The sequence below is a fragment of the Ovis aries genome, chromosome 11, assembly GCF_016772045.2.
Source record: "Ovis aries strain OAR_USU_Benz2616 breed Rambouillet chromosome 11, ARS-UI_Ramb_v3.0, whole genome shotgun sequence".
Lineage (NCBI taxonomy): Eukaryota > Metazoa > Chordata > Mammalia > Artiodactyla > Bovidae > Ovis > Ovis aries.
Window position 1 is genome coordinate 34,505,587 of NC_056064.1, and position 138,824 is coordinate 34,644,410.

At 54.5% G+C, this 138,824-nt stretch overlaps 5 protein-coding genes and 1 long non-coding RNA gene across 28 annotated transcripts in view; 4 read left to right on the plus strand and 2 right to left on the minus strand.

The window, feature by feature from the left end:
- The first annotated feature begins 20,559 nt into the window (after positions 1 to 20,559).
- On the plus strand, positions 20,560 to 59,639 carry PEMT (phosphatidylethanolamine N-methyltransferase). 17 transcript variants are annotated; one of them, XM_060395497.1, is made up of 11 exons: positions 28,180 to 28,404; positions 28,822 to 28,985; positions 29,528 to 29,614; positions 33,557 to 33,664; positions 49,028 to 49,129; positions 49,961 to 50,128; positions 51,620 to 51,735; positions 54,901 to 55,046; positions 56,391 to 56,502; positions 59,018 to 59,092; positions 59,381 to 59,639. In XM_060395497.1, the coding sequence occupies exons 6-11, from the start codon at positions 49,973 to 49,975 to the stop codon at positions 59,436 to 59,438; spliced, it is 663 nt and encodes a 220-aa protein (XP_060251480.1). In that variant the 5' UTR covers positions 28,180 to 28,404; positions 28,822 to 28,985; positions 29,528 to 29,614; positions 33,557 to 33,664; positions 49,028 to 49,129; positions 49,961 to 49,972; the 3' UTR covers positions 59,439 to 59,639. The 17 variants fall into 17 exon arrangements, with proteins under 17 accessions (XP_060251477.1, XP_027830574.1, XP_014954168.2 ...); XM_060395491.1 differs by lacking the exons at positions 49,028 to 49,129; positions 49,961 to 50,128 and having other exon boundaries at positions 29,528 to 33,452; XM_027974770.3 differs by lacking the exons at positions 49,028 to 49,129; positions 49,961 to 50,128.
- Positions 59,640 to 63,010: 3,371 nt separating this feature from the next.
- On the plus strand, positions 63,011 to 64,066 carry RASD1 (ras related dexamethasone induced 1). Its single transcript, NM_001161872.1, is given in 2 exon segments — positions 63,011 to 63,296; positions 63,522 to 64,066. Coding segments are annotated over 2 exon segments (831 nt in total).
- A 1,582-nt stretch (positions 64,067 to 65,648) lies between these two features.
- Positions 65,649 to 71,286, minus strand: MED9 (mediator complex subunit 9). Its single transcript, XM_042255753.1, has 2 exons — positions 70,997 to 71,286; positions 65,649 to 67,261 (listed from the first exon to the last, which is right to left on the minus strand). The coding sequence occupies exons 1-2, from the start codon at positions 71,215 to 71,217 to the stop codon at positions 67,045 to 67,047; spliced, it is 438 nt and encodes a 145-aa protein (XP_042111687.1). The 5' UTR covers positions 71,218 to 71,286; the 3' UTR covers positions 65,649 to 67,044.
- An 18,077-nt stretch (positions 71,287 to 89,363) lies between these two features.
- On the plus strand, positions 89,364 to 102,238 carry LOC121820595 (uncharacterized). Of its 2 annotated transcripts, XR_009595561.1 has the most exons (9): positions 90,179 to 91,447; positions 92,530 to 92,636; positions 92,728 to 92,820; positions 93,063 to 96,693; positions 97,054 to 97,165; positions 97,665 to 97,904; positions 99,951 to 100,415; positions 100,649 to 100,754; positions 101,123 to 102,238. It is a non-coding gene; the product is annotated as an uncharacterized LOC121820595 (long non-coding RNA). The 2 variants fall into 2 exon arrangements; XR_006061182.2 differs by lacking the exon at positions 90,179 to 91,447 and adding an exon at positions 89,364 to 89,896 and having other exon boundaries at positions 92,728 to 96,693.
- Positions 102,239 to 111,806: 9,568 nt separating this feature from the next.
- NT5M (5',3'-nucleotidase, mitochondrial) lies at positions 111,807 to 124,633 on the minus strand. Its single transcript, XM_027974766.2, has 5 exons — positions 124,234 to 124,633; positions 121,536 to 121,636; positions 116,629 to 116,689; positions 115,336 to 115,450; positions 111,807 to 112,416 (listed from the first exon to the last, which is right to left on the minus strand). Exons 1-5 carry the CDS (start codon positions 124,489 to 124,491, stop codon positions 112,274 to 112,276), a joined length of 678 nt encoding a protein of 225 aa, XP_027830567.1. The 5' UTR covers positions 124,492 to 124,633; the 3' UTR covers positions 111,807 to 112,273.
- Positions 124,634 to 128,568: 3,935 nt separating this feature from the next.
- The window catches only part of COPS3 (COP9 signalosome subunit 3), a 17,870-nt gene continuing 7,614 nt past the window's right edge, over positions 128,569 to 138,824 (plus strand). For 2 of the 6 annotated variants that reach the window (XM_060395502.1, XM_015098684.3), the window contains exons 1-7: positions 128,569 to 128,705; positions 130,328 to 130,457; positions 132,530 to 132,642; positions 132,726 to 132,775; positions 135,145 to 135,237; positions 136,415 to 136,594; positions 138,649 to 138,789. In XM_060395502.1, coding sequence (XP_060251485.1) covers positions 128,651 to 128,705; positions 130,328 to 130,457; positions 132,530 to 132,642; positions 132,726 to 132,775; positions 135,145 to 135,237; positions 136,415 to 136,594; positions 138,649 to 138,789 — 762 coding nt within the window. In that variant the 5' untranslated portion in view covers positions 128,569 to 128,650. The remainder of the gene's footprint in view (positions 128,706 to 130,327; positions 130,458 to 132,529; positions 132,643 to 132,725; positions 132,776 to 135,144; positions 135,238 to 136,414; positions 136,595 to 138,648; positions 138,790 to 138,824) is intronic. The other 4 variants (XM_060395503.1, XM_060395505.1, XM_060395504.1 and 1 more) reach the window with 2 other exon arrangements.

The following is a 138,824-nucleotide window of genomic DNA, read 5'->3' on the forward strand; positions in this document are numbered from 1 at the left end:
CAGGGGAGGGCTCAGACTGCTGGGGGCACCATTAGAGGTCAGTCAGCAGAGCCAGCCCCCAGGGAGATTTCTGCTGAGAAGCTACTCATCATCCTTCATGGGATGCAGGTAGGAGGTAAGACAGGTGTGGACCCAACACAGACACACAGTAAAGACAGTGTTAGTACTAAGGTGTTGAACTTGCAGCTCCAAGGTGGGATCCAGGCTGCCAACTTGTTTTAATTGGAAGGTAGAGCAGTGTCTAAAGATTTGGAATTAAAATAACTTTAAGGAGTCTAACCACACCCACATTTAAATCACGAACTGCCCCCCAAGGCACTGGATTTGAGAAACCATCCCCTCTCCCCAGGGGTCTTAAGACTCAGTTCTTCAGTTCTGCCTTGGCCTCCAGTTTCCCCTGGGTTTTCTCTTTGGTCAGAAGCATACAGTGACTCGTCTCGGGGGAGAGAGGTCCCCAAGGGCTGGGAGACAGGGAAGGGGGATCCACCTCCAGACAGAAGCCCAGACCCCAAGGGACTGGCCTGTCAGTGGCCTACCTCCACTTCCACCTCGGCCAGTCGGGTCATCCGTGGTTCAGGAGACCAAGCACAGGGAGGGGCAGCACCTGGCACGGGGCATGCAGAGCGGAGTGGCTGCAGGTGTGTCCGAGGGCCCCGCCTGAGCTCAGTGCCCAGCCAGCCACCTCCCCGGGGAGGACACGCTCCAGGGCTGCGGCGTGCCTACACCGGTATCGTCTCCACCTGTGCGGGGCATGCCGTGGGCCGCCCTCGGTGAGGACGGAGCCGGCGTCTACGTGCCAGGCCCTGCGCACTGGGGTCTGCGAAGTCGAGGCTCACCTCCGTTTTGTAGAGGAGAAAACAGAGGCCTGGAGAGAGCAGGAAACCCTCAGTCACAGAGGAGCAAGGTGGAAGGCAGCCGGGACTGGCCCAGCGTTGCCCCGCACCCACAGCACAGCCTTGCTGCACCCCTAAAGGGGCGTGGCCTTGGGAGACTTCGCTCTGGGGCTCCTCCCCACCCGGTGAGTCAGGCCCGTGAGGCTACACCACCCCCACGAGGAAGGCGGGAGAGGGGGAGGCACCCCTCTGCCTGGGGGCTTTGATGGTGAGCAGGGCAGGAGAGACCCTTGGGCCTCCCACCTCCAGCAGAGAGGTGAAGAGGAGGTGATAGCCCTGCTCGGCTATGCAGGGCTGGGAGGCTCTGCCAGTGCCCAGGACTCCCTGGGCCCCATCACACGCCCATTCACTCCCCCACTTAATGCACAGGCATGGAGCCACGCCCATTCCAGACTTCTCTCCAGGAATGACCCAGTGTGGGCCCCACCCTCAAGATACCCAGAGTCTGGACCTGTGCTGAGGGCCTCATGAGCCCAAGAAAAAAAACACTTTGACCGCAAATCCCCTGCCACTGGGAATGAGCATTTCTTAGTAACAGAAGAAAACTGTTCAGTTGGGATTTTATTTTGAAAAAAATGAAGCTATGAAAATACCTACATTTTATCTTCCAGCAAACAAAATTTAGGTTAATTTGCTAATTCTTAGATTAATGTACTAATTCTCAGAATGCAGAAAAGTTCATTGGAGGAGGAATGGTTTTCCCACAGAAATGCCCAGTGGTCTTTCCTTGGCCCTTCGAGCACTAACTACTCAAAGCACCCTGTGCACCCCATGCCTCTGAGTTCTGTGACATTCAACTCACTCTGGAGTACAGTGTTGTCCTTCAAGCTGGGTGTTCTCATTCTTCAGACATTGCTGGTGGAGCCAGAAAGAGCCTCAGCTTGTCAGAGACTGTCTGCGGGATCCCTGAGTTCTCCAGCATCATCTCCCAGCAAGTTCAGAACATTCTACAGCTTCAGCAAGATGTGAAGACTTCCTTTGTCATCAACTTGTATATGTGACTTGGACAGAAAAGATCCTGAGGGCAGAGGCGAGGAGACCTGCTGAGCAGGACGGATGTTTGAGTGGGAACTGAGTTTATAAGTGGCCAGGACAGCAGCAGCAAATGTGGTCGTGTTTTCACAGCTTTTACATCCAATGTGGATAATACTCAGCTGCTGGGGCCCACTGTCAGAAAGAGTCGCATCAGCCCAGGACTGATCGCATCTAAGGAACGTCAGGGAAGATAAGTTCCACCTTGGCTCAGCTGCTGCGGATTTCTGGGACAGAACCTTGGTCTTAACTTACACACCTTGTCTCTTGGTGGTAATAACACCTTGATTTCTCGGGGGGAGCGTTCCTTCCCACTTTCTGCCCACGTGGTTCAGCCGGGGCTGACACTGCCTCTGGGATGCACTGATGCTCCCATGATGCGGGTTTAACCAATCAGAGTGCTCTGCTTCCCAGGCCACAGTGGCAGGTTCAGGGATGGCCACATGACCCAAGCCTGCTGGCAGTTTTGCAGGGAGCATCGAGCCTCGCTAGAACCTCCAGGGAATGTGAAGCTGGATGGCTGTGGGCCTGAGGATAAAGCCAACATGTAGGAGAGCAGCGTTGAAACACACAGAAGCACCAGCTGGGCACCTGCATCCAGCTATGCCTGAAGCTTGTGATACACCTGAAGCCAATATAGTTTACCTGTCTGCATAAACAGCCTAAGGTTTTGCCTGGAGAAAGAAAAATTGGGGTGAGGAAGGCAGGGGTCTGACATCCTCAAAGACCTGAGGGTTTCCCTGGCCATCTGTACTCACATGCACACTGATTTCCAGCGGGTGGAAGAACTCTTCACGAAGGAGGACCTTCCCATAGTGAGAAGTGTTCAAAGAGGGCTGTGCACTGGCTCAGTAGGGAGGGAGATCCCCTCCTCAGGGCTGTGCAGACAAGGAGCATGTGGTGAAAGGGAATTAGGTTGGCTGCAAGGACCATGGTCCTGTCATTGGATGAGTACGGCCTGGGACCTCAGACCCGCTTTAGTGGACAGCTGGGGAGCATTAGTGACTCCCGTGCTAAACTGTAAAAATGTTTAGGATCGTCAAGAAGGTCCAAGAAGTGTTCGGTGATCACCACAGCATCCACCACTGTCAGCTCAAGAAATAAAACCTCACCTATGCAGCTGAGCTCCTGGTCACGGAGCCGCCTCCAGCTGGAAACTCTCACTGCATGTGCACTGGCCTAAGGGTGATGGAACCCACAGGTCTTTCCTAAACAGAGAGCGAGAACTGTCCTACCTTCAGGCTCTGCAGATTTTTTGTTTATTAACAGTGGTGAAAATAAAAGTGCTTGTTGTTATTGTTCATCGCTAAATCTTATCCAATTCTTTGCGATCCCATGACTGCAGCACACCAGGCTTCCCTGTCCTCCATCATCTCCCAGTTTGCTCAGATTCGTGTCCATTGAACTGGTGATGCCATCCGACCGTCTCGTCCTCTGCTGCCCTGGTCTCCATTTCCCATCAGTCTTTCCCAGCATCAGGGTTTTCGTGCTTAGCTGCTAATAGAACATGTAGTTTTCCTTTCTTCCTTCCTTCTTCCCTCTTCCCTCCCTCCCTCCCTCCCTTTCTTCTTTTTTTAACGATGGTTTTATTTATTTATTTAATTTTGGCTGCACTGGGTCTTCATTGAGGCATGCAAGCTTCTCTAGTTGTGGTGTGTAGGCGTCTCTCATTGCAGAGCCTGGGCTCTAGAATGCACAGGCTCAGTAGCTACAGTGCTCAAGCTTAGTTGCCCTGTGGCATGTGGGATCTTCGTTCCCCAACCAGGGATCGAACCCATTTCTCTGCACTGGAAGGCAGACTCTTAACCACTGGACCACCAGGGAGTCCTTCTTTCTTTCTTCCTCCCTCCCTTCCTCCTTTCTTTCTGGTAATAAGAAACTATTACAAAAGCAGTCCTCAAACCCTTTTTTTTATCTAGTTAACATAAAAACTATTCCACCCCCCAGGCCCTGGCCCCCTTGCACCCCTGCTCCGTGTCGGGGCTCTGTCTCCCCTCCCCACCCCACTGCCCGGTGTGGACAATCACAGTGTCAGGGCTGAGACTGAGATGAGCCTCCCCACTCCTTGGCGCGTCCCCAGGTGTGTGAGTGGTGTGGGCTCTGCTCTGGCATTAGAGGTAATGATGGTCATCCGGGCAAGTTGCCCCAAGTTCCCCCAACCCCTCCCTGCTCATCCGCCTCATCCAGGTGGTCATGAAATCCTGTCAGTTCCACCCTCTGCTCACCCCGGGCTCACAGCCTCTGTAACTTATGTCCTGTTTCAACACCCTGTCTACCCTCCTTACCATGGCCTTATTCCTTCCACTGTGTCCGTCCCTGGCTTGCAAGGGCCCCCATACCCCAGGGCTGACCCGTTCACATCCTTCCCTGCTCGTCCCTCCTGGATGCCTTACAGGTCCCTCCATGGCATTGTCTCCCTATTTTCCGAGCATACCCCCTGCTGTTACCTCTGCCAGAGACACCCTTCCCTCTTTGTCCTGTCTGGCTGCTCCCTCCACACCCTTCCAGGCTCAGATCAAGAGTGGACTCCTCCAGGAAGCCTCCCAGACCCCTGCCAGTCCCCTCGGTTGTCCTGTGACCTTCCCGGTGATCATTACCCTTTGCGAGTCTCTCTGGCTCCAGGTGGTGAGTTACTTGAGAGCAGGACTGCTCTCCTCCTTAGGGCTGGGCAGACCATTTTTTGCACAATCCTTTTAAAAACAATACCTCTTGCTTTTTTAAGCTCTTTGCACCTACCAGCTCCTGTAAGCCTCCCAGGAGTACAGGGAGGGTGGAAGAGTGTGTCGGTTCACGTAAATTCAGGGGCACCGGGTGGGTTTGTGCCTCTCCCATGCCTGGCGTGACCCGTGACCACTGACCTGCCGCCCTAGGACTGCATTGATTGGCTCCTGCGGTCCTGGAAGTTAGCAGTCCAGCTCAGCACCACCGGGCTGCCGTCAGGATGCCAGCTCCTGCAGCTCCAGGGCACAGCCGTGTCTCCCATCAGGTTCTGGGACCGCCTGCCTCCCTCGGCTCGTGCCCGCACCCCACCTCCCTGCCTCCGTCATCGTCCCTCCTCCTGCCTGTGTCAGTCCTCCCCAGCTTCTTTCTGAAAGGACACTTGTGATGACATTCAAGGCCCACCCAGCTAAGGCAGGACCCTCCCGCATCTGAAGACCTTCCCTTGGTCACACCTGCAGGGCCCCTTCTGCCCTCTGCCGTCACACGCACAGGTTCGGGGCTGGAGCGTGGAGCCAGCAGCCACAGGAGCACCCCTGCGCACAGAGCCGAGACACCCCCTCACCCCCCAGTCTGGCTCCAGTCTCTGGTCTGTGTGTATCACCTCCCGTCCTGAAGGTTTGCGGCCTGGCTGACCACACAGGGCTGGGCAGTCCAGGAGGAAGGAGGAAGAAAGCCCCCGGCCTGCAGGTAGGAAGAAACCCCATGCAGCCCTGTGGGTGGAGCGGGGGCACCAGTTACATGGACCTGGTGGGGCATCCCTCTCCAGGGCGAGCCACACAGAGGTGGTGACCAGGTAGCCTTCGCGGAGGGCGGGGCACACCTGTCCCTCCCACCTCCTCCCGCCCCACACCTGGTGGTCAGCAGGTGCTGGACGATGATTCTTCCAGAGGATGTACTGTTTAGAACATGTCGGGCAGAGGGCCGGACGGTTTCCCCCGTCTCCCACTTAGATCTCACAAGTATGATCTCTCGTGTACCCATTCTGTGGGCATACAGATTGAGGCCTGTCTGCTGTGGTTGGTGTTTCTTGACCAAGCCTGCGCTCCCTGCCTTACATGTCCAGGCTCCAGGGTGCCCACATTACACTGTCCCCCGTCTGGTCGTGCAGAGAGGAAACTGAGCTTAGTGATCAGAGAAGTGTCAGAGACTCGGAGGCTAGTGCCTGGCACTGGGATGGGGCCAAGCTGGCCTCAAGAGCTGCACTTTGGTGTGGAAGCAGAGGGCCCCAAGGTCCAGGGTGGCTGGACCTGGGGGCAGGAGTGCCACTCCCTCTCAGGCCCACAGAATGGCAATGCTGCAGCCACCAGGCTGTGTGCAGCCACCAGGCAGCAGGGCCAGCTCCGTGGGAAGGGGAAAGCGGACTGGGGGCACCAGGGGAGGAAGTGGAAGAGGGGGCAGGGAGGGGGGAAGGGAGTGGGAAGTGAGGGGATGGGGCGGCCAGGAGGGTCGCCATAGTAATGGGAGCCGGCTCTGCTCTCAGGCCGGCCTGCCCCTGGGGAAGGAGATAAAACGTTTTCTATCGATTTCTGTCTGGAAAGTCATTGGTGATAAGCTCTTCCAGTGGAGACTGGAGGCCCGGCTGCTGGGAGCGTGCAGGGCAGAGGAACAGCCTGGACGCTTGGGTGGGGAGGTGACCAAGGCAGCAGGGCAGGCTGGGCGGGGAGCCACCTGCTGGGCCCTGGTCTCCCCTCCCGCCCGACGAAGCCCCCACACCCGGGTGGCCTGACTCCCTTCTCCAGCTGTGGTGGGAGGGGAGAGGCCAGGGCCTTGGCGAGTGATGGACCGTGGAGCTGTGCACCTGTGCCGTCTCCGGGACTGTCCGCCTGTGTCTGCAGCTTCTTGTGCTCCACCGAGGTCATCCTGGAGGAGGCGGCTGGCTACCCCCTGGGCTCAGACCAGAGGCCACAGGACCTCAACACCCCGACATTTGCTGGGGGCTCTGGAGGAGGGGTAGCCCCCAGTGCGGAGCCGAGCCCATTCACGGGTGTGCATGTGCGTGCACATGCTGGGGTGTGGGGCACAGGTGTGCAGCACTCCCATGCGGAGCAGGTGTGTACACCTGGCACAGACCTGGAGGGAAACCCAGGTGTGCCAGAAACAGCCTGCTTCCTTCCTGTCCTTAGACCGACTTCAGTCTTGTGCTGAGACCGCCTCTAGCTGCCTGGCAGGAAACTGGATCTCAGCAGGTGTCCCCTCCAGGTAAGAGAAGGTGTCAAGGCCACTCAGAGTGCGGCCACCTTGCCTGGCAGGGCCGCAGGCCAGCACAGGTGACCACCTTTTCCTGGCTGGCAGAGACACCAGCAAAATGGCCCAGGGAAGGAAATGCCCAGCAGCCTGCCTGGGGGAGTGGGGGAGGGGTGGATAAAGTGCAGACAGAACTAGGAGGAGAACCTGACTGAAGTCTGGAGCCCTGGAAGCTGCTGCTCAGAGCGATGTCAGCAGCCACTAATTAAAGGAAATAAAAAATGTTTTCTGTGGTTCCCAGTCACAACAGCCACAGCTCAGGTTTGCTACTGCTGTCCAGCACAACACAAGAACCGCACTCATGAATGAAGTGACCTGCCCATTCTACAGATGGGAAAGTTGAGACCAGACACAGCTCCAAGCCACTGGGACCTTCAGCCCCCCAAGGCTCCATCTGAAGTATCCCCAGGGCAGCCTGGCAGAATGGCCCTGGTCACCCCTGGAAGGATGTAGGCTTTGGGACAGTGATCCTGCCCCTGTGGGAGGAGGACACCCGACTCTGGCTGGCCCGACTCTGGCTGGCCCGACTCTGGCTGGCTGAGTGGCCCTGAGGCTCCAGCCTTGCCTCAGGCTCGGCACCTCACTTCTCATTGGCTCAGTTTCCCTTCCAGGTGATGGAGCTGGATCTAACTATTCCTGAAGTTGGTTTCTTTCCAGTTATGCTCACCAAATAATTTTTTTTGTCATCTCGCAACTCAAAGACTAATGCGAGGCCATCTCATCCAACCCCTTTCCTCCAGTGCCTAATCCTTTTCCATAGCAACTCTGACAACTTCTGTTTGAACGCCACTCATAATGGGGAGCTCACTACCTTGCAAAGGATGGCCAGGTTGCTTGCTGCTGGAGAATCCATGCTGGCTGAGATGAGGCCCAGGGCAGTGGTCCAGTTTTCAGCCCTGCTGACTAACTGCTGTGTGACCCTGAGCAAGAGACTTTCCATCTCTGGGCCTCAGCTCATCACCTGTGGCATGGGCTCCCTGGCAGTGCTCATCTGAAGGACAGTGAGGAGTCAGGGAGAGCACACGTGTGAAGTGCTGGGTCCACGCTGCGCCTGGCACAGATCTTGGGGAGTGGGCGTCTTGCCCCGGAAGTGGATGAACAAGTGCAGTTTCCACATGTCTGAGAGGCCACCTTGTCCCCAGGAAAGGCTGGCGCCAGGCTGTGGAGAGCCTGGGACCATTGCCACAGCCCTGACATGCACTGCTCAAGTCCTTCCTGGCTGCTGTTCACACCTGTTCACACCCAAGCCAGCGCTATCCGTTGTCATGGTGACGGAAGCCCATGCAGTCCTGGGCTGTCAGTCACCCGGGCCTGTGCTTGGGAGGCAGGCATGCGTGGTTTGTGTGCACATGTGTATAAGTGTGTGAACAGATGTCTGCGTGAGGCTGTGAGCGTGTACCTGTCATGACATGTGGGCAGCAGGCGTGCGTTGTGTGTTTCTGGGTCCCTGGCCGGAGGCGGTGTGGACAAGCGGCAGCCCAGGTGTCTGATCACGGCTGTTGTGGTCACCCCTCCCCTTCTGAGCTGCAGTTTCCTCTGCGGACATAGCACGTTGTGAAAGGCAGTCTCACCCGCTGCTTCACATATTCATTCAGCATGTGTGTATTGAGGGCTGACTCTGCATCAGGCCCTGAGGACTCAGCGATCTCAGGTCCTCTCCTGGGCATCTTCAGTCCAAGGAGAGGTGGACAGACCAAGTCAGCTAATGAGTGCCCAGTGTGATGGGGGTGGTGGGGGCAGGGCTGCCAGCAGTGGCCTGAGGAAGGAGGGACAGGCAAGCAAAGGGAACAGCAAGTGCAAAGGCCCTGAGGTGGGGCTGCTGTACTGGAGCATCATGGGCTCCAGCCTGAGGGGCTGCCAGGCCACAGGTGGTGATGGGAGTGGGGAGAGAGACCAGGGCTGTCCACAGGACTGGGCAGGCCAGGGCTTGGATGCCAGGCAGGGAGAAGGGATTTAGTCCAGGCTAAAGAAGCCTGGACAGCTCTTCACGTTGGAATGGCCCAGTGAGCCTGGGGACTGGTGTGGAAGATGAATGGCAAGGCGGAGTGGGCAAGAGGTGAGTGACAAAAGGTGTTGGTGGCAGACAGTTCTCCTCCCCTCCTGCCCAGAGTGACTCTGCTCAGACCCCTCTGCAAGCTCTGCTCTCCTAGGTGAAGTCAGAACCCTCCCAACTCGGTGAGAAGATGAATAACCCAGCTGAGACGAGCAAAGGTCCAGGTAGATGGCTTCCCAAAGAAGAGGTTCAGTGGGAACCATGCCTACAACAGCTGCCAACACGGCCACGAGGGAAAACGGGTAACACCAAGTTCCGGTGAGGATCCAGGGCTCGGATGGCGGGGGCGCTCACACGTGGCTGCGGGAACGTGAAATGTGCAGTCACTCTGGAGAACAGTCTGGCAGCTCCTTATACAGTTAAATATACACTCCCCATACGATCCAGCCTTTCCACTCCTAGGTGTTTACCCGAGAGAAATGAAAACATATGTCCGCACATATGCTCGTGGCAGTTTTACTCATAATTGCCCCAAACTGAAAACAACCCAAATGTTCGTCAACTGGTGAATGGACGTGCCAAACGTGACACATCCATACAATGAAATATTATTCAGCAATAAAAAGGGATGAACTGCGGTGCAGACAGAGCTGTCCCTGAGCCGGGAGCGCGCTATGCTGGGTGGAAGGAGCCAGGTCTCGAGGCTGGAGACTGTGATTCTATTCACTTGATGTTCTGGGTGAATGGAGATGGCAGGGACAGAGAACGAGACAGGGCCTGGGTGTGGGGGAAGGCCAATCTGTAACGCAGGAGACCCAGGTTCCATCCCTGGGTTGGGAAGATCCCCCAGAGGAGGGCATGGCAACTCACTCCAGTATTCTTGGCTGGAGAATCCCCAAGGTCAGAGGAGCTTGGCAGGCTATAGTCCATGGGGCTGCAGAGTCAGACACAGCTGAGCAACTAGGCGCAGCACACAACATAGACGCATACACTAACACCCGGTGAATTTAACTGTATGTCATTACACTGTACGGATCTGGTCACAAAGGTTGATGCTGACCACTTCCTACCATTTGCTAGAGCCAGGAGGAGGTCCAGAGGCACAAGCTTGGCTGCCGGGGCCTCAATCTGGCTCCGCAATCAGAGCCATTTCTCAGTAAATGTTCGATCAACTGCTTAGGAAATAATTCCCTCCTCAAACTGAGGGTCCTTGCTCTCAACACCTGAGGATCAGCTGATCAACCGATCAAACAGGTTGGGTGTGCTGAGGAGTTGTGTGTGTGTGAGTGCACGAGTGTGCATGAGGCAGTGTTCCGTGTGGACCAGCAGACTGCGGCATGTGGCCGTCACAGGGGCCCTGGCTCACTCCCTGCACCAGCCAAGGTGGCGTGGATGCCCCACTTGCTTTGATGTCAGGGTGGCAGGAGATTGGCTCTGTTCAACGAAACGTGAACAGCAGTGGGGACACCACCTTCAGGAAGCAGCTTCAAGACCAGGATTGCAGTTCCCTTCTCCCTCTGCCCAGAGCTGCCCGCCCTCACCAGGACAGAGCCCCATCAGCCTGGGCCCTGGGGTGACTCTGATGAGGGGTGTCTCCCAGCTCCTCGGGTCAGACGTGCAGCCTGAGAAGTCATCTCCTTTTCCTCCTTTCTGCCTGTCTCATCCTCTTGACAGTGCCTTTCACAGAGCAGAGGTTTTAAATTTCAGCGAGGCCCAACTCATCAATTCTTTCTCTGATTGACCATGACTTGGAGATGTATTTAAAAAGTCATTGCTCAGGACTTCCCAAGCAGTCCAGTGGTTAAGATTCCATGCTTTCACTGCAAGAGGTGAGGATTCCATCTCTGGTCGGGAAACGAAGATCCTACATGCTTCCCAGTGCAGCAAAAAAAAAAAAAGTCATTGCTCAATCTTTGTTCTTTTAAGGCTTAAAAGTCACTGAGATCTCGGGGCTGCCTGCTATCGCAGTACAGCCTCACCTGTCCTAACTAACACAGCAATTAGAACTGAATTGTCAAATTGTCACCTGACTCACAGAGTCAGGCTACAGAATGGACTGTCCAGCTCTGCTATGACCCGGACAGTGGGGAACCAGGGACCCTCTTGCCACTACAGCAGCCCCCCAACACTCACAAGTCTGGACCCTGGAGGCTGGGTGGCAGCAGCGGCAGCAGCAAACGCCTAAGGCGGGAAGGAGCCCCTTGCTCACTCTCCTTTCTGGTCTTGGCGGTCAGCACACTGTATGGTCGGGCCAATTTCTAATCTGGAACCTAGCTGCATGGGATCAGGAGCAGGGTCTCAGCTTCCACCTCTGTCCAGGGAGGCAGAGAAGGAGGCAGGAATGGTGCCGAGGGTCCCTTGACTCTGGCCCACTGTGGGGGTGGGGAGGAGGGTACCGCTGCCAACAGAAGAGGCAGAGAATGAGGCTGGGGGTGACTGGTGGGAGGGAAGAAAAGCCTGAGTGGGCAGGGGGCAAAAGTAAGAGGGAGCCAAGAGGAAGGGCAGGCTGAGGGTTGGCTCTGGAGAGGGAGGCAAACTGGGGAGACGTGGGGGGTTGGGAGATGATCCTGGCTGTGGAAGTTCAGCAGTGCCCACTCCCCCAAATTCATGTTCCCCTGGTCCCCCAGATGTGACCTCCTGTGGAAATGGGGTCTTTGCAGCTGTAATCAAGTAAGGATCTCAAGGTGAAATCACCGTGGATTTAGGCATGAATCCAATGACTGGGGTCCTCAGAAGGGGAAGAGGGGACACAGAGACACGTGGAAGGTGATGGTCACCATCATTCCCGGTCAGTCAGCGACCCCAGGGAGCAGGGGCCACCTGCCTGCATGACAGGATGAGAGGACACTGAAGACTTCCTCCAGCATCTTGGCTTCCTGGGCCTGGGGATTCCTGAAAGGGAACAGAACCAAGTCCAGATTGAGGGTTAAGGACCACGACACAGCCCAGCAGTCCCAGAGATGCTGTATCCACCTGCTGGCTATTCACGGGTTTGCTGACCCGCCTGTGACTGATTCTCCACACCAGGCCTCTGGAAGTGAAAGCGGGAAGGACCCCGGGCATCACTGGGCTGGCCAGGCACGTGGCTGCCTCTGTATCTCGTCAGTGACACGCCTGCTGGTCGTCAGCACTGAGGTAGGGAGAGGGCTGCACGGGGCCCACTAGTCAGAGGCACCCTGAGCTTGAAGGGCCTACCCAGACTGGAACCTTGGGTGGTGTCCGCGAGGGGCGGAACCCCAGGAAGCATCGTCAGAAAGAAAGCAAAGAGGAACCAACCAGTGTTGGTGACCAGGGCGAGGCGAGGGCACTGGGAACCGTCCCCCCACCCGCCACCGCCACCGCCACCGCCACCGCCACCGCCACCCGGCGGCCAGTGCCGGTCATGCTCCCGCTGTCCACCAGGTGGCGCTGCTCCCCTGGCGATGACTCCCTCCGTCAGTTTCCAAAGCGCTGTTGACGCCCGGGTTCCACATGCAGCCCTTATGTCTGCTCTTCCAGGCTTAGCTCACCTTCTAGTGGAGGAGGCTTGGCAACCAGCCCAGGGTGAGCCGCCAGGAGGCTGCAGAGCCGGGAACTGGGCCCGCCCGCCTGGACGCTGAGCTTTGGCGCTGCCTGGGGCTCAGGATCTGATGCTGAGCGCCTGGCCAGCATACCCCGCCAGCCTCAGCTTGCTCCCAGCACTTCTGGGGGCGGCAGCCACCTCCCACAGAAGTCACTGCTCTGGAACCCTCATCTTGGAGTCTGCCTCCAAGGACACCCAGCCTGAGCCCCATGTGGGCCAGGGCAATTGCAATGTGGCCCGGTGAGGGGTAGGGAATGGGTGGGGGTGGGGGGGCTGCAGCAGCTGCAGGACAAGCACCTGGTGTTGATCTGGGGACAGAGGTGGACACGGCCCAATGGCTCACCTGCCCGGGCAGTCTCTAGTCACAGCCAAGGGGGCCGATGGTGGTAGTGCAAGGACCCTAGGGCGTGATCCTCTCGGCACCTCATGGCATAGCCCAGTCCTCCTGCCTGTGATATAACCAGGGCTGCCCCTCTGCCTCCTGCAAACCTGGCCCCCAGATCTTCACCTGGGCCACCCCCAGGTGTGAGTGAGCAGATATGCTTACTTTCTAGTCGATACACATCCCACAGAAAGGACCTGAGAGTGGACAGCCCACCTCCCGGTGAGCACTGTGCGTGTCCGCCTCCTCCCAGACATAGAGGTGTGTTTAAACATTTCTTTTGTTTCTGTGAGGTCAGCCCAGAGCTGGAGCTTGTCATCAGGGTGGTTTGGAGGGGTCAGCTGTGGAGTGGGTGATAACAGCACAGCGATGGGTGGGAAGGAACTGGTCAGGCTCATAAACCAGCCACTGGGTGTTGTGCTCACATGTCACCTGGACCACTATCTCAACAATCACACGAGGAGGGAAATCCTACCACCACTGAATCGATGCGGAAACCGAGGCTTAGGGGGATTTGTTCCGGTCACACAGCTCAAGGGCTCACTTCCTGCCAGCCCTGTTCTGAGCACTTCACCTGTGTTGATACTAATACATAGTTTTCCCAGTGAGCCTAGGAGGTAGGTAGTGCTATCATCCCATTTTATAGATGAGGATACTGAGGCACAGGGCTCATGTACAGCCAGGGAACAACAAGCTGGGGGACCACAGAGCTCACATCTTCACCCCGACAGCCGTGGTGTCCGGTCTGTGGATCAGGGAGACGACAGAGCTTCCTGAGCTGGCTGAAGGGCCCAGTGAGGCCCTGATACCTGGATGAACCTAGGTCAGCACCCGGCACACAGTAGGTGCCCTGCCCCCAGCCACTGTCGTTACCCTGGACTCGTCCCCAACTCCTCTCTCTGCTCCTCATATTTGTCTAAATGTTGTCTGCCTGGGAGCATGTCCTCCTGCCTCTGGCTATTTTTAGGTCGGTTTCTTTAGAATTCCAGATTCTACATGTAAGCCCCACAGTTATTTGTGGCGAGATGTGACAGCTGCTCAGATGGAGTAACTGGGAATGCTGTGTTTATTCTGCAGAATCCACTGACCCAGCCTTTGCTGGGCAGTGACTCACGGACCATCCTTCCTTCTCCTGGGGACGCAGTGCAGCGTCACCAAGTGACTGGATGATCTCTGCTGGGAGAGGCCTCCTGGACAGGTGTCGAGGATACACTGAAGGCTTCCTGGGAAGATGCACAGGACGGAGCTACAGGACAGGGGAGGGTAGGCACAGGAGCCATGGGCTCTCCCCTGACTTACCCCCATAGAGCCTCGGGCCTGGGAGGAGCAAGCGTGAGGGAGAAGCGGACTTTTCAGTAGCAGCCCCAACTATAGGACTGGAAATTGAGGTGGACACCATTGGTCTCATTCCTAACACCTATTCCTTTTGACTAGTTTTTGATACAGTGCTCTAAGCCAATCATGATCATTTTGTCATCAAATTTCCCAGTTTTTAATGCTGGTTGTGTGACCCAGTTCTGGCCCATCAGTCCTAAAGTGACAGTATGCTGGAGACATTTCTGGGAAAGCATTTGCTTACCTGATGAAAAGAGGTGCAGCTACTGCAGCCCTTGACCTTTCCTTTACCTTTGGCTTGCCTGGAACCCAGGTGTGATGACTAGAGTTATGGCAGCCATCTTGTGACTGTGAAGTCAAAGCATAAGGCTGAGAGGTCAATTGTATTAGGGATAGTGGAGTCAAGATGCCTATGCTAGCAACTGCCTGTTTCTGGTTGTGTTAATGGGGATAAAAGAACTTCCTATCCATTTGTTTGCTTCTGTTGGTTGTAATTTGGTGCTTTGCAGTTAAATGTGTTCCTCCTAACTGATACAGACATGAAGGCCAGGTGGGCAGCTGTGAGGCCCAACCATGCTCAGAGGTCCACAAACAGCTCCTGGGATGGCCCTGGGCTAAGGCCTCTGCTGGACTTTGGTGAGGTGGGGGTGATTCAGACCCACCTAGACTTACCCCTCAGGGTGTCATGGGCCACCAAAAGAGGCAACAAGTTGTGTAACTGATCTGAACTGCTCCCAGTTCTCAGGGGGCAGGAAATCCCTTTTCTTTAGGAAATCAGATTTAACTCTACCTTCGTGCTCATGTGCCAGGGTTGGAAGACCTGCACAAGAGTGTGATGGGGGTGGGGTTCTCAGGGTCAAAGCAGGGCCCTAAAGCTTCAGCTGTAAAAGCCCAGGGACCTGGCCCTGCACACATGAGGCCTGTGCAGATCCAGGAATGTCTGGGTCCAGGTCTGGGCCTGGTTTACACCAGCATCTCAGGGACTCCCTGCATGGACGGGAGCAGAGGGCAGGAAGCCACACAGGGTTGCCCTGGGCAGGCCTGCATAGGCCAGACAGAAGGCAAGCGGGTATCACCTCCTCCTGCTCCTGCTGGAAGGCGATCACGTGCCCCCGCCCCTGTGCCCCTGTGCCCTGGATGCACCTACATCTCCCAGTGAGCGCCCACAGGACCCAGGACTGCCCTTGCCCTACCCATACCTGGATGGACATCTGCCCGCGTTGGAAATTTCCTCGACCCCCTGGCTCTGGACCTGGACCCCGCGTTGTAGGAGGCTGAGCAGCATCCCAGCCTCACCGGTGTCCATGGCACCTCCCAGCTGTGGCAACCACGGATGTCTCCAGATGGTGCCCAGTGTCCCCTGATGGAGAAGGCTGGACTTGCAGAGGGTGGAATTTTGGAGAGAGAAGGCAGCTGCCTCCTCCTCCCTGGTAGGGGTGCAAGGCAGGGGGTCAGGTCTAGGGCACTCTCCCTGCGCCTGCGACAGGAGAAGGAACGTCAGGATGGCAGTTTATTTCCCAGAAAGTCATAGATGACACAGTAACTGAGTGAGATCGGCATTGTGATGGGGTCTCCAAAGGACTGGAGGTGTCTCAAAGGCAGGGCCAAGGGCTCAGCTCCCTGGCCCTTTGTCCACTGTGTCCTAGGCCCTCGCATACAGTAGGTGCTCAGAAAACTGAATGAACCAGTGAATGAAGGAGGCCACTCATGGCAGATCACCTGTGCCGCCCTGGGAGGCCTGGGTTTCTGTCTGAGCAGTCCAGAGCCACTGCAGGGCTCTGAACAAGGGCCACCTGCTATCTGCGGAGGATGCTTTGGAAATGGCGGAGGGAGGCTGGAGAGGCCAGCTGCCTCCATTGTGCAGGTGGGAGGTGATGAGACCTGAGTCCCAGAGGAACAGTTTCAGGAGGTGAGGACTGATTCCTTGTGGTGGTGTTGGGGGGCAGGGAGGAGCAGAGGTCGCTGGATGGGGGACCAGGGAGTAGACAGGGCTGGGGGCGAGGTGCTGGAAGATACCACTCTACCCCAGGTGAGGAGCTCGGCAGGTGGAAGGAGTCTGGAAAAGAAATCTAATGAGAAATGGAAAATCACGAGTTAGTCATGTGTAGTGACTGGCAGAAAAAGAAGCCACTGTAGCTATTTCTGTGTTCATAGGAAGCGGCAGCAGCACTGATGCTTAGAGGAAGGGCAGCTCCTGGCTGGGAAACACTTTCAGGAGCCCCGGATTGGGTGGAAGACCTTGGGTTTTCCTGGAAGCAACCTCCCAGGGGAAGGACTGACGCTGGAGCTGAAACTCCAATACTTTGGCCACCTGATGAGAAGAACTGACTCATTGGAAAAGACTCTGATGCTGGAAAAGTTTGCAGGCAGGAGGAGAAGGGAACGATAGGATGAGATGGTTGGATAGCATCACCAACTCGATGGACATGAGTTTGAGCAAGCTCCAAGAGTTGGTGACGGACAGGAAAGCCTGGTGTGCTTCAGTCCATGGGGTCACAAAGAGTGGGACACAACTGAGCAACTGAACTGAACTGAACTGAACCTCCCAGGGGAAGCTGTGCTCTATCCTCCCTGGATATAGGGGAGAAGGGCAGCCTGCACAGCAGGGGCTCGTGTCCGGCGATGGAAGCTGAGATGTCCTGCCTTCTGTTTTAAAGACTCCGATGTGTGATGACCCCTTACCTTGGAACTCAATAATAGGAAGGCAATAACTCAGTTAAAAATGGGCAAAGGAGCTGAACAGACGTGTCTGCAGAGCTCAGAGCTTTCTTTAGACATCAGGGAAAGGCAAACCAAAACCACACTGAGGCACTACCTCACCCCTGTGAGAATGGCAGTCATTACAAAACCAGGGAGCCGGCATGGAAGATGTGGAGAAACTGGAACCCTTGAGTGCTGCGGCTAGGAACAGTGGTTCAGCGGCAGTGGTTCAGCTGCTGCAGAAAATGGTCTGGAAGTCCCTCAAAGAGCTACATACAGAGTTGCTGCGTGACTCAGCAATTTCCTTGCTGGAGCACATCCAGGAGAAATAAGTGTCCGTTAGAAAATACCTGTGCCTGAATGTCCACAGCAGCCCTGCTCACAGCCACCAGAAGGTAGAAGCAGCCCCGACGTCCATCAGCAAGTGATCAGAAACGTGTGTCCAGCCGCACAGTTGGATGTCTGTCATTCAGCTGTGAAAAGGACTGAAGTATAGACACCCGCTACCATGGGCGTGAAGCTCACAAACATCACACTCAGTGGAAGAAGCCAGACATAAAAGGTCACCTGTTGCCTGGTGCTATTTGTATGAAACTTCCAGGACAGGCAAACCCCTGGAGACAGAATATAGATCAGAGGTTGCAGGGGTAGAAGCAGGATGGGGAGTGACTGCCAATGGCTTCTGGCTTCCCTGAGGATGCCAGGGATGTTCTGAAAAGAGAGGTGATGACGGTCACACAACACCATGAAGGTGGTGCTGCTGTTGCTGCTAAGTCGCTTCAGTCGTGTCCGACTCTGTGCGACCCCATAGATGGCAGCCCACTAGGCTCCACCGTCCCTGGGATTCTCCAGACAAGAACACTGGAGTGGGTTGCCATTTCCTTCTCCAATGCGTGAAAGTGAAAAGTGAAAGGGAAGTCGCTCAGTTGTGTCCGACTCTCAGCAACCCCATGGACTGCAGCCCACCAGACTCCTCCATCCATGGGATTTTCCAGGCAAGAGTGCTGGAGTGGGGTGCCATTGCCTTCTCCGATGAAGGGGCTAGAGCCACCTAACTGTAAACTTTGTTTTTTTATATGTATTTCTATTCCATTATGGTTTGTCACAGGATATCAAATATAGTTCCTATGCTATATAGTAAGACCTTGTTGTTTATCCATCCTATACATACTGTTAATAGTTTGCATCTGGAAGTAGTGTTATTTTATTCATTTTTAAAATTTTTTGGCCGTGCCATGTGGCTTGTGAGATCCTATTTCCTGACCAGGGATCAAAAGCATGTTTGGAAGTTCAGAGTTGCATTCACACTTTAACATGGTTGAAATGATTGCTTTTATATCAGTACAAAACCATTTTTTAAGTATATGGGAACTGTCTGTACCTTCTGTTCAAATCTTCTCTAAACCTAAAAGGACTCTGAAAAATAAAGTCTGTTTGAAAAAGCAGAACGGAACATGAAGTGGCCATGAGCAGGGTGCAGTCCTGTGGCTCTGTGCCCCACGGTGCCACCTGCAGGCCTCTGGGTGCCGGGACACTGCCCATCCACTCAGGGTCATCAGCACTGGAGGAGCCTCCCCAATGCCCCAGCTCACCCTGTCTTCTTCCTGAGCGTCCGACGGTCAGCAGAAGTCATCTGCTTGGAGCCAGATAAAGGGCTCCTGCCTTTGACCCTCCTGACAAGCTCATGAGGACCTGGGGGCCTGGGGAGGCCGGGCCATTCTCCTGGGATCAGTCAGCAGGTGAGTGCAGAGCTCGTGTGCCTGGTCCCCGCAGGGCAGGCGGGTGCTGCTGTCGGGTCAGCTCCCAGCCTCTGGACAGCAGTGCTCTGAACCCTCGCATCTCTCTGGAGGAGATACCTGTGCCCAGAGGTCAAGCTCGAGCAACAGGCAGGGCAGCTGGACGCAGGCTCGGAGGACACAGCACTGAGGAGGCACTCTGGCCCCAACACCACTAGACAAACCCACTCGAGGGCCGGTCTACATAGCAGGACAGTGGGTGGAATGTTGACAGGGCCTTGGTGTTAGCCGTGCTCTGGATCAACCGTAAACCTGATTCTGACACGACTGTATCGAGGTTTCCTAGCAGAATGTTTTTGTTCTTAGGAGATATTCAGGGAAGGGCCTAGGGGTGTAGAGTCTGCTACATACGCTCAAATAGTTCATATAAAAATAACTTGATGAAGGGACTTCCCAGGTGGTCCAGATGTTAAGACGCCATGCTTCCACTGCAGGGGGCACAGGTGTGATCCCTGTTCGAGATTCACATGCCGAGCAGCACGGCCCAAAAAAAAAAAATGCTGAGGAATGATAAGGGGTCAATCCAGGTGAAGGATATGGAGGTGTTTATTTCATAATTTTTGCAAATTTTTTGTGGGTTGGAAAATTTGCAAGGTAAAAACAAACTTTTAATCACTTAAAAATTACAAAGGCCCAATTCATTTAATTAAAAAGTTCATGTATTTGCTGAGATTGAAGCTCATGGGTTTTTTGGAAAGAAGGCCCAGGAGATGCGCTGGTAAATACTGCAAATTAAACACTATTCTGATCAAAAAGAAAAGCCCATGGGAAAATGGCCAGCATCACAAACAATGGGGGAAAAGACAAGTTAAATAAGGTATAATTATTCAACTATTAAATTAACGTAAGTGTGTTTGGAATACTAGGAGACCATGCTGATGAGTGAGCCAGGCACAGGCCTGTGGACGCAGCTGGACTGACTGCGTCCTCTTAACTCCTGGAGTCCCTTGCTAAGGAAACGGTCCTAAGCCAGATCCCACACTTCGAGCCAACCCTGCGCACAGGCGGCCCTGCCGAGCCTTGGCTCTGACCAGGGGTTTCTAGCCCCTGCTCTGCCTCCTTCCTGTGCATGCGCCCTCAGGGTGGGCAGCAGGGTCTTCAGCCTGAAGACCTGCTGGTGTCCCAGTTGTCCTGAGCTTTGGGCCAGGACTGTGGGTTCCCACACCTGATCAGCCCCTTGGAGTCCCGCAGCCCTCAGAGCACCCAGTGCTCTTCCCCAGCCCCTCTCCTCACTCGCTCCTAGAACCTGGAGTTAAACAGGAAAAGCTGCTTTTCCTAGAGTCTACTTGCTGCCCCCTCCCCCGCCCAAATCACTCCAGGTAAAGTTCTTGTTGGTCCCTGGACAGCCGGCCCAGGTAGAAGCACCTGGAAAGCATCACTGGGGTTTAAGTAAAATGTTTTGGTTAGTTTCCAAAGGTTGGGATGTGAAAGTCACTGAGTTGTGTCCAACTCTTTGCGACCCCATGGACTGTATATGTATACTCCATGGAATTCTCCAGGCCAGAATATTGGAGTGGGCAGCTGTTCCATTCTCTAGGGGATCTTCCCAAGCCAGGGATCAAACCCAGGTCTCCAGCACTGAAGACTGATTCTTTACCCACTGAGCTATCAGGGAAACTGATAGTTGTCTTCCTGTTTTCTGGCTTAATCCCACTGTTTGGGAGAATAAACCGTGTGATCACAGTTCTTCCAAATCTGCTGAGATTTGCTTTATGTTCCAGCGCTTGGTCGATTTGGGGAAACGCTCTGAGTGACCTTGATAAGATCACATGTTCTTCTGCTGATGGGAGGAGGCTCTGTGGAGACCAAACCCTATGGGGCTTTCCCTGACCTTTATGCTCCGTTACCAAGGTAAATATTCTAACCCCCACAAGATATTATTGTTACAAACATCTAATATCAGATTTACTTTCTTGTGCTCTTCACTCCCTGCATCCCCGGGCTCCCAGCTGGGATCCTGTTCCTTTTGTCTGAAAACACTTTTTCTTTGCCTCCATTTTTGAGGGATAACTTCCCTGGACTGAAATGCAGCTTTGACCTTCGTCATTCACTTGTGTCTTTGACGAGAGCTGACTGGTGCTGAGCGTGTGCAGGTGCAGGGCATGCCCTTGCTCTCCAAGAAGAAGGGGACGGGTATGCATGGAGCACCGGGAGCAAGAAGGGCTGCAGAGTGGCTGTGCCCGAGCCACACGGGACCTTGGAGCGAGGATCACACTCTGCCCTCATTCTTCCAGGAGCAGTGAGGCTTCTTGGAGAAGACACGGCTTTAACTGGCCCATGATGGGGGCAGCGGCATGTGTGAAAAGGAACCAAGGAGAGGGCAGAAACAAGATGGGTTTGAGCACTGAGTGTCCGAACCAGTGCTGGCTCCAGCAGGGGTTCCCTAATTGGGCTTCCTCTGTCACCTGCTCTAGGCTGGCAGGTTCCAAGCCCGCCACTCACTCAGCTGTGTGATCATGGCACTTCCCACGTGAGTCCACTTCCCCTCCCTCTCTCTTCCCCTCCCTCCCACTTTCCCTCCCTCCTATTCTGCGGCTCAAAGAAAACTGCACTGGGCTCTGGGCCTGCAGCTTTGGAAGAGCTCAGACTTCTTAGCTCTGATCTTTACAGTTAGATTTCTTCTTCTGAGAGTCAGAGAAGGTTGATCAGTCACTTGCCAGAGGCCACACAGACAGGATCCTTCACCCTCTCCATTCCACAGATGGGGTCTGTGAGGCCCAGGGAGATTGTTTCCAAGGATGCTCCAGACTTGGGAGTGGCTGAATGACTCATTCACTCACTGTTTACAGAGTGCCTGCTTCATGCGTGGAACTAGGAACGAGCCAGGTGCCAGGGAGAGTTGTGTAGGAACAGACAAAACCCTGCCCTCTGGAAGCTCATCTTCTCCTGGGTGAGGGGAGGGGGGACTGACACTATACAGAATAAATAAGTAAACTAAGTCCAAGTCTTTGCGACCGCATGGACTGCAGTGCACTAGGCTTCCCTGTCCTCCACTATCTCTTGGATTTTGCTCAAACTAAAGTCCATTGGGCTTCCCTGGTGGCTCAGACAGTAAAGAATCCACATGCCATGCGGGAGACCTGAGTTCAATCCCTGGGTTGGGACGGTCCCCTGGAGGAGGACATGGCAATCCACTCCAGTATTCTTGCCTGGAGAATCCCCGTGGACAGAGGAGACTGGCGGGCTGCAGTCCATGGGGCACGACTGAGCGGTTAAGCACAACATCCATTAAGTTGGTGATGCCATTCAACCATCTCCTCCTCTGTCATCCCCTTCTCCTCTTGCTCTCAATCAGACTGATTCCATGAACAGAAAGGAGACTCAAGAGTAGGGAACGGTTTAGGCTTTACTCAAGGCCACCCGTTAAGCAAATGTTAGCTTTAGTAATAAAAGGAGCCAGGTGCTCAGATGCAGGGCCGCTGGGGGAGGGGACAGTTGGAAGAAATAGCCATTAGCTTTGATCCTCTCCCAGCAAAAGTCAAACTCCTGGCCAGAGAGGTCATCTGGAGACGTTTGCCCTGGAGCCTGTGACGGTAGCTGCTCGTGATAAACAGCTCCGGATATGTGGAGAGCCATCTAGGGGTAAAGAGAGATAACCCCAGGGTCGGGTGTGGGGCCAGCTGGGGGAGAAAGGAGCTATTTGTTAAAGCTCCAGAAACAGGGACTTTGGGTCGGAATCTGGAACAAATACTTTGTCCACAGAGAAGCACGCTGCCTCAGAAGTGACTTCTCTGTTTGCCAGGGATGCGGGAGGAGGCATAGCCCCTGAAAGAAGTCAGCCTGGGTGGCTTCCCTGCAAGCTCAGACAGGGGCGTTTCAAAGGCCCAGGCTGTACTTCTGGCCCCAGATGCCTTCAGCAGGAGGTTCTTGACCTGAACAGTTCCAATCCACCGACCACACTGGAAGCTGAGTCCAGTTTCTGAGTTTTGGTGTGCTCCTTTCTAGGAGGGTTGGAGTGGATTCCGCTGGTTGCATCAGCTGTGCTGTGATCTCTGACATTTTCTTTGTTCCCACATAAACCAAGCACACAGAAACTAATTTTCCTGGCTTAATAAAAGAACAAGGTGGGGGCGGGGGGAAAGAATGGCCAGGTGGGGAGAAAACTGGGGCTTGGGTGAAATGGACTGTGGTGGGTAGGGAGTGCCCCCTGGGGGCCCTCCCTCTTGGTGAGTTCCCCAGAATCGGCTCTGGTTCCAGCAGGCCCTGCCTGGACAGCCTGCACGAGGTGGTAGTTGGGCAAACCAGCCCTTCAGCACCTGCTGTGCACCCAGCCCAGTGGTGGCTAGTGGTTCTCAAGCACTTTCCAGCAGTCAGGTCCTGTGCTATGGGTTTTACCAACAGGTACCTCATTTGTGCTTCTGAGGAACTGACAGCTGCCCACAACCACGGAGCTGGTGTGTACACCAATGCCAGCGTCCTTCCTGTATCATGGTGGGCTTGCCTCTGCCCCATCCCAGGGGTGTTGTAGAGGTTGCACATGATTGGGCACACGGTGGCAGCTCACAAATGCCCTGTACTGGCAGGTGCAGGGTGGAGGGGAAGCAAGGGAGAGAGGCGTGGGCTGGAATCAGATGGCTTGCCAGGGTTCCAGGTATGTGGCAACTAGCTACAAAGAGGGCTCTCTAGGGACCCAACCAGCCTGTAACCCACCTACTTTCCAAAGCCTGTTCCCTCCCACTGTCCCCCCCCCCCCTCGCCACTACTCCAGCCTTTTCAGGATTTCTGAAGGACCCCTCCTGTCTCCTAGCACCTGCACAGGTGAGCCCCTTCCTACCCCCAAAATCTGCATGTCTGGCACCTTCTCCAGCTCTCAGGCCTCCCTCGGGTCCTTCCCTGAGCATTGCAGGGAAGTGCCCCCTCACCTCCCCGTTTTGCCATCCCAGCTTGCAACCATTTATTGCTGCTCGGCTCTCATACCCCAAGGGACAGTGAGGGAAGCCCCGGTGAGTGCTCGAGGGCCACTGGAGGAGGGTCGTCGACTGGAAGCCGGAGGTGAGGGGCGTTCCCACCCCTCAACACTCCCCCTCGTGCCACAGTCGGCCCCCGGGAAGGACTAGGGGCTGAGTCGGCCAAAGTCCAGGTCCTCAGGTGCTAGGCAGCACTCTACTTAAACCTACGACCCGCCGCTGGCGGCCTCCAGCCAGACGACGGCCAAGAACAGGAACGCCAGGTCAGTTGGCTGGCCGAGTGGGTAGCCGGGGGCTGGGGGTCGGGGGCCGGCAATCGAGGTCTCCGCGGCTGCGTGGCAGCCTCGGGACCGGCCAGCGCCGCCGCGCACGGCCCTGGGACTTGTAGTTCTCGGCTCCCGGAGAGGCTAGCGCGAGCCCGGGAACTCGGCGCTGCGCGGGGACGGGGACTACATTTCCCAGAAGGCCGAGGAAGCAGGGTCACGGCGAAAGGACCCCGGCCGGCGGCGCTTCTCGGGCCCGATGGGGCCGGTTCTGGGTGTCGGGGGCTTCCTCGAGGCCCCAGCGCGATCCCTGCAAGGCAACCCGCGGCCAACGAGTCCGGGCCGGGCGGGGCCCGTGCGCAGCTCGGTGGCTGCGCCGGACTGCTGCGGAGGCCTCGGCAACATCGACTTCAGGAAGGTACCGGGCGCCGGTTGGGAGGGGTGCCGCGGGCGGGGCCTCTTCCTACGCCGGGGGGCGGGACCGCCGTTACCAGGCAACGGAGGCGGGGCGCCGGGCGGTGTCTAGGGCCCCGCTCCTGGGCGCGTACACCTGTGCACCCCGGGATCTCGAGGCTCCGGGAGGCCGGCGCCCTTAGCCGAGGCCAGAGGACTGGCCTCCTCCCCGGTGGACTAGCGGGGAGTTCGCGGCCAGCCGAGCCCTGCACAGGCCAGGCCGGGATGGACTGGGCGGACCCGGTGCTGGAGACCCTCCGGCCCCCGGCCCCCTCCCTCGGAGCCGCCTCTGAGACAAGACAAACACGTTTCCGGAGTCTGGCACTCCTGGTGGAGCCCCAAATAGGTCTCTGCTCGAGGCCACCTTTTGTGGTCCATTCGTTTGTCCCGCTGGTCTTGATCGAGAGCAGGTGTCCATCGAAGAAAAACGCAAAACCTCAGAGTTGCGAGTTATGTTCTGTTTAGCGTCTTCCTGCGGACTGGAGCCCGGGAAAGAGCCTCTCAGGAGCTCTGAGAGACTGTTCCAGAGAGGTTAGGGAGGAACCAGGATATATAGAAGTTTTTGCTGGAAACACAAAACCCCAAAACATGTCGTGGAACATCAAAAGATTACTGGTAATCACACACACGAAACAGACATCTCTTTCATGATTTTAGCGCATTTCTGGATCTGGGAAGATGCAAGAGTCTGGGCTCCTTGAAATTATTCCTTAGATCTCATCCTGTCTGGGGCCAATCTCCTGTTTTTCTCCATCCTAAACCACCTCAGGGCGCACCTGGGTTGGCAGCAGCGGCCAGTGGCCTGATGGGGCAACTTTTGTTCTTACTGGAATGGCCGGTGACATTCTTTGTCCGTTCTCACTGACTTTTCACTCTAGTGAGCCTGGAAACCTAAAATTCTCTCCCAGAGATAAAATTGGACACTGTTTTAGAGACTGGCTGGTGGGGAGGGGGACTGCAATCCCGAGATAGCTCGTCCCCTACCTAAGGAGGTGACCTCTGATCTGAGCCCTGAGAGGTAAGCCAGGGGGTAAGGTGCTCTGGTGGAGGGCTGGCAGAGCCAAGGCCGTGAGGAGGTGGATTTGTTCCGGAACAAAGAGAAGCCTCACGTCTGTCCCCAGGAAGTGCCGGACAGCCCAAGGGTATGGGAGGAAAGCAGAGGAGGGGAGGAAGACTTATTATTTCAAAGAACTTTCCGTGAAGTGCTGGGTCACTCTGCAGGACTTGGGCGGTTCAAAGAGAGCTCTCTGGTGTAATGGGCGCCCAGATCCAGGTGAATATCACCAGCTGCCCTGGGAGGACGAATGTATCTGACGGCATCCTTTGAATACTGGATTCCTGATGGCGTTAGAGGACTCGAAACCCATGAGATCCATGGTGTGCCGTGCTTTCTATCCTAGCAGATCTCAGATGAGAAGGGCAGAGATCTTGGAATGCCAGAGGGGACCTTCGGGATTGCCCAGCCTGGGGTGGCTGCTTCACGGATGCAAACTCCGGGTGGAAGGATAGGCACCGTTGACTAGAGGTGGGGAGACCTTCAGGGCTTTGGGCAGTGGAGCCCCTGCAAGGTTAAGGTCTGAGCAAGGCCTGGCAGCGGGGGAGGGGGAGACTTCCTGGGTGTGTGCAGGCAGCCCCTTCTCTCTGGGGCTGTGCAGTGGGACTGACCTGGGAGCTTTGGGGAGATGGGTCAGGGTGACCGTCACTGGCTAACATTCCGTTTTCCACCGCTGCCCCTGTTGGTACAGTTAAGCTTCCTGTTGCCAACAACATTCCACGTTGTCTATTTGTGCCTCTTGGCAGCCCTCCTCCCTCCTCTGTCAGAATCTCTGGTTTGGAGAGATATTGTCTCCAGGATGGTTTCTTTGCATCCAACACATCTGAGCTGCAGGCTGGCACCAAGCTGACCTAGCCCCCTCCGATGGCCGGGGCGGGGGTGGTGGTGGGGGTAACACGGTCATGGTGAAAATCCAAACTCCTCTAGTAGCCACAGTTTAACAACTAAGAAGAAATCGGTGAAGTTACTTTTAATAGTATATTTGACCCAAATGTAATTCTGTCATGCACTACCGCAAGACCCCAGCAGCCACACGCCTGCTGACGTGGGCACAATGCCCTTGACCTCCTGGGCTTGCTGCAGTGGGTTTAGAATCAGGACTTTGTTTTTAGCTTAGAAAGTAGCCCCCCACCCCCTGCCGCCCCCCAGGCTGGGGAGTGTCCCTGCTGCACCCTCATTGACCAAGGCCCTCTCTACCCTGAACTTGGCTCAGCTCCTCCTTGGCTCAGCAGCCGCGTGAAGCCGACTGACTGGTGGGAGATGGAGCCGGACAGAAGGGCTCCGATGGTGCCTCATGGTGCCAGCTTCTTGGGGAGCTTGGGCTGCCAGGGCACAATCGGAGACTCTGCTCATGCCCGTTTCCAGATGGTTCCCCAGCCCTTGTCCCTTGTGAGCGTGGGTGGTGTAGGTGTCCAAAGGGGCCCTTCAGTTACCTGCTCTGTAAGATGAGAGCTCTGTCAGCTGTGAAGTTCGGGTGACCACACTGAGGGTGGGTGGTTTTCAGAAGGCAAGGTTCAGGCTGCATCCAGCCCATGCTTGGGGGCCGGGCCCCTTGGGCTGCACAGTCCCTGTATGTGACTGCTCTGTGACCATTTGGGAGGCAAATCCCAGGGGGTGACGGGCATGTCGGAGCTGCCTTCCCGGGTGAGATGTTTGCCTACTATACAAGAGTTATTTTTCAAATTCTCTTGGCGTTATCACGTTGGTCAGAACAAACATCAGGCCATTTCTTTGGACAACTTATTCTGTGAAGTTCTGAGGGATGTAATTTTTGTCTTCAGTGTTTTGGGGTGAGAGTCCAGACCTTTGGCAAGTCATGTCAGTGTACAGAGCGTTGGTTTCTCCTGCCTCTGTTGAGATGGCCATATGGCTTTTCCTCTTCTGTCTGTGCAGATGTTGGTTGTCACACCAGCCCCACCTTTCTGGGGTGCCCCCCAACTTGGTCCTGATCTGTTCTCCTTGTATTCATTGCAGGCTTTGAGTTTCCATCATTTTGTTCAGGGTTTTGGAGGGCTGTGTTCATGAGGAGTATGGTTTGTAGTTTTCTTGTAGTGTCTTTGTCCAGTTATAGCATTAAAGGAATGCAGCCCTCTTAGTGGGAGCTGGGAAGTGTTCTGGGAGAGACTGTGCGGAATTGTGGTTCTTTGTTCCTTAAATGTTTGGTAGGATTCATCACTTTGCCGACAAAGGTCTGTCTAGTCAAAGCTATGGTTTTTCCAGTAGTCATGTACGGATGTGAGAGTTGGACCATTAAGAAAGCTGAGTGCTAAAGTATTGATGCCTTTGAACTGTGGTGTTGAGGAAGACTCTTGAGAGCCCCTTGGACAGCAAGGAGATCAAACCAGTCAATCGTAAAGGAAATCAGTCCTGAATATTCATTAGAAGGACTGATGCTGAAGCTGAAACTCCAATACTCTGGCCACCTGATGCGAAGAACTGACTCATTAGAAAAGACAGGTTGCACCTGTTTCCCCCGCTTATTTCCCCCCCTCCAGGGGAGGAGGTCACAGAGGTCCCCTCTGGTCCTTCTGGAGGGTGGGAGGGAGCCCCCAGCCTGGATTGTCTGCTGCCTGAAGATCTTCTGTGCCTGGTGCCACGATCGAGGTCATGGCTGCCTTAGTACAGAACTTTGTGGCCCTCCTTTGTGTGTCTGTGCTAGTGTGGGGCTCACAGCACTGGTTTCCTGGTAAATGTCTCCTGAGTTGCCCTGAGATGGAGGGTCCTGCTGGAGGCCGACACACTGTCCCCAGCCTGTCCCCCGCCCTCTATGCTGAGCGGTACGTGGGTCCCACCTGCGGTCGATGTGACTTTGACTCCTGGGCCCCTGCTGTTTGTTTGGATGTCACAATGTGACCCGGGTGCTGTTGACCCGCCACGGCTGTGTACCCCTTGCATGGCAAGCGGTATGGTCCAGCCTCTGAGCCCCTCACGGAGCGCTGCTGGGGTGCGGTAGGCGGAGCATCTCCTTTGCGTTCCAGCGCCGGGACCCTGCAGCCCGTGACCTTGGAACCGCAGGGGCTGCATCGTTAGAGTTACCAAGAGCAGAGGGCCAGGACTTCCACGGCTTTAGTAAGGTGGGGGGACCCTTCCCATAGCTGAGGTGGCCTGGGGCGGGGTGCAGGGTTCTGGGGGCAGCACTGGGGACCCACCTGCCCTGCTCCTGTCTGATGGGGTTTTGGAGGGAGGGCCTCCTTGGGTCACGGAGACGACAGCAGCCCGAAAGGGACCTGCCGGCCTCAGAGCCTGAAGCCAGGAGGGGCCCCTCTGCTGCCGCCTAGCCTGTTCGTCATTCTCTGCTCCGCACGCCCCTCTCTGGGCAACGCAAATCCCCCTTCAAGGTGACCAGATGCTTCCCGGGTGATGAGGGCCCTGGAACCTGGGTAGGGGCCATGGTCCTAACGGGGGGTTGGGGGGGACCTGGCTGGATGTTGGCTTCCGGTGGCCTCAGCCAGTGTCTTTCTTCTGCTCACTTGTCTGGCCCCCTAGGGAATGTTCAGAACTTACCTTTGCCCCAGTGCCTGAACCTGGAATCTGGGATGTGGAATCTGGAATCTGGAAGGGCTGGTTGACCTGGCCTCTGCGAGCCCCTGGCTTGCTTGTCTCCAAGCAGGCATGACAACAGGGCTGGTGCTGCTGAGTGACTGCCTGAGGTGAGGCGTGAGCACTGATGCATCAGGAGATGCATGTTGGTCTTGCTGCAGCGGCTTAGCTGGCAGAGTCCCCTCAGAGTGGTGCCTCCTGGGGGTGCTCCATGTCTGCTGAATGTAAATCCCTGAAACCTGGCAGGAGGACCGCGTCTCTCCCTGGGCCCTTTGGGGAAAGAGGGCCAGTTCCCAGTTCCCCTGCTGACTTTCTTTCCTAAGGTGTGATTCACGTAGTGATGTCTGCCCAGATGGAGAGTTCTCATGTACCCCTGACCACCCAGGCTCCATCACCCCAAAAGACCCCTCTGCACCCTCCAGGCAGCCACTGGACTGCGTGCTGGCTTCCTCCTGCTCACTAGCCAGAGCCTGGGTGACCTCGAGCCCCTGGCCACCATCTGCACCTGCTCCCCACGTGGGCAGGCCTCACGCTTGACCCTTTGCCCTCTCTCCTTCTGGCCCTGCCAGCCCAGGGTCACTTGTGGGGCACGAGGCACAGCCTGAGGACACAGGGCTTCTATGGGACTGTGGGGTTTCCTATCCTTGTATAGGTGTCTGCTGGCTGGTGGTGAAAAGTGACAGGGGCTGAGGCTGTGTGAGTGGTGGGGCCTGGAGGATCTGACCCGCCGGCAACCTCTGTGAGTTTCCCCATAAAATGTGATGGGTGTCAGGGTGGACACACTGAGTCCCAGGGTTGCTGGCATGGCTGCAGGGAAGGGTTTCTGACTCTCCTCTGCTGAGTGGGAACAGTCCGCCGCCACCTGCGGGCCCTGGCAGTTGGGGGCGTTGGTCTCCCCGTGGACATGGTCGCCAAGCTGGAGGCTCTGGATTCTTCCGGTTCAGAGGAACTCCTTAAAACGGCATCTGCTGACAATGACACCCTTGTCTGCAGAAATGCCACAGAAGCTCTCATGGGAGTTGTCGCTGTCATAAACATGTGGAGAAGCACGTTTTGTGTGCTGGCCCTAAGCCAGACATGGTGATTCAGAGGACAGGCCGGGGCTGGGGGCCATTAGCAGGAAGTATGGTTCATGGAGTTGGTGAATGTGATCAAATATGGCTCAGGTCAGAGCTCAGACTCCCAGTACGTCCCTGGGCTCTTCATTGCACATGGCTGCCCCCCCAGCTCCGCCCCCCTGGGGGCGGGAGACTGACCCACCCTGAGTAGGTTCCACCCCTGGGTTTCTAAGGAACCGAGGACTACACCCGCACCCCCGGTCAAGGTTTAAGAACATTGCTTGGTTTCTCAGCTTAAGAGTCGCCAGAAAAATACATACTTAAGAAGCACAGCTTCTGGGCAGCTGGTGCATCTCTGGCCTCAGAAGCAGAGGGGTCTGCAGGCTCAGGGCTGCTACCTGGGCTGCTTCCTGTCTCGCTCTGAAGTCAGAGGGAGGGGGTTGAAGTCCCTGGAGCACAGGCAGCTGAGATATTCCGTTACCACCGTGTGTTTTGCTGATGAAGAAACAGGGGCCACCATTCACCCAACAAACACTCTGTGCCAGGTGATGATACAGAGATGGGGAAGAAATGGCTCCTCATCTGGAGGAACCATCACCAAACAGGGACAGATGACAGGGACAGGGACAGATGGGGTACACACAGAAGACACAGGAGGGGGCCATGGGCGAGGGTACCGGACATGCTCTCACTGGGTCTTGAGGGATGAAAAGAGTTTGAGGGACAGAGGGTATTTCAGAAGGCATTTGAAAAGGTTCAGAACACGCTGTTTGTGGGTGAGGGTGGCAGGAAGAATGGCAGGTAAGACTGGTGGAGGGAAATCCATCAGAGATGTTGGGCTGGGTGGGGAGGCATGGGTGCTGGTGTGGTAGGAAGTGAGGCTTGGGAGCCAGCCCCTTCCTGGGGGCACTGGGACACTTGGCAGAGTTTTGAGCAGGAGGATGATGTGGGCACCACCAGAGAAGACTTGCTGTGAGAGGAGGGAGCTGGCAGTGAGGCAGGGTGAGCAGGAGGAGCACTGGGGCCAGTGAGGCCCCCTGGCTGCGAGGGTCTGTTTTCACAGAGGGGGCTGGTGCCGGCTAAGCAGGACCCAAGCAGGACCCAAGCAGGACTCTGGTCCTTCCCGCCCTTCCACCTCCCCCACAGCATTTCAGTGGGCAGAGCCTCACAGTCAGACATGCTTAACCACTCCTCAGCCACTCCTCAAGGCTTTGGGGCTGGTGGGGTCTCCCTCAGGCTGTAGCCTGTCCTTCCTAGGGGCTTCCACACCTTGGCAGCCACCTGGTTGCGGGGGGGGGGGGGGCTAGCTGAAAGGGTGGCAGCGTACAGGGTGCCTCGCTGTGGCCCATCCAGGCAGGGTCCTGTGTCCAGCCTTGCTCCCCATGGTTGCTGAGGGGGCTTGGCCATCCTCTGTATCCTGCACCTGTGCTTCCGTGGCCCTGGCCTGGGCCAGTGCGCCCAGATTCCCGCAACCATGCACCTCTGGTTCTTGGCTCAGCTTTTCTCCTGTCTCGGGCGGTCAACTGAGTCTGGCTTTTCCCTGGTCCCTGCCAACTGACAGGCAGAGGAGGCCACGTGGGAAGGACATGCCAGCTTCTGAGCTCCGAGACGTTCCTGAATCTTTCACAGCCATGCTCAGTGGCATGGCGGGCCGAGCCATGCTGGGAGTGGTCACCTGTGGAGTGTCTGCAGGGCTGGGTGGCCTGAGACAAACATTTTCCGAAAGAATGAAATGTGTCTCTGAGAGAAATGAAGTACAAACGCCATTGCAGGTGACATTATAGGAAAGGCCAGAACCCCCATGGTCCTGACTTTCTTCCCAGTTGAGGCTTATTTTTATTGTGGATTGCATGTGGACTAAAGAGCCTCTTGATAAGAGTGAAAGAGGAGAGGGACAAACTTGGCTTAAAACTCAGCACTCGAAAAACTAAGATCGTGGCATCCGCTCCCATCACTTCACGGCAAATAGATGGTGGAACAATGGAAACAGTAAGAAACTTTATTTTCTTGGGTTCCAAAATCGCTGCAGATGGAGACTGCAGCCATGATATTAAAAGACGCTTGCTCCCTGGAAGAAAAGCTATGACCAACCTAGAGAACATATTAAAAAGCACAGACGTTACTTTGCCAACAAAGGTCCATCTAGTCAAGGCTACGGTTTTTCCAGTGGTCATGTACAGACTGAGAGTTCGACTATAAAGACAGCTGAACACCAGAGAATTGATGCTTTTGAACTGTGGTGTTGGAGAAGACTCTTGAGAATCCCTTGGACTGCAAGGAGATCCAACCAGTCCATCCTAAAGGAAATCAGTCCTGAATATTCACTGCAAGGACTGATGCTGAAGCTGAAACTCCAATACTTGGCCGCCTGATGTGAAGAACCGACTCATTGAGAAAGACCCTGATGCTGGGAAAGATTGAAGACGGGAAGAGAAGGGGACAACAGAGGATGTGATGGTTGGATGGCATCACTGACGTGATGGACATGAGTTTGAGTAAGCTCCAGGAGTTGGTGATGGACAGGGAAGTGTGGTGTGCTGCAGTCCTTGGGGTCACAAAAGAGTCAGACGTGACTGAGGGACTGAACTGAAATGAACATGTGGAGAGGTACCATAGATCTCTAAAAAGAAAAACAGAGAGTGATGCAGTGACTTAGCACTCAGAATGTCAGTGGTGTCTCATCCTTTTTAAAGAAGGAACTCAGTGCTGGAAGCATCTGGCTGTCTCCTCCTTGTCCCCAGAGGCGGGTGGGGGGCAGATCTCAGTTCTGTCCCCAGGGATGTCTGGGCCGTGTCTGGAGCCGTTTTTGGTTGTCATAGCTGCAGAGGGCTACCAGCGTGGAGTGGGTGGGGGCCACAAAGGGTGAGTGGCGAGAGGGTGGACAGGGAGAAGGTGGGAGAGACCCAGCCCAGGCACAGGAGGGGTGCTCAGCTGTGTGGTGGTAGTTCCTGAAAATGCACTAGGGCTCTGAGGCGCTGCAGCTTCCTTGTCCATTTGATGTGTGTTTGAAATCAAGGCAAGTTGGCACAGAACTGGTCTGTTGCCTTGGGAATGGTGCATCTGGTTTCCCCAAGCTCCTGTGATGCACACATGTTGCGTGCGTGCCAATAGGAGCAGCCATGCGCACATGTGTGTGTTCCTGGGGCTGGTGCCTGGGGTTGGGGACCCCCACCAACATTCAGGAGCACAGTCCAGCAGGTGGGAAAAGCCACTGCTGCTCTTTTCATCTGGTCCTCAGATGCTGAGCATCTTCACACGGGTGTCGGCCCCTCGGGTTGGCTCTAAACACCTCCGCAGGGTCCTGGTTACCCTAGTGGGGTCGCTGCCCTACAAGGTGCTGGATACTCACCTTCAGAGTCACTGATTTTCTCCCTGGCTTCCACTGTGGCCCCACCGCCCTCCAACAGGCACAACACGGCTGGCTGGGTTTTGCTTTTTATCTTCAGATTTATGAGATTACACTGTAGTAACTTTTGCCGGACTTGGACGCACCAGAGCCTGCTGGCCTGTTCCCGGAGGGTAACTTTGCTTCTGAGCTCTGGGCTTGCCTTCTCTCTGGTGTTGGCCAGGCGGGGCCAGGTGGGGCAGGCCCGTCTCCCACTGACGTCACTCTGTCCCTTCAGGCAGACCTCTGCATTATGACCCGGCTGCTTGGCTACGTGGACCTCTCAGAACCCCACTTTGTGGCTGCTGTCCTTGCCATTGTCTTCAATCCACTCTTCTGGAATGTGGTAAGTGCACCCAGGGTGGGCTGCATGGACAGACAGGTGGACGGACGGACAGACTGGCAGCTCTTCCCTCCCCATCTGTCTCTGGTCAGCGTGGGAGCATCCTCCTGCTTCCCTGCCAAGGTCGGCACCCGGGGAGGATGCCCCTCCCCTTGGGGTCCTGCCACATCTTGGCTTTAGCAGACAGCCCAGGGCTGCCCTGCATGCCTGGGGGGGCCATGCTGTTCCGGTGGGTGAGTTGGAAGGTCTTGGCTGGGGTTGGCTCCCCTCCTGCTACGTGCGCAACAAAGCCATCGTCTTGTGAATCTCCCACCCCAGCACCAGATGCACTCTGTAGCCATGGTCACTTTTCCAAAATGCGGCTTCCCTCAGAGTGGTCTGCAGCCCCTGGGCTGCAGGCAATGGGGAACAGGAAGGAACCCACAGCAAGTGAACTGGGTGGCAGACCCCCGCCAGGTCATCTGCGGGCATGGGGCCTTGCACAGTGGGCTCTGGGCCATCCCTCTGCCAGCCCTTCTGGAAGACGCCTCTCCCCGCCAGGATAAAGGGAAGCTTTGGGGGCCTCTGGTCTGCTGTCTGCAGCAGCATCTTGGGGGTGGGGGAGAGGCCACCCCCAAGGCGCCGGCTGGCAGAGCTGTGGACGCCTTATGCTCACCTCCAGGGCGTTGGCACACGCTGTTCCAAGCTTTCTTCATCTCAGGTAGCCACTCGGTCCCCGGGGCAGAACAGGACATATTTGCATTTGGTTGACGAGTTAGGTCTTCACTTCATCTGGTGGGAGCAGGGTGGGGGTGGGGCTGCTCATCACAAAGAGGCCACAGCCAGTGTGCTGTCCCTCCCAACAGAGTGGTCTCCTTAAGGGGAGGGACACGCGTGATCAATGTGCCGTCCCTCCGTCCTGACAGACTGGTCTCCTTGAGGGGAGAGACACGCCCTGGTCAACATGCCGTCCCTCCCATCCTGACAGACTGGTTTCCTTGAGGGGAGAGACACGCCCTGGTCAACATGCCGTCCCTCTTAACAGACAGAGTGGTCTCCTTGAGGGGAGAGACACGCTCTGGTCAATGTGCCGTCCCTCCTAACAGACAGAGTGGTCTCCTTGAGGGGAGAGACACGCCCTGGTCAATGTGCCGTCCCTCTTAACAGACAGAGTGGTCTCCTTGAGGGGAGAGACACGCTCTGGTCAATGTGCCGTCCCTCCTAACAGACAGAGTGGTCTCCTTGAGGGGAGAGACACGCCCTGGTCAACCTGCCGTCCCTCCCGACAGACACACTGGTCTCCTTGAGGGGAGGGACACACGCCCTGATCAACATGCTGTCCCTCCATCCTGACAGACTGGTCTCCTTGAGGGGAAGCATTTGTGTCCTTTTCCACATGCCCTGCTGGTTTCCCTGACACGTGACCACAGGCTGGGTAGTCCAGAACAGCAGGGACGCTCTCCCCCAGATCTAGGGGCCAAAAGCCTGAAACCAGTGAGCAGTTACACAGAAGCTGGTGTCCGGAGTTGTCCTGGAGGCAGGCAGCCAGTGGGGTCAGGGCTCCTTGGTTGGACTGAGCTTCCGTAGGAGCCAGGCAGGGGTGGGTGGGGAGGTGGACAGGCCGGCCGTCCTGAGGAAGGACCCTTAGTGCTGGCCTGCACCCTGGTTGTGTTTCAGGCAGCATTGAGATGTGTGTGAGAGGTGCACACGTGGCTGTACATGCATGTGCACATGTGAGCACGGGGAGCTGGGCTGGGTGTGGACAGGCTGTCTGACACCCTTGCTCCCGTCTGGCTCAGAGTCTCACTCTGAGGGCATGGCTGTGCACGCACTGGGCTCCACGCCGAGCTGGATTTTTGCAGAGCTACGGGTTGTCTGGCCTCGGCTCCCAGTGGGGACGGTCAGCCCGGTGTCACCAGGCCCCACACTCGCTCCTCTGGCCTGGCTGTGCCATGTGTATGTGTGTGTGCTTCTTAGGACGCGCAAGCAGCCCTGCCTGCCCCATGGCCCGAGCCCTGAAGGGAGAGCTGTGTGGAGCAGCGGGCAGCAGCTGGGCTAACTTTAGAGTCTAGGGGTCTGAGCAGGGCAGCATTAAAGCATACCCTAACCCTAACCCTAACTGGTACGTATGGTACCAGGTAGCTCGCCAGGTGCCCAGACCGTGTGGCAGGCAAGGGAGCGAGGAGGGAGTCCCAGCGAGACCCCACCTGATTGGGCTTCTCCTCCCCCAGGGTCCTGACGGTCCAGGGGTGCAGCCTGAGTTTCCTCTCAGTCCTGCCAGGGCGTGGGGATGGACAAAGCGCCTCCTCTGGGGTGCTTCACCGCTGGAGGTGGTGGTGGGCAGTCGGGCGGTATTTGCATCCAAGCTTGTGTTGATTTGGTAGGACAGGTGTGGGGGGCCAGTGGGTTATCTCTGGGGTCCCTGCTGCATAGAGGGGTGGTTTGATGACACATACCCCCTGGGTGTCCTTGCGTGCCCCCTACCCCCCTGCCTTTGCAGGGTCTGCTCCCTCCAAGAAGGGCCTCCCCTCTCCCACCAGCCCTCCCTGAGCCCTGGCCCCAGCAGACGTCTGTGGGTCCTGATCCTTGTGAGTTTGTGTTTCACCCCACCCCTCCTTAGACCGAGGGCTCCTGGGAGCTGAGGGCAGGGCCTGGACCAGTAAGTTGTTGTGGGTGAGCCCTGAGTAGCCTGGGGGCCAGAGGCCAGCCAGGTCGTTTCTCCATTTGGGGTGAGTAGTAGGTCCTCCCGCTGACCTACAGTGCCAGCCTGGCTGTGTTGTTGACTTTGCACTATTCCCTGGTCCTCCTCTGACGCCATCTGAGATTCAGGAAGAATGTCCAAGGCGTGGGGTTTGTCTCTATTTACTGCCCACTTGCTCTGGCCTGGGCCTCAGCTGTATCATCTGAGGTCTGGAGAGTGTTGGGGCAAGGGGTGGCCTTTGTCCAGCTCGCCTCCAGGGTGGCTGCCAGGCAGCAGGGGAGGGGAATGGGTGTGAAGGTCTGGAAGCCCGGGCCACGCTTGGCCAGGAGGAGCAGCCGTGGGAGCCTGTTCCTGCCACGTTTCCTCTGATCCCACCTCCTGGCCCTGCCCTGGCTCCCTGAGGCTCAGGGGGCTAGGGTGGGAAGCGGTCAAGGCCCAGCCTGAAGACCCTAGGACTCGATGCCCAGGGCACCTCAGGGAAGGCCCCTGGGCACATAGTGTTTCTGGACCTGAGATCCCTGTAGTTTCTCCAAAGAGGCATTGGCCTTGGAGTGTGGGCTCCAGGGGACAGAGGTCATGAGAGGGGAGGGGCCGGACCCAGAGTCCTGGGCAGAGCGGGATGGAGAACCAGGCCACCTGATGCGTCCGGGGAATCAGGGGAGGGTGGGACTGGGGCTGCAAAGCTTCCTAGACTAAATTTGTCCAAATCCCATGCTTGTTGTCTGAGGTTCCAACCAGTCTTGGAGGACAGTCCCTGTGCCCACGACCAGCTTTGCAGGGAGGGGGGCTGCCTTGGGAGATGATGAGCTGGTGGGGGGTCACCCCGGGGCTGGGCCTGTCCTCGCTACCTCTGGGACCCACCTTCCTCGGGGCAGACCCACCCTTGTCCCCGGTGGGGACAGAGGTGAATCTGCCTGAACTCAGCTTTCCCTGTCCTCTCTCGGGGTGTCAGGCACGAGTGCTGCTCAGCATTGGGGAGCATGGGAGGAGAGGGTGCAGGCAGAGTGCTCCTGCCCGTTCCCTCTGCTCTCGGCTCTGTAGGGTCCAGCTTTGTCCTGCGGGTCCTGGGCGAGGTGGTGGGCGGGGGTCAGCCAGTTGCTCTCAATGTCCCCAGCAGCCTTGGGTGGGGGGTCAGGGGGCTGCTCTGCAGTGAGGTGGGCGGGACAGAGACTGGGGGCGCTGGGGGCAGATGTACTCACTGATGGCCATCCTGGGACCGAACATTTTTGTCACCACCTCCCCAAAGGGATTTGATGTGCAGACTCCTGGGGGGGATGGGCGGGTCCACCCCAGGTTTTTTCAGAAGTGGCAGCTAAGGACCAGAGAGGTTGCTTGACCTGCCCAGGTCACACAGCTGTGAGAGCAGAGCCGAACCTGACAGCCAGGGCTGCTGCTCCTGTGTGTTACCCCCTCCTCCCCGGCCCCCTCCTCCCCAGGCCCCCCTCCTCCCCTGGCCCCCCTTCTTCCCCAGCCCTCCTCCAGGAGGGCCTGCCCGGTGCAGACACAGACGTAGCCCTGAGTGGCAGGCTGGCTGGCCCAGCTGGGGCAGGACCAGGGGCCCTGCTGGCAGGAGAGGCTCTCCTGGTCCCTGTCGGGGGTCCAGCCTTGCAGCCCCACCCCCTGCAGCTTAGGGTGCGCCTACTGGGCTGGGGTACACCCCACTCTAACAGTGTGTGGGCTCTCTGTGGGGTGGCCTTGAGAGGCAGCCACCTGGGAGGGGTGCCAGGGGCAGGACGGCTCCAGTGACCTTGGGCCCATCCTTGGCTGCTTGGCCCCAGAAGCCAAGTGCAGCTGTGCCTCTGCCCCCTAAGTCCTCCCTGCCTGTCTCGCCAGCCCAGGGAAGAGCACGGGCCTCTGAGCACAGTGGCCTGTCCTGCTGCTGTGGTCGCCTGACCTGGACCTGGGTGGGAATTTTGGCTTCTCTGAGCCAAAGTTTGGTTTTTCTCATCTGTAAAACAGGCACAGTTGTCAGGGACTCGAGGTTGGGACTAGAAGTTTGCTTGCAGCTGGCTGGCAGCTGCCACCCCTCCTCCTCTCCAGCCACCTGGTGCTCTCTGTTGGCCTCTCCTGGTCACTCTTATGGCTGGGCTGCCCGGGCAATGGTGCTATCCTGCAGTGACAGGGCTCCACTTGCGGCTCAGCTCAGGGCAGGTTCTGGGATGGTCACTCCCTTGTCAGCCACACTTGGATGCCACATCAGTGCCTAGCAGGTGGCTTGGAGGCAGGGCAGGAAGCGTGAAAGGGTCAGCCCTGACTGTGAGGCTGCTGCCAAGGGGCTGGCCAGGTCTCACAGGTCGGCTGGTAGCGGAGGTGAAGGGTCCTGACTGCCTGAAGCTGTCTCCTTGTACCAACAGCCAAACACCTGCATGAGCTGCTTTCTGAGAAGCAGGCGTGGGGAGAGGGCAGGTGTGATCGAAAGCACCAGGTTTCTCGGCTGGCAAGACCGTGACTTCCCTGAGGCGGCCCCATGGATGCCACAGGCAGGGGCAGGGCCCTGCTGGGAGCACCTCGGGGTCCCTCCAAAACGAACCCCGATGGCAGTGGGAGAGTGTTCCATCGTGGGCTCAGCCCTCCGGCAGCTGAGCCCTGACGGCAGACTGGCGCCAGGTTTTGGGCAGAGCGCACTGGCCAGGTCTTCCCATCTGGGGCGTAGTTGGACCCCTGACCCTGGTTCTCTGGCCCAGGTCTGAGCGTGGCCTACAGGGTGTCTCAGCACTTGGTTCGAGGACGCGGCGGGGACCTCACAGCCTTTTTATCCCCCTGCCTGCCAGGTGCCCTCATGTTTGAAATTGTGCAAATGGTGATCAGGGGGCTGGGACGCCGGGGGCTGTGGCATACAGGCAGGCAGCCAGCTACCTGGCGGACGGAGCAGCGTGTCCAGAAGATGTTGTTCCTGATGCAGATTTGACACCTTTCTGGATCAGCGCTGACCCCCCCTTCCCTGGGAGCTCAGAAAGTCAGGTGTGAGATCCAATGGCCTAATTTTAGACCTTGAGTGTGCATGTCAGAACAGCAGGAGAATTAGAGAGGGAACAAGGACAGCCCGGCCTCACCCCTTGTTAGCTGTGAAGCCAGCACGTTCCCCAGGGTGGAGGAGGCACCACCGGTGGCCTCCATGGCGGGGGAGTGGACAGGAGCAGAGCTTCTCTCTCGGGGCCCCTCCTGAGCGGAGCTCGATGGAGACACAGAGAGGGACTGGCCAGTGGGTGGGCCATGGCCTCCATTGCTGGAGGGTAAGTCACTGAGTAGACAAGGCAGGTTTGGCCAGCACCTTCTGGGAGGAACCTGCTTCGGGCGATATTTGCCCAAACTGGTCAGGGAAGCACTTAGGTCTCCCGGCCCTGCTCTCCTTGGGAGCCCAAGGGCTCAAGAGGACAGGGCACAGGGCAGGGGGTGAGCAGGCTGGGAGGTGGGCCCTGGGCTCATCCAGTGGTTCTGACCCCTCACCTGCTGACATGTCTGCTGCCAGCATCTCCCTCCTGGCCTGCCACTCACCTGCTGTCTGGGGCTCCTTAGAGTTGTGTGTGAAGTGCAGCCGTGTCCACTGGAAGCCGTAGTCATCGTTCCCCAGGGGGGGTTCACCCGGGAAAAGCGCATGACCCCCGTCTCTTTGGCCTTGAAGATGTAGGATCTTTCGGCTCCAGCTCCCCTGGGGTCCCTGCTGTCTGCCTCTCCCCCGGGGAGGGGAGGATGGTCTCTTTTTCTTGGTCTCTCTGAATTCAGTATGTTGAAAGTTTAAATGTTGGCCACGCACATGCATGGCCCACGGCCCACGGTCTGCAGATGGTGGATGGTGAGAATGGCTGTCTGTCCCCTGCCCCCAGCCCTGGCCGTGCTCTGCATCAAGGCTTGGGTGCATTGAGATGCCTCCTGCTCCCGTGGCAGGCCCAGTAGGCCTCTCATTGTCTCCTTCAGAAAGTCGGGGGACACTGACCTCAGAGCAGTCGTGGGAACTGCCCTGTGTTGGGGTTTCCTAAGTGTTGGGCCCTGTTCCCATAACCTTCCACGGCAGAGGCCTCTTCGCTCTCTCAGTCCCTTGTGGGGACGTGCTATCCTCAGCTCACCGGGCTCCACCAGTGGATGAGCACCCAGTCTCAGACTCAGCCCATAAACAGCTCTAGAGCAAATATGCTCGTCCTGCTTAGCTGCTTACGTCCAGGATCCACTTCGGGGACCTGGCAGCTCCAGATCCCAGGCAGCAAGGCTCTGATGGGGAAGATGGCCGGGAGGCCCAGGCCCTGTGTCCCGAGGCTGAATGGAGGCCAACCGGCCAGGTGGCTTGCGCATGATCCTTGACCCTCAGGTGCCGCAGGAGTCCCTGAGCCCCTCAGGAGGCCATGCAGCCTCTTCCTGGAGAGAGCGTGCTGCGGGCAGGATCACACTGTTCCGTATTCTGTCTCATGTGTCCTCGGGGACACAGAGCCGTGATCACTACCCCCTGCCCAGGTCCCAGGCATGTTCCTGCCCTGCTGGAAGGGGAAGATTAGCTAGCCCAGAACACAGTATTTTGACCCAGGCTGTACCCAGCGAGGAGAGACTGTCCCTAGTCGCACAGCTCTGTGAAGGGGATTGGGTTTCTGTCAGGATGAAGCCTCTCTGTGCTTCTCTGCTGGGGGTGGCGTGGGCAGGGGAAGCCGCTGCTGTGTCTCCACAGCCTCTGGAAGGACTCAGGCCCAGGCGGTCCATGGCCATGACTAGGACGTGCTGCCTCGCAGCGCTCAGGCCCAGTGGGAAAGCACAGCTTCTGCCCAAGGAAGGGGTGGATTATCTTCCCCACTTGTAACAAGTGGGCAGGGGGTCTGGGGGGCGACAGCTTCGTGGGGAGGGGGGCAGTAGCTGGACATGGGGACCCCCATTCTGTCTCTGCCACTTTAACAGAAACTTGAGTCCAGAGTAAAAAGCTAGGCTGCGGTCACTGCAGAGCTGGACCCAGCGCCAGGTCAGGGAGACCTCTGGACACGTCATAGATTGGGCACGTGTGCGGCCAGTGCCACCTCTACGTCCACTGCCTGATGGGCCTCCTGTCCATCTTCGAGGCCTGTGTCCACACCTTTGGCCACTGACCATGGGGCCTCTGGGCCTCTAGGGGCCGCAGGCATGATGACTCCTTGTCCTTCTCAATGCCTCTTGAATCTTCCACCATGGGTCCCCCTCCCGTCGAAGCTCCAGGCCTCGTACTTGCTCCCCACTGGACACAGGCAGCTCCCAAGTCTGGTCTGTGGATGGCAGGGCCTGATTAGCTGTGGTCCCAGTGAGGTGGGGTGGTGCCGATGGGCCTGGCCGTCATGGGTTCCCCCTCTTGGCCCCTGTGTTTGCCCTTCTGACCTGCTGCGTCTGGGGTAGGAATTTCCCTCTGTCTCTGGCTCCTCTGCTCTGCTGTCTCCTCTGGTTCTGTGATGTCCCTTGTTGCTGAGACTGCCTGGCCCTCCTAGCACCTCTGGCTCTTCCTGATAAAGACACCTTATCTGCCAAATACCATGTCCGAGGTGTAGAGCGGAACCCCGGCCCACTCTGTCTACCCTGGCCGGGCTGGCCAGCTGGATGGGGCTTGCTGGTCTGGTCAGGACAGCGCCCCGGAGCATGGCAGGCTATCTGCTCCTGCTGCAGGACCCTTTTCTCTGCACTGTGTCGACCTCCTTTTCAGCCCTTAGGCCTCCAGTGAGGGTCACCTGCCAGGGAGGCCTCGCCTTGCCCCCCATGCCAAATTATTCTTCCTCCCAGCACCTGTTCTCATCCAAGGTGATCACATCCTTGGCATGCCTGCCCACACTGGAGTCCCCGAGGGCAGAGACCACACTCCCCTGGTTGCCTCAGTGCCCAGCAGCTGCTGGGAGCCTGCCCTGGCCTGGGCTACTCTGTAAACACTTCCCTCTGGTGCCCCTGGGTGCTGGATTAACTGTTCTGAGTCTCTGCCCCAAGGAGGCCAGGCCTCTCTGTCAGCAGCTGCAGCAGGAGGGGTGCTCAGCTCCAGCCCTTGAGGAACCACGGGCTCCCCAGCCTCAGGGGGTCACCAGGCTCAGCCCTGAGATCATGTAGACTTGTGCAGAGGCCCAGCCGCCGGCCACCTTGTTCTTGTCCTTTAAAAGGAGAAGAAAGAACATGTGGCCAGGGCCGGGCTAGGCATGTGGCAGAGGGCGTGACCCCAGCTCGGTGCTATAGCAGCTGTGAGAGCCCGGGCGCACCTGTCAGTACCAGGGCCTGGCAGTTTTCAGGAGCTCTGGGACTTGGTGGAGGCCCTGGGTCGTAAGCCTCAGGCTACAGCCCTCCCCTGGGATGGCAGCCCCTCTTCCCCTGTTACAGCTGAACCCCAGGGGTGACCAAGGTGGTGTTGATTCCCACCCCACCTGGGGTGAACAGTGGGGTCCCCCTCCCTGGGCTCCCCTGGTTCCCAGCATCTTTGTGCTGGTCCCCGGCCAGAGGCTGGTGGCCAGCAAGACTGTGTGTGACACAGTCTGTCATGCCCACCGTCCCCAGCCTGGCCATGTGCATACAGCTTCATCTGCTTCTGCTCAGAAAGTCCCACTGTACCTGCCAGGGCCCCAGCTCATTTGAATGAGTGCTCAGTGAGTTGGTGGGTTCTAGGCTGCTGGGCGGCACCAGCCATGTGGGCTCCTGCCAAGCCCGGGCTGAGTGACACACTCTTGCCGACACCGTCACTGCCCTCCGTCCCCCTCGTGGCTCCAACTCCTGCACACGCAGAGGCGGCCACGGATGTGAGCTCTTAGCGGGTTGGGGATTCAGCCCGTGTCCACACACAGGATGCCCAGGAGGCTCAGGGAGGCTGAAGTGGCTCCTTGTGGCTCCCAGGCTGCTTGGGGGGGTGTTGCCTCTGGAAAGACTCGGGTTCAGAAGATGTCCCCGGGGGGAGCAAGGTACAGCATGTGGGCCCAGGGACGGAGGGGACAGGGTAGAGACCCCTGAGGATGGGAAGCAGAAGGAACATTGCTTTTAATTGGCAAAATTTACATCCTCGGAACAGAAAGCAGCCCGCGTCAACCAGGTCCCAGGACACCTTGCACAGTTGCTGTCCCCACGTCCCCAAAGCTGAGGACGTCTCCTGCCTCAGCACGGCCTCATTATCAGGAGAGGGAACATCGTGAGCAAAGTTTGGAAGCAAAAGCAGGGCTTGTTCTGTGTTCTGGAACGAGTAGCTGAGTCACAGCTCACCCCGGAGACGGGGGACAGGAGAGGCTGTCCAGACCCTGCGGTGGGGAGTCTGCACACAGTGAGGCTGGGACCCAGTTTGCAGGATGAGGTGGAGAGGCTGCCTGAGGAGAGCCTCCGTCATGGCCGACAGCATGCAAAGGGCGGGGGTAGCCACTCCAGGTGGCAGAAATGGGCAGGAAGCCATGGTGTCTGGGCAGATGGATGTCAGGGACACGGGGCCTGAGGCCTCTTGCATGGGTTGAGGTGCCTGGGGTTGACCCACGTGGCTGGGCTCTGTCTTGGTTATGGCCAGCCTGCCTGAATTACCCAGGACCAGTTCAGCTCTGCAGGGTGGGGCTGTTCGGGGGCCCGGCGACCAGCAGCCCTCAGGAAGCTGGGGTGCCGTGGCCCTCATGACTGGGAAATGCCTGGTGAGGCTGAGGGCTGGGGCCAGGATGGCTCAGGAAGGAGCTCAGGGTTGTCACCTCCACCACCAGTGTCCCTGTCCTCACTCCCACCAGCATTTCAAGCTCCCATGATGGAAACACTGAAGGCTTCTGCAGAGCAGTGGGGTGCGTCCCCGCCCCTCCCCCTTCCCTGACTTCACGTGGGCAAATTCCTGGTCTGATGGGAGAGGGCTGATGGGCCACCAGCCTGCCCCCCGGGAAGTGGGGCTCAGAACCAGCAAATCAGGGGTGGGGGATGCCTGGGCAAGAGGTAGCCAGGAGGCCCAGGGGCTTAGTGGTTAGAAACAGGCTCTGGGTTCAAGGGTGGGTTTTCCCACTTCCCAGCTGTGTGGCTTTCGGTGGGCCACTCAACCTCTCTGCCGCTGCTCCCGTGTGCGTAGACTGAAGCGCTTTCCTGGCGGGCGGTGGCAGGGACTGAGATGGTCCCTGGCTGGTGCTGCTCACAGCTGGTGCTGTGTCCTGTGAGAGGTGCCAACCTCTCCCGGGAAGGCATTCCTGGGACCCCTCAAAGGGGGATCTCCATCTGTGAGCTTGTTAATACAAGTGCCTGACCAGTGCTAGGGTCCCCTGGAGAGTGCCGTGTGTGGTCAAGCTCAGGCATCAAGGAAAGCAGGAGCTTGGTTTTGCTGTCTGCCTCCAGCCGGCCCCAGGGGTATGTGATGCCATGACTGCTTCTAGGACAGCAACCTTCAGGGGTCATCCCATGGGTGGAGAGAGCTCACACACCAGCTAGGACCCGAGGAGTCAAGTGTCAGCAGGGCGGTGAGTGTGCCCCAAGGGCCCCAGGGCTGGCTATGGAGGAGCTGAGTCAGTGGTCAATGACTTCTGGGCCCCCACCTGTCCTGAAACAGCACAACGCTCCTCCACAACCCCAGGCGTCTGGTGGAAGTTCAAACTCTGACTCGGTGGCTACGCTGCTGTTCTGGGGACCACGCTGGGTTTGATGAACCCACTTAGAGGCAGCAGGAGGCCAGCCTCAGAGGGGAGGCAGTCAGGAGGAGCAGCACCCTGTCCCCAAGCCCTCCTGGCGTCAGGAACCCCAGATGGGGCTGCGTCCCCGACGGATGGCACCACCAGGCCAGCCCGGAGGCCTCAACCTATGCCCCCGATGACCTAAGGAAAGTGAGGGTTCCAGGCCCGGCTCGTCCTGCTCACACCCGGTGCCAGAAGGGGTGCCGTCCTGGCTGAAAGGTTCAGGCCATGCTCCTGCCTTTCTTCCTCAAAAGACAGTCCCACCCAGCATGAGACCCTGCCTTGGCCAGCTCACTCAGGGAGGCCAGTGGTGGCCAAGAGACAGGCGCCTCCCAGCCCGACGCCTGGCCATGTGCGTCCTGGAAGTGAGCCGGGATGAGGGCCCTGGCGGGGTGAGTGCCCTTGGTGGCCTGAGCTGGCCGCCTCCCTGCGAGCCGGGCCTCCTCAGGCTGTGTCACTTCAGTCCATGGAGACCTGCCTCTCTCCTGGATTAACTGTGAGAAACACAATTAGGCAAAGCACTTTGCTCAGTGCAGCGCTGGCCCCGGGGGATAAGAGGATTAGCTGCACCCTCGGGCTCAGCACTGATGTTCTGATAGTCCCTGGGGGGCTTCGCTAGCCCCATAGCACCTTCTCGTAGGCAGCACTGGGCACAGGCCCATCCTCTCTGGGCAGGGGGCTCACAAGCAGGCCTCTCTGTAGACCTGGGCACAGCCCCGCTCTGTCACTCCTATCTCTGAACACTGAGGTCTCCCCTGGAACATGGACACATAGCTGTTGATCTCTGGGGCCTTCTCTCCCCTTCCCTGCACCCTCCCCGGAACCCTCCTGCACCCTGCCTGTGGCCTCACTAGCCGCCTCTGCCGTGGACCCCTCACCCCTTTCCTTTCTGTGTTGCTCTCCAGTCTCGGGAGGGGATCTTCGTGCCCCACGCCTCGGCTCCTCGCTGTCTGTCGGCAGGAGTCCTGCCCCCGCCTGCTCTGAGCCTCGGGCTGTGGACTGTGGGAAGCGCCCCCCGAGGGTCTCCTGCCCACCCTCCTGGGGTTGCACAGCAAGGAGTGGGTGGTGGGCACAGGACCCCAGGCCACTGAAGCCTGGCTTTCCTCCAGCCCCGCAGCGATGTGTGCTGTAGGGCCCCGGCCGGGGCTGTGGAGCCAGCTGAGGTCCATCCATGCACAGCACCCTGGATGATCTGGTGGCTGAGGGAGGGCGGCTGCAAAAGGCGGACTTCCATGTGGACAGGCGCTGGAGAAGGCTGGACAGGGCAGAAACCAGAGCAGAGGCTGGTGGGCAGGGGCGGGGGTAGGCTGAGGGGAATTTCCCAGTGCAATGGAAGTGTCCTCTGCCTCAGTGAATTTTACTTTACCTCTAAATCTGCCCTGAAAGAGTCTCTTCTTCTAAAATAAACTACTCTTATCTCAGAAAAAAAAGAAAGAAGCCTCCTGGCCGGAGGTGCTCGTGCTGGGCTGACACTGACGTTGATGTTAGTGATGGTGTTGGTGGTGTGTCCCACCCAGCCCGCCGATGCCGAGGGAGGCCCAGCCAGCTGCTTATTGAACCCACATACCCGCACAGCCACCCAGCTGTCGCCAACACGGCCAAATTTCCTTGCCGGGGGCTGAAGTCCATGTAAATATTGATCAGAGAAGGAAGCTTAGGTTTTGGTCTGTTTGGTTAATAGTTGAAGAGCCACTTGCCCCTTGGCTGTGTTCCCAGTGGCTTCATACTGGTGGGCCTTGTTTCATTTAAAATTTTAAAGAGATCCTAAAATGCTGTGTCATTCAAACACTGTAAGTGCAGAAGGAAAACCTGCTCATTTAGGTGAATCCCCGAGGACCCCTCTCAGTAAGAAGTCTCCCTGTCTGTTTAGTGTATTGATTATGTAAAACTTAAAAACGGGCAAAGAGAATTTTAGAACCACTCTGTCAATTTGCACCAAAAGCCTGTTAGGATTTTGGGTTGCTTTAGCAAAGACCATGTCGTTGGGATGCGCGGCCCTGCCAGGCCTGGGGCTCTTGGGCCATGCAGCCACCACATGGCCTACTGAGGATGTGACTAGCTTTCTTGTGGGGGTGCTGGGGGTCTTACCTGCTGCCTCCAGGTGGGCATAGGTGGGGTGTCTCCAGCACTGGCCCCGTCGTGGGTCCAGGGAGGGTGGGTCAGACAGGGTGGGCTGCCGGTGGGGCCTCACAGCTGAGCTGTCCTCTGAGGAATTTGCCAGTTGAGAGCCTCCAGACCACCCCACCCTAGACCCTGCAGTGGGAGGTGGAGGGCAGCTCACTGCCCCCGGGGTAGCATGATAGCAGCCCCGGCCCCTCCCTCAAGTTCGTTCATCACATCTCCTCTGCAAGTCATGTGTGTCTAAGACGTCGCTACATAACTCAGGGTCTACAGATTTTCTAGTATGTTTTCCTCTAGAAGTTTTGTAGTTTCAGGTTTCATATTCAGACTTTTAACCTGCTTGTGTTCATTTGTGTACGTGGTCTGAGTTACGGGTTCTGCGTGTGACATCCAGCACCGTTACCCTCTGTCCTCTGAACTAATCGCCCTCGCATGTGGTCACACATCAGTTAACCCGACACACGTGGTCCTACTTCAGGACTCCCTGTCTGTTCCAATGGTCCATGTGTCTGCCTTTGCACCAACACCACAGTCCTGATCCCGGTCGCTTTATAACATGGCTCAAAATCTGCCGAGTTGGCCCACCTCTGTTCTTCTTTTTCATTTGTTTTGGCTATTCTGAGTGCTTTGCATTTCTGTGAGAATTTTAGAACCAGTCTGTCAATCTGCAGCAAAAAGCCTGTTAGGATTTTGATTGGGGTAAGTTGAATCTATAGACCAATCAAGGAGAATAGACTTCTTACTAATGTTAAGCTTCCAGACCCACGGACACTCTATTTTTTTCAAGATTTTTTTTTTGATGTGGACCATTTATAGAGTCTTTATTGAATTTGTTACAGAATCGCTTCTGTTTTATGTTTTGTTTTTTTGGTCTCGAGGCTTGTGTGATCTTAGCTCCCTGACCGGGGATCAAACCCACATCCCTTGCTTTGAAAGGAGAAATCTTAACCACTGGGCCGCCAGGGAAGTCCCTCTTCGTTTATTGAGGTCTTTTCTCAAGTTCTTAGTGAAGCTTCAGTTTTCGGGGTGCACACCCTGCACTGTCTGTCAGTTTCATCAGTTTGTGTAGGTGATTGCGGGTCGTACGTGTTTCAGTGGACATGAGGTCTTCCTGGTCTATGGGAGCATCTGGGGTGATGTCAGCGGCTGGGTTTTCACAGGTGCCTTGCGTTCGGACAAGGGTGTTCCCTATCACACCTCCAGTGCTGACCTTCTGTCAGGAAGGTATGTTGGATTTTTGTCAAATGTTCTTTTGCGTCTCCTAAAGCGATCATAGTGTATTCTTCGTATGTAGTTTGTTTATATGGTGAATTACACTGATTGGTTTTCAAATGTTAAACCAACTTTTCACTCCTGGTATAAGCCTCACTTGGTTGTGTGATGTATTATCCTTTTAGTATATTGTGGATTCCATTGGCTAATTCATTAATGTTTTGTCTAGAATTTTTGCGTTTTGTTCGGGAAGGGTCTTTTTCTCTAGTTTTTTTGTGATGTTTTGGTATCTGGTAATGCTGGCTTCATGGAGTGATTTGGGGAGTGTTCCTTCCTTTTCAATTTTTGGGAACAGTTTGTACATAATTGGGATTATTTCTTCCTTAAATGTTTGGTAGGATTCACCAGTGAAGCCCTCTGGACCTGGAACTTTCTTTTGTGAAGATTTCTGACTCTGTGTCAAAATACGTGGATGGACGTAGTGTATGCTGGTTGAACCCTCTGCTTCATTTCCTGCACAAGCTTTGGTCAAATTTACCAGTGTAAAGTTTTTCATGTATCCTTTTTTGCCCTTTTAATGTCTGTAGACTCTAGCCTTGATGTTGAGAATCTGTGTCTTTTTTTTCTTGCTCAGTCTGAGTAGAGGTTTTAGAGAAGCAGCGCTTGGTTTCATTGATTTTTCTCTAGTGTTTTTCTATTTTCTATCATCGATTTCCACTCCACACTTTCTCCTACTTACATGGGTTTCATTTTCTCTCCTTTCTCTAGTTTCTTGTGGGAGCTGAGACCAGTGACTGGGACCTTCCTTCTCTCTCCCGTGGGTGTTCAGTGCCATAAACCCTCCCAAGCCGCAGCATCCCACAGACGTTGGTATGTTGTGCTTTCATTTTCACTCAATTCAAAATCCTTCTTGTTTCCTTTTCCATTTTTCCTTTCCCCCAGGAGTTGGTTTTTTGGGAAATGTGTTACTTGGTTTCAGATGTTTGGGGATTTTTTTCAGAGAGCTTGTTCAGTTATTAATTTCCGATTAACTCCATTGTGGTCAGAAAACACACGTTGTGTGATGTGGAACTCTAACCGTGACTTGTTTTACTTCCCGGAATGTGGTCTATCTTAGTAAACGTCCTGTGAGCACTTGTTGTTGAATGAGGTCTTTTACAAACGTCAGTATACCGAGTTGGTTGACAGTATTCAAATCTTTATCCTTACCTGTTTTATCAGTACTGAGAGAGGGGTATTGAAGTAACTATTTCTGTTTTGCAGATTTATCGGTTTTACTTCATGGACTGTAAGCTCTGGCATCAAGTGCATGAATGTTTAGGGTGTTATGTCTTCTTGGTTAATTGTGAAACAATCTTCTCTATCTTGGTAATAATGTTTGCTCTGAAATCTACTTTGTCTAAAATTTATAAAACCACTCAGCCTCCTTTCCACCCGTGTTAGAGTGACTATTGTGCCAGCCTGTTGTGGTTAGCTGGTTTGAATCTTTATAAGTAAAGTGTATTTCGTGTAGCCAGCATGTAATTGGATCATTTTTTATCCAGTCTGACAATCTCTGCCTTTTAATTGAGATGTCTGGCCGTAAGCATTTAATGTTTTTATTAATGGGGTGAGACTTAAATCAGTATCCTTCACTCCTTCATGTCCAGTGTTTGGAAAGCCCTTATATATTTGTCTGTTTTGTGTGTGTGTGTGTTTCAGGCGAGTGGGTAAATGCCATCCTTCTTGGCTAGAAGTAGAAAGGACAGCAGTAATAAATGTCACTCGATACTCGGTGCATGTTCAGTTTTTCTCGATTGTGTCAAAACTGTCTTGTTCCAGTTGGTGTGTATGCATCAGGATCCAAATGAGGTCTGCACGTTGTACTCGGTGGGTATTGCACTTGGTGGACGTGACTCCTGAGCCCCTCACTTCCCTCTGTGTCATCTACTCGGGGAGGAGTGAGTCACTTGTCTAGTAGGGTGTCTGGCTTTGGGTGATTACATCTTTGTGATAATGCACCCCACTCTGTCCAAGGGACCCATTCAGTGGCGGGGCGGCAGCTCTGAGAAGCAGAGCAAGGAACACGCTTGGTCCCACCGCACCTGGTGGTCCCCGAGTGTGGGGGACAAGTGGCGGCCTGGGTCTGTGGTCCTCCCACTGGCCTGCAGGACGGGTGAGGATGTGACTCCATGGCTGATTTTGAAAGCATTACCTCATCAACAGGAAAAAAAATTCATGGCCTTTCAATCTGCATCTTGACATACCACACCAGAAACAAGGTTTTGTGCCAAAGATAGCATTTTTGGAGAACAGCTGAGCCCCTCAGACAGAAAGGGTACTAGGCTAGGAGCTGAGGAGCCACTCAGATTCTCCTCTTACGGCTGGGTGGCCCTTCTGGTCACTCCTGAGGAGCCCTGGCTTCCCCACATATAAATGGATCTCACCCCACCCACCCCAGGCTGGTTTTGAGTGTTAAGTGAGTTCAGGTAAAAACACTTAAAATTGTCAGGTGCTGAGTTGATGTTGGTGTGATTTTTACTGTTGGAATCTTGACATCCCTGGGTTCTTGGAACAGTGTGGAAGTCCTATCCATCCTTGTAGCTTGAGCCTGGGGTCCATGTGTGAACACAGGCTGCTTCCTCTGGCCGAGGACACTTTACCCTACGAGGACCTCTCGTCACCCCTCAGTGGACCCCACCTTGGTCCAGCTACTCTGGAGGGGGATGGTCCCCCAGGCCCCCAGAAGGAACCATGTGCAGGTTCCTGTCCTGAAAACTGACCTTCCAGATGCCCTCCCGACTGAGAGTGAGTCGGCCAGCTGGTTTTCATGCCAGAGAGACAGGCAAGGGGATTGGGGATAGTAGAGGCAGGAGGGCCCCTGGGGAGCCCCCTCCCACTTTGCTCCACCATTAGCTGCAGAAGGGTGAGAGTCTGGGCCTGACGAGTTTGGAAAAATAAAAGGTTTCTGTGGCTAAAAAGTGAAAGCTCTGGGAGTGTAGAGTCGAGGGTCTGGGACAGTGGGCGTGTCCAGTGGGAGGGGGTGGCGCTGGGCTCCCCCCAGACTCCCTCCCCTCCACAGTCCCAGACCCCACGTCCATGGCACGTGTGATTCCGAATGTGACCCTGGGTGGGGGAGCCGAGCTGCTCAGGGCCGAGGGGCTCAGCTGCCCCCGGGTCTCCTGGCCTCCTCCTGCTTCAGTGTTCAGCCACTTCCAGAAGGACTTTGTGTTCTGTTTGCACAGGTCATCCCCCCGCCGTGGAGGTGGGCCGAGACCCTTCCCCGTACCCCGCCCCTGCATGACCCCTCCACCATGTGACCCCCTACTCCACCCCCCCAACAAGGGCCCCTTGGGTCTCAACTGCTCTCTCTGCACGTAGGTTGCGAGATGGGAACACAAGACCCGAAAGCTGAGCAAGGCCTTCGGGTCCCCCCGCCTGGCCTGTTACACCCTGGGTGGGGCCATCCTGCTCTTGAACGTCCTGCGCTCCCACTGGTAAGGACCCCTCCCCTCCCCCGCTACCCCCCACCCAACTCCAGGCCGCGCCCCACCCCCACCAGGGAAGAGGTAGGAGGCGCCTGGAGCCTATGCAAGGGGCCGGGTGGGGCGGGGGGAGGGGGGGAATGGGCCGGGGCTGCTCTGAGCCCATCTCCCGCACTGGCTCTGCTGGCTCAGGGAAACCCCCACTTGGGCTCCACCTGGAGAGGTGGCCCCACACAGCGAGCAGTGACCTGGGTGGGGGGCAGGGCAGCTAGGCCAGCTCGGTGGACTCCTCCACAATGGGGTTGGCTGCTGCATGCCTCCTTCCTCCCCCAGTTACTCTGAAAACTCAGCTTATGGAGGGGTATGGGGGGGGGGTAGACCCAAACAGCCCCACCTGGTGGGCAGCCCAGTGCAGGAGCCTTTGCAGGCACTCTGGCCCTTTTGAACGGGTGAGCGAGTGAATGAATGAATGAGTGAGCGCAGAGCATCCCCCATGGCCCTTTCTCGCTGGCTGTCACCACGGGGGCATTTAAAGCTCCTGAAACATCGCATCTCAGGAGACGGGACCTGCTGCCTGTTTCCCTTCAACAATGTGCTGTTTCTACTTCTTGTGTATTCTTGGCCTCCTGAGTCCACCATGTAGGGGTAAAATACCCAAGACCCCAGGCCCAGCCCCGCCACTGTTCCTATGGGGTGGAGCTGGGTGGTCCATCCTACCCTGCAGGTGGGCTGCACCAAGGTGGGCGGCCAGGTGGGCATGAGGGGAGTAGAGGGGCAGAGGGCAAGGTGATAGCCTGTCTGTCTGGAGAGCTGATGGGGTCCTCCATGTGGCCCCGACTTGAACCCCCATTGGCCTGCAGAGGCCAGCAGAGGCAGGTCTATAGACAAGCTGCTGTCCCTCCCATCCTACCACAAGGCTGGCGCTGGCAGGACGTATCGTGTCCTGGGCCCTTGAGAGGGCCTGGCAGAGGAGAGACCCAGGCCCAGCCCCTCTCCCTGCGTCACTGTCAACCTTTTGGCTACGGCTTTCCCCCCAGACGAACTAACCACCCAGGGAATTTGGGGGCAGAGAAAGGACCCCTCCACCGCAAGCAGGCCTGTTTTCCCTTCTCCCCTCTATGGTCCTCCTCCTGTTTGCCCCCTGCTGACAAGTCTGGCTGGGGTTCAGGGGCAGGGCTTGTGGGAGTCCTGCCCCACTGCCGCCCCCCAGCATCCTTCACCTGTTGCTTTATGTGGTTCCTGCAGGTGGGTTTCCTGTGCCTGGGTGTGGGTGTGGGTGTATGTGGTAAAAGACACATTACTAAAATTGACCATTTCAGCCACCCTGAGGTATAGTTTTGTGACATTTAGGACCTCTTCCTGGGAGTGGTGTCCGTCAGTCAGCTCACAGGGCTGTGTCCAGCCCACTTGCTCTACAGACAGGAGAGGTGGAGAGGTGGGAGGGGGCTGAGCTGTGGCCCAAGCTGCCAGCTCTCAGATCCACGGGTTTATCAGAGGCCAGGGAGGGTGCAGGGGTGGGGCATGGGCGCGGCCACCGGGCACCACACGGGGTGTGCGGCTCTGAGCCAATCCCATCAGCTCAGCCTGGAGCTGCGGGGTGACCCTGAGCCCAGCGGCAGGAGAGGTGGGTGGAGAGCAGGGGGCGTGGGCAGTGTGACCGGGGGCCAGCTGTGCCCTGACACATGTGCCGCTGTTTGACAGGTCACTGTGCAGGCCTCTGCCCATGGTGTCGTGTTTGCTGTTCAAACAGATGCTTCTCCTGCCTCCCTGTTCCCCTTTCTTCACTTTGGGGAAGGGGATTGCTTTTCCTGGTTGATGAACACAGACTATGACCCCTTCTGCCTGCCATGGACTGGCGCCAGGGAGGTGCTCAGGGGAGAAGCCTCTGTTCTCCAAGAGCTGACCATAGTCTGAGGAGAGAGTTATAGGGAGGCGGGCTTTAGCTCAACCTAAAGAGTTTGTCCCATCACTTCATGGGAAATAGATGGGGAAACAGTGGAAACAGTGTCAGACTTTATTTTTTGGGGCTCCAAAATCACTGCAGATAGTGACTGCAGCCATGAAATTAAAAGACATTTACTCCTTGGAAGGAAAGTTATGACCAACCTAGATAGCATATTCAAAAGCAGAGACATTACTTTGCCAACAAAGATCGGTCTAGTCAAGGCTATGGTTTTTCCAGTGGTCATGTATGGATGTGACAGTTGGACTGTGAAGAAGGCTGAGTGCCAAAGAATTGACGCTTGAACTGTGGTGTTGGAGAAGACTCTTGAGAGTCCCTTGGACTGCAAGGAGATCCAACCAGTCCATTCTGAAGGCGATCAGCCTGGGGATTTCTTTGGAAGGAATGATGCTAAAGCTGAAACTCCAGTACTTTGGCCACCTCATGCAAAGAGTTGACTCATTGAAAAAGACTCTGATGCTGGGAGGGATTGGGGGCAGGAGGAGAAGGGGATGACAGAGGATGAGATGGCTGGATGGCATCACCGACTCGATGGACGTGAGTCTGAGTGAACTCTGGGAGTTGGTGATGGACAGGGAGGCCTGGTGTGCTGCGATTCATGGGGTCACAAAGAGTCAGATACAACTGAGCGACTGAACTGAACTGAAGGAGTTTGACGACATCCGGCTAATGGAGTGGACAAATGGAGATGGAACTTGCTCTGCTAGAAAGAGCCTGGCAGGGTTGTCCAGTGGTTAGCACTCCTACGTCCACTGCCAAGGGCGCGAGTTCAATCCTGGTCAGGGAACGAAGATCCCACAAGCTGTGGGGTGTGGCCAAAAGAAGGAAAGAGAGAGAGGGAGGAAGGGAGGACGCAGGGCGGGTGGGCGTGCTCATGACGGAGGGCGAGTTGGGTGGAGGCATGAGTCCAGAGTCTCCTTCCATCTGCAGCGCTAGTCACCCTCAGACTGAAAACCCTGCTGTCCTGCAGAGTCTAAAATGTTGTCATTCATAATCTGTTTCTAAAAACCACTGTCACAAGTCAGGATTTCTGGCTTCTCTGGAAGCAGGCACCAGTCCCATATTCTGGTCACTTCTTCTGTGGTGGCCCCTCAGCAGGCCACTTGACTCACCCTTGGGACTCGCCTGAGACCCCTGGACAGGCTACTCTGGGGGCCTGGGGGCAGGGTGGGTGGCCCCTCTGTGTGGCGGTGACCTCCCCGCCCTGCCTGCAGCTTCACACAGGCCATGCTGAGCCAGCCCCGGATGCAGAGCTTGGACAACCCTGCCGCCTACCACGTGGGCCTGGCGCTCCTGGGAGTGGGCGGCGTGTTCGTCCTTTCCAGTTTCCTAGCGCTGGGCTTCACCGGGACCTTCCTAGGTAAGACCCTGAGTGCAGGGGGCCGGGGCCCTGCTCCCCCCAACTCCAGGCCTCAGCCTGCCCTGCTCAGCATGGGGGGCCAGACTCTCAAGCCCCAGCCAGCTGCATGGCCTCCAGGACGGGACGGGCTTCTGTCACTGTGTTCAGGTCTGATCGGGGCTGGTGCAGGTCTTGGGCTGGTGACAGGTGGGGGCGCTGGCCCCTCTGCTTGCCCGTGGCTCTGGAGTTTGGGGTTGAGAGCCTAGTGCTGGCAGGGCTGAACGTCCTACAGACACCAACTCCCAGTCTGGGACTCTAGGGGGCAGGAGCAGGGCGGCTGATGTGCGGAGGGGCAGTCGGGCCAGAGCAGAAGGCCAGCCAGGGATCACATCCCTTGAGTCCCTGAGGGCCATGCAGGGGACTGGGGTGTCCTCCCAGGAGGAGGGTCCCACAGGGGAGGTCCTCTGGGGGCCAAGGAGCAGGTGGAGATCATTGCGTGAGCCTCACAGGGGTGGGGTGAGGGAGGGAGCCAGGGGAGGGAGGGGTGGTGCTGTAGCCAACCTCAGGAGACCAGGGGTTAGCAGCCCCACAGCAGGGGCGGGGGAAAGGGCAGCCAGGGTCTGGAGGATGGAGAGAGAGGGGCCTGGAAGCCACCTGGGGGGCCCCAGGAGAAACAGCCTGGAATGTGGGCCCCTCAGGCTCAGGAATGTAGGTCAGAGTGGCCGAGTCCCCGCTCCCCCACCATGAGCCACCCCACCCTGAAGCAGACTTCTGTGCCACCGGGAGGAGGCTCCCCGGCCGCGAGCCCTCTGTCCCCAGACAGTGGTGATGGTGATGCAGCTGCTACTCCTCCAGGCCCACCTGTGCCTGGAGTGCGAGCGACAAACCAGGGGGCCCTAGTGAGCAGCGCTGCTCCCTGTGGACCATCCCCGGGCTGGGCTAGACTGCGCTGGACACTGGATCTGTGTCCGCTGCCTCTCGGACCGCCACACCCTCCCCTGGGAAGCTCTGGGCTGGCTGCAGGGGGAGAACTGATCTTCAGGCTGGTGGCCCAGGTGGGGGTGGCCCAGCCAAGGGAGGAGGGGGAGGTGGAGCAGAGATAATGAGTAGGGGTAGGCATGCTTTAGACGGTGGGGGCAGGTGAGGGGAAGGTCGAGAGGAAATGCCACGAGCCGAGGAGATGGCAAAGAAGGAGAGGTGTCCAGAGGGCGGGGAAAGTCCCCAAGCAGAGGGGACAGAACATGCAAAGGCACAGAGGCAAGAGCAGGTGGGGACGCAGCCCCTGGGGACCCCCAGTGCCTGCACACCTCCCGCTGGATGGGGCAGCCAGGCTGTGACCCTCCTTCCTGCCCGCCCTGTTTGCAGGCGACTACTTCGGGATCCTCAAGGAGGCCAGAGTGACTATGTTCCCGTTCAGCGTCCTGGACAACCCCATGTACTGGGGCAGCACAGCCATCTACCTGGGCTGGGCCATCGTGTGAGTCAGCCCTCGTGCCCCATGGAGCCCAGGGCACTGGTCAGGGCTCCTTTCCTGGGGAGTTCCTCACTGGTGGGAGCAGAGAGCATCCTAGAACAAGGTCGGCAGACTTTCTCTTAAAAGAGCAGGAGGCTCCTGGGCAGCAGGTGACGGAGTGGCCGTGGTTGCGAAATTTGAATTTCACGTCATTTTCACAAGTCACAAAATATTCTTTTGATTTTCTTAAACAATTACAGATATAATTGGGGGGGGGGAACCTTGGCCTAGGGACCATAGGCTGCCAACCCAGTGGCAGGGAGGCCTCCTGCCCGCAGCCAGCCTGCAGGATCCACGCCCCACTGACTGGGGCTCCTCCGGCCAGCAACCCACAGTCCAGGAGCCTGGCACACATGCCCCCCAAGGCATCTCCTGTCTGTCCATTTTCTGGATTAGGATTTCTTCCATAGAAAGGTTTTCTTTGTAGAAAGAATTCTGCTTTTACTGAATGCTAGAAAGCAACTTTCCAGGAAGGTCACAGGTGCCCCCAGAGTCCAGAAGGACGATAGGACCTAAAGGAACAAACTTCGATGGTGGACCGTCTGGAGTGGATGTTCCTCCACCAGCCCCACCTTCAGGGGTTGGGGGGTACCTGGGATCCAGACTCTGGGCTTTGAGTGACAAGGAGCTGGAGGGCCACTTGTGGGTCTGCTGGGACCCCCCGCCTGTGCCCACTTCAGACCAGGAAGCCCCTCGCCCACCTGCCTTCAGCCTGGCCTCTCTCTCTTGGACTGGGGCAGTGGGATCCAGGGAGGCATGCTGCCCCCACAGGCTTACCCACTCCCCATAGTGTCTCCTACTTGAGACTGGCAGGGCGAACCCCACAGAGGTTCTTCTGCAAACTTCCCTGCCAGCACACCCACCTTTCCTCTCACTTTCACTCCCAGTCAATCTTTCCAAACCCAACTTGAGGTGTCCCCTCCTCCAGGAAGTCCTCCCTGACCTCCCACAATATGAACACACACACAGGTTCTTCCTCTGTGCTTAGACGGGGCCTCCCAGGGCAAAATCACAGAGTGGGTCTTCTCTGTCTCCAGGAGTGAGAGAGGTTGCCCCCTCTACAGGGCTGTTAGGCCAAGGCTCTCAAGAACACATGAGGAACCCTAGGGGCCCAGGCTCCCAAAGGCCCCTCAGGAGGGCACCAGCCATGTGGTGATGAGGGGCCTCAGTTGTACAGGGGAGGGAGCCCTTCCTCTGAGAGCCCATTAGACATACTCCATTACCCGGGGCTGCCAGACGCTGACCCAGCAGGGCTGCTCCCAGGCCTTCCCAGCCCATCTGTCCCCGACCTGGGGCCCCACAGACAGAGCTTCCCGTTGGCCCAAGCAACCAGGTGTGTGGAAGCCCCAGAAGGTCCAAGGCACTGGGATTCCTGGGGCACCAGCTCGTCAGCCTGAGTGAGACACCCCTCCCCAAGGTGCACAGCTGGGTCCCTGCGACTCCCCCACCCCACCCCACTCCAGGCTCTCGGCTCTGGCACATGGGTCCCTGTGAGCCTCAGTTTCCTCATCTGCAGCGTGGGATGATCACTTGCACACGGTTGTTCGGTGACAGTGCTTTCAAGGTGGGAAAGTTCACACAGACAGAACAGAGAAGGGCATTTGGCTCCCGTTCAGGGTCTGTGCCCGGCTGACAAGGGACCGGCTTCCCGGGCTGGGGCTGGCCACCTTAGGGATACTGTGGCCACGGAGCCCTGGCCCTGAGGTCCCCTGCTGGGTTGGGGGTGGGGGAGGTGGGAGGCACTGCCCACTCCAGGAAGCAGCACCAGGGCCGTGAGCAGGGGCTCAGGAGGGCAGATCTCGTTTCAGTCCCAAAGCATCTGTGCCCTTGGCATGTCCTCGTGGCAGTGCCGAGGACCAGGTGGCCTAGCTCACCCTCAAGGTCGATTTGAATGGAGTCCACAGAATGGAAGGTGGGGGTGTCATAGGGGGCACTTGGCCTTCACTGTCCCTGAAGCCCCCAGAGAGACAGTGTGAGGTTCTGGGGAGTGGAGGTGGGCAGGCAGAGGGTCCCTGGGGGGGTACCCATATGGCTGACTTGAGCCCCCCAGCCTGGGCCTCATGCTCCCCTCCAGCTCCTGGGCTCCCCAGGGGCTCCTCTCGTCTCCTCCTAAACTGTCTGGATGTGGGGGCGTAGCCCCAGCAGCGGTCACCAGCAGAGAGCCCGTGAAGGGGCTCACTGGACACTCCACTTGGCTTAGGGTGCCCTGGCCCCATTTCTAGAAAACAGCCTGAGAACATGGCTTCTTGTGGGCAGAGGCCCCATGACCTCCTGTGCGGAAAAAAAACACGCCGACCGCTTGGGTGATTCGGGGAGGCCGGTCGTTCATTTCTCCCTGTGTTCTCCCTCCACTCTGTCCTGAGTCTCCAGCTGCAGCTGGAGGCCTGAGGCCCGGGCCTGGACGGGCAGTGGTGAGGTGGGCCCCCGTCTGAGAGAAGGCTGGCCCCCGGCTTGCCCCTGACCCAGCGTTTCCCTGCAGGCACGCCAGCCCCACCGGCCTGCTGCTGACCGCGGTGGTGGCACTCATCTACATGGTCGCCATCGTGTATGAGGAGTGAGTAGGCGCTGTCGCGGGCTGGGGACGCCGTGTGCCCGTGGGACCTGCACTGGGCCTTCCTCTCCCTACAGGGCCTCCCTGTGACCTGGCAGCTGGCCATGGCCAGATCACTGTCAGAGCAGCAGATGGGCAGCTGACCGGGTACAGGACAGGCCTGGGAGCCAGGCTGGCAGCGCTGGCTCTTTCTGGTCACACACGGACCCCCAACCCTGTCCACCCTGGGTGGGGAGCATGGGTGGCAGCATCAAGCTCAGCACCAGCTGACCGAGCCTCTCACCCCTGCAGGCCCTTCACCGCCGAAATCTATCAGCAGAAAGCCTCCCAGGCCTGCAAGAGGAGCTGATGGCCACGGCCACTCTGGGAGAGTTCCCACCTCAGGCCTGTCCCGAGCACAGGCCCCTCGAGGGGGAGAGCGGTGCTTGGCGAGGACTGTCTAATGCCTTGGAAATATGGCTTGAGGGCTCTGGACAGGCGCCTTGTGGCCCCAGAGCGCCCTGCCCTGCTGTCCGCCTTGTCCTGACTAATAAAAGGCACCTGACCCATCCCCCTTTGGTCTCCATCTGTCCAGGTCAGGGAGGGGCAGGCTGGGGTCTAGGAGAGGGTCCATAGGCTGGGATGGGTGCCGCCATCCACACTGGACAGTCGGGGGACTGTCCAGGCCTTTGGGCCTCCGGTGCTCCCCGCCTCGCCCCACTCTGCCCTTCCGGGGGACAGCCCAGCCTCAGCTTCCTGGGAGGGAAGCACTGAGCCCCTCCCTGGCATCTCTAGTTACTCTGACATTTCTCTCCTAATGACCCGTGGACCTCATGTGGCCACAGGGATCAGCAGCCATGGGGCCCCGGGCCTGTGGTCAGGCCTGACCGCAGAGCTGTGGGCACAGGGTGGAGCCCTTGTCCAGGCCCAGCCTCACCTGCACAGCCCCTGGCTCACCAAGGGCACAGAACATACTTTACTCCCTTTGGGATGGGAGACAGGGGGCTCCACCTGTGCACCTGGCCCCCTAGCCTCAGCATCCTCACCTGTGAAGTGGCCCCTGTAGCCATGCTCACCCTGGGCGCTGTGGCCAGTGCCAGCTGGCCTTGCCATGGAGCTCCTCAAGGCTGCCCTCTGGTGTCTGGGATTCAGAGGTCTCAGGGTTCGAGGAGCTGAAGGAGGCATGGAGGCAGGTCTTACCAGTGCCTCTGCTTGCATACCTGCAAGGATAGGAAGCTCACCCCTGTGGGCACCTCTGATGTCCTGGCCCCCATGGCCTGAGCTGTCTCTCTGTCAGGGCAGGACTGCCTGACTCCTGGGTCTCGCAGCTGTGGGAGTCAGGCCCGGGGCAAGGAGGGTCTGCTATGATGGGAAAAGCCCACAGCTGAGGAGGAAACTGCTGGACAGCTGTGACCTCGGCTGCGGAGGCAAGGTCAGAGGGGAAAGCAGCTCTAGTTAGCTGTGTTCTCTTCATCAGGCCGTGGCTGTGAGCTGGGGTGACACAAGACCCTCTGTGCAAAGAGCTCCTGGGGGTGATCTCGGGCGGCAGGCCAGCACTCCGCATGCCTCAACACAACTTTCAGGAACCTTCTAAACTGCTCTTTACCAGCAGACCAGGCCATGGTGGACACTTCCTGCCTTGGGGGCCAGCTGTCTGCTTCCAGCCCACCCCCAATATTTTACCAAATGGTTTAAAAGTTTCCCATTCCACTCTGAGCCAGAAATTTGCTGCATTGCAAAGAAATCATACAGGCAGGTGCCCAGGCCCAGAAAGCAAGACCATCGGTATCATCATAAACCTGGGCAACCTAGAATTAATGCAATGGCTGGAGAGTGGGGGCACACTCTGGGGAAAGAACGGCAGGTGGGCTCAGGGCCTAATGAACTTAGCTGACTTGAGGGACAAGTCCCAGAACCTGGCATCTGTGGGTGGAGTCACGCCCAGGTGCTGGGAATTGAGGTTGAGAACCCAGGCTGGGCTCAGTACCTGCCACTGTCACCAGCTGGAAGGGGCCAGAGGAATGAGATCATCCCAGTCCTGACATCTGACTGGGGGTTGGGGGGAGGAAGGTTCTGACTCTGGGCTCGGTCCTGGCCCACTGGCCTCCCTAGGGAGAGCTGGACCCTGAAGCTGTGGGCCCTGGGCAAGTCATTCCCCTGCCTCAGTTTCTCCGTCTGTAAAATCGAGTTAGTAATAGTTTCCACCCCTCAAGCCTGCTACGAAGAAGGACTTAAGGACTGTGCCTGAAAGTGAAAGTCACTCAGTCACGTCTGACTCTTTGCGAACCCATGGACTATACAGTCCATGGAATTCTCCTGGCCAGAATACTGGAGTCGGTAGCCTAATCCTTCTCTAGCAGATCTTCCCAACCCAGGAATCAAACCGGGGTCTCCCGCATTGCAGGCAGATTCTTTACCAACTGAGCTATTTAGGGAAGCCCAAAGACTGTGCCTGGGATGGGATAAATGGGAGCTAACATTTTCCTGGCTCTCCTGCAAAGGGCAGGAGATTCTGCTGGAATCCCGGTCACACAGGGCTGCCTGAGAAGACCATGAGAGTCCAGAGGCCCTGTGCAAACCTGTGTGTGGACTGGTACCCTGTCACTGCCCAGAGCTCGGCCTGTGTGGATGGGTTGGTGGCACTAGGTGATAGCCCTGGCTTTCTCCCAAATCAGAAGCAGCACAGCCCAGCCTCGCCTGTCACCATGGGGAGCAATGGCCTTTCCACCAGTTCCAGGCTGCAGTTGGCCAGCTCCGGCAGCCTCTTCCCAGGCCTTTCAGCAGCAGCCCACTCCTAGTTACTGATCAGCCTGCTGCCCCCTGGTTTGTTCTGCGGCCTTGTGGGTCATTTACCATTGTCGTTATTACCACAGCCCTACACTGTTTGCAAGTTCCCAACCAGAGCCAAAGCTCCATTTTTCAGGAGAGGAATACCAAGTCCAGAGAAGGCCAGCGACTGCTGCGATGCCCGCGCAGCATTCAGGGTCATCCTGGCTTCCAGACTATCTCCCCCCAACTAGAAAGTGGAAATGCTAGCCCATGGGACTCCAAAGGCACAAGACGTTATGGGGAAGGGAGGGAGGGGACATCGGCCTGACTACTGAAAGGCAAGCCTCTGGTCCTTCCAGGCTCCAACAGGAACTCCTGCCAGGAACCAGCGCCTCTCTGGTTGGGAGAAAGGAGCTGAAAATTCAGCCTGCCGTGGGGCGCGGGGTCCGGAAACTCCGGCTTCGCAGATTCCAGCCCCGAGAGCCGAGCTCCGGGATCCCGGCTCCGCCGGCGGGGCTTCGGCTGCCCTCTGGCGGCAGGAGCGCGCCGCGCCCACCTCCCGCTGACACCGCCGCCCGGGACGCCAGGGGGCTGGGCCAGCCCCGTTCTCAGAGCTGGTCCGAAGGTGCGCAGGGACCCGGGCACGGTGCCTGGCACCTGGCACACACCTGCCGTCATGCTGCCCAATGTTGTTATTCTCCGAGGAAAGTGCGTTCCAAAGAAACCGTGCGCGTGTGAGTCCTGCGGTGGGGAAGCGGGGGCGGGGGCGGGGGGCGGGGTCCTTGCAAGGGGTCGGAAGCACAGCCGGAACTGGGTCCCCGACGCCCTTGCGGCCGCTGAAGCAGCGGAGAAGCACAGGGTCCGCGCGCCCGCAAGCCGGAGGCAGACCCTGGGCTGCTCTTCCCAAGTCCCGCCAGCGGGAGAGGGCAGCGGCCAGCGGAGGTGGACGGAGGCTGCAGTGGAGCCCGCGGGAGTGCGCACCGTGACGTGCAAGGCGCGGCGGGGCGGGGCGGCCACGCGGGCTGCATATAAGGGCGGTGCTGGACGCGCAGAGCCAGAGCTTTTGTCGGGAATCCAGAGCCCCGCTGAGCCCAAGCCCGAGCCGGCCGAGCCGAACTCTGCCCTGCGCTCTTCTCACGGCCCCGCGCCCGGCCCCCTCGGTCCCTCTGCTCAATGAAACTGTCTGCGATGATCAAGAAGATGTGCCCGAGCGACTCGGAGCTGAGGATCCCGGCCAAGAACTGCTACCGCATGGTGGTCCTCGGCTCGTCCAAGGTGGGCAAGACGGCCATCGTGTCGCGCTTCCTGACGGGCCGCTTCGAGGACGCCTACACGCCCACCATCGAGGACTTCCACCGCAAGTTCTACTGCATCCGCGGCGAGATCTACCAACTGGACATCCTCGACACGTCCGGCAACCACCCGTTCCCCGCCATGCGGCGCCTCTCCATCCTTACCGGTGAGCCCGGGCGGCCAGCAGCGGGCATGGGGAGGGAGGGCGCCGCCTCGGTGACGGGAACCCCTTGTCCCGGGTTGCGCGGGCTGGAGGCGCGGTCCGCCCGCCACTATGGGCGCTGGAGAGGGCACCGCAGTGCCCCTCGCGGCGGCCGGAGCCCCCGAAGTCAGCCCGCCTCAGCTGTCCCCTGGTAGCCGCCCTCACCCTCTTCCGCTCTGTCCCCCGCAGGAGACGTGTTCATCCTGGTGTTCAGCCTGGACAACCGCGACTCCTTCGAGGAGGTCCGGAGGCTCAAGCGGCAGATTCTCGACACCAAGTCGTGCCTAAAGAACAAGACCAAGGAGGACGTGGACGTGCCCCTGGTCATCTGTGGCAACAAGGGGGACCGCGACTTCCACCGCCAGGTCGAGCCGCGGGAGATCCATCAGCTGGTGGGCGCCGACCCCCGGCGCTGCGCCTACTTCGAGATCTCGGCCAAGAGGAACAGCAGCCTGGATCAGATGTTCCACGCGCTCTTCGCCATGGCCAACCTGCCGTGCGAGATGAGCCCGGACCTGCACCGCCGCGTGTCGGCGCAGCACAGCGAGGCGCTGCACCAGAAGGCGCTGCAGGGCAAGAGGCTGCGGCGAGCGGGCGGCGACCGCGACGACGCCTTGGGCATCCTGGCGCCCTGGGCGCGCAGGCCGAGCGTGCACAGCGACCTCATGTACATCCGCGAGAAGGCCAGCGGCGGCGGCCAGGCCAAGGACAAGGAGCGCTGCGTCATCAGCTAGGAGCCCCCGCCCCACGCGGCCGCAGAGCCTCAGGAGGCCCTGTAGTTCGAGTGTCCAGGCCACGTGCCCCAAACCTCGGGCGTCTTCCTTCCCGGCGCCCCAGCCCGTGCACCGGGGAGACTCAGCGAAGAGAAGGGACCGTCATCTGCTCGAGGAAGGAACGAAAACTGGCTGAGGCCCGACTCCCCCCACTTCCGATGCCCATTGGCGCCCACCACTCCGTTTCTCACAAAGCCCTAAAAATGGGGGCGGGGGTGGAAGTTAAGCTTGTCCTGCCGGCAGGAGGAGCAGGGCATTATCTATGTGATTGGGGGTTGCCATGACAGCTGGCCTGAAACCGAGGGTGGGGTCAGATCATAGGGAGTGACTTGTTTACATGTGTGTGCCATTGCACAAAGCAAAACATAAAACTTGCACTTTATAATAGAGTTCTGGTGTCACCCTGGACATGAACAAGATCTTACCTAGGTGTTTGTACTGCGTGTTGAGTCTTTAAAGTTATTGTTACTGGTTTTTTACTATAAAATAAAGTAATTTAAACTGGAAAACCATGCTTCCTCTGGCTTTAGAAATGGGGGAGGAGGGAGGGCAGGTCTCTACTTCTGTGGAACTGGACTCACTTTTCCCAGAGCTGGAGATTAACCCTGGCCTGAAAACAGCTCCCTGGAGAGAGGCCCCAGAAAAGCTCCCAACAGCTGGAAGCCCTTCTGTTTAGGAGCCATTCTTGAGAAAGCCAGAACACAAATAAAAGGGCTTCAGGGTTTAGCCAAGCACCACCTACTTGCCCCCCCACCCCCTGCCCCCCCAAGGGCCACCGGGACTGACCAGCATGTCCTATGCTTAGCACAGGCCCAGGGCAACAAAACATCACCAAACCTAGAACTATCAACGGTTCAAGGGGTCACTCAAGCCCTCCTTTGTGCAGGACCCTTGTCCTGAGTCGGCTGCAGACTCCACCACTGAGCCACCTGGATCTAGTCACCATTTGTGGCCCTGGATCCTCCGGCTTCCCTCCCTCCTCAGGGGGGTCCAGCACCCCTTCTGCCCCTGAGGGCACCGGCTCCCACCTGGTGACCCAGCTCCCTCCGCCACATGAGACTGCACAAGCCTGGGGCAAGGGACAGCTGGCAAGCCCGACTTTCCACCTGTGAAACACAGAGAGCAGACACTTCTGCTGGGGGCTGCTCTGAGGGCTGTGGGCAATGCCTCCGCATGGTGCCTGCTGCCCAGGAATCCAAGTGAGGAGTCCAGGTGTCCCAGGGGAGGACTGTAACTCTGCTTTAGTGGACTGCTCCCTGCCAGGACCCGACCTACATCCACAAGGAGGGATGATGGCCCAGGGGCTGATCACAGGCAGGACGACCCTCCGGACCACCTGTACCCTGGAATCAGATGCCACTCCCAGAAGGGTCACCCCATGCTCATGCTGGTGTAGCTGGTGTGGCCTTGTCCTGGGGCTGGAGGCGGGGCATGGAGCAGAGGTGCTCCCAGTTGCTCAGTCTCCTCTGCGTAAAGGGGAGGTTTTCCTCTCAGCTATCATGGGGATGTCCTAATGAGAATGTCTCAGTACAGACCCAAGATGTCCTGACAGCAGAGCACAAGTTCTTTTAATCACACTCTTGCAAAGCGTCACAGGTCACAACACTGGAGCACAGAGGAAACCCACGAGGAGCCCGTGTCCACTGCAGTCTCGCAGCAAGGCCCAGCCGCCTGGTGTTTCTGAGCTTCACATTCCATGGTTATTTGGTTGGAGCCTTAAAATCGGCCCACACAGTACTGTACTCTTGAAACTTCAAAAAAATAACTGATTCAGTTTATAACAGCCCCGCAGCAGAGCTGGCCTCAGGTAACACCCACTTAAATTCAGAGCCTGCTCCTCTGGATGAGGCTGCTGAAACTTCATCCTTCCCCTGGACACCTGACAGGTGGCTGCCAGCAGACTCAGACAGAGCTCCTGCTCAGAACACCCTTAGCCTACATTCCTGCCAACTGGCAGGTGCCTGTCAGCCCTGACGCGGCTGGCACAGGGATGAGCCCACTCTAGATCTGAGTGATACTCGCCACCTGTCCCCACATGTTTCAGAGGCTTTCACCTCAGGCTGGTCACACAAACACAATGTCTGTCTGGAGAAAACAAGGGTGTTTATAAACATCTATGAACCAGGCCTGGGCCACACGATTGCCAGGGCCAGCTTCCCCCACCCCAAGAGGCCATCAGAATCATGGCCCAGAGCTGTCCTTTTTCATGTGACCCCCCCAGTGCACGCAATGAGGCCAGAGGGGAGGTCATTGGTGAACCAGGGACAGGACTTGGAAAAGCTGAAGAGGGCATCTGTTCATCTCATCAGACCATGGCTGATGAGACCATGTGGTCTGAGGTGGCCTGGCCATTCTCGGGCAGTAGATGGCTAAACAAGCTGACTGAAGGTAACGGGACAAAGAAGCAAGAGCTACAAGTAACAAGGACATGGGTGGCAGAGAACCTAGGCAGGGGGTGCCTGGTGGGCTCCTGGTTGATACCCATGAACACCCATGCTTCAAACAGAAAGAAACAACTATTCCAGGGCAAAAGGCTACCCCATAGTCTCTGAAACCATGCCTTTCTCTCAAGGCCTTTCTCCATACGTGTGTAGGCCTAACTGTCCACACACACTGCTCACTGGACACCAGGTTCCTGGTACAACCACCGTCTGGGGTGGGTGGGGAGGGGCACAGGGAAGCCGCCTCCCTTCCTACTGTGTCCCTCCCCAGAGGCAAGAGAAGGCCCCACTCCCAGCCCCAGGAAGGCTTCCTCCTTCAGCAGGCAGTTACTGCACATCTGGACGGGGGGACAGCACACGAGGATGCCCAGGGAACCAGCTCGGGCACTGGCTCTGCAGTCAGGGGTAAAGTTCAGCTAAGTAGGCAGTACCAGAGCCATTCCACAGGGCTGGGAGATAGGACGCCGGTGCCCCAGCACTCCTCCTGGGGTCGGCTCGTCACTCCTTGGGGATCTCAAACATGCACAGGCTCTTGTACTTCTGCAGCAGTTCGTTCTTGGTCCGGACCTGCTCTCGGAGGCGTTGCAGCTGCTGCTGCTGCTGCTCGGGGCTCAGGTGGATGCCAGGCATGGTGCTGACCACCTTGCGCATCTCCTGGAACTTGGTCTTCAGGGTGTTCAGGTCCTGGTGGACGTCAGGACTGTCCTTGTCCATGCTGCGGGGGCAGAGGGCAGGCGTTAGCACCAGCAACCTGGGAGCTCCCTCCTCACTGGCCCCAACCCCGCATTAGAATGCCTGTCGCTTGCACACTGATCAGTGCACTGGGGGATGGGCAAGCACCCCTGCCCCCCTCCCCACAGCAGGTGCACATGGGAAGCTGGGTCTTCCTCCAGGGCTGCCTCCCCAGCCCAGCCTGCAGGCACCAAAGTTACATTTGCTGAAAGAGTGAACACAGGTAAGTTCCTACATATCTGCTGAATGAATGAAAAACCATCACCAACATCAGGCAACAAGTGGCAAGTAAAACCTAATGAAGTACCACATTCCTTCTAACGTGAGACACTATAGGCCATTCAGGAGACGATCAATGAGCAAGAGCTACTTTTAGCTGATGTTCTGATGCCTGAACCTGTTAACATGCAGTCTGATTTCCACAGAGCTATTCATAAATTTTACATTAGTCACAGTTACTGGAAAACTTTCAGCAGATACTCGCTCTCTCCCACCTTTCCCACCAACTCAGGTAAACTGAGCCTTCTGGTCCCACTCACTTTAAAGGTGGGATATCTTCACTCGTAGCTATTGTCGGCTGCCCGGAGACCCATGTTCCCTGTCTCGGCAAAGTTAAAAGGAAGCAAGAACAAAACCCTTCACCTGAGAACACAGAAACAGCCCATCAGTTGCTCCTGTATATTTTTTAAAAGTTAGGAAATGGGTAGATGAGCCTTTGAAAACAGGCGGTTGAGACTAAAATCTAAAAGCCGATGCACAGGCTGTTTTAAAAGTCACCCACTGAGGCACAAGAGGGGAAAGCTGTCAAGGATCATTTATTTCTCTCAATAAACGTTCATCCCTATTGGGCAATTTCAACCCAGATGGTGCTAATTCATGTTTATTATTAATCATTTCTCTGCTTACGCAGACAGAATAGCCATCTTTCCTGGTGATCCGCTAGTTAGAGCTCATTCCTGAAAGATGAGATACACTGGGGCCTGCTCACTATTTATCAATAACTCGAACTTGGAAGCAAGATCTGGAGAATCAATAGTTTATTCTGGGGAACAAATAAAGACATTTCCTGTTGTCTTCTGAGGTCCTCGATTCACACACACCAACTCTGGTGCACCTCACCCCAGCTTCAAGGAAGCGTTTTATATTCTGTTTCTTTCATGTCTCAGCTCTGATCTACAACTCTTGACAGACACCATCTGGACTTCTGAAATCATTCCATTTGGATGGCATATGTGCTAACACATTGTTATGAATTTAAGTCCCAAGGCAATTTTGAAATTAAATTATAGTTTTAAGAAAACTGATTCACAACACATAAGTCTGAAAGGACAAGGTACAAACAAACAAAAAAAAAAATTTTTTTTAAACAATAAGGTTCTACCATATAGCACAGAGAACTATACTTAATAGCTATGATAAACCATAATGGAAGAGAATATTTTTTTTAAAAGAATGTCCATATATGTGTAACTGAATCACTTTTCAATTTGTTTTGACAAAAATGTAACCACACTACACACATGGTTCTGATTCTTGGTTCTTTTTTCACCTGAAATGCACCTCGGACAGCTAGATGACATGGCTGTTACGAGTATGTGGATGTTTGTAACTGATCACCTGCGGTCTGAATGGGGATGACCATCCCACACCTGCACCTGTGTGTGCTGGGCACCCACAGTCCCCTCAGTCAGTGCTGCAGCTCTGCCTGCCACCACCTGCAGTTCATCCCTGTTCCTCCTCCTACTCCCCAGCTTCCTGTGGACCCCAGTCCTCTCCTCCTCCTAAAGCCCTCTGTCCCATCTACCTTCACAAAACCCAAGCACTAGCTCAAAAACTTCGGATGACTCCTCGACTCCCTGGTTCAGTGTCTCTGGGGTCAGACACCCAAGAGAGTCTATTTTCTTTGGCTGTCAGTTGAGAAGCTGGGGACAGGAAAGGGGAGGTATGGGTGAAGGGTGGGGCTGGGTCTCAATGTCCAGTCTGTGGACTTGCTCTCAAGCTCCTATTCTCAGTATGGCTCCCCTCCCCCAGCTCCCACAATGTGCCTAGTGTTCCCCAGTCCAGACACTCTGGCTGACTCTCTCCTAAAACAAATCTTGGGAAAGTACAAGCCTTTAAGCTGTCTGACCAAGGTCATTCAGCTGGTACCTTATAGAGCTATCATCTGTGGTTCATTTTTGGATGGCAACACCTATTCAATGGACATGAGATTGAGTAGACTCTGGGAGATAGTGAAGGATGGGGAAATCTGGTGTGCTGCAGTCCATGGGATTCCAAAGAGTCAGATACAACTGAGCGACTGAACAAAGAACAATTATTACTCATATATTAGAGATAAGAAAATCAAGGTCTAGAAAGGCTATGCACTTAACTAAAATTCCAACACAAGCAAGCATCAACATGCAGATCTGAACTCAAGAAGATCTGACTTCAAAGCCCATGTTCTTTCTCACAGACAATACAGTTCCATCTTTAAGGCCAGCCCAACCCAACTGCTCTATCAGGGTCAAAAATAGACTCGGAGAACACTGTGTGTTTTCATTTTTCCGTATTTTTTTCTAAAACCCGAATAAGCATATTTGGCTTGATCCTGGATAATGCCTGGGACTCCAGGGCTGCTTCTGTGTGTGTTTGCTTGGTCACTCTGCCTAGAAGTGCTACCTGATCACAGGCTCCTGGGAATAGAACAGTTTGCCTTGCCCGATAAACACTATGTTCACACCAAGTGAAGCCAGATGAAGTCAAGGTCTACTGTGACTACTGTGAGAACAAAGTCTTCACAGTCGTCTGAAAAGCAGTGGAAGTGTCAGGTCATCCCAGGGCAAGTGAATCTAATCCGCCTCAACTCTAAACCGGCTAGGCCATCACCAATACTTTTGTATTGTGAGTATCAATTCCATTTCAGCAAAACATCCAAGAGCATGTTGATGTTCACTTGAATGTTACTGTAAAAATAACAACTTTGTTACTGTAAAAGATTACAACTTTGTTGTAATCCACTTTGCTTTTATTTTTTAATGGCTGAATAAAAAGTTCAAGCCCAGGGGTTTAAACTTTGCTATCATGTAGACATAAATAACAGTTAACAATAATTTGGGCAAATGTGGGGATTGGGGAGATTTTGGCTGTGTGTGTGTGTGTGTTTTCCTTCTAAGGATAAGTTTGAAAACTCAGGTGATCTGAAGACTGGCCAAAAGCAGACAATCACCCCGTGTCGCCGGGACAGGGCACCCCAGTGCTGTCCGGAGGGCAGCGTCCTACTCCTGTAAAATTCCCAACATCACCCCTATAATCTCTTTGCATTATGGGTTATTCCGCTCATTAGTTTCCCCTTCTAACTGGTGAGCAAGGTGGGGATGAAAAGTCGGCCCCTCCACGTGTACACGCCACAGCACTTAGCAGTGTGCCACACATGGAAGATGACCCGTATCTGTCGGATCTGTGGGAAAACAGGCTCACCAGGCTGCACCCCAATGGTCTGCCCGCAGCGTCTGTGCACTTGCTGTCTACATCGGCTTCGTTTTAAGAACGCTGCTTGCCAGCACGGGGCCTGGTAACTCCCAGGAGGGAATGCTGAACTCTTGGGACTGCTCGCGGTGGCCTCGGCGTGGCCGCTCCCCTCCGGGTGTGTCTCCCCCTTGGTACCGCGGGGCGCCCCTGGATTTTGGACATGTGATGGGCAGCGGGGGCGTGCGGGCTGATTCCCCCGGGCCCTTACCATTTGATGATGCTGTGAACCAAGGGAAGGAAGGAGCAGTTCTCCTCCGCCTTCACGCCGGCAGGGGATGGAGGCTTCGGCGCGGGCTGCGGCTGCTGCGCAGAGACAGACGGCGGCGGCTGCGGCTGCGGCAGCGGCTTCATCTCCGGCAGCGGAGGCTCTGCGGGCGGCGGCAGCGTGTCCTCACCCTGCCGGCCGGCAGCAACCCCCACAGAAGCCATCGTGTCCCGGACCCCAGCAGCCGATCAGGGGGACAGTCGGCTTCGCGCGCCGGAAGTGTTGCTGATTATGACGTCACCATCGTGCGCCGCGGAGGCGGGGCCGGGCCTGGCGGTCGTTACTAGGCAACAGGCGGCTGGTCCTTGGTAGCCTGGATTTGGTGGTGCGCAGAGACAGCTAAATTTTTCAAAAGTCAGAAATAGAAGGTATACTTCAGGAATAACATCTCATTCCTATTCACGTTACAAAGAGAATCCAAAAGCAACCTGTAGAGGAAGATAAATGGGGCCTCAGGAAGAGTGGACAGCACCTCCGCACCTGCGGGTGTCAGGCCCTGGGCCCGTGGAGGATCCGAGGGGAAGGACCCACGGCTCCCACCCGCGCAGAAGCCTCCAGGGACGAGGTCTTGCGCCTACCCTATGGACCCTGAAATAAACCGAACAGTTAATATGCATCTTCTGGGTGACACACGCTGTGCTAACTGTGGGGGAAGGGTGAGGTCTGTCTCAACTTACTCCGAGCAGAGATGGCCGAAGGGGATTAGTACCAGGAATAAATACTGTATCCGAGGGAGAAGTCAGTGTCAGCTACTCTCCGTACCTGTGGGCCAGCTCCTGAAGCCCCCGGTCTCAGTGTGCTCACCTCTAAAATCTTTAGTTCAGGGTCATGGCAGAGCCCAAACCACTTTCCAACTTCAGACACATGGCTGACCTTTGAAGGTGTCCTTTGCATGAGCCCTGGGCTCTTAGGCGGAGAAGGCAATGGCACCCCACTCCAGTACTCTTGCCTAGAAAATCCCATGGATGGAGGAGCCTGGTAGGCTGCAGTCCATGGGATTGCTAAGAGTCGGACACGACGGAGCGACTTCAGTTTCACTTTCATGCATTGGAGAAGGAAATGGCAACCCACTCCTGTGTTCTTGCCTGGAGAATCCCACGGGCGGCGGAGCTTGGTGGGTGGCTGTCTATGGGGCTGCACAGAGTCAGACACGACTGAAGCGACTTAGCAGCAGTGGGCTCTTAGGTCAAAGTAGGGGACTCCTGGTGGGTTTGTGGGTATGTTCCTCAAAACAAGCCCTCCCAAGCCACAATGAGGGGGCTGTGTGATGGGGAGTGGCATCCTAGTTGGGAAGTACCCCTCTACTGAAGAGCAAGGTGGCCGGTGCCAAGGAAGCATCAGTGCTGGTATTTCAGAGGCATCTAGGAGGAGTCTGTAGAGGCAAGTCCCAGGGGAGGAGACTGTGGAAGGAAGTGGGGAGGGTGGACGGTGTGTCAGAGGGCACTTTGGTAACAGCCTTAGCACAGCTTTCTTATAAAAACTGCACCCCACAGGTGAGCACAGGGAGGTGGGGGGCTGCTGACTGTGGGCCTCTCCCCCTGAGGGAAAGTTCAGGGTTCTGGTGGAGAAGGAGGAAGAAGGACCCCCTGGGACAGGACCAGACGGGCTTGAAGAGGCTGTACACCCTTGGAATTGCCTGGGGACATAAGGGCGGTGTAATGATAATAATAGTAATTACCACAACTACTGTGGATTGAAAGTATGTACAAGGGACAGAGCACAATCATCTCATATAATCCACAAAAAACTCTGGAAAGTAGATGTTAGTGTCTCTGTTTAATAGATGGTTAAGAATCTGATCCAGGCCACACAGCTATCAGACAGCAAGACTCTGGTCTTAACCAACACAGAGGAGACCTCAGGTCCCTACCAGCCCTGTGACTTTGTGGTTCAAAATGTTAATGTGAGGTTTTTATTCAGAGTTGGGAAAGAATTCCACATTCATCAATAATCTCCCAGTAGAAATCACACGTCATCTTTCCCTCCTGGCGTTTCTATAACTTCATTACCAGCCCCAACTTTATCATTGGTAGAATGATGAGGGTATCTCTTTAAAAAAAAAAAAACACTTCAGGTATAAATAGATATGGGTAAAGAAAATGAATTGAAAACGTAGGAAGCAGGAATGGAGTAGGTGCCTTGACAGTTTGCCCTAAAAATAGTTAATTAGTGGTGAAGAGTGGAGCTGACCTCATAACATTTCAGGCAGATGTCAGGGAAACACTGCCTGTGCTGGCTTCATTAAAGCTGAAATTAACAGAAGTGTTTGTCTGCTTAGAACTTCTCTGTTGAAAGTAAAAAAAAAAAAAGAAGAAGAAGAAGAAGAAAAGCAGAAACCCCACAGAAACAACCATGTGGCATTGACGCCCAGAGTAAAGCTCGCTGAGTCCTTGGGCAGCTCTCCCTGCTTCTAAGGCCCCTGTGGGCTGCTGGTGGCCAGACCAGACCCTGCTCAGCCCATCTGAGGCTCATAGCTTCAGACTCTGCATAACCTCCCAGGAAGACTGAATGGGTTATTCCACATATATCACTTAGAAAAGTCCCCGGGAGCAGTAAAAATCACTTCTGACTATTGAGACTTTCTCCCAGACTTAGGGCATTTAAGAGGAGTGAGCTGAATGAGCGCCCTCGACAGAGACAGAAGGCAAAATACTTCTGTCGTTTTTAGTATTCTGGTAGCCACACACAAAGAATCAAAAGAAACAGGTGAAATTGATTTTGGTACTGTATTTTACTTAACTCGTGTATCCAAAATATTATCATTTCCACATGTGATCAGGAAAAATTATCAAAGAGGTATTTGAAATCTGGGCTTCCTCTACGGCTCAGAGGGTAAAGAAGGAGACATAGATTTTATCCCTGGGTTGGAAAGATCCCCTGGAGAAGGAAATAGCCACCCACTCCAGTATTCTTGCCTGAAAAATTCCATGGACAGAGGAGCCTGGTGGGCTGCAGTTCACAGAGTCACAAAGAGTTGGACATAACTGAGAGACTAAGCGCTCTTTGAAATCTACTCTGTACTTTACATACATAGCACATCTCAGCTGGAATAGCCACGTTTCAAATGCCCAGGAGCCAGGTGTGGCCAGGGTCCACGAACCTGGGTGACACATGTCTATCTGGACAGATCTCAATCCTAACCATGAGAGGAAAAAACTAGCAAGTTATACAAAGCAAATAGAGTACATTGCTACTTATACATATGTTTGCAACGTGAAAAATAACAATGAATATGATCCATAGATACAAAACATACATGTCAAAATGTTTGTAAAGAACTGAAGGGTGCGCCTCATGGTCACAGGGCCGGTGAAGTTGTATAACAGGCCCTGCACCTTTCTGTGTGGTGTCAAATTTCTTTTATAGATTATAAGGAAACTGTGAACAAGTGCCAAGTGTGGGAGTGGGTACTGAGGAACCCAGGCTCTGCTCTTTCCGGCTGTGTAACCTTGGACAAGTCTTCCTGTGCCTCAGATTCCTCATCTGAAAAATGGGATCATAATGGCTCCTAATGGGAGGTTACCCAGGAGGTTACTCCTGAATGGGTTACAGGAGTTACCTTGTGGGGAGGACCCCAAATGGTCCCTGACACATAGGAACCACCACTGAAGCTTTAGCTACTACTGCTACTGTTCTCAGAGAAGGCAATGGCACCCCGCTCCAGTACTCTTGCCTGGAAAATCCCACTGATGGAGGAGCCTGGTGGGCTACAGTCCATGGGGTCGCACAGAGTTGGACACGACTGAAGCAACTTCACTTTCACTTTTCACTTTCCTGCATTGGAGACGGAAATGGCAATCCACTCCAGTGTTCTTGCCTGGAGAATCCCAGGGACGGGAGAGCCTGGTGGGCTGCCATCTATGGGGTTGCACAGAGTCGGGCATGACTGAATCGATTTAGCAGCAACAGCAGCAGCAGTTACTGTTCTCATAAATGTCTCAAAAACCCCTCATGATTACTCCTGAAACAAACTGTTACTACAAGAACACACTTGAGAACCAGGCTACATCAAAACCCTGAGCTCTCTGATTCTCTCAGTGGACCTACACCACAAATAGCTGTAAATAGGCTCGTGATATATCTCTGCTACGTCAAATCCAAAAATAGTCATTCCTCTGTCAGACAAACATCGTGGGGATTGTTAAACTGATCTTGTCATCGAATGATCGGGCTTTTTCTTCAAACCTCTATCTTACAATGATTCATCCTTTTCTTTCATTACCTGGAGCCTCAGGCAAGTTGGAAAACTACATGATACTTTGATTTTTGCAAGTAAAAAAAAAAAAAGGCAGTGATCACAGTTCAGACCAGCACAGTGCTACAGATACCTGGAATCAGCTAATCACAGCCATGACTCACTGCTCAGGCCTTACCTCCACCCACCCTGAGGATGGCCTTTCTCCTCTCCAAATATTATTTCATCTTCTTTTTATTCCTTTCAAGCACCCTCTTCTTATTCTGAGCTCCTCCGTGATGACCAGTTTCTCCACTCACTTATCCTGGTGTTTCGTTTCTCTGAAGCACTCGTTTCAGCACACAAATTCGACTAAGTCTCTTTCAGACTCAGAATTTTCTCCATAAAACCTTAAGTCTTTATTCCTTCTTCTTTTTTTTTTTTTTGCCAGACCTCCATCCACTTTGGATGTAATAAAAATGAGAGGCAATCCCTTCCAGGAAACGGTTTGGTCTAAAATGGTTCGTTACGTTCTGATGCCTTACGCTGGCTGACCTCCTTACTCAGTCATTTTCTCTCAGAGAATATGTGAGCCAAGCTTTTCTGTCTCAACGGGCTCAGCCTGAGCTGGTCCTGTTAACCCTTTTCCTCCCTTGAATTCCTCTCTTTTCTGGTAGTTATTTTGTTTCTCTTATCGGATTTACTGTAAGACTTTTGACTTTTGATTACTAACTGCAGTTGCAAAACTACAGTTAAAAATTATTATGTAGCTGGCTGTGCTGCTGGAGATGACCAGGCACGCTGCCTGTGAGCTGGTCAGGTGGCCCTGGTCCCGTGGCTGGGTTTCTGACCTCTTGGGATGGGAGGAGGTGCCTGTAATAGCAGACATTTAGAATGTCCCCAGGCTGTAAGAGGAGAAGGCAATGGCAACCCACTCCAGTACTCTTGCCTGGAAAATCCCATGGACGGAGGAGCCTCGGGCTGCCATTTATGGGGTTGCACAGAGTCGGGCACGACTGAAGTGACTTAGCAGCAGCAGCAGGCTGTAAGGACGACAGGCTCCAAACGGAACCCTGGAAGTGGCGTCGAGAAAGACCAGCAGCCTCTGTCCGTCTCTGCTCACCGCATCTCTGGAAAGGTGTTCCTGTGAGTGCTGAACATGTCCTGCCAGTGTTTGGCTCAGCCACATGGTGTGATCTGAAGAGTCATCAGAACACCTGCCTGCTGGTCCACACACCATGTCCTGGCCCTTGGTCTGTACCAAGACCTGCCGGACAGGGAGGAGAGAGACCCCAGGCCCAGCCGCAGAGAACAGGCCTGGGGGTCCCGGCTTGTCCCCGTGGCACCCTCATCTCGTAGACTAGGAAGCAGGGCCTGGGGAGGTGGAAGGAGTCGCCTGTTGGTGGGGGAACTGGGAGGAGCCTGCGACGCTGACTCAAGGGCAAAATCAAAATCGGGAAGGGATATTCAGAGACAACGGCATTTCCGGTCTGCATGTAATTCCTCCAAGGCATCTTCACTGGGTAGAAACCTGCAGGAAGTGCTCGCTGTTGCTGGAAGAACTCAGGGCTGGTGGTGAAGAGAGTGCTTAGGGGCTCAGAGCACATGGGGAGTGGGTGTCACACCTCTGGGAGCATCCCTGGCTTACCTGAGTCGTGGCTTTTCTGGTGGCCTCAGTGAAAGCTGACCAGAGGGCCGGCTTTTGTCACAGTCTGACCAGTGGCCACTGTGGATGCAAGGAGAGGAGACAGCATGGAAGACTTTTCCCCTAACTTGGGGTTCCAGGAGCTCCCTGCCCACTTTTGAAAAGTCTTGAGCGGCCAAATTACAGAAAAACCAGGCTTGGATGGAGGGCCCCGGGGGCCAGCGCTGCCCTCCAGGTGGACCTTGGTGGATGCCAGCGGGTTTCCTGGGTGACAGCTGGGTTTTCGTGCAGTGAGAATCTGGGGAGAAATAGCCAACGTTCAGAGTTAACCTGAAGAAGTGACAGGAGCCCCTCCACCATGTGACCTCAGGCTGTACGGGACAGTGTGCCCTGGGGACAGGCCTGGAGAAAAGGCTCCCACCCCGCATGTGCCAGGTGCCACCAGCTCTGTGCCCTCAGGCGAGTGATTCCACCACCAGTACACAGGCATCTCAGTGGTACCCATCCCTGCCCACCCAGGCATGGGGGCAGTGAGAGACCACCTCATCCAGGGTGAGGCACAGTGCCTGGGGCTCGGGCCCAGGGAACAGGTTAAAAGACTATTTCCTGTTTGTTCTTCCTGGTCTGTGGCTACACATCTGGGAAGCTGTCCACACGTGGCATCCAATTAGCCAGCAGTGCAGGAAGAGCAAGGCGGACATCAGAGCAAATAGAATCGTCACTGCGTCTTCTTTCCTGCTCTTTCTGCATTTCAGCCCCGGTTTCAGCGTCACGTGCAGCCAGGCTCACAATCTCATCATCGTGTGATGAGGTGCTGGGGGCAGGAGGTGAGGGGTTAGTCAGCACTGATGGAGCCTGGCCGAGAGCAAGGAGAGGAGGCTGAGAGCACTGGGTGTGACTCAGGAAGTGATTTGTCTGTGTATGGGGGTGGGGGGGACAGAGCATGACCCAAGGCACAGGGCAGTCTGGCATTGGGCCATAATTGATTTCCCCAGAGGTGATACTTGCTGGCCCTCCATCCCCACGTATCAGGGGCAGATGCCACTGCGTCTGGTCTGAACAATGCGGGCCCCGCCAGCTCAGGGGGCAGGGAGACGGGAATGACAAGCTCGCTTCAGGTGGCCTTGTTGGAAAGATGGGAGAGGTGTGGCATGGCTGGCCAGCCTTCACACACCCAGCTGCTGTGCAGCAGCCACCCCCCAGAAACTGCCAGGTGTGCTCTCGGTGAATGAGATGTGGTCGCTGCTCCTGGGTGGTGGTGGGGGAACGGGGAAGTAGTTGGGGTCTCTCCTTGGGTCTCTGATGGCCTCATTTCACAGCAGCACATGCAAACTTCCAGGCTTATTAGGTGGGAAAAAGAGGACTTTAAAGGATTTCTTTTTTAATTCTAAAAATAATATTCCCTATTTTAAAGTCTGGTAACAAAAAATATCCGATGAAAGAATTTGGGGGAAGTGCAAAAAAGCACACAAAAGAAGAAAAATACTGTCTTCCAACACCTAGATATCCATGCTTAACATTCTGTTGTCTGTCTTCACCTACATTTTAAATATATACTTTTTTTAAAAGCAAATTTGACATCATGTTGTTTTGTAATCTGTTTTTTTCCTCAACAATTTGCCATGAATGGCGTACCATAGAAGCTAATATTTACCTACAACTTGGTTTTCAATAAAAGGATACATGCAAAAAAAAAAAAAAAACCCTAAACTAAACCAAGGAGAAAAAAACACAAATTCCTTACAAGGGGCAATAATAGCCAAGACTCCATGAGGAACTGGGCTCCCTGAGAAGCCTTGCAGAGTTTGGGGAATCATAGTGATGGCAGGGAAGCTCTGGGGACCATTTTTATTGAAATTAAGCAATTTTCACTTCCTCTGAGATTACTGTTTTTTGTTGTTGTTTTTTTTTTAAGTTATCTTGGATTCTAATTTCAGTCTCTTAAACATTTTTAAAAGGAAAATTGGTTTTTATCAGTTTCCTGTCATCTCTTTCTGCCAAAGGGCCTAAGCACTGGTTCTTAAAAGTGACATGTGTCTGTACACCCACTTATGGCTCTCCAGCAGAGCCATGCTGCTCGCGGCTGGGAGCAGGCGCCCAGCAAGCCTGCTCTGTGCTGGTCTGGTCTGTGGCTTCTGCCTGATGATGGCTGTTTCAACTGAGTCCTGAGTAGACATGTCCTTGCTTTAATGCTCTTCCCACCACGCATGGTTCATCACGGTCTCAGCAACCAGGAGACAAAACAGTGTTGCCTTAAAAAAAAAAAAAAAAATCACTGGAGAGGGACACAGGCCCCTCATCCCCTGCCTGGCTAGAGCTACACCTGCTCTGTTCACCCCAAAGGGCACCTCTGTGAAGCCCCAGCTTTTAAGCAGCAACACACAGCCTCCCTCCGTGGGCTCAGTGAGACCTAGAAGGGCTTTGAAGGACATCATGTCACACCTTCGTTTGTTTTACAAAACAGAAATGTAACTCAGCTCTACCAGGTGAGTTTATCATCTAAACACACACCCACATCAGAAAGAAAAGATTAGAAATTATGCTCAAGGACAGAGTTGTTCTGTTTTGTTTTCATTTGGGAATTAGAGAACAGGACATTGGGATTCCCGAATAGGCCATCAAGAGGTCAGTTACCAGATAAAACTAAGTTTTGCAATATGAGAATGTGGTCCAGCAGGCAGGCAGAGTTCGTGTGAGCAGTGAGCTGACTTGCACATGGTTCAGTGTGAAGTGACAAGCTGTTCCCGTGTGTCCAGGTGCTGAGACATAGCAATAAACTCAACAAAAAATAAAATAAAATAACCTGATTAAAAAATGGGCAAAGGGCTTGAATAGACATATGTACAGCAATGATATACAAATGACCAACAAGCACATGAAAAGATACTCAACATCAATAATTATTAGAGAAATCAAATCAAAACACCCACTAGGATAGCTACTATTAGAAAAAAAAGAAAAAACCTAGGGGGGAAAAAAAAACAAAACTAGAAACTCAGCATTAAAAGAACTAAGGTCATGGCATCTGGTCCCATCACTTCATGGCAAATAGAAGGGGAAAAAGTGGAAACCATGACCGACTATTTTGGACTTCAAAATTACTGCAGACGGTGACTGCAGCAATGAAATTAAGAGAGGCTAACTCCTTGGAAGGAAAGTTATGACAAACCTAGACAGCATATTAAAAAGCTGCTGCTGCTGCTGCTAAGTCACGTCAGTCATGTCTGACTGTTTGTGACCCCACAGATGGCAGCCCACCAGGCTTGCCCGTCCCTGGGATTCTCCAGGCAAGAACACTGGAGTGGGTTGCCTTTTCCTTCCCCAGTGCGTGAAAGTGAAAAGTGAAAGTGAAGTTGCTCAGTGTCTGACTCTTAGCGACCCCATGGACTGCAGCCTACCAGGCTCCTCCGTCCATGGGATTTTCCAGGCAAGAGTACTGGAGAGGGTCGCCAGTGCCTTCTCTGATATTAAAAAGCAGAGACATTGTAATACATTGTATACTGCTAAGTCACTTCAGTTGTGTCTGACTCTGTGCAACCCCAGAGACAGCGGCCAACCAGGCACCCCCGTCCCTGGGATTCTCCAGGCAAGAACAGTGGAGTGGGTTGCCATTTCCTTCTCCAATGCATGAAAGTGAAAAGTGAAAGTGAAGTCGCTCAGTCATGTCCGACTCTTCACAACCCCATGGACTGCAGCCCACCAGGCTCCTCTGTCCATGGGATTCTCCAGGCAAGAGTACTGGAGTGGGGTGCCATTGCCTTCTCTGATACATTGTATACATTGCTGTATTAAAGTGAAAGTGACAGTCGCTCAGTCGTGTCCGACTCTTCACAACCCCATGGACTGTAGCCCTCCAGGCTCCTCCGTCCATGGGATTCTCCAGGCAAGAATACTGGAGTGGGTTGCCATTTCCTTCTCCAGGGGATCTTCCCGACCCAGGGATTGAACCCAGGTCTCCTGCATTGCAGGCAGACGCTTTAACCTCTGAGCCACCAAAGCAGTTGATATTACTCAGCCAACAAAAGTCTATATAGTCAAAGCTATGGTTTTTCCAGTAGTCATGTATGGAGAAAGAAATGGCAACCTATTCCAGTATTCATGCCTGGAAAATCCCATGGACTGAGGAGTCTGGTAGGCTACAGTCCATGGGGTTGCAAAGAGTCGGACACAACTGAGCGACTTCACTTTCACTTTCATGTATGGATGTGAGAGTTGGACCATAAAGATAGCTGAGCGCTGAAGAATTGATGCTTTGAAACTGTGGTGTTGGAGAAGACTCTTGAGAGTCCTTTATACTGCAAGGAGATCAAACCAGTCAATCGTAAAGGAAATCAGTCTTAAATATTCATTGAAGGACTGATGCTGAAGCTGAAGCCCCGATAGTTTGGCCACCTGATGTGAGAGCCGACTTATTGGAAAAGACCCTGATGGTGCATTCCCTCCCTACCTGAAGGCCCTGGGGGCTCCCAGTCTCGCCACTCCTCTGGCAAGTGGTTCTTATAACGAGTACAAGACACACCTCAGCAATAACCATCAGGGAACTTTGTAAAAACAAGGTTTATTACTAACAAGTCTTGGAAGGTACATGGCACACCCAGGGCCACTCAGCAAGATAGGAGAGAGAGAGGGGCACAGATCTGGGGTTCTACCTTTACTGGGGTGGAGAGTGGAGTACCTAAAATTTTGTAAGTTTAGTCTTTGTTGATGAATTTAAAACATAAGAACAAGAGTTGGTGTGTTGGAAAGGAAAAATGGGGTCCCTCAAACAGGCAGTTATCTGGGTCATCCAGGGCTTTCTGACTGGAGACTTGATGGGTGAAGCGGCCTGGCTCTTCATCTGCTTGTGTAGCTGGTAACTGTGTCACACAGCTGGCGGTATGTTTATTCGAGATGGATGTCTCTGAATTGGCAATCAAAAGCTTATTGTCCAGGCACTCTCTTTATAGCAGGGATGGTGACTGCTATTAACACCTGGGGACCTATTTCTAATCGGTCGCTAAGGCCTGTTCCTGGGGGTCTTCTGTGAAATCTTTTATTATCCATAGAATCAACCCAAGGTATCAGCAGCAGGACCACATGTCAGCAGGGCCCTGGGCTCCCCTCTTCCAGCCCGAGGTTAGCTTTCGTGGCTCACTCAGGCTACACAGTGACAACCAGACCTACTTTCTGGGATGACTTGTGGCCTTGCAGATGTTAAACTTAGCTGTGAGTCCTGGTTGGGCCTGGCCACCTACACTCTGGGCTACTGACATACAGAACAGTGACCCACGGGCCCCCGTGTCCCTCCAGAGAGCAGACCTTGTCTGTATCTTTGTGGACAAAGTACCAACTCCCCGGACACCTGGTGAACTAGCAGGCTGACTCCCAGGAGGCCCCACCCCATCTGCTTCAGGGCCAAGCACTTCACAGGTTCCCAGCACATGGCAGAACTTCCACATTCTCCTTCCTCACCAGCAAGGTGTCTCCTGGAACCTTGGGTGATGGCCCTGATCTGCGCTCTACCCTTGGTTCTCGCGAGGTCTCTGCAAAGCTAAGGTGGTTTTGTTAACTTGCCTGAGAATGGGGCCAAGGGCCAGAGGCCAGGCCATAACCCCATGACGGCCCTTAGCAGTCCTCAGTTTTCTTTCCCCATTTCCGGCCACGTTGGAATGTGCTCTGGCTTCTGACGTCCAGCCTTGCGAGGACACTCATAGGGAGGTTGTTGCTGCTGTCATTTAAAAAGTCCTTTTCTTCTCCATCTGTTCCTCAGGGATCATCCTGCTGACGGGGTCAGGCCCAGGGTGGTTCCCTGAGAGAGTCAGTCGGTTTCTGCTTTTGGAGAGAGGTTTTTGGGTGTGTGTCTTTTTAATAGTTTTAAGCCATTTGCTCATTTTATTAGTTTTATGTATATATTTTTGCCACGCCTTAATGTGAAATCTTAGTTCCCTGACCAGGGATGGAACCCACACCCCTGCATCGAAGCGCAGAGTCTCACTGGACCACGAGGGACGTCTCTGGAGGGAGTTTCCCCAAAGCATCCCAACTCCTGTTTGGACCCTCCTCAGACTGAGCTGGAGTCTGCCTGCCAGGAATGAGCAGAACATTGCAGACAAAGTGCAGTTGGCACCCCTCCTGCAAGACATTTTCTTCCTTCTCTAAATCCAAATTTTTTTTCTAATAAAGGAGGATTGGAAGAAAAAGGGTCTCAATGTAAATAGATTTAATAGACACCTGTTGGCTTCGGCTGGGCAGGTTTTCCCATTTGCTCTTTAGAGCTTCCCTGAGAAAAATACCCAAGGCTTCCTGAGCTAGGTAACACCTGGGAGCCAGTTTCATGCGGGGATGTGATGAGAATTACATTATTGAGAGTGAGATAGAGAAAATCTCCGGGAGAACATCAGGAGCGTTTTAAGGCTCCTGAAACGAAGGCATAGTCCTGGCGGTCAAGCCACCGCCCGAGCTGCACCCAGGAGAGCTCGGAGTTGGCCAGGGAGGTAGGCTCAGTCCATCCTGAGGCCCAGGAGGAGGCCCTGCTAGGAGAGAGGCCCCCACTAAAGGCCCAGGAGGGGACCTGACAGAGGTGGAAAGCTGGGCGGAGCTGTGCCTCCAAGCAGCCCACCTACGCTCACCCCTTGGACACACCCCTGTGTTTCTAACACCAGTGACTCCAGCTGGACCCCGCGGGTCAGGGACACTTGAGGCTGCTGCAAACTGGCCACTCCTCCTGCTGGCCTGCGAGCTTCCTGAGCTCTGGCACCTCCTGCTGCAGGTCCCTGGCCCTCTAGGGGCTCCAGGGGTTCCTCCACAACACCTGCTCCAGGGACTTCAGTGATGCTGAACTCATGAGTCAACATGGTAGGCAGTCACTTTCTCCCAAACTCCCCAACATATCACTATCTGCACTAAGTGCTGAACACTGCGGTAGATGCAGGGAGGACACAGAACAAAGATGGGGCTCCTGGAGCCCGCCCTCCCTGCTTCCACCAGGCTTGGGTGTGTGGCAGTGGCTCTCGGGGGAGTGGGTGCAGGCCACACAGGGACCCTTTGGTGCTGGGTCACTTTCTGCTCACAGAGGACCTCCCAGACACCCCACAAATACCTCGCCTTTGTCTCTCCCACTGCACCCATGGGAGGAGGCAGCTGGACAAAGGAGATTCAGGAATTGACCTGAATCTACATGACTAATAAATAAAATGAGCCCTTGTCGGCTTCCTGTCTGTGGAGAAAAAATGAGGACAGTTCCTTCTAAAGATTTGCTTTGCTCTGAAAAACCCCATGAAATTAGTGTTTTTCTGTAATTGGGGCAGTCACAATAGAACAGCGCAGCACTGCCTGCCCTCTGCTCCCAGCTTGCGATTGAATGAGGCCCGTCTGTCTGGCCCCTGGTCGGGATTCAGGGGAAACTGGGTTTCTGAGGCTGCGTGAGTGGGATGGGGAAGGCAGCTGTGCAGACAGCCCTCGGTCCCCCATTCTGACCCAGTTAGCAGCACAGGACCAGGAACAACCCCACAGGGAACCTGGGGGCACCCCGTGGGCTGAAGGAGTGTCACCGGGGTCCCTGGAACCTGCACCTGCAAAGGAAACCCAAATGGGAAAGGGGACAGGTGACACGCCACCCCCACCACAGGGACACACCCCTGTCACATCCTTCATTCCCAGAGTTTCAGGCGTGAACAGGTCTCCACCTATCTAGTTCTCAGCCCCTGCCCCGGGCTGTGGCTGGAGGGTTCTCCAGGCCTGATCTACAGTACTGACATCTGGGTCAGGAACCCTGATGCTGCAAATCCTTGCATGGAGGGAAGGGTCACACCCAGAACTCCGGTCTGAGATAACACTTGGCAGGGCCTCCGGGCTTGACTAGGCGGCTCGGTGCTAAACAAGTAGCCACATTCTAAGCCTCTAGGCAGACAGATCTTCTAGATACATGATCTTTAGTTTAATCTTCGAAAAATTTACATTCAGGGAACTTCCCTGGTAGTCTAGTGGCTAAGACTCCACGCTCCCATTGAAAGGGGCTCAGGTTTGATCCCTAGTCTGGGATATAGATCTCACATGCCACAACTAAGACCCAGCATGGCGACCCCTGAAAAAATCTACACTCAGTGACCAGTCTGCTTCTAGCCATGCATTGTTCTAGGTGTGAGGGGTACAGCAAGCAGCAGGAAGATGCTCAAGAAGTCTTGGTCTTTGCATAATTTCCAAAAGGGGAGGAGAGAGGCATCATGTAACAAAACAGCATCAGATGGCTAAACTATCAGCTTTGATTTCCAGCTGCACCCTTGGGTTGCCCCTGGCATCTATGTTCTTCCACACCAGTAGCAGCCCAGGCTTCCCTGTGTGCGTGGTAACTTGAAACACAGACTTCATTTCCCAAGGCCTCTCTTTCTGCTTTAGTGAAGCGACTAATTTGCGGCCAATGGGATGTAAGCTGAAGTCATACGCGAAGGCACAGGACATGACCTTCCTCCCTTTCCTCCTTTTGGCTTCCTGGATTGTGGCTGGAGCTCCAGCATGTGGTTTGGACTATGAAGAGAAAAATAAACTAGTTTGATAAACTGTTTATGAGTCTTTGGGGTTTTATTTCTGTTATTCACAGCTGAACTTAATCTGAACTACTTTCGTTGCCTTTACTAATTCATTCCCTCTTAATAACTGTGTAATTTTGAGCAACTGGCTCAAGACTTCTGAGGTTTCTTTACCTCGGCAATAAAGCAGAATACATTGTAGTGCCCACTTCACAGGGCTGCACAAGCCAGTGGCTTTCACCTGAGCCAGTGGCCTGAGGTGCAGCAGCTACCCGGAGGTCATTAAAGCACGGAGCACTGAGCCCCATGGGCAGAACTGATTCAATGGGAACTCAGAGATGTTAACTTGTACAAATCCTCAGACACCGCTGCTGGTCAGAGACTGTACTATAACTACAGCCCACATAAGCACCAAGGTCACAAAGCCTCCCAGAAGGGACACAAGAGAGGTCCAGATTGCACCCCCAGGGGCAGCACCCTGTGACCTCTCACCTCTGTGCCTCTCCTGGGCCTCTGGGGCCCCAACCCCTGATTTCTGGAAGAGTGAGCCTAATTTAGACGCCAAGTGCAGAGGGCTACGATGGGAGGCTTGGGGACCATCCCTAGGGCAACCTCTGCCCACTCCTCACCTGTGGTGAAGTGGCCTCCACTCTGATGAGTCATGGGGTGGCTCGGGTTGCTTGGCAGTGAGCACCACCTTCCAGGCCCCCCTTCTGCCTGATACAAATACAGATGAAGATGTAACATGCCCCCAAAGCCCCCCAAAAGACTCCAAAGCCAAAACTAAAAACCAGAACTCAACCTAGGGGCGGGGACCACCCACGTGAATAGTGCTCACATGTGTCGCCCTACTGCCTGCAATGGCCAAAGCTGGGCAAGCCCTGACCCAGGGCTCCTCGACAGTGAGCAGGGTAGAGGCGCACTCTGGACACACACCCCTGTACTTGGAAAGTCTCCCGTGCCCAGGAGTCCTTTTGAGGTCAGGTCGCCCCCTCTCCACTGGTCAGCAGAGCCCACCTCTTGTGTATGGGGTTCTGGGCACCAGCTGACACCACGAACCCCTCCCCCTCCCCAGCCGCTCCAGCATCATCAAGGGAGTGATTGTTCACTGCCAAAGGCTTTACCAAGAGGTATGACCTTGGGCAAGGGGCCGCACCTCTCTGAGCCTCAGGTTCCTACTCTGTGAAATGGGGGTTACCATGGTCTATACCCTGCATCGATCCAGGTGCTTACTGTAGGCAACAGAGAGTTGATTAGCTGTTATTTAAGCAGAAATGCATTTCCAAAGAGGATACTGAGGGAAATCTCTCATGATCCAAATGGCTAAGACTCTACGCTCCCAATGCAGGCACCCAGGTTCAACACCTGGTCGGGGCACTTGATCCTGATTGCCGCAACTAAGACCCGGTGCAGCCAAACAAGTACGTAAAATAAATGCACATGGAAAGGATGTCGACACAGGAGACTTCCATGGAGCCCCTCGGGGTGGCTCTTCTCCACAAGGCAGGTGGTTGCCCAGGGTCCTCTAGAGAGTCTGATCTGGTGGGAGGCCCAAACACTGCCACTGTTACTTTTTAAGCTTCCCAAGTATCTATCTCCAAGGTGAGTCGAGGTTGAAAACTACTGCCCTGAATCTTGGTATTTGGATCCTGGAAACTTTTTAGAGGGAAGTATTGAAACGCTCTAACTGCCCCAGAGCCTGCAGAGTTTCTGTCCAAATTCAGGGCTGCCACCCCAGCTTTAGAGCAACTGAAATACAGTCCTCGAGGCTGAGCAGGCTCGGCCAGATGCCTTGTTTAAAAAGCCCGCGTTTGAGGGGCACGTAAGCAGTTAAAATCTGACTCAGTCCCCTGCATCATGATTGCTGTAAACAATCTCCAGACAAGATGGAGAGGAACAAACCACACAGTGCTTTCGAAAGCCTGGCTGGTTCCGACGGTCCGGTGACCAGCCAACCACGCAGGACCAGTGCCTGCAGTCTGGACTGTATTTTGGCTTCAAGGAGCATTAAAAAGAAACAAGGAGAGGACTGCCCTGGTGGTCCAGGGGCTGGGACTCTGTGCTCTCAATTCAGGGAGCCTGGATTCTATCCCTGGTCAGGGAACTAGATCCCACATGCCACAACTAAGACCAGGTACAGCTGGATAAATAAATAAATATTAAATATTAAAAACAATTTTAAAAAGGAAACAAGGAAATGAGGAACAGAGCTGAGGTCACTGGAACTGGGGACCAGCCAGGTTACTGCTTCTTCTTGGGTCACTCTTGGCTGTTTTTCCTTCCCTGTCTGGGAAGGCGTGCGTGGCCACAGCTTCCTGTGGCTGCCACAACAAATGACTACAAACTGGGGGCTTCCAAGGACCCAGATTTGTTCCCTGTCTGAAATCAAGGTGGTCCCGGGGCAGTGTGCCCTCTGAGAGCCCCTGGCAGCTGTGGCCGCTGCCCTTGGCCTGGTGTGTGCGTCCGTGCCTCTGCTGTCTCTGACCTGTGCACACCAGTGCGGTTAGGAGCCTGCCGGGGAATCCATGGGCTCACACCTTGAGATCCCTTGTCGTCTGCAGAAACCTCGTTTCCAAGTAAAGTCGCCATCCCAGGCTCAGTGATGAGACACACCTTGGGGACCCGCTGCCGCGTTTGTTCAAAGTGTGTTTCTACGTGGAGCCCGCACTGGTTCAGGGTTCCGAAACCAAAAGCATGCTTTGACCCAGCTCTGGATTCCAGATTTGGGTAAAAACATCAGCTCCAAAGAGCCCCTGCTCAGCCGAGGCCCTGATTCTCAATCCCTGCTTCTCCTTCTCCATGGATAAAATACAACAGTTGGGGGTGGGGGAGTGGTCATCTAAAGTTATGTAAAATGCAGATTCCAACTAGTGGGCCTAGGGTAGGGCCTGACCCGTCTGCACTTCTAAGGAGCTCCCAGGTCTCTACTGGTCCAAGGTCCACAATGAGAAGCAAGGCTCTGGTGAATATGAGAAACACCAGGTCCCCCCCGCTGTACCACCCACCTAGCCCACATCCAGGACGGTGCATGCTGGCAGCCTTTGTCACCTTCCAAGAACCCGGTCCAGAAGCCCCCACCCCAGGCCCAGGAGCAAGGCTATGGTGCCACCGTCAGGAATTCCAGTGGAGCCCACAACTTTCCCGGAAAATCTGTGCTCTTCCCACTCGTCCCCTCTTTCCTGCCCTCTGACGAGTCCACAGTCCTCTACTCAAGCCAGACCCAGCCTGCCCACTGCCCCCTCACCCACCTGTGGGGCCCACAGGGTGCCCCTCCCTCCCACCAGCCTGGGTGCAGCAAGGTGACAGACACAGGGACAGCAAGGAGAACGGGAAGAGGCTGGAGATGGGACGTGGCTCCAGAAAACCATGTGCTTCCTCTGCTGTGTGAGGTGAGCACCTCGCCTGCGGCCAGTGCACATGTCCTTCCCGGCGGGCGGCATGGTGGCCAGTGGTGCAGGGGTCCCAGGAAGGAGACTCCTGCTTCTGTCCACCCCCTGGGCTGAGAAGGAGCCAGGAGAAGGGCGAGCTGAACAGGGCTGTGATGACACCACCCTCCCCTCATTCAGCCAATGGCAGCCCATAGCCAGTGTAGACGTGTCCCCTCTGGACTGACCATGCGCCGAGACACTTCAGAACTGTGCCCCGTGTGCTTTTGAGCTTGAAGTCGCTCACGCAAACATGAGAGGGAAACAATTAAAACAACCTTGGACACATTTTAACTTGACCCCCACTGTGTGCGGCCGTCTCTCCCCTCAATTTGACGTTAGATGGGAGGGCCAGGCATCGATATGATCTATAAACAAGGCGAATTCCTCTGGGAGAAGGTCACGCTCCGTGGACGGGATGCTTATTCGAGGTTCGCTGCCCCAGCCTTGACCTTCCCCGTCTCTCTGTTTACACTGGGCCCTGGAAGGTCCTGCCTACTGCTTGGCTGATGTCAACAGCGACCTTCCAGGAAGGCCTGGAAACCAGGCATCTGTGGATAGCTTACCTCGGCCCTTTCCTGCTCCCCAGCACCCTGCCTCCTCCAGCGAGGAAGTAGCTATTTGGGGCAGGGAAATGAGATGGCAGAACTGTCCCTTTAAGATCAACTCAGTGCTCTGTGGCTCCCTGGATAATGGTCCTGTGCGTCCAGCCCATCCTCCAGTGAGTTTCAGGCAGAAGGAGGGAAAGGGGGAGAGGATGGGTCCTGGTGGTTAGTTATCCTGGTATGAGGCCGGACTGGCCCAGTTGGGGACAGACACCGACAGGAGACCAAGTTTACAGAGGGAGTCACTCCTGGAAGTGATGAGCTCCCCATCAGAGAAGGTATGCAAGCAGAGACGGATGTGAGTGTGGGGATGGAAGTGGACTATTACTGTTTTCAAATGAGTCTCCTCACAGCTCTGTTTCCTCTCCCTGCCCACCACCCACGAGGCCCAGGAGCTGCCCTGCTCACAGCCAAGCTCCAGGAAAGAACCAGAGATGAAGGGAGTCCTGTGGACACTGTGGAGCCTGGAGCCAGCGGCCACGAGACCAGTGTGAGCTGAGGCTTCTGTCTTGCAGAGTCCTGGCTAGTACCCTGAGCAAGTACTAAATTGTGTGGCATTTCTTTTGAAGGCTGTGGCTCAGCGATGAGAGAGAAGCTAGATGGAGCACTTTAGAATTTCCTGGTGCTCATAGTGCTCATAGTGGGTGAGAACATTTGGACCATCCAGGAAGAGAAGGACACATAGGTGCTGCCACAGGATGGGGGATGTGCCCTCTTGGGGTTCTTTGTGAGGCTGGTGTGGGCTCCCCGGTGATGGCAGGGGTATAGGAGGGTGAGGGAGACTCATTGGGAAATGAAAGTTGAGCTGTAACCAGGAGGCTTGGAGAGCCAGAGCGCATGGAGACTTGAGCACCTGGATCTAGCTGTGCCTAAAGCTGTTGAGGTCCATCCTTGTTCTCTCCTATGAGGTGGGGCAGTAAATCCCTTTTTGAGAGGATTGCTTGTTTGTGCTAAGTCACTTGAGTTGTGTCCGACTCTGTGACCCTATGGACTGTAGCCCACCAGGTTCCTCTGTCCATGGCATTTCCCAGGCAAGAAACAATGGAGTGGGTTACTGGTTCCTCCCCCAGGGGACCTTCCCTAAACAGGGCTCAAACCCGCATCTCTTACGTCTCCTGCACTGGCAGGCGGGGTCTTTACCACCGTCACCACCTGGGGATCTCCTTAAGTTCACGTGAGGTGATATTCCATCATCACAACTAGAAAATAATGGGGTTTGCAGTAAAAATGAGCGGATGCAGCAGATTTCATGTCTTTATTACAGCCTGACAAAAACCAAGGATTTTCACATTCCTCTCTGCAGCCTCTAAAACAGCCCTTCCTCCACCACCCAAGGGAAGAAGCTAACAGAAATGAGAAGGGGCGGACAGACTACATTTTGTGCCAAATGCTCTGCAGCTAGCTGGCCCCACCCAGAATAGGTCTCCAGTCCCAGCTGCCCTCAGAGTCTGTGCTTCCTGTTTTCACGGCCAGCTTCTGCACGGACGTTACCAACCAACATTGAAAAACGGCTCCTCAGATGGTCTAAAACACATAAAGCTTGTTCTTTTAATGACAACGAGAGTTGAATGAGTCCTGAACTCCATGCCGGGCATCAGGCCAAATGCTTTAACCTCCAGTATCTCATTCAGTCGCCAAGCCAGGGGAGGTGGTTTCTATTATTAGCCTAGCGTTACAGGTGACCAGACCCAAGCCCCAGGGTTAGTCACTTTCCCAAAGTCACCAGCTTCTGGAGTGATTCAGCTCCACCACTGTCGTGTTTCACTCAGTTCCTTGGTCCTGAAACATCCTTGCACATTCTTCTCTCTCGCTGCCTCGTGATCTGGCCCTGGCAAAGGGCTCGACACCAAAACACAGTGTCCTCTCCCTGCTCTTGGCCACCATCACCCTCACCGCTCAAACCTCGTTGTCCTGAGAAAGCCCGGTTGGGATTCTTGGGAAGCCAAGTGTCCAGCACCTGGCCAGGCACTTCCCGGGCACTTGTGCATGTCTAATCGTGTTTTCTGTGTCAGAAGAGCAGGCTGTGCTCGTCAGAAGCCTGGTAGGACTCTGGCCAAGGGGTTGTTTGTGATTTCAGGGCCGGGCAAGGAAAGTGCTGGGAGAGGGTTTTGGTTCAAAGTGGCCTCCTGCCGAGCAGTGAATCAACGGGTCATCATTCGCCCTGCCTCGTGCTTTCCTGTTTGTTTTCCCCAAACTTGTTTATTTTGCCTCTACAGATGGAAGCCAGAGAGTATACATGGCTACCAGTGGGCGCTGGGGGCAGATTGTCCTGGTCCTTCCAGAGGCAGAGCAAGCCGGGCTAGTCCCTTTCTGCAGCGCATTGAGCCGAAAGCTAAGAATTCGTCACCTCTTGGGCCTGCTGGGTGAGGCCAGTCAAAGCACCAGCAGCCCTGAGCCAGGCATCTGCCATGAGGTCTTGCCCGTTCCCACCAAAGTCCCATCAGGGCCGCCTCGGTGTTAGGAAGTCCTGGCGCCTTGCTCGTGCCAGCAGGAGGACCTAGGCTTCTCCTCGAGCCCAGTTACATGTCAGCAGGATCAGTCTTCATTTCTAATTGTGTTTTTGTGTCATATGCCCTGGAGGAGGGCATGGCAACCCACACCAGTACTCTTGCTTGGAGAATCCCCATGGACAGAGGAGCCTGGTGGGCTACAGTCCATGGGGTCCCAAAGAGTTGGGCATGACTGAGCGACTGAGAACAGGCACAAGCACTGTGTGCCAAGCACTGCTTGAGGTGATTAGACTGTACATCAGTCACACTGGACTGTACATCCATCACACTGGACTGTACATCAGTCACACTGGACTATACATCAGCTACATTGGACTGTGCATCAGTTACTGGGATTCCCATGGTGATTAGACTGTACATCAGTTACATTAGACTGTACATCACTTAACAGAGCTCCCACAGATGGAGACGGAGCAAACAGCCTGCCAGGTGGCATGGCCAGAGTTTTGCCAGGCCTGTGCATGTGTTGGGGTCCCTTGTGCTCTCCAAAAACTGGGGTCCTAGGCTGTGGCTGCATCCAGGTTCACTCTTCTTTCTTTAGCTGACTTCGAAGATGGTACGGGGCACTGGTCCTGTTTCCCACCTGCACGTGGCCATCTGTCTGTTTTCACAGGCTGAGGTAAGCCAGGCCTTTAGCACGGAATCTCAGGCAGAGGAGAACCATCCGCACACAGACTAGGGCTTTGGAAGGTGCCCTCTGGCTGCGGGTGGAGGATTCAGGTAAGACCTCATCCTCAGGACTGGGGGTGGGGGTGCCCATGGGGCATCTTTGACATGTTAGGGAGGCAATTGACATCAGCCCCTCCTCAAGGTCACAGAGATGGAAAACGGAGGAGGACGTGGCCTGGGAGGCAGGCAGCGAGTTTCACTTTGGACATGTGGAATCTGAGAAGTGGAGATGCAGGTGAGGGGGCAACTGGCCAAAGCTGACCTCCAGAGAGATGAGGGAGGGAGCAGGAGCCCCGCACCTCCTGAGCAGAGCTGCGGAAGTCAGACCTCTGGGCCCGGGTCTGCAGCCCAGGCCAATGCCCCAATGCCCCAATGCCTCTGGGAGGCAAGCTCATGGAACCATGTGGATGGGGAGGCCTGTGCTTCTGACTGTACACCTGAGAAAACCCTTCATGGGCCTGGTGCCACCGCTTGCAGAAACAAAGCGGGACTCAGTCTCCGGAGGACATGCCCAACCAGGCACCAGGGGCCCAGCAGCTGTGTTCCCAGCAGCCCCACATGGGGACACCGCCCACAGCAGCCACTGGGGTGGGAAGAAGACTGTGCCTCTCTACTGCTTGGATCTGGGGAAGAGAATGGAGAGAGAACCAGAACATCCAGACCTGCAGAGTCAGAGGTCAGAGGGTGGTGCCCCCGGGAGAGGGGTAACGTCTGTATAGGGGTGCTGGCGGCATGAGGACACCCCCTGTCCATGTACAACTCTGCGAGAACAGATCTGAGACGAGTCCCAACCCCATCCTCAGGCCTCTACCCCTTCTGCCCAGGTCACCCCCGTGCAGCCCAACTAGTTTGACAGGCTTGTACACATCCCACGTGGGGCACTCCTGGCCCCACCAAGAGGGGAGGGGGTGCAGGTCTCTGCATAAGGGACTGTGAGACCCCCATGCTCCCCGCAGCCCCAGGAGTGCAGGAGCTTGCTTCATGCTTGCCCTCAGAAATGTTTGTCACGCTTCAGCCACGTCAGGCTGAGCGATGGGAAGAGCAGGAGCCCTGAGTTTCTAGGAGACCGAGGCTCTGGGGCAGGAACTGCGACCTGGACCACGCCTCTGTCCTCAAGCTCCAGCATGTCTGCAGCCCAGCAGCCATGTAGCCCTGATTCTCACTGGACAGGGCAGGAGGAGGAACTAGCTGCCCGTCACATTTGAGCTGCCGCACAAGCCTCTGGGCACTCTGGGTCCCTTCTTGGGGCCAGTTTCCTCATCCGATGACGCACCTTTCTAACGGCTATGTGGCAATTCACATTGGCCCCTTGGAGCTTTTCTAGAACAAGCCAGGCTCGCTGCCTTGCTGCCTCAGGGCCGTCGCACTTACTATTCCCTTTCCTGGACTGTCATTCCCCCAGATAGGTGGCACCCCTACTCTGTGCGCGTCACCTTTGCTCAAATGCCACCTTCTCTGGGAAATTTGCAGAGTTCCTGGCGAGGAAACTCATCCCTTGTGGGTGGCAAATTGCAAGGCAGGAAGTACAGTGAAATTCCACACTTGTACAAAGCATTTCTAAGCCTGACTGTGTACGTTTGCAAGGGCATAGAACACAGTCTGGAAGAACTTACACTAAGCTGTGTTAACTGTATTTCCTCCTGGAAATGAGACTGGGAATTTTCTAGATATGTTTGGGTCCTTTTGTAGTATTTCAGTGTTTTTAAGAAGATTGGTCCCTTGTCCCTTTTTTAACTTAGAAATTTAAATCAGGAGTGTGCTCCTGCCGGTCATGGAATTTGCAATCCGATCCTCACAAAAGCCCCACTGAAGTGGCAGTTGCATCTGTCACCCATTTTACAGATGATGGAACTGAGGTACAGAGGACCCTGAAGTCACAAGGTGCAGGGCTGGCATCCACCGGGTCTGGATTCTTAGCCACGCCACTTCCATTCCTCAGAAAGGAAGACAAGGGGCATCTGACTCTGGTTTTTAGCACCAGAAACAGTTCTTCCAATAAAACTCTGGCTGGAAGCCCAGTTCGTAAAATGGGTAGCAGAGGGGTCACTCTGGTGCAGAAGTGAGGCTGAGAGCCTCTGGCTCTTGGACCTCTGCCCCTACGGCACCCCAGAACCCAGGGGATCCAAGGACCCTAGCCTGAAAGTTGCCCAGTGAGGTGATTCTGAAGGCCAGGGTTCTAGAAATACTGCTTCTGCTGAAAGGGACGAAGACAGAAATGTGTTATGGGGTCATGTAAACAGGTGAGGAGTCATCTTGCTTTAAATAAGATTGCCCTCCATTATCCTGAACCATGGCCCCCATGGAGAGTTTTTGTGTGGAAGACTCACTTAGCCTACTTTGGTTTCAAAAACAAAACAAAACAACCCTAGACCCTCAGCAGCTGGCTGGAATAAATGCAAGCCCTCACTCTCCCAGCCCTCATTAGAACAGGCCCCAATCTCCCCTGTTTCCTTTGCTGCTGGGCCTCCAGCTGTGCCGGCGCAGGGCAGGGGCCCAGTGATTTTTGTCGAATGAACGGATGGCTGAATGAGAGAGCCAATGAATGGACCAATGAGTGGACGGACAGACCGGGGCTTGATTGGTTGACCTTCTTGCAAACAGACATCAACACAGAGCCTTCAGCCACACTGGCTTTGAGATTTGAGAAACAAATCAAGATGAAGAGTAGTACTGGATTTGGGGCTTCCCTGGGGGCTCAGTGGTAAAGAATCCACCTGGCAACGCAGGAGCCATGGGTTCAATCCTTGGTCCAGGAAGATCCCACAGGCTATGGAGCAACTAAGCCCATGCGCCACAACTTCTGAGCCCAGGAGTCCCAACTACTGAGCTCACATTCTGCAACTACTGAGCCCACGTCCTGCAACTACCAAAGCCTGTGAGCCCTAGAGCCTGTGTTCTGCAACAAGAGCAGCCACAGAAATAAGAAGCCCAAGCAACACAAATAGAGAGTAGCTGCCTCTTGCCACAACTAGAGAAAAGTCCATGCAGTAAGAAAGACCCAGCACAGCCCAAAATAAAGAAAACAAATAAAGAAAATAAACAAAAAGAAACGTGGAGGCATGAGGGAGTCAGCAGGTCACAGAGGAACAGCAGACTTTGCTGCTGTAGGCGAGGGCCACCGTGGACGCTACAATCAGCGGAAGAATGTTTAAGAGAAGCAAGATCTGCATGGTCGCAAGTTATTTCTCCCCAAACATTCATTAGTTACAGAGGAAAAAACAATTCTATAATAGAGAGACCTGGAGGATGCCAGGGTCACTCGTGGACAAGGTTGGGATCCCCAGCAATGGCATGAAGTGCCGTGTGCCTCCTGACGTTTTTTGCCATTTTTCCGATAATACTCAGCCCCCGTCCAATCTTTAGAAAGCATCAGACAAGCCCAAGTTGAGCAACATTTCACAAAGCACCTGGCGAGCGGTCTTTGAAAAGTAAAGTTCATGGGAGAGAAGGAAAGACTGAGGAGGCTTTCCAGGTCAGAAAAGATGGAGGAGATGTGCAGCCAAGGCCACTGAGATGGGGCAGAACAAATACACACGGGGCTCAGTGGACCTGGTGCTTAACTGGCTTAAGACAGCAAAAGTGTCTCCACTCAGTTCTGGAGATCAGAGCCCAACATGACGGCAGATCTGTGCTCTTGCCGGAGCCCACCGAAGCCCTGGAGGGGCAGGGTGGGCATCTGTTTCCTGCCTTTTCCCAGCATCCCTTGACTCTTGGCCCCTCCTTCATCCTCACAGCCCTCTGACCTCTGCTTCTGTCCTCACCTCTCCGGACACCCTGACCCTCCTGCCTCTCTTACAGGGCCTTTGTGACAGCACTGGGCCCACCTGGATTGCCAGGCTACTCACCCCGTCCCAAGAGCCTCACCTTGGTCACACCTGCAAAGTCCCCTTTGCCAGGTTCAATCACATATTCTTGGTCCCAGAAACTCTGACGGGCTCACGATGGGGTCAGGAAGCCTGCCTCCTAGGGCATGGATGGGGAACCCAAGGCCTGCTCAGCCCTGGTCGTGGAATGACCCCCAGGAGACCTGCATACACTCTTCACGTGGCAGACATGCCCCTGGAGATGCACAGACAACTCTTCAGCCTTGCTGGACCCTGTGAGTCAGGTGAATGAGCCCATTTTACAGATGAGGAGACTGAGTCTTGGCAAGTGGATTTGCACAAAGTCTGGCAGGGGGTCGGGGTGGAGCTGAGTCAGTGTCCCTGCACTTTCTTGACAGTGTGTCTGAATTACTCAACTCCATGCCCTCTGCACACAGGCCCTCCGGTCCCCAGAGGATCCTAGTTTCCCTGGCATGGTTACTTCCCTTCATGCCTGCAGAGATGGGTGGGGGAGGGCAGGTGGGTGTGTCCCGCACTTGGGCATTTTCCACCAGAACACAAGCCTGGCAGGTCTCAGTAATGGCCCTCCACCGTGGGGAGTGGACTCAGGTCTGCATGTCTTGCTTCTTCTCGCTTTCCCCAAGATACGTTTGGCAACAGTGCTTGAGCCCCATCATCCTTCCTCCAGCCCCCTACGTCAGCAAAACATGTCTGTGCGGATGGACGCCAAAGATCAGCAGACAAGTGTGGGATGAGGTGAGCCCTGAGCCAGCTGGACGCGAAACCTCCCCTGACACGGCCAGAGTTACATCACTGTGACGGGCAGGTGCTCCCCACCAGCCCAGTCCTGAAGGGGCTGGGGACATTGCCTCAGTCGTGGCTCCTTCCACATGTCTGCGCCTCTAGCGGCCCCTCCACTTCCCTGCTTCCTGTGAGGTTCCCTGGAAAATTCTGTGTGAAGAGGCAGTCCCGAGAGGGGAGGGTGTACACCATCCAGTCTCCACCCAGTCACGCCCCTGGAAGGGGCAGGAAGCTGGCCAGAGAGGGGACAGCATTGTCTAACGTCACTGGGAAGTGGGCCATCCCTTGAAGACCCAAGAGGGGACACCCTGGCTGGTCATCCCCCCATCTGATTCCGGGGAGCCACAGGAGCGTCTTCCTGGGAGAACGAACCTCAGCTGGGGGAGGGCCAGACGGGCATCTAGTGTCTTCAGGGGCCCCCGCCCTTCTGCATTGCCTTGTTTTGTCTTTCCAGAACCCGGGACTCCTGGTTCCTAATCCATACCCCCCACCATGCTGGAGAAATGTCCAGAACATAACAAACACCCCAGTCCTGCTGCCTCAGCTATCACGCAGGTGGAGGGGTGAACCAGCCACAGCCATCTGGCCTCCAGTGTTGTACCTTCCGGCGTCTCTGAGTGACTTGGACACAGTGGTTACCAGGCTCCTCTCCTCAGCCTTGGGGGTCCTTAACACAAGCAGGAGCAGGAGGCAGGTGAGTGGATGGGAAGAGTCCTATGAAGGCTGTCACGTCCGTGTCTGTCATGTCCATTTCAGCTTCACCACAACCCTAGGAGGGGCTCTGCCCCTTTTCTGGACAGGAGACTGAGGTCCCCAAACCCCACACCATTCATGGATGTGTGCTAGGGGCTCCCTGGCACCCTGGGCCTCCCAGGGGCGACATCTGGGGCGACAGCCAGGGTGTTCAGGGCTAGGAGGGGGAGATGGGCTCTGAGCCTGTTGGGTGCTCAGGCCTGAGCCAGTTCACACCTCCTGGACCCTCAGCCCCTTTGTCTATAAAATGAGGAGGATGGTGCCCACTGCCCAGGTCATCAAGAGAGTCAGTCCCAGGCACAGGCCATGCCAGACCCTCTGCAGCCCCAGCCTGAGTTGTGGTCTCATCTGGGGTCATGCCCTCTGGAAGACCATGGGCCTGATGTGGGCTGGCCTGACAGAGCCCAGCCACCTGGAGGTGGCTACTCTCCTCAGGTAGCTGGCCTTAAAGCCCCACACTCATCTGGGACCATGGCTGGGGTCTGGCAGGAGATGGAGCTCATGCGCAGCAGGTAATTGGCGGGACGGGGTATGATGTGGTCTGAGCCCTGTCGGAGGAAACCAGCGCCCAGGGCTGGCAGAGTGGAGGCTGTCACCACCCCAAGGTTGCAGGGCAAGGAGGGGGGCAGACCCTGGAGCCCGGAAAGAGCTGTCAGACCCTGGTCTGACACGGGGTCCCCATGCTCCTTCCTCCTGCTTGTCTGACCCACAGGCAGCCAGAGCATGGTGGTGGAGGGTGGTCGTCTGAGCAGGCAGGGGGCAGGGCAGGGGCAGAGCCTGGACTGCGGGGGTGAGTGGGGGTGGCACCTGCCCTCACTCCTCCTGGCTCTGGGGGTCCTTTAACTTCCCTGCCCACGGAGCAGGTGGCTTCTCCCCACAGTCAGCGTGCTGGCTGACCTTCTCCTCTGCCCACCCACCTCCCCCGACACTGGAGTGTGCGATGGTAACTGAGAGGCAGCAGCAGGCACATTGCCCTCTGGGCACAGAGAGTGGGAGGAGGCGGTGGTGGGTGTGCTGACGAAGGCTCTTACCAGCCACTCAGCGGCAGGAGGAGCAGGTGGGGGGCTGCAGACAACCCCCAGGCTGCCCTGTACACCTGATGCTGTGTGTGGACACAGGAAATCCATTTTTCCAGGCATATTTTTAGAACCTTGGTTTAATGGTCTGATCCTATTCTGGCCACTCGGGCCACTTCCCCAGCTGCTTCAGATACATCGTCAAAGGTGGGCAGACCAGCTAGACCCGGTCGTCAGTGGCTCTCAAGCCGGTGTGTCAGGGAGCTCAACTCAGCGTTCTGTGACAACCTAGAGGGGTGGGATGGGTGGGAGGTGGGAAGGAGGTTCAGGAGGGAGGGGACACACGTATACTCACGGCTGATTCGCGCTGTAGTACAGCGGAAAGCAACACAACATTGTAAAGCAATTATCCTCCAATCAGAAAAAAAGCCCACATGTTCCGTGTTGGTGCATCAAGGACGGGGCTTGCTCCTGACTTTAGTCTCCTCCACTGTGTCCGGTCCCAGCCCAGGGCACAGACCAGAGGCTCCCCAGTCTCGGTGGCCCCACGGGCTGAGCATGTGGGCCCCACCCTCAGAGGCAGGGATGTTGACTGTGGTTTTGCCGGGCACCCGTGACCACGGCGAGGAGCCACTGCCAGTCTCTGGGCCTTTCCACAATCCCCCCAGCCCCACAGTCACACCAGAGCTGATCTTAGTCTGTGTCCCCAAGAGCCGCCCATCCCCAGGGCCACCATGGACAGCTGCATGGGTTGTGCACTGCCTGAAGCGTCCTGCCCTCCCCACTCCCCACACCACACCCTCCAACAACAAGGGCCCCAGCCAGTGCCCTTGGCCCCTCTGACCCCTGATCTGGGCACTCTGTCTGGCGGACACTTGCTGAGACCTCATCTACCATCCACACCGAGAACACTTTCCCTGCTTCCTTCCCAGATACACAGCTCTTAACAGACTTCTCTTCTGTCTCCCAAGGCTCAGACTTAAGTGAGAGCCCAAGGTTCCCCAGGGAGGAGCTGAGTCAAGATTAAGACCCAGGACCTCAAGGCCCTGCTCCTCCTCCAGAAACAAACTCTGCTGGCCTCTGGGATGATGGGTGGCCAGGAAGCGAAGGGCACTCTGGACGGGGCAGTGACCTCACCCAGGTTGCCTGGCCCTCAGCCTCAGTTGTCCTCATCTGTAAAATGGAAGCACTTGTTCATGGATGTCCAGTGCAGTGCTAGTCAGAATATCCAAGAGATGGAAGCTACACACGTGTCCATCAGCAGGTGATGGATAAACAAAACATGGACCACGCGACAATGGGACGTTACTCAGCCACAGAAGGAGTGAAGCGCACACCATGCTGCAAAGTGGATGAGACTGGACTATGCTCACGAAGAAGCCAGTCACCACAGGCCACACGTGTGCAATCCCATCTACGTGGAGTGTCCAGAACAGGTAAGTGTGCTTCCAGACAGGGGCCAGAAGAGGGGTGGTGAAGAGGAGCTGGTTCCCTTTGAGGGTGGTGGACATGTTCTAAAATTGATCATGCTGATGACTGTGCAACTCTATGAATGGACCAAAAGCTGTTGATCTGCACACTTTAAATGGGTGAATTGTACGGTTTGTGAACTATTTATTTATAAAGCTGTCACAAAGCGGAAATGCTAATAATAATATATGTCTCTCAGCATTTCCAGGAGGTGAAGTGAGGCGATCTGGTCACGGTCTTGGCACAGAGCCTGGCGAACAGCAAGCACCTGATCAATGTGCCTGCACCCTCACTGCTCAGTGCAGGTCAGTGGCCAGTGGCATCAGGGCCTCGCTAGAAATGCAGAGTCTTGGGCCTCCCTGGGCTGCATCAGCAGCTACGTTTTAGTGTCTCCACAGGTGAGTCCCGGTCAGGTTCAAGTTTGAAAAGCATGGAGAGCAGCAATAATTCTACTGCCACTAGGGCAGGGACCTCAAATGTGAGAGCTCACCAGAAACCCCTGGAGGGCTAGGTCCACCGCCAGAGTTTCTGGTTCCAGGATCTGCGGCTAAGCTTGAAAAGAAAAGTGACAGTCACTCCGTCGTGTCTGACTCTTCCAGGCCAGAATACTGGAGTGGGTAGCCTTTCCCTTCTCCAGGGGCTCTTCCCAACCCAGGTCTCTCCCACACTGCAGGTGGATTCTTTACCAGCTGAGCCATCAGGGAAGCCTGAGCATTCCTGACACCTGCCCAGGTGACGCTGTGGCTGCTGCTCCAGGGGCCCCCCGTGACAACCGCTGCTCTGGGGTCTGAGACGGGCCCCACCTGCCCCAGGAAGGGGAGGCTGAGCACCCGAGGCCTTGGGCACCAGTGGTCTCAGCCCAGCTACACAGGGAGGTGGGACCTTCACCGTTTCCCACACGGGGCCCTACTCCCCACCAGCTGCCTGGAGCCCCAGCTGGGCTTTCTGCACGCAGCCAGAAGGGAGACACTTGGGTGCTGCCCAGAGGGAGCCCCGTCTGCAGGACTTTCTCCTCCTTGGGAAGGGGGAGAGCCGAGTGCAATGTCCCTAGTGCTGGGACACAACCAGGGCCTCATACTGCAGGGTCCAGTCCTGCCCAGGTCTGATGGCCCTGGGCAGAGGCGGAGAGGCAGTTCCCCCTACATGTAGCCCCTCTGGGTTCCAGACATTAAAGAGACTGGGAGTGGCGGGGGCCCTGGGACAGAGTGAGCCAGAGTGGGCTGAGCTGGGCCTGACACCTCTAGGCTCCACCTGCCCAGCAGCTCAATGACTCTCAGGCTGCCTCTCCAGCCCATTCGTTAACAGCTCCCACCTGGAGCTACTCTCTTGCCTGGATTGTTGGGAGTTTTTCCTCTTTATAGAACAATTTATATTAAGTAGACTCTAAATAGAGCTCTTTAGGATGGGTTCGGTTTAAGCTGCCCTAAGTTTAATGGGCTGTGGGGGAGGGGTCTGTGCTAATTGCCTCTCAGGCCACTCTGAGTCCACTTTGTGGCCAGGGTCATTATTCTTGCAGCCGTCCATGACTGGTTTCTCCAGGCCTGACCATTTGCTCCCAGTGGCCCGACCCCGCCTTTTTCTGGAAGGTCAGCGTCTCTGAGCTCAGATCCCTGCTGATCCCTTCAGGCCTCTCTCAGGCCACAACACTCTGTGGGGGAGCTGCTGGCTTCCTGGAAGGCAAAGAGGACATAATGAAAAGGGAGGTGCCCAGGGCTGGGAGGCGGAACACAGGCGGGAGGATGGAGTCTTCTGTGTAAATAAATAAAAACCAGGCTTTGGGGTAGAGATGCACTCATTCATGCAGCCCCTGTGGGTGCCTCAGAAAAGACGCCTCTTTCTCCCAAGTGCAGCTTGGTAGGAACATTCAGGCTGATCTCAGCTCCCCCTGTTCCACCGGCCGGGCAAGTCTTGCAGTGTGCAACCTGAATGACTGCACAAGGAGGCCTGTAGGCACTCTGCCTCTCCTCCTGGCGCCTGGCAGTGCTGGGGCCCATTAGGGACCATGAACTCATCAAGTGCTGTCGCTGACTGTGTGCTGGGGAGACAGCTGAGAACAGCCTGTGCATTGCAGACCCACTCTGTTGGCAGAAGCGGACAAGAAGATCCTCACTTGAGAAACAAGATGACAGTGTGATGCCAGAGGGAAACAACAGGAGTGAGAGCAAGGCAGGCCAAGGGCGCACCAAGGGCATCGTGGGCAGGGCTCTGGTTTCATCCTCTGCAGCCAGGATGCATAGTGCTCTCCTGGGCTCCAAGGACAGTCGCTATTACACTGCCTCTCAGAGCCCCCAGGGAGGGCCGCCCCTCGGGAGAGGAGGGGGCCGGGAAGAGACCCCCAGCTGCTTCCTCCCACGCTTGCTCTCTGACGGATCCTCCCACGGAAGCCAGAGTTACAGGAAGGGTCCAAGTCCAGGACTACAACAGTGGACGGGGTGGATGCTGAATCTAGAGGGACAAACACTGTTAACCTCATTTTGGAAATGAAACAAAACAAAAAGACACGAAGACTCACAGTGGACATAAGCACTGGTCCCTCTGGACCCTGGTGGCCATGCCCACTGCTCCCGCAGCACGTCCTGTGGGTTGTGTGTCTGGCCGAACTCAGACCAGGCGCAGGAGCCTGGCCCCCAGAGCCTCAGGGAAGCACACTTCTGTCTTCCCCGTGGGAAAGTCCCCTGACCTGGGATGGATGCTCAGAAGTGCCGGTCAGCCAGAGTGTCTGGTGTTGGCCCCTCGGAGGAAGGCGTGGGCTGTCTGGGCCACGGTGAGGGAGCAGGATCAGTGGTTGCAGGTCTGGAACCCGGGTCTCGACCCTGCCTCCCTCCACCCCTGCAGAAAATAGTTCTTGAATCACCCAAGAGGAGTGGGAATCCACTCACCCAAACATCTCTTTTTCACAAGGCAGAAACCAAGGCACAGATGGGAAGGGGCTTGGCGGGGACACAAGGGGATGAGGGGTGAAGTGGGCTGGGCCCTTGGGTGGGGCTGGGGGCAAAGCATAGGGTGCTGTTCAATGAGACAGAATGCAGGTGTTATCCTGCTTTCTGAACAACACAGCTGGCACCCGGCTTTTACATTTTTAATTTTTGTGTGTGTCTTTTAAAATGTTTTCGTCAGCCATCCCCAAGGCTGTAAAAATAGAGCTGCACAGACGCAGACGCGGCTAAGCCGGGAGTCAGCCTGAATATTCAGCTGGAGGGCACAGTGCTCAGGAAAGCAGTGAAACCTGATGAATTAAGCAGTGTCCCCAAGCTGGGCTGGCTGCCCGTTTCCACTTCCTGTGGCCTGGGAGCCAGGGCAGGGGAGCCCCTGATGGAAAGGAAATACACTTGGTTTCTGGGTTCCAAGCTGAGTAAGCTTGCCTCCTCCAGGAAGCCCTCCAAGTTTTCAAGAAGTTGCTTCACCTCTCAGGAGAGCCTGGAAGACCTATTTTCTTATTGTTGGTGTTTGGCTCCTGAAAGTACACCCCTTGCCATCTGGAAGGCATCCCCTAGGGGGGCTGCTCTACACGCCCCCCCCCCCCCCCAGGAGTTCAGGGTTAAAGCAGGAACACAGATCCTTCAGCCTTACCTAATCCTTGACAGCTTGGTTGCTTGACCTGAACACCCATTTATCCTCCTGGCAGATTTCCCCAGGCACTAACCCGGACCGGCACCGGGCACTGATGAGGCTGAGGAAGGCGGCCAGTTACCCAGGAGACATGTACAGTCACCCAGGGGAGCCGGGTGCGGGGGTCACTGTCATAGCAGGACCTTGGGCTAGCGGTCCGAGGACAGCAACAAGCTGAGGTTGGGGCAGGTGGAGGCCGTCTGTGCTCTCCTGTCTCCTGTCCCACCTGCTCCCGACCCTGTCTACACTCGCAGCCACTCAGGCCTTCTTTTTTCAGCCCTCCTGCCCTGGGTCTCCAGGCTTCCCTGGTGGCACTAGTGGTAAAGAACCCACTCCAATGTAGGAGCCATAATGAGTCCCAGGTTCCATCCCTAGCTGGGGTAGATCCCCTGGAGGAGGGCCTGGCAACCCATTCCAGTATTCTTCCATGGAGAGAGGAGCCTAGTGGGCTACAGGCCATAGGGTCGCAGAGTCAGACACAACTCAGCAATTAACCCATACACAACCTAAAAAATGAAATACAACCCAAGCCACATCATCTGGCCCCCGGCTGACGGCTTCTGGTCCCTTTGTTGCCTTGGAGGCTCCTTGCGGGGACCAAGCTCCATCTTCCGCCCAGTGTCACATAGGAGAGGCTGGACCCCCGAGGTGAGGGCAGCCGCCTACCGGCGGAAGGACCACAGGTGACTCAGGACTTATTTGTGAAACGACAGTGTTAGACTAGAGACAGGGTTCCGGAGAGTCCGTCTTTTCTCTCTGAATGTCCTGTCCTGACCTGTGGGTGTGCCAGAAGGGCCCGGGCAGTCAATCTGGCCCCAGGGGAGTCTTTGCCCATCCCCATCCACCCCCATGCTTGGCTCTTGGAGTCCCTTGTTTCCAGTTCTGGGAAGCATCCCAATGTGTGAGTCAGGGGTTCTTAAAGTTTTCTAGGTCACAAACTTCTTAGAGGGTCAGCTGAGACGGCCAGCTCTCTCCCCAGAGGGACCGGAGCAGCGTCAGAGCAGCTCTCACGGTGGTTTATGCTCCTCCTGGGGGTTCGCAATTCCTGGCTGTGTGGGACGCTGATGGGTCCAGATCCTGACCCTGGCCCTGCTGTGATCCCCTAGACCTATGTGCAGCTGGGGCTTCCCATCTGCAAAGTGGGTGTCAGGAGTGGCTCATGGAAAGCTCGGGGGGCTGCTTGGCAGAGGTTGGCAAGTCTGGACTCACAGGCAAGCCCTGCTCCCTCCCCACCCTGATGCTGCCTCCCTCCTCCCTCTGTCCCCTCTTACTGGCCCCACTGCCCTGGCTATGGTTTCTGCATGAGAGGATGCGATCTGACCGGTCTGCTGAGCTCAGCCACAGGTTTCTCTCCCTTTACTAAGGAGATGGTTTATTGTGTCCAGAATAACTAGCTCCTGCTGTGGTCCACACTTGGGCTAGAAAAGAATTTCCAGAATGAGAGCGTGGGGGTGTGTGTGTATGCTCAGTTGTGTCCGACTCACTGCAACCCCATGCACTATAGCCCATCAGGCATTCTCAAGGCAAGAATACTGGAATGGATTGCCATTCCCTTCTCCAGGGGATCTTCCTGACCCAGGGATCGAACCTGTGTCTACTATCAGCAGGCAGATTCTTTACCACTGAGCCACCTGGAAGACCAGATGGGAGGTGCTGTTAGAACAGCCGGGTGGCTTAAGGAAGAGCCAAACTCTTCTGCAGGCTAGCAGCCAATTTTTATAGCCTCAAGACAGAGTAAATTCCTGCTGGAAGGGTGGCATTAGGTGATCATTAGGAGGTTATAGGGTGGGTCCCTTGGACTGCAAGGAGATCCAGCCAGTCAATCCTAAAGGAAATCAGTCCTGAATATTCATCGGAAGGACTGAAGTTGAAGCTGAAGGTCCAATACTTTGTCCACCTGATGCGAAGAACTGACTCATTGGAAAAGTCCCTGAAGCTGGGAAAGACTGAAGGCAGGAAGAGAAGGGGAAGGCAGAGGATGAGACGGTTGGATGACATCACTGACTTGATGGACATGAGTTTGAGCAAGCTCCGGGAGTTAGTGATGGACAGGGAAGCCTCGTGTGCTGCAGTCCGTGGGGTCGCAAAGAGCTGGACACGACTGAATGAACTGAACTGATAAGGTGGGTAATAGAGTGGGTATTTTACCTAATATGGGGTCAAGGAACTGGCCGGTTTAGGTCCAGAGGCTCATGGCAACAGTTGCTATGAGGCTTGGTACTGAGGTTTTTGCCAGAGGTTTTTGTCATGTGACCTTATAATAACAGGGCTCCACAGCTTCATCCTTCCTTTGCCAATGTATTATTTTTATGACCAGTCCATCCACGTACATTTGAAAATAATACAATGTCTCTTTGGACTGCTTGTGCACATATATTCCTAGTCATGCTTCTGACCTGTCAGTTTCGGAGGGAAAAGTACTAAAACCTATCCCTAACTGAAACCGACTGTTTCTCTTTATAGTTCTGTGAGTTTTTATTTTAAACATGTTGAAACTATGCTGTTAGGGGAATGACATTCCATAACCTTTATTTTGCTGGCAGATTGCTTCTTGCAGCCTTGAATGAATGAGTCCAACTTCATCCCTTTTAAAGTATTCTTCCTTTGGTTTCTGTTTTGTCTGATTCTGATGTGCACTCATCTATTTCCTTTGGTTAGGACTTTCAAAAGAATGTATTTTCCCTTCTGCTATGAAACTGTTCTGGGTCGTTATCATTTCTACGTGTTTCTTGAAGACAGGATTTTGTTTCTTATCTCTGGAGTTTTTTCCTGAATAGGCATATTTAACCCATTGGTAAAGAATCCACCTGCGTGCAGGAGACATAATGAAACGTGGGTTGGACCCCTGGGTTGGGAAGATCCCCCGGAGAAGCAAATGGCACTCCACTCCAGTATTCTTTCTTGGAAAATTCCATGGACAGAGGAGCCTGGCAGGCTCCAGTCCATGGGGTCGCAAAGAGTCAGACACGACTGAGCGTACACAACACACATACACATTTATTGCAATTGCTGAAATATCTGATCTTATTCCTGGTGTCACTTTTGTTTTCTATTTCCTGTGCTTTGTTTCTCACGCATTCCTAGTATTGTTGGATTTATTTCGTTTTTCCCACTTCAGTGTTTCCTTCTAATAAATAGTTTATGTTACACACTCTATTTTATGGAGATTTCCCTTAACACTTTCACTCACATACTTAACCTTCCAGTACCAGTACTGTACTCATGCTGAATCTGCACCTCGACAACAGCTTTGGCATGCTTTCCTGTCCCATAAACTACCTCCTTTTTTCATAACATCTATAATTTTAGTACCAAATTGTTACTAATCCTTAAGCAGCCAACACATTCTTAGACTTAGCAAATTTTTATCATTCTTGACTCATCATTGTTTCTTACATTCCATTTCTGGATTAGTTTTTCTTCTTGCCAGAGAACATCAATTAGTCGTATTCTCGAAAAGGAATTGTTTTTGATGCCATATGATCTGAGACCTCCAATGTCATCAGGAAGTGTTTTTAGTCTTACATTCAGCTGGGTAAAGAACTCTGAGTGTGCAATTATTTTCCCTCAGGATGTGGAGATAATTACTACCTTTTTTTTCTTGTTTCTAGTATTTGTTACATTCTCTTGCAAGTTGTCTGGTTTCTGTTTGGAAATATTTAGGCTCTAATAAAACATCAACCCCTGTCCAGTGGTAGATTCATCCTGCCTGGCCCTTGTGGCCTCTTTCAATCTGAGTTCCGGGACATTCTCAGCTTTGGGAAGTTCCCTCCTGCATCTTTGCCTCCTTTTGGACCAAAAAATGAACTCTGTCTTCTGCATCTTCACCTTTGTCTCTCCTTTCATGCTGGGAGTCCTCGGCTTAATCATCCAACGCATCTACTTGCTCTTCAGCTGCGTCCACTAACACATTCAGCCCATTTATCAAGTTTCTTTGATGACCAGATTAAATTTTCCAAACACTCTAGTTGGCCTTTTTGAGGGCACAGTGTAAGGCTAAGGCTCTCTGCCTAAGGCTGTTGAGTATTCCTGCTCCAAGTTCTTGTTTTCATCATACTAACCCTGTTCCTTTGGTATTGTCCCCTTGTTCAGGTGTCTGACGACTGTTGGTACCTGAGGTTCACCCCAGCCACACAGCCTTCCCACATGTGCAAGAGAACAGAGTCACCCCTAAACAATGCCCAATGTGCTGGGCTGGGGGCTCCCCACCCCCCTGGGGCCCTGCCCATCCCTTCAGCCTGGCTCCGACATTCAACCCCCCAAACACAGAGGCCTGTCTTCTCTGATTGGCCCAGGTGTGTGTAGGGGTTGAGGGGGATGAGGAAGAGGGCTCAGCTCACCTGGTGGCTCCCACTGAGGTGCCCTAAACAGGTGTCCTGTGAGGAGCTGGGCCCCTCGAGCCCCAGATTCCCCCCAGGCTCCCTCCTTCCCTCAGGCCCCACTGCTGCCCACATTTAAGGTGTTCCCCCCAGGCTCAGGTTCACCTCCTGGAGGAGAAAGCTGTCCTGCAAGGCTGGGGCCTGGGACCACGGCAGGGGGTGGAGTCATGACTTCAGTGCGAGTCATCCGCACCTGGGGCTCCTTTCTCCCATCCCGGCCCAAGCAGCAGTTGTGGGTGGTGGGAAGGGCACAGCCTTTGGCATTTGGACAGAGCTTGGGCTCTGTATTCTCACCTTCAGATTTCACAAAATTAAAATGATTCTCTAACTCAACCTCGTGGTTAGGATGGACAACTTGGTTTGTGCCCAGCCCTCCCCCTGCTCCCAACTCTTTCCACTCACTTAGCAGGTACTCCGACCCCCCCAGGGCCTGAGTTCAGGCAGTCAGTGCTGAGGAGGTCTGAGGACAGAGCCAAGGCCAGGCAGCCCTTGTTTAAGTCTGAGGTCAGGGGCTCCGATGCCACCAGGGTCCAGGACTCCTGGGTCGTGGGGGCAGGGAAGAACCCTCAGCTCCAATCAGAGCAGTCATGCCCCTCACTTGGTCCCTGGGTCAGACCCCTGGGAGCCTCACCCTGGAAAGAATATGTCCACCTGTAAACACATCTGAGGGCTCCTGTTTGCACCTCTGGTTCGTATGGAGCCTGTAAATGAGGGGAGCCAGGAGGTGAGGCTGCTACCGCAGAGGCCTCCAGGAGAACAGAGAGGGATACTTAAGGTGTCCCAGCTGGACCCACCTGGACCTCAGTCTACCTTCTGGTCTGTCCCTGGGGTCCAAACCACTCCAAGCCCTCTGCTTTCAGGTACCGTCCACTCAGCCATCAGCAGCCGGGGTCCCCTCTGTGCATGGCCTAGGCCTTGCCCACAGTTTTCAGAACCAGGACGTTGGGTCCAGGCAGGTCTGATCTGAGTGCCTGGCTCCCACCGGCCTGAGAGGTGAGAGCTGCCAGCGCTGGTTCTCTGGCGCCATCCGGTGTCCATATGTGTGAACTGCAGCTCCCGCACCTGCGGACCCCACCTGCGAACTATCCTTTGCGAAGGAGGGTCGGGTAGGGAGGCAGCCTCATCAGCAGCGACCCTTTGGCCCCACGTCTCTCACGGTAAGAACCTTTATAACTTCCAGCCTCTTTAGGCCCCAACCTGTGGGTCCAAGCCAGCACTTCACAATCAAATTAATGATTTTTTTCTTTTTAATTTCACCAAAATTGCCAACAAGGCCAAGGTGTTGGCTGGGGAGGTGATTGGTTCCCATTTCTACGAATTTCTATCCTTCAGCATTTCTGTCATTTGTCCCAGCATGGCCCAGTCTTTTGAGGCAAGCAGCTGTGTGAGCCTGCAGGCCTGCCCCCTCCCCTCTGAGGCTCAGCCCCTGGGACAGGGCAGCTCTGGACAAAAGCCTACAAATGTAGCTGTTGGGGCCCCTAGTTCCCTCAGGCACAGTGCTGGGGAGACAGCGACCTGATTCCCCACAAGGTCAGGGGGTGGTGCAGAAAACCCTCTAAATGGAAAATGGACACGAGACACAGGAGTGATACACCCCAGGAACTGGGGGGCACAGGGCACTGGGGGGTGAGGGGCATCTGGGGGTGCTGGGAGTCTGGGGGGTGTGGGGCATCTGGGGGTGCAGGGCATCTGGGGGGGCTCAGGCACAGGCCAAGGTGCCCGGGACCTGCGCACATGCCTGATGCAAAAGCAGAGTGATATCTCAGCCACTCGGAGGTCATAAGCATGATGGGTATTTGAAGCTTGTGGCTAAGATAGGATTCCTGCTGGCCAGGCAGGCTGGACACTGTCCTCAGCTCAGTTGACACCCAGGGTCCAAGCTTGTCCACAATGGCCAGGGGGATGGGTGGGAGCTGCTGCTCCAGGAGCCCAGAAGTGGGCTTAGGAGTCCTTCCTTCTCGTCCTTCCCCAAGGTTGCCTGTGCCCCCAGTAATCACTGGCACCCCATCACCACAGGCACACACACACACACACACACACGTGCACACACACCTGCATCCATTTCAATAGGTCGTGCTGCCACCAGGTGGCCAAGTCAGGACCAGTGCCCGGGTTCCTGTCAGAGCCTTCCAAGCCCACTGTTCTGGATGCCAGGGCTCCAGCCACTGGGGCTCTGGTCACCGCACCTCCCCCAACCTCGTGTCACTAAGCAAGTCCATTTCCTCCACCGAGAAGCAACACTGTGGAACAAATGTCCATTTTTTGCAACCCTTTCTCATGCAGGCCGACCAACCCTGGAAGAGGCTCAGGGACATGTGGTTTGGCCCAGGTCCCAGCAAATTGGTGGCAAACCAGGCCCTACCTTCCTGGCTCCCACTTCCAGGCCCCTCCCGTGGCCTCTCCTCTGCGGCCTCTGGGGGGCTGAGCTCGCCCCAGCCCTGCTTGCTGGGTGGTCTGGGCTCACCTGGAAACTCTCTGACCCCTGGACTCCTGGGCTGGTTGTGGGCAAGACCAAAGGTATAAACACACTAAAACTCAGCCATGCGGGTTCATGTTCATTTTTCACTATCTGTTGTGGTTCGGTCACTCAGTCTCGTCCAACTCCTCGTGACCTCATGGACTGTAGCACACCAGGCTTCCTTGTCCCTCTCTATCTCCCAGAGTTTGCCCAAACTCATGTCCATTGAGTCAGTGAGGCCATCCAACCATCTCATCCTCTGTTGACCTCTGATATGCCTCCTACGTGCCCCCAACCCCACGTAAAGTGTTGCAAGCCGCAGGAGGCGTTGTGAGGCCACATAAAGGGCACGTCAGTGTGCAGGATGTGATGACACTGGGGTGGGTCCCAACTGGGGAAACTCACCCGGAAAGTGGAGAAACACCCTGAGTCTTTCTGCCCAAACCTGGAGCTTCTGCTCCTCCCAGGGGCTCTACATCTTGAGCCCAGAATATCTACAATGTTTTCAAGGGGTCGGTCTCCTCTCTCCATGGAGCTGAGGCATTTTGAGATCACGTGATGGAGCCCCAGTACCCTCCTGGTCGGGACCCACCTGCTGTTTTCCTATCCTTCCTCCTGGCCAATTTAGGCCTGGAGCCCGAGGGGCAAGCAGGGGGTTCCTGGAGGGCAGCTGTGGGGAAGACAGCAGAAGTGGATGAGAAAGCGCAGGCAGGGGTGGCTGCTTAGGGGGCTGCTTCCCACTCGGGGACATCACAGCTGCCAGCATGGCGACCTCCACCAGGTCAGGGCCTGTCATCCCTGACCCCTGCAGCCCATGGCGAGGCAAACCTGCCAAGCTGTGCCTCCCACCCGCCTCTCACCTCTTAGCTCCCAGCTGGACACCCAGGGACCAGACGCAGAGGACCTCGGGGTGGGGACTAAGAACAGCATTTATTGTTCACGCCTCCAGTGAACACCCCAGCCTGCAAACCCCCAGGTTGGAGTGGGGGCCGAGCCCTTCAGCCGGTCAGAGGCCAGGCTGTGAGGTCCCGTGCACGGAGCCAGCATGACCTGGAACTCACACCGTGTTGCTGGATCCAGGCAGGTCCCTGGGGGAGACCCCACTGGGTGTCAGGCAGGCGGCAGGGGCTGAGGTTCAGAGGGGCTGCTCGACCATCTGCTCCTGCATCGTCCTCAGACCAGGTAGCTGCCGGCAGGGAGGGGGCTTCCCTGAGGGAGGGGAGGACTGCCCCACCGAACAATGCCCCAGCTCCTCCCAGACCAGAGGCCTGAGGTCGGCCTGGGCGCCTGGTGTCCTATCCAGGCCCCTGGGCCCGCCCTGCACTGAAGTCCGTGGAGGGCCCGGCCAGGCACGTACAGGGCCGGGGCTCAGCCCAGCTCAGTGGGTCCGCTTGCTGTCCAGAATTGCCCTCCAGTCATCTGCCCACGAGTGCAGCCTGCGGCTGGGGGGCTGCAGCTGCGTGTGGCGGTTGTGACAGGCTGTGAACAGGACATGCTCCCAGCTGGGATTCGGCTCGGCTCCTGGGGGAGAGAGTAGCACCTCAGGCCCATGGCAGGAGCCCTAGGTGGGTCACACCAGCCCACTGGATGAGGACCTCCTTGCAGCTCTGGACCCCATCACAGGTGCTCATTGGAGGCTGACCCTCGAGATGTCCGCCTGACCTGCCCCCATGCCCAGCCATCCTGCCCCCATGCCCAGGCCAGCTTTGTCACCAGCTGTTGACCGTGGGCCCCACAAGTCCCTCAAGCTTCAAGTCCCTCGTGTGGATTCCACTTTCTGGATGCTGATGGGGGTAGAGATGAGGATGTTTCCCCAGCCAGTTCCAGAAGTAATCAAGGAAGGAATGTTTCAAGTTTTCCCACTGAGGTGTCCGAGAGAATAGGATTTAACCCCGGAACTGCTGACGACCACCAGCAGGGGAGCATCTGCCAGAGCATGCAGGCAGAACCAGGAGATAAAGAAACCGAATCTGATGGATGTTGTCTGAGCTCCTAGATTCAGCCACACCTGAAGCCCTCCCAAGAAGAAGAAATGTAAAAAGGCAAAATGGTTGTCTGAGGAGGCCTTACAAATAGCTGAGAAAAGAAAAGAAGCAAAAGGTAAAGGAGAAAAGGAAAGGTATATCCATCTGAATGCAGAGTTTCAAAGAATAGCAGGGAGAGATAAGAAAGTCTTCCTAAGTGATCAATGCCAAGGAATAGAGGAAAACAATAGAATGGGAAAGACTAGAGATCTCTTCAAAAAAATGTGAGATACCAAGGGAACATTTCATGCAAAGATGGGCACAATAAAGGACAGAAGCAGAAGATACTAAGAAGAGGTGGCAAGAATACACAGAAGAACTATATAAAAAAGATCTTAATGACCCAGATAACCACAATGGTGTGATCACTCACCTAGAGCCAGACATCCTGGAATGCGAAGTCAAGTGGCCTTAGGAACTATCACAACAAACAAAGCTAGTGGAGGTGATGAAATTCCAGCTAAGCCATTTCAAATCCTAAAAGATGATGCTGTGAAAGTGCTTCACTCAATATGCCAGCAAATTTGGAAAACTCAGCAATGGTCACAGGACTGGAAAAAGTCCCATTTTCATTCCAATCCCAAAGAATGTTCAAACTACCACACAACTGCATTCATCTCACACGTTAGCAAAACAATGCTCAAAATTCTCCAAGCCAGGCTTCAACAGTACGTGGAACTGTGAACTTCCAGATGTTTAAGCTGGATTTAGAAAAGGCAAGGAACCAGAGATCAAATTCTCAACATTCCTTTGATCACAGAAAAATCAAGAAAATTCCAGAAAAACATCTACTTCTGCGCTTCATTGACTATGCTAAAGCATTTGACTGTGTGGATCACAACAAACTGTGGAAAATTCTTAAAGAGATGAGAATACCAGATTGTCTTACCTGCCTCCTGAGAAATCTGTATGCAAGTCAAGAACCAACAGTTAGAACTGGACATGAACAACGGACTGGTTCCAAATTGAGAAAGGAGTATGTCAAGGCTATATATTGTCACCCTGCTTATTTAACTTATATGCAGAGTACCTCATGTGAAATGCCAGGCTGGATGAAGCATAAGTTGGAATCAAGATTGCTGGGAGAAATATCAATAACATCAGATATGCAGATGATAGCACCATTATGGCAGAAATCGAAGAGGAACCAAAGAGTCTCTTGATAAAAGTGAAAGAGGAGAGTGAAAAAGCTGGCTTAAAACTCAACATTCAGAAAACAAAGATCATGGCATCTGGTCCCATCACTTAATGGCAAATGGATGGGGAAACAATGGAAACAGTGACAGACTATTTTCTTGGGTTCCAAAATCACTGCAGATGGTGGCTAAGGCCATGAAATTAAAAGATGCTTGCTCCTTGAAGAAAAGCTATGACAAACCTAGACACATATTAAAAAGCAGAGACATTACTTTACCAACAAAGGTCAGCCTAGTCAAAGCTATGGTTTTTCCAGGAGTCATGTATGGACATGAGAATTGAACCATAAAGAAAGCTGAGCACCAAAGAATTGATGCTTTTGAACTGCGGTGTTGGAGAAGACTCTTGAGAGTCCCTTGGACTGCAAGGAGATCCAACCAGTCAATCCTAAAGGAAATCCATCCCGAGTGTTTATTGGAACTGATGCTGAAGCTGAAACTCCAATACACTGGTTACCTGATGTGAAGAACTGACTCATTGGAAAAGACCCTGATGCTGGGAAGATTGAGGGCAGGAGGAGACAGGGACAATAGAGGATGAAGTGGTTGGATGGCATCACTGACTTGATGGACATGAGTTTGAGCAAGCTCTGGGAGTTGGTGATGGACAGAGAAGCCATGGGGTTGCAAAGAGTTGGACACTACTGAGCTACTGGATTGAACTGAACTGAACTGAAGCCCTCCCTCCCTAGCTTTTCAGTTTGGTGAACCAATCATTTCTCCTCGCCTTGTTAAGCAAATTCAAGGTTTGTTTATTTTGAGGGGAGGGGGACACCCATAAGCAAAAGGGAAAATACAGCTCCCAAACCACCTTCAACTACAGAAATTAGGTTTTGCTTTCCTGGTTTACATATTAGATTCAGTCCAAAATTAGTTTTCAGGAAAAAAGAAAGGATTCTATTGCTAAAAAGAAAGGATTCTGTTGCTTAAAAGAAATGTTTGGCAGCCAGAGTCTGGCCCTCATTTGACAGAAAGGCAAGGCTTCAAGGTGTATGGTGACTCAATCAAGGCTGCCCCAGTGCATTACCCCTGGGTTGGACCGCTCTCCCTGACTCCCTGGGGGTGCATGTGGGGAAGAAGCTTGTCTCCCTGCAAGGGAGGAGGCTCAGCTCAAGGTTCAGGGCTGGACAGGACGCCTCACACAAATCTGGTGACTGTGGGGCTGGGGGACGGGCACTCGGGTTGGGGCCCCCATGCCCCCCCTACTTCAGGCCACTTGCCTGTGATGTCCACCCGGTCGTCTATGAGGAGGTCGGCGGAGACCACGGTCTTGTCTCTGGTCAGCACCATCTGCTCCAGGAAGTCAGGGCCAAAGTGCTTCTCCACCCAGGCATACTGGAACAAGAGCGGGCCAAGGGGAGGGGGCCATGAGGCCAGGGCACTGCCAGGGAGACTACCAAGGGGAGGGGGCCATGAGGCCAGCACACTGCCAGGGAGACTGCCCACGTGCAGGGGACCACAGGGCCATCCCGGTCCACAACTACGAAGCGGCAGTACCGCTGCTCTGAATAAACACCCCAACCCAGCTCAGGTCCCCCATGCACCCTGCAAGGCTCCAGCTCAAGGAAACTGGATGCAACCCTTAGGTGCATCATCCCTTCCAGAAGCCCTGACCGGCCTGCCTTCCAGGCCTACCTGAGCTTTGGTCTGGAGGCCACATGGGAACTGGACCCACTGGGAGTGGGTGTGTGGTGCCAGAGCCAGGGATACAGGCGTGTCTGGGGGCTCCCCCAACACCCTGCTCCGACTGACCTTCCCCAGCAGATGGGGAACCCGCACAAATGACCCACTTCTCTTAAAGCCCCTCCACGGTCACAAAGTAACACGAACATCCCAGAATAACTGGGTGCTGTTAGGTTCACAAAACCGCTTCGTAAGGCTGTCTCCTTGCCAAGCTGGGTCTGCGAGAACAAGCTGACATCTGGACCATCCAGGACTCGGACACTCCAGGCCTGGCTTTGCTTAAAAACCCTTCAGAGGCCTTGGGGTGTTGAAGCCCAAACCACTGGTTCTGTAAAGGCCCTGCCTTTCAGCCTCTCCCTCCCCCTCCCGCTTCTGCCCCTGCGCCTCCCCCAGGTCTCTTGGCCTTTGCTCAGCTGTCCCACCACTCACAACTGGTCCTCCCAGTTCCTCCCTTCCCCAGGGAGCCAGCCTGGGCTTCTGGGCTTCCTCCCTGCTGGCCCACAGAGCCTGGGACACCTGTCTCTTTTCCTGCCACGCTGTCCTCAGCTCCCAAGAGCAGAGAGAGGCATTTTTAAGCCCCAGATGCCCAGTGTTGTAGCAGGGGCCTGGTAACTGTTTCCTGAATGACAAATGTATTTACTTTTTTATTGCTAAAGTAATGGCTAATCAAAGAGATTTTAAAAAATCAAGAAAAGTCAGAGAAACATCTATAGTTGACAGAATTTCCTTCCTTCTCTTTTTAACGTTTGGGAGGAGGCCCCGGCCCAGACCCCTAGCCCTTCCCCAGGATGCAAGCAAGTTGAGCAGAGGCCCCACAGCAGGTGTCTCACCTTCTCGAAGGGACAGTACTTGTACATCTTGATGGGGCTCGTGCAAATGAAGACGTCAGTGCTGGGGAGAGAACGGGCTGGTGAGGCTGTGTGCCCACAACCCCCCTGCCTGGGCCCGCACCTGCCCCCAAGCCCCTACCATGGCCCCAGCCACCACGTGGGACACCAGCCCGGAGCCTGCAAACCACACGGCAGCCCACAGGCAGCCAGCCACGCAGAGGTGAGGAGCCACCACCCAGACGTGATAGGAACTACTGGGGAAGGTGAGCAGCATCCAGCCAGGGAGGCTTTACAGGACAGAACCAGTTATCAGGGACATCAGGGCCCTGCTCGATGCGGAGCCAAGAAACCTGCAAGCCAGAGTCTGGGTCAAGGGCTGGTCCTCCTGGGCCCTCAGGGACCCCTGAGGTTTGTGCTGCACCAGCGCCTCCCACAACCCCAGACCCAGCACCCACCAACAGTGCCAGCGGGTCACCTGCCCTCGGGGTCGCACCCATGGGACACTGTGTCCCAGCTCCTTCTCTCTGCAAAGTGGTCCCGAGAGGCCTCAGTTAGACTGCGGCCCTGGATCTCTCCTGCTGTGTCTCCGTGGAGTTGCCTGTTCCGGACATTTCACGTTAACAGAACCCCACAGCACGCGGTCTTGTCCTTTGGGGTCGTGTTTTCAAGGGCACTGGAACTTCAGGTCTCTTTCTCACCCGGTGATGTCACAGTGATGTACATGCTGCCAGGATGGAGGGCGCAGCTGCTTCCCCCAGGCATCAAGCTGCTAGGGACACCAGTGCTCAGGGGCCCGGTGGATCTGCACCTCGATTTCTCTCGGTGAAACTGCTGGGTTACAGCAGGCTCCATGCCCAGGGGACATGGCTGCTGAGGCAGCAGCTGCATCTGTTTCAATCCCACCATCAGTGACAAGGACTTCAAGCTCCCTCCATCCTTGTCTATACTCGTCTTTCTTGTCATGGTCGTTCCGTGGGCTTCCCACTGTGATTGTGACTCATTTCCCTAAGGAGAATAACGCGGAGGCAAACTTCACATGCTTAGTTGCCATCTGGAGCTCTTCTTTGGAGAAATGCCAAACTCAGCGCCCGAGCCTGTGGTTTTAAAACCTAAGTGAGATGACACCCTTCTCTCTTCAACCACGTGCCCCATATCCTTCCTGCTCCACACTCGCTGAAACCTTGGACTCCTTTGTTACCAAATCAGCATAATCCTTGCTCTCCCGGGGCCTTGTACCCCTGCCCACTCTGCACTTCACTATTCACTTCGACCCTGCAGGTCTGGGGTCAGATGTCACCTTCTTGGAGAAGCATCTGTACCTGAACGAGCCCCTCCTGGGCAACCTCCAACACAAAGCATTAGACACAAGGCTATCCACTTGGTTATGACTCGACTCCTCTCTCCGTGCAAGCTTTGGGGACAGACTGATCATCAGAATTGTCTACCCAGCTAAGATCCAGAGTGGAAGTAAAGGGCCAATGTATGTCGCAGGCTGGAATGTCTGCAAAATAAAGCAGCTGAGAAAAAGCTCCAGAACCCACATGCCTCCTCTGCCGCCCCCTAAAGAATCCTCAAACATGTCTGCAAACTAACAAGTTCTGGGAACCCACTCCACCACGAAAAGAAACCTCTCATGGACCTCCCCATGCTGCTTTGGCCAAAGGACACTCTTCTTGCTGCACACCTATTAAATCCTGCCGAGTAATAACAGTGGCAGCTAACGCTTACACTGTGTGCATTTTACAGGTGAAGAGACCGAGTCACAGAGAGTTTAGAAACGTGCTATGGGTCTGATTCTGGAGAAGTGGGCTCACTCTGGTTCACACTGAGCCTTAACCATCATGCAACCCAGCTCCCCAGACTACAGCTGGTGAGTGTGGTCTAGACAAGCTTTTTAAAAGCTTTATATCGAAAAAATAAAATAAAATAAAAGCTTTATATGGGACTCCTCTGGGGGTCCAGTGCTTAAGAATCTGCCATGCAATGCAGGGGACACATGTTTGATCCCTGACTGGGGAACAAAGATCCCACATGCTGCAGAGCAACCAAGTCTGCACCCCACAACTAGAGTCCATGTACTGCGACCAGAGATCCCGCACGATACAACCAAGACCCAAAACAGCTGGAAAAACAAAAAAAAGGCTTTGGTGCAAAAGCTTTTTACACGTTCTCTGCCTCTCTGGGCTTTTGCTACAGGTGGAAGAAGTTATATCACACCACTCCACTGTAAATCAAGTTCAAATCATAGACTAGAATAGAATATACTGCTCAGAGGGCCTGATGTCTATCACATTAGAACCTTGAAGGCTGATGAAGTTCAAAGGCAGTTACATGGTATGTGCATACGTGCTGAGTCACTTCAGTCGTGTCTGACTCTGTGTGACCCTATGGACTGTAGCCTGCCAGGTTCCTCTGTCTCTGGGATTCTCCAGGGAATAATACTGGAGTGGGATGCTGTCCCCTCCTCCAGGGAATCTTCTCAACCCAGGGGTTGAATCCACGCCTCTTATGCCTCCTGAACTGGCAGGTGTGTTCTTTACCACCACCACCACCTGGGAAGGCCAGTTACATGGCACTGCTGCTGCTAAGTCGCTTCAGTCATGTCCAACTCTGTGTGACCCCATAGACAGCAGCCCACCAGGCTCCCCAGTCCCTGGGATTCTCCAGGCAAGGACACCGGAGTGGGTTGCCATTTCCTTCTCCAATGCATGAAAGTGAAAAGTGAAAGGGAAGTCGCTCAGTTGTGTCTGACTCTTCACGACCCCAAGGACTGCAGCCTACCAGGCTCCTCTGTCCATGGATTTTCCAGGCAAGAATACTGGAGTGGGGTGCCATTGCCTTCTCCGGTTACATGGCACAACCAAGGCCAAATCACACCAAATATTTGATTTGTCATTGTGACTACTAAATTCAAGCAAAACTGTGACCAATAAAAGTTATGCAAGCCTAGAAAGAAATCCTAACATTTATGGGCAATTGACTTTTGACAAGGAAGCCATGACCATTCCATGGAGGAAAAGAACGGTCTTTTCAACAAATGGCTCTGGGACAACTGGATTTCCCACACGAAAAAGAAGGAAGTAGAACCTCACACCACTTGAGAAAAATTAACTCAAAATGAATCAAACAAACTGAACAAAAGAGCTAAACCTATACCACTCTTAGAAGAAAACACAGGAGCAAATCTTTGTGACCTTGGGCTAGGCAAAGGATCCTTAAAGATGGCACCAAAAACACAAACAGCAAAAGAATATAACAGATAAATTTAACTACATCAAAATAAAAACTTTGGGTTCCAAAGGACACCAGCAAGAAAGTAAAACAACAATCATAGAATAAGAAACTGTATTTGCAAGTCATATATCTCACACGGGACTTGTTACCCAGAATAAATAAAGAGCTCTTAAGAATTAACAATAACAAAAATGACAAATAACCCAATGGAAAAAAAGTTAGCCAAGGATCTGAATAAACATTTATCCTAAAAGGACAGACAGCTGATATGCACACCAAAAGAAGCTGCATAGCATTTGTCTTCAGAGAAATGCAGATTAAAACCACAATGAGACACCACATCACACCCACCAGGACGGCTGGAATAAAAAAGACCACAGCTAAATAAAATAAATATATATTTTTAAAAAGAGACTTCCCCGGTGGTCCAGCGGGTAAGACTCCATCCTCCCAATGCAGAGGGCCTAAGGTTCGATCCCTGGTCAGGGAACTAGATCCCCGCATGCTGCAACTAACACCTGGTACAGCCAAATAAATCACAAATAAAATAAATATTAAAAAAATAATAAAAGACTACAGCCAGGGCTGGGAGGAGGAGCTGGATCCCTCCGATGTTACTACTGGGAACGTAAAACATGCAGCTGAAAACAGTTTGGATTCAGCCCATGACCTGGCAGTTCCGCTCCTGGGTACACACCTAAGAGAAGCAAAAACAAGTGACCACAAAGACCTGTAGGTGAACGTTCACAGCAGTGTTAGTCTCCATATTTAAAAAGAAGAAACACCCCAAGGTCTACCAGTTAATGAGCAGATGGACAGAACACGGTGGGCCACAAGACTGACAGTCACTTGGCAGTGAAAGGAGATGAAATGCTGATTCACTCTGGGACACAGATAAACCGGAAACGTGCTGAGTGAAAGAAGCGGCCACAGAAGGCCAGATACCATAAGAAATGTGTATGAAACGTCCAAAAGAGGCAAATCCAGGGACAGGAGGCCTACTGCGGTTGCCATGGGCGGTGGGGGGAGGGCAGCGACTGTGGATGGTCCAGGGTTTCTCTGCAGGGGATGGGGAGCGGATAGGCTGTGAAGCTGATGACGGTGATGGGTGAACACCTCTGTGACTCCACTGAAAACCACCTGGGTGTGGGCTGCATGAATTACACCTCAGTAAGACGACTGTTTTTTAAGCTCTCAGAGGAGGAGCACTGTGTTACTGGATTGCGGTGGGCACTGGTTCCAGGTGCAGGGGGGCTTCAGCTCACAGAGTCAGGCAGATGTCTCCCCCTCCTCCTGCTGCCACCTCCTCCCCATCTCTCCCAGGTCCCCATTGCACCCCTTCACACATGTGGCCCTGTGTTATCAGAGTCTTCCTGAGTGATGTCCTGTTCACCGCCTGCTCCCCGGCTGCACTATAAGCTCCAGGGTTGCAGGGAACGAGTCTAACAGAGGGTTCTCAGGGATTTGTTGAATAAATGAACCCAGGACACCCAGCAAAGCATGTCAAACTAGATTCCACATTCTCCCAAGTTACTAGATGGAAGCATCTTAGCCTGCAGAGAGGCCCTGGAGGATTTACCAAGCCAGCCCATGCAGGGTGCAGGGCAAGCAGGAGGAAGACAGGCAGAGGGCACGCAGGACGGGGCGTGGACCCTGGGCCGGGACAGACTTACCTCTCCAGGTTGGCCATCTGTTTCACGGCTTCCACAGCCCCAGGGAGAGGTTCGAGGTCAAAGAAGAAGTTCTCAGACTCCCAGATGCTGATGGCCTTCTCCTGAGAAGAGGGGGGAAAAAGCAGGTGACACCCGGGGTCCTCAGCACCCTAAGCCCCACATCTGAGGGTAGTCTTCCTGAAGGCGGGTTGGTGGAGTAGACGTGTACTCCAGCCCCTCTCCAGAAGGGGCCCAGCTTCCACAAGGATCCAGCAGGAGTCAGCTACAGGGTTCAGAAGCTGGCTTTGCTGGAGGCCCTGTGGGAGTCAGAGGGCGGGAAGGCTGGGCTTCAGGAACCATGCCCTTGCCTGATTCTAAGGGCCAGAGCACCTTGGAGGCTGCAAGGGCGGGCCAGGCCCTGCCTTGATGCTGAAGCCCTCACTCACGTTCAGTAGCTGGAGGAGCTCAGGCCCTTCCGAGCCCCGTGGAATAAGAGCATGGGCAGAAGGTGGGCATGGCTGCTCAACACCACCAAAGCAGCTCCTTATCTGTGCTATGTGTTGGGATGCCAATAAAGTTTTTTTTTTTTTTTTAATATTCTGCTGTTTTAAAGTTTAAAAGTCCCAAATGCAGACCCTCATTTCACATGTGAGAAAACCAAGGCTCAGAATAGGGACAAGACCAACTTAATGTCACACAGCAAAATGGTAGCTTCCAACCACCTGGCGAGGAGTGCCCACTTTATGCTGCTGGCCACATTCAAGTCTGCAGTATGCCACGTCCTTCCAGGGCCAGGCCAAGGGGAAAGTGAGAAACCCCAGCCTCTGAGAAGCGAGAAACAGATCCCCCTCAGGTCAGAAGCCCCCCGTCCCAGAACAAGTGCTTCCCCCACAATGAGCACACGGAGGTCACACAGGTAGGAGGTTAACTCAATGGATTTAAGCAAACCAGTGCTTACTGCTAACATACACTATGTCTGACTCTCACAACCCTCAAGGGGCAAGAACTGCCATCCCCAGGATACAAATGAAGCAGCTGGGCTTCACAGGCTGTTTTCAAAGCCACTCTCTGTGACTGGTGGAAAGCAGGCTGGAGGAGGAGTCAGAAGTGCTGGCCCTGGCGGTGTGACCTGGGCTAACCACTTCACCTCTGAGCAACGCCCAGCTTCCCTTCCTACCCCCAACCTGCCCTGAAACCCTGGTCAAGGCATTTCTTCTCTCTGAGATCAGTTCAACTGTCCAATAGTGTAAGATTCTAAGTCAGTTACAATGAGCTATGCCTTCCTCTGCCCTGCCTACCCCTCGGTATGTGAAGATCAAAGGAAATACAGACAGACCCATGTTTTGTAAACCATGGCTGCCTCTGTGCGTAAGCTGGGTGCCTGACTGGGTGCTTCTCAGGCAGACACTGGACCAGTTGTGCCACAGGAGACCCAGGGAGGTCCTGCTGTGAGCGGTGCTGGAGATAAGGTCACATGTGCCTCTATCAAAGCCCCATTGCCTGCAAGGTTCCCAGGGGCTGAAATGCACAGCAAGCTCTTGCAATAGCCCTCCTTGGTGCCCCTGGAGCTCTGCTCCCAGGCCTTGGAAACCAGCAAATCATTCCCCACAGAGCCAGAGTCTGCACATGGGCACAAGGGACTGGCAGAGCCACTCGCCTGAGAGCTTGGGGTGGGCTTCCCTTCCGCATGGTAACGCAGTCCTGGGAGGAAAGAGGTACTGAGAGTGCACTGCTTAGCGCCCTCTGTGAATGAACACACACGGGGTGCAGGAGGACGTCAGAGCCTGCAAAGTTACTAGGGCGTTTTTAACTGGGTATCAGGACTGGGAGGAGTCAGCACCCCAGGCTTGGTGTTTGTGAACAGAAGGGGCACTTGATTTCCTTTGGAACACTGGCCCCTCCACAAACCAAAATTCTGTCAAGATGCCGTTCGTGAGTCACAGAGCTGGCACTTGTTGGGTGAGGACAGAGGACAGGACCGGATGACCTTGGGACGCAGACGGACTGTTGGATCCTGGCTGCCCCTTTCACAAGGGAGAAAATCAAGCCTGCCTCAGAGAGGAGGGGATGCAGGCTAGCTGGGTTACAGAACAGGCTCTCAAATCCTATCAGCTCCCCTGGCAGCCACCTCAGAAGGCCAGCTGAGGGACAGCAGAAAACACTGGGCCTCTAGGTTGGTCCAGGGCAAAATCTGGCTCCTTTCACGAAGCAGTTTAAACGTACAAGCCAAGCCATCTGTCTGGGAGCGAGCCTGGTGTCCCCTCTCCATACACTATGGACTCAGAGAGTAGAGCACTGCGGGAGGCGGCCTGTCAGAGCCCAGGTGCTCAGAGGGGCCGGCAGGGCCAGTGAATAAGCCAAGGAGTAGATCCAAACCCACCGTGACACTGACTCCCTGTGTGCTGTGATGTCCAGAAAGGCTCACAATCTCTCTGGGCCTAATTCTACTGGGAGCCACGCTTTGCTGTAAAAGGGCGAAAAGAATGGATGCTAAAGATGCTCATCAAATCCACGAGGAGGAGAAAACAGTAATGTGACTTGAGGCCAAGTACATCCAAAATTAAGGTCAGTTGAAGATGAGAGAGTTGGGTATATTACGCTTTATGTACTCCTGAATTTTGAGAAGCCCTCGATGACAGCCAACAGCGTGGCCCCCCAGGACTCGGTGCTACGGGAGGCAAGCCCCAGGGCCACGAGCGCCCGGGGCGGGGATGCTCACGCTCAGCCCGGGTTGCAGACGGCCGTACTGCTCCGACACCCAGAAGCCGCGCCGGTCCTCCAGCGCGATGAAGGGCTGGTCGGGGAAGCGAGCGCGGAACTTCCTGAGGAAGCCGCCCTCGAAGTCGGCCAGCACGCCGTCCATGTCCACCAGCACTCGCAGGGCGCGGCCGGCAGGCCCACCAGACGCCCAGCGCCGCCCTGCCGGCCCCGCCGCGCCGCGGGGCGTCCGCGAGCACCAGCCGCGCAGCCGGATCATGGCCCCAGGCGGGCGCTCGCCGCGGGCACCGGGGCCATGACGGCGGGAGAAGACACTGCGGTCCCGGGGCCCGGCGCCGGGCGCGTGGGGTGCGGGGAGCTCACAGAGCGCGCGCGGCGCCGGGGGCGCGCGGGGTACGGGCGGGGGGCGCGGGGCGCGGGGGGCAAGAGCGCGCAAGCTCCAGCCCCAGAGCGAGGCTGCGGTTTCGCCGCCCTTAAAGGGACCCGCGCCGACCGAGGCGGGCCTGAGGGGCGTGGCCTGGAGGATAGTCCGGGGCGCTGGGTTGTCCCCGGGGCGTTCGCAGTCCCCGGATCTCCACTGGCACCTTCTCCTGGGACTCTGGGCCTGGGCTCTCTCCTCCAACTGCCACAGCGAGGATAGAGCAGGCATGTGTCGCAGAGACGTTTACTGAGCCCCTAGAGCATCTCTCAGTGGAGCCTATGGACGAGGTCCTGCCATCTTGGAACTTAAATCTTAGAAGGGGAGATGGACAGGAAGCAAATAAGCCAAGACACAGGCAGAATTTAAGGGAGGGAACCAGAAGAGGGTGATGCGCCCCCTGCTTTACAGTGACTAGCTGGAGAGAGCTGCCAGAACAGACATTCGCCTTGCAGCTATCACAAAGCCTTAATAAAACTGGCGACTTTCAAATGAATCCATAAATGAATATTGTCATGTACCCTGTTATAAGTGGGTTTTGGGAGGAGGGATTTAAAATCTTTTATCCTCACTCTGGTTGAAAAAGAGACAGTTACTATTGTTATGCTCCTGCTGCTGCTGCTAAGTCACTTCAGTCGTGTCCGACTCTGTGCAACCCCAGAGACGGCAGCCCACCAGGCTCCCCTGTCCCTGGGGTTCTCCAGACAAGAACACTGGAGTGGGTTGCCATTTCCTTCTCCAGTGCATGAAAGTGAAAAGTGAAAGGGAAGTCGCTCAGTGGTATCCGACTCTTCACAACCCCATGGACTGCAGCCTACCAAGCTCCTCTGTCCATGGGATTTTCCAGGCAAGAGTACTGGAGTGGGGTGCCATCGCCTTCTCCGACTACTGTTATAGACAAGCTATATTCAACAGACACATCAGGATCCTTCTCATTAACATTCTAGTCACACTAGCATTTTCTCTATTCCAGAAACACCAAACTTATCTGGGTCTTAAGACTTTGGCGTACATTTATTCCTCTCTCTGAAACTCTGCCCAAGATCTCTTTTTTATTTATTGTACTTGTGTGACTGCCTTGGGTCTTAGTTGTGGCACCCTGGAATCTTAGTTGCATCTTGTGGGATCTTTCGTTGTGGCATACCAGCTCCAGAGCTTCTGGCTTAGTAGTTGCCATGCTCAGTTTTAGTTGCTCCGGGTCATGTGGGACCTTAGTTCCCCAACCAGGGATCAAACCAGTGCCCCCTGCATTGCAAGGCAAATTCTTACCTGCTAGACCACCAGGGAAGTCCCCCAGCTCTTTCTCACCCATCTGAACTTGGAAGCATTTCCTGACCTTCCTCTACCCCATCACCGTGTTTTATTTTCTTCATAACATGTGCTAACTCTCTGAAAGTATTTTATTTGCTTGCTTAGTGTCTTACTCTTCAACCAGAACTTCCTGTTAGCAAGAACTTTCTGTTTAGATCACAAATATATGCAGCCCTGTCCCTGGATCTGGCACAGGGTTGGACACATATTAGAGACAAAGTAAGTGTGTTTTCAAAGAATGAAAAACAGAGCTTCCCTGGTGGTACAGTGGATGGGAATCTGCCTGCCAGTGCAGGCAACACAGGTTCCACCCCTGGTCCAGGAAGATCTCACAGGCCGCCGAACAGTTAAGCCCATGGACCACAACTACTGCACCTGTGCTCTAGAGCCCATGTTCTGCAACAAGAGAAGCTCCTGCAATGAGAAGCCCGAGCACCAAGACAAAGGGTAGCCCCACCTCGCCGCAAGTGGAGAAAGCCCTCCTGCAGCAACAAAGACCCAGCACAACCAAAAGTAAATAATAATTTTTTTCTTAAAACGAGAAAACAGATGATTGAATGTGGCATCTCCACTCACTTCTGTGGCTGTTTGTTGTAAGGTGTGTCTTATGTAACTGCCGGGTTTTATACATGACTAGCTTTTAAAGAAAAAGGGAAAATATATTCAAGGTTATCCCTGTAACCATGTCTCTTTCAGTCATTTTCACTCTTGAGAGGAAGAAAGAAGGGTGGGATGTCTCTTAGCGGTACTGAAATGAGTGTGATTTTATTTGTGGGTCCTCTTTGCCACATCCAGGACTCATCAGACTTCAGTGTGCATCAAGGTTACCTGTAGGACTTGTTAAACTCAGATGGCAGGGCACCACCCTCAGAGTTTCTGATGCAGTAAATCTAAAGTGGAATCCAAAAAGTTCCCGGGTGGGACTTAGCTAGCAGTCCAGTGGTTAAGAATCACCATGCAATGCAGGAGACAAGGATGGAACCCCGGTCAGGGAACTAAGATTCCATGTGCCACAGAGCAACTAAGCCCAAGCACCAAAACTACTGAGTCCAGGGCTCCAGAGCCCATGTGCCACAACCAGAGTCTGTGCATGCATGCCTGCTCAGTCGCTTTAGTCGTCTGGGCCTGTGCGACCCTATGGACTGTATCCCACCAGGCTCCTCTGTCCATGGGATTCTCCAGGCAAGAATAGTGGAGTGGGTTGCTGTGCTCTCCTCCAGCAGATCTTCCCGACCTAGGGATTGAACCTGCGTCTTTTAGGTCTCCTGCACTGGCAGGCAGGTTCTTACCACTAGCACCACCTGGGAAGCCCCAGAGAGCCTGTGGGTCACAAGGAAAGATCCCACATGACACAAGGAAGACCTGACACAGCCAAATAAATCTTAAAAAAAAAAAAAAAAAAAAGTTCCCAGGTGCTGCTGCTGCTCTTGGCTGGGGATCACACTTTGAGAACAGATCCCAGTAAATAGGCAAAAAAAAAAAAAAAACTGAAGTATGACTAGTCCAGTTCAGTTCAGTTGCTCAGTCACGTGCGACCCTTTGCGACCGCATGGAGTGCAGCACACAGTAGCTGTGGCTATTTTGAACTCTTATAGTGCTTAACTTCTCTGGAAAGTTCTGGCTTTTATTAAAATCCATGTATATCCATGGAAATGTATCCTATAATTCAAAATATCTGTTCTCTGTTTGAGAATCAATTGTGGCCATACAGCACACAGGGATATCTCTGTCCTACAGTATAAGCGTTAAAGTCATTCATCCGTACATGTCATCATCTATACATTCATATATACAAATACATCCATTTATTTCTACCGCTATACCAACATACAATTATTACTATTATATTTCATGTCAACTCAGTACTGCAATAGCTTCTTAAATGATTCTCTGAGGTTATCCATGTGAAGCCAGTCTTTTCCATATTCAAGTCTGATCATGCCACTCGCTTGCATGAAACTCTCCATTGCTCCCCAATCTTCTCAAGGAAAAATCCAGTAGCTTTAACACGGCTTACTTGACATGGCCCCTGTTTATCTTGCAGCCCCATCTCACATCACCCCTCTCCAGCCATAAGTATTTTACGTAGTTTATCGTGAGGATTTTACAGATGGGGAAACAAGGCAGCGGACAGCCAAGGAGCTTGCCGAGAGTCATGGAGCTACTAAGTGCTAGAAAAGGGATTTGAAGGCAGGTTGCCTTCCTGTCTGGACAACTACTACCTGGCTGGAAAAGCCTCAGGGAAGAGGTTGCGATTAAGACAGGCGGGTTCCCTGAGTGGGGAAGATCCCCTGGAGAAGGAAATGGCTACCCACTCCAACATTCTTGCCTGGGAAATCCCATGGACAGAGGAACCTGGCGGGCTAAACAGTCTATAGGGTCGTAATGAGTCGGACACGACAGAGCGACTGAACAACAGCTAGGCGTTCAGTTCCTTCCTTTGCCCACCATCCCCTTTAAATCCAGGGAGCGACTTCACGTGTGCACAGAACGAAAACGGAAGGGAAAAAAACCTGCTTTCCGGCGCGGGCATCCGCAGAACCGGTTCCATGGAAACAGTAGCCGGGTCCAGGTAGGTAGATCTCGCGGCGCTTGAGCGGCGGAAGTGACGTCACCGCCCTGAGGCCCTCCGGTGGGTCGCCGGCCCTCGTCTCGCGCGCGCCGCCTCCGTCGCCCGGCTACCGGGAACATGGCGTCCGCCCTGGAGCAGTTCGTCAACAGCGTCCGCCAGCTCTCCGCCCAAGGTGAGGCGATGGGCGCGGGCCGCGAACCTGCGTCCGGGCTGCGGCGGGGGTCTTGGAGCTTGGGCCGGGGCTGAGGAGCGCGCGAGATGGACCACCCCTTCGCCCAGGCCCCGGCCTCCGCCCCCCGCCGTCGGAGCTCGGTGCGTCTCGCTTCCCGGAGGCCCTTCCCGACTTGGCCGCGCGGCCGGGCCCCTCGCGGCTGGCCGCGCTCGACCCCCGAGGGCCCTGGCTCCCGGCTCCCTTTTCGGGGGGCGGAGTTGTGGCCGCTGTGAATTTGCCCCTAATTTTCATGCCTTTGGTTGGTTCCTCTCATCGCCTGAGTGACGTGCCCTGGGCCCAGAATTAAAGTAACTGGCCGCTGTTGTGAGGCCCCTTTCCTCACCCTGTTGGTTCATCTGTGAAATAGAAACGTCCGGACTGCGCGGGCTTGTCAGGAGTGAGCGGGAGGAACCGTTAAGGTTCCAGGAGCCGCGTGACCTTGCTCAGACACCCTTCTCTCGGGAATCGCGTCTCCCGGTGTAAGGACCCAGGTGCTGCCCGCCAGGCTGCCCCGAGGTTGCTTCGGTTCCTGGCGCTGCGCGGCGCAACGGTTCTGCCTCGTTTCTCTTAACTGGTAGGAGTTAGGGTCAGGAGTGAGGCTGGGAGTCTCTGGGAGTGAGGAAGACACTCACTCATTTGTTTGTGCCACAGACTGTAGTTTCCCGAGGTGACGTGAGGTTAGAAGGTTTGGGTTAAAGTCCTGTCTCAGTTGGGCCGAGTGGTAAGGAATCTGCCTGCCAATGTGGGAGATCCCCTTCGATCCCTGGGTCAGGAAGATCCCATGGAGGAGAAAATGGCAACCCACTCCAGTATTCTTGCCTGGAGAATCCCATGGACAGAGGAGCCTGGTGGGCTGCAGAGAGTTGGACATGACTTACTTTAGCTGCTGAACACGCATGCACCTGTCTCAGTCACTTGGTGACTAACCAAACAACTCATTTCCCAGGTTCAATTTTCTTACTTACAAAACAGAGCCGGGGCCGTGCTGGTGAGCATCAAACAGGATCGCTTCGCCTGGAAGCTTCACACACACATTTTGTGCAGGCTGCTGCTGTAGGAGCAGGCTGCCCAGCAGAGACGGGCAGGTCACTTGCCCTGCCTCTGACTGATGTGCCTCACGCCTCCTGCACAGACTGGTGCTGGTGTGGAGTGAGGGCTGGGGTAGAGAAGGAAGAAGGGGGCTGCTCAGAAGATGATGGCGTGCAGATTGAAAGTGACAGGCGTGGGAATGAAGGCGGAGGGGAGAGGAAAGTGTGGACTGAGAGGCTGAGGAGTGAGATGAAGTCAGAGCTGGTGACATTTTGGATACAGAAGGGAGATGAGTTGGTGCTGATGGTAATGTGCACTCTGCTGGGTTGGGGCACTGGAAGTGGGAGTGCGAAACCTTCGGCGGCCAGAGGAAAGTGGGAGACTTAGCACTGAGGCCAAAGGCAAAATCATTTGGTGTCTCTGGCCCTTCTGGGTCCTCATCTGAAATGAAGGAGTTGGAGGAAATCACCGTTAGGCACTGGCAGGTCTGAGGTATGACATCTTTTGGTCTGGTGAATGCTGTTCTGAATGGAAGTATCATTCTTGTTTTCCAGGGCAAATGACTCAGCTTTGTGAACTGATCAACAAGAGTGGGGAGCTTCTGGCGAAGAACTTATCCCATCTGGATACCGTGCTCGGGGCCCTGGACGTCCAGGAGCACTCCTTGGGCGTCCTCGCTGTCTTGTAAGGGCGTCTTCCTTCACGGCTTTGTGCTCGCTCAGCCTCAACGCTGCATTCTCTGGCTTTGTTTGGTGTAGGAAGCAAGCCCTGTAAACGACAGTGAGCTCTTTGGCACAACTAAAGTCACGTTGTAGCAGTTACCTTTACCTCATTGCAGCTAATCATTGCTTGTATTTTTTGCTCTGCTTTATTGTTTTTTAAAATTCTTAATACAAATTTTGAAATGTTTTAAAAAAATGGTGATCTCAGTTGTGGCACTGTAGTTTGTGTTTATCTGAGTACTTTTATTCGTGTGATCCATGGTATTCTCCCCATTTTCTGAATTGAAAAGAGGAAAGAGTGGCAGGACATGGCAGGAGGCCGAGCTGAGTGAAGTTCCAAGTAATCCAGAGCACCCTGCAGACAAGTTTAAGCTGGTTTAAGACCAAGTTAAACAGACGTTATTCCAGTTGGCCTTTTGAACTCTTGTGACTATGTACTTGACGGTTGTTTTTTTTTTCTCTTGATGTTTTAGTGTCATAGATTGGGATTTTATGGTTGTTGTGGAAGTTGAAATAATGTAGATGAACTGAGAACAAATTGACCTGAAGTGAGGGTCTGGCTTCACTTGAGCTGGTGCTCCTGAGACAGGGGTGTGTCAGGAGGAAGGTGCTGTCAGAGCCCGAGGTCTAGCCTGCACTCGCAGGATGGTGGTCAGTGGCTGTTGTGTGTCTGAGTGTAAATCTTTACAAATAAGTGACATTCAGGATTCAGCTCCTCTGTCATACATGCAGCATCTTGAAGACTCAGTAGCCACTGCTTTAGATGGCGCACACTCGGAACAGGGCCTTCGCTGCGGACACTTCTGCTGGCTGTGGCTGGCGGATAAAGATCTCTGCTGGCTGTGCTTTCCCATTAAAAGAACAGGGAGCACAATTTGTACCCACTTCAGTTTATGCTGATGTGTGTGTCAAGTGAGATGATGTATGTGAAAGCTTTCTGAAGCTATAAGATGTTTGACGTTGTATGTCAGTTAGAGGAAACCTGGGAAGAACCCTGACCTGGTTACCAGGTTCCCTGGGTTTGTATCTGTGTTCTGCTGATTATGAGGTGTGGGGCCCTGAGCTGTGTATTTTTGTTTATAAAGTGGAAGTCACAGTGCCTTACTGACCTATTGTGAAGCCCAAATGAGATTGTTTGGACAGATTTTGATCGTTGGGAAATGTAATTGCCGATGTCAGGTGGCATTGTGATACTGTATAGATGGAAGTACGAGTTGAAAGATGGAGAAATTGTTGTTAGGGGAAAACACCTGTTTCATTGTTCTTGAAATGAGTTTAAACCATTCCGTTTTTTCTTTTTTAAAAAGAAGAGTTTGAAGTTTTCTTGTAAGCAGTATGTAAGTGGTGGTGGCTTACATAATTTCTCCCCAGAAATCTTTCTCTGACTCCCTTTCAGTGATTATGGTGGCGCCTGGTGGCACCATCTGCCGGGTGACTCGGGATGGGTCATCTTAGTTGTCCCTCTTCCGACCAGTCCACTTCTCTGGTCCTGCCCCACAGCTAGTCCTTCTCCCCTGGGTCTGGGGCAGCACCATGACTGTGAGCCACTGCTATGGCCTCAAGCCAGCCCGTAGCTTCCTCCCTGTCCCCCTTCAATCTGTTCTGCTCAGGGTTTCTAAGTGAGTAAACAGTACTGAACACATTGAAATGCAAAAAGAAAGTATTTTAAAAATTTTGGGGCTACAAGTTTAAGTTTAGTTACTTTGAGTATTAAGTGGCCTGATATTTGACCTAATTTAACAGAATTTTCTTTTTTGAAAGTTGCTCTCTTTTGGATGTGTTTTATTTCTTGCCTTTTTGCTCTGGGTAAAAGTTCTGCTTTAAGCTTATTTTTCTTAGTCTTTATTTGTGTTTATGTTCTATGTCTTGATTATGCAAAGAACCAGGCCAGCAGAATCTCATAGATTCTGGTTCTTAATTTTTAAAAGTGTCATGACTCCTTTAACTTCACAGAGCATTGGAGGCAGGATGGACTTCCATATTTCCTGCCACGAGGCCCCAACCAGGACCAGTTGGTTCTTCTCTGTGTTGTAGGTTTGTGAAGTTTTCCATGCCCAGCGTTCCCGACTTTGAGACGCTGTTCTCCCAGGTTCAGCTCTTCATCAGCACCTGCAACGGGGAGCACATCCGCTATGCGACAGACACCTGTAAGGGCAGCGCCTTTTCTTCTCCGTGGATGTGTTCTGCCCTGTACTCACTTACATCTTCAATATTTTGTTATTGTGTCTAGTTGCTGGGCTTTGCCATCAGCTAACAAATGCACTTGTGGAAAGAAAACAGGTAAGACTGTTGTTTGAGTATTTACAGTTTCGTTTCACTTGTGTGTAACCTGTGCAGTGCTCCGAGCATTAGGGTCCCAGCCTCGTGCTGAGACCTTGATGCTCAGATGTATGTGATGGGTTTGGAGAGCTCACAACGTCTCCTGGGGGAGCTCTGACGACAGGAGAGGTGCCTCCAGGGTGCAGCTGCTGCTTAAGTTCGGAATAGCCCTTCTAGTGCCCTTCATGTTATAAAATGCAGGTTTTGTTTGTTTGTTTGTTAAACCTTTTGTGTGTGTTAGTCGCTCAGTCATGTCCAACTTTTGCAACCCCTTGGACTATAGCTTGCTAGGCTCCTCTGTCCATGGAATTCTCCAGGCATGAACACTGGAGTGGGTTGCTATTCCCTTCTCCAGGGGATCTTCCTGACCCAGGGATGGAACCTGCATCTCCCGCACTGCAGGTAGATTCTTTACCATTGAAGGCACCAGGGAAGGCCTTCTTGTTAAATCTTTTAATTGAGGCCCTTGGACTGCAAGGAGATCCAGCCAGTCCATCCTAAAGATCAGTCCTGGGTGTTCATTGGAAGGACTGATGTTGAAGCTGAAACTCCGATACTTTGGCCACCTGATGCGAAGCGCTGACTCATTTGAAAGGACCCTGATGCTGGGAAAGATTGTGGGCAGGAGGAGAAGGGGACGACAGAGGATGAGATGGTTGGATGGCATTACCGACTTGATGGACATGGGTTTGGGTGGACTCCGGGAGTTGGTGATGGACAGGGAGGCCTGGCGTGCTGCGGTTCATGGGGTTGCAAAGGGTTGGATGCGACTGAGTGACTAAACTGAACTGATGACCTAATTTTCACTTTATAAGAAGTTGTTAGATTGGTATAATTAATTGCTGTAAATGCCCTCCACCTGGAGCCCCTAGGTGTTGGTATCATCCCTAACCTGCCCAGTCTTGTCTCCTTGCTTTCTGAGCTGCAAGAAGGAAGGTCGCAGCTATGGTCCCCCTTACCCCGAGAGCTCAGTGAGTGTTTCTTAAAAACTAGGACGACTTAGAACATTTCCTAATGTAAAGTCAGCATGACATCAGAAGACAAACATGTATAGAACCCTTTAACACATCTGACCTTGTTACGCTGGGACCAGTTGGTTTTGCTAATGTCTTTTGTAACAAAAGACAATTTCAGATCACAGGTTAAATTACATGATTGTGTCTCTTTAGTCTCCTTTATTCATTTTTTTCATTTGACCTAGCTCTGTAGTTTCAGACGAAGAGTAAAGCAGTATTAATGTGTAGTGTTGTGTCTGAAACTTTGTCATGTTATCTGTCTACAAAGAAGAAAGGAAAGTGAAGTCGCTCAGTCGTGTCCGACTCTGTGACCCCCATGGACTGCAGCCTCCCAGGCTCCTCTGTCCATGGGATTTTCCAGGCAAGAGTACTGGAGTGGGGTGCCATTTTCTTCTCCAGTCTTTAGTCTCCTTTAATCTAGTGAAGTCTTTATTTATTGTGATGCTGACACAGGTTATAATTTGGATGTTTCTTTGTGATTTGAAATTGAACTTTAAAAGACTGAGGGTGAAAGAGCCTGAAAACAAAGACTCATGCATGTAAGAATTAAAGATTTTAAAATTTAAAAAATAAAAAACTAAAATGATGAAAAAAAAAAAAACCAAAGACTCAGTTGATAATTTTGTAGGTGCACTGCCTAACTGTTGTTTGAGGGAGATGGTTAAAAATATCCAATCAGTCTTCACTGAGGAAAGCTTGTGAGTTCCTCCCCTCTTTCACGGTCACATCTTCTCCCCAGAAGCTGGTCGCACCTCTCGTGATTCTCGGTCTTGTTATTCACGATCAGGGCAGGAAAATGGTCTGTTTGTAGCTTGTGGTATCGCTTTCAACAGTAATTTACCATCAGGTAAGAGATGTTGCTGAAGAGAATTTACAGGTGACCCCCAGACTGTCCTGCTGGAAAGGGCCAGCACCCGTGTTCTCAGTTAAGTCTCCTAAACACGAGCCACTTCTGTGGTTAATGATTTGGAAAATTGTTGTTTACCTGTAAATATAACAAACTGTTGAGAACGTAATGTTGCTTTTGATTATTGATCTCTATTAATTAGAAAAAGCTTTCTGATTTTAAAAAGTTGTGCTAATTACTGTAAATATGACAATAAACAGCCTAAGACGACACTTTCTGACTGAAGAGAGACAGAAGCTTCTCCAGAGGCTGTGGGAACCCCCGCCTGTCATTTAGAGGAGCCCATCAGTAGGGTCACTCTCATTTAGAGGAGCCTGCCTATAGCGTTACTTTCACTTGTAAGGGACAGCTTAGGACCAGGCATGCCGCCCCACTGAGACCCTAACTGACAGGCCTCTTTCTGACAGCCTCTGCGAGGAATTGGCGTCCTCAGGCAAGCCATTGACAAGATGCAGATGAACACAAACCAGCTGACCTCTGTGCATGCCGACCTCTGCCAGGTGAGCACCAGGGGCCCGGCCACCCGGGTCAAGGTTGGACGTGGTTGGGATGGCGCCATGTTTTAAGTGTCAGAAGCGGCACTGTTGCTGGAAGGGAATGTTGGGGCTGCTGACCACCAGCTGTGGGCTGCCACCCAGCCAGTCAGTGGGATGTGAGAGCAGTTTGGGGTTGGGGGTGGTGCTTGTGACCCTGATAGCACTCCCAGTAGGAGCTCTGGGGCCTGAGAACCAACTGGTGAGTTCTCACACCTGAAGATGTTACTTGTTTGTTTATTTTGTGTGACTCGAAACCCAGATGGCAAAGGAGGGATATGTGTAATGAAGCTGGCCTCTACCTGCTCCCCCGCCACCCATCCCTCCTTTCCGGAGGAAGCTGGAGTTGCTCATTTCTCCTGCAGCCCTCCAGAGACAGTTTAGCACACACCAGCAGATACGTGTATATTTTTGTCTCTCTAGTTTAAACACAAATAGTAGCAATCTATACAATGTCTTTTTCCCACATACTGTGTCCTGGAGATGATTTTGTGTTAGTGCTTTATAGCCACAGAGAACTCCATACTGTGGGTTTAGCCAGTCTCTGTGGGGTATCCAGATTGTTCCCTTGATGAACAACATGGGATGTGGATTATTTCAACCGCGTCTTCTCACTTCACATGGAGGCGTGCATTCTTTTCTCTTTTTTTCTCTTGAAACACTTTGTGGTGGAGGTGTGACAGGCACACGGGAGAGTTTAGGAGTCTCGGGTGTGCAGTGTTTGCACACCCGTGTGTCTGGTTCCACTGTCACCCAGGCCCGAGGGCTCTGCCGGTCCTGCTTTCTTGGGCTGCACATTCTCTGCTCATAGCCAAGGGAGTCAGAGCAGGCAAGGAGAGGTCTGAGAGGAGTTGTGCCCGTGCCACCAGGGCAGCAGAGAGCAGAGCCCACACTCGTGCATCATCTGTAGATGCCTGGGCTTTGCTTTGCTTGTGAGCTCTTCATGTCACAGCCGGTTAGCCTTTTCCAAAGAAATGCTGTTTTATTCTGAATGCCTAAGAAGATGGACGTGTCAACGTTTAAATCATTCTAGTCAAGTCAGATGTAAAGCCAAGCGTTTTCTAGAACCTTCTGTGTTTTCTCCTTTTGCTGATGTGTGCCGAAGTGCATGTGGGGTGATGGCGGCATGTATCTCTCACCACAGCTGTGTTTGCTGGCAAAGTGCTTTAAGCCGGCCCTGCCGTACCTGGATGTGGACATGGTGGACATCTGCAAGGAGAACGGGGCCTATGACGCCAAGCACTTCCTGTGCTACTACTACTATGGCGGGATGGTCTACACCGGACTGAAGAACTTCGAGCGGGCACTCTACTTCTACGAGCAGGTGGTCCCTCCCCCAGCTCGGGTGTATGAGCCTGTGTGGTCAGAGAGGCGTGCCTTGCCTGGTGGCAGGGGCCCAAGGCAGGAAGGGACTCGAATTCTGTCTGGTGCGGGTTGAGTTCTGTGTGTCTCTGGATGTTTGTGGAGCCTAGTGATCTTTGTCACGTCTTCTTGTTCTGAAATGAGGTGTGAAGTTGGGTTAAGTTTTTTGCCTTTTTTTTTTCGGTCCATGCTGCATGGCTTGCAGTATCTTAGTTCCCCAAGCAAGGACTAAACCCTGGGCCATAGCAGTGAAAGCACTGAACCCTAACCCTGAACTGTCGGGGAATTCCCAAGTGTTTCTTCTTTTAATAAGTAGGACATTCTTCTGGTTCATAATTCAGACGTATAAAGGAGTTCGGAGAAAAAAGTGCCTCCCCTCCACCGTTTTGTGTCTGTGATGAGATGTGCATTTCTGGAGGCTCGCTCAGGGCCTAAAAAGACAGGACTGGGAATAAATAGTGTTTTAAGATGAACTCGTCAGATGTTCAGTAGTTCAGTTTGATTCGGAGCGCACGTTCTGGTAATCAGAGGTGCTCTGAACCTTGGAGGAGCTCAGAGTGTATCTGAGATGCTGTGCAAGCATGTGCACATGCCTGTGAGTGGGCGTGGCCTTGGTCAGCGGGACTGACCAGTGTTACTGGGGCCTGGGACAGGGCGACTGGAGGTTCTGCTGGGCAGGCGACGTGACTGATACCAGACAGGCATCTTTTCTTACTGCTTTTCTGAAACATTCCAAAAGATATACTTGCTAAAAAAAAAGAAAAGAAAAAAGAAACACTTCAGATCACGCAGCATTACATCACATGAGTGAGAGCTGCGTCCACCTCACCCCGAGCGCAGGTGGCCCTGGGTGCTCCCTGGCCCCTGGTGGGCAGGCCCTTCAGCAGGTTCTGCTGCTTCGTGTGAAAGCGGTGCTTGTGTCCTCGTGCTCTTACAGGAGTGTTTCTGTGGAATAACTCAGAACGGCCTTAAAGGCCCAGGGGCTTGGATTTTGTTCGGGACATTTGGGCTGATTGGGGTGATAGATTTGGATTCTTAACCTTCATGAATCCATGTGAAAGAATGTAGAAAGGCAGCCGCAGAATAGGAGGAAATACTTGCAGGTGATGTTTCTGAAAAGAGACTCACATCCGGAATGTGCAGAGCTGTGAGAAATTCAACAGTACAAGCCCTGAAGTTTTAAAACAGGCCACAGATTTGAATAGACATTTCTTCAGAGAATATATCCAGATGGCCAGAAGCCTTGATCAAAAGGGAAATGCAGCTCAGAGCCATGGTGTGGCACCACGTCACACAGCAGGCTCTTGTGATGGGGTGCTGGCTGCTGACAGGGGTGTGGGGTTCCTCAAAAGGTTACACCTAAAACCTCCATGTGACCCAGCACTTTCATTCCCAGGGTTGCACCTGAGAGAAGTGACAGCAGACATCCACCTAGACACACATGTGCATGTCCTCGGCAGTGGGAGCCGTGCGGCCAGATGCCCACCCACCGAGGTGGTCTCTGTTTAAGTGGAGCACCGTTTGCCTGAAACAGAATAGGTTGTGACACAGGTTATTTCAGTGTGTGCCCTGGAAGTGTCACGGTGAAGCTGCTCACATAAGACCCTGTGAAGCCATTTACGGGAACTTCTGGCACTCCAGTGGTTAGGATTCCATGCTCTCACTGCCAAGGGCCTGGGTTTAACCCCTGGTCAGGGAACTGAGAGTCCATGAGCTACACAGCACAGCCAAGTAGGGGGAAAAAGAGCCATTCATATGAAATGTCCAGAGCAGGCAAGTCCAACAAGAATTGAAGTGGAGGAGTGGATGGCTGGGGAGGGGAGTATGGGCAGTGACCCCTGCCCGGCAGGGTTTCTTTTCAGGAGGGTGAAAATGTCCTGAAATTAGGTAGGGGGAACAGTTGCACACCTTGGTGATCATGCCAGAGCCCAGTTGTCATTAAAGGCAGTGACTGGGTGTCAGTACTATCTTCCGAATTCACGCTCTGTCCTCACTCTGATGTTCCTCTCCACCCAGGCCATCACCACACCTGCCATGGCCGTCAGTCACATCATGCTGGAGTCGTATAAGAAGTATATCCTGGTGTCTCTGATCCTGCTGGGCAAAGTACAGCAGCTGCCGAAATACACCTCTCAGATTGTGGGTAGATTCATTAAGGTAAGCTTTCAAAACAGTGATTTCTCAGCTGACAT

Excerpts from the sequence above, each read along its gene's own strand:
- MED9 (XM_042255753.1), bottom strand. The coding sequence starts at position 71,217 with ATGGCTTCTGTGGGGGTTGCTGCCGGCCGGCAGGGTGAGGACACGCTG. Across the intron at positions 67,262-70,996 it reads GTTCACAGCATCATCAAATG|CATGGACAAGGACAGTCCTG; the intron begins GTAAGGGCCCGG and ends CTGCCCCCGCAG.
- NT5M (XM_027974766.2), bottom strand. The coding sequence starts at position 124,491 with ATGATCCGGCTGCGCGGCTGGTGCTCGCGGACGCCCCGCGGCGCGGCG. Across the intron at positions 115,451-116,628 it reads AGTACTGTCCCTTCGAGAAG|TATGCCTGGGTGGAGAAGCA; the intron begins GTGAGACACCTG and ends CTCTTGTTCCAG. Across the intron at positions 112,417-115,335 it reads CGACCGGGTGGACATCACAG|GAGCCGAGCCGAATCCCAGC; the intron begins GCAAGTGGCCTG and ends TCTCTCCCCCAG.
- PEMT (XM_015098682.4), top strand. The coding sequence starts at position 24,088 with ATGGGGCCGGTTCTGGGTGTCGGGGGCTTCCTCGAGGCCCCAGCGCGA. Across the intron at positions 56,503-59,017 it reads TACCTGGGCTGGGCCATCGT|GCACGCCAGCCCCACCGGCC; the intron begins GTGAGTCAGCCC and ends GTTTCCCTGCAG. Across the intron at positions 59,093-59,380 it reads GTCGCCATCGTGTATGAGGA|GCCCTTCACCGCCGAAATCT; the intron begins GTGAGTAGGCGC and ends TCACCCCTGCAG.